This window comes from Grampus griseus, assembly GCF_964374135.1.
Source record: "Grampus griseus genome assembly, chromosome: 21".
Classification (NCBI taxonomy): Eukaryota; Metazoa; Chordata; class Mammalia; order Artiodactyla; family Delphinidae; genus Grampus; species Grampus griseus.
This window is the reverse complement of record NC_139015.1, coordinates 14,204,058-14,348,236: the sequence shown is the minus strand read 5'-3', so window position 1 is coordinate 14,348,236 and position 144,179 is coordinate 14,204,058. Positions and strand designations below refer to the sequence as shown.

Genomic DNA, 144,179 nt, shown 5'->3' with positions numbered 1-144,179 from the left:
CCTTAAACTTTTATTTAAATTTTATTAAATGTATAGTACAAATACTATTTGGCTACGCTGTACATTTGAAAAGCTTTAATATAAACACTTTTAAAAATGAAATATCTCAAGGAGATCACATAGCAAAGGAAGTTTGTTTTGAATATGTTGTTGCTTTCAGAACATCTTCACATATTGACATGGTTAGTTACTAAAGATAAACATAAAATATTAATCAGCCACCTACAGTGTTGCTTTCTGTTCATTGCTACTGGGAATTAAACAATTGAATTATGTTTATTAAAATGCACTATAAATTAGAAAAAAGTTTTGTAAAGACATAATTTTCATGGTCATATAATTTAAAACAGGGCAGCATGACTTTTAATTTACCTATCCTCATATTTCCCCTTCATTTCACCAGAACATTCAGACCTAAAGAGGTAGCATTAACATGAAAGTTTTCCCCAGTGATGTCGGAGATTTTTAGCCAAGAGCGTTGCCTCCAAAGTACACTTCTATTTCTTTCATTACATTATTTTTAGCAGGAGGACACTATCCCCTCACAAGACTAGGTTTGTCCGTTTTCCACGTAAAATTAAAGCCAGTGTTTACATGAAAGTGTCATCAAGAATTGATATTAAAAATTAAATGCGATAACATAATCTAAGTGCTTTGAAAAGTATAAAGTGAAAAAACAGGTATCTTTACTCTCATTGTCACAGTGGATATCAAATCTTTAGAACAACACAGATCTAGTTTTGCACAAGCGAATCCACAAAGAACCAAATATCTATTGCCCTTAAAATAGTAACCTGATTTATTGCCACCTGAAATCTCACATGCTCAAATGGCCTTAACCACGGCTACTTTTTTTCCTAAAGGAACATGTCTTCATGTTAGCTTTAATTCAATATTTACTCGCTGAGTACCTCGATTATATGCAAGGTTCCATTATGTAGCATAAGTAGTGGCATTTTGAACTTTCTCATGGATGCCAGAATGTTGATTACAGGGCCAAAATACCGTTGGTGTGGTCTAACAGGGCAATGACCCTGGAAATCAGGTAGGTAACAGGCTCTATTCCAGGGAACCTAGACAGGAACTGACCCTAATCTCATCCAGGTAATTTTTGAACCACACTAAAGATTCAAATTCATTCAGAACAAAGAGGTCCATAGCGAATGCTCACTAAATACTTATTAGATGAATACATTTTGTCTTTTAAAATTTAGAGACCTTTTGTTTATTTTACAAGACATCTTAGACATAATATATACTATCGATTCTTTAATTCTCTTGAAATTTTAGGAAACTTACTTTCACACATGTACACACACAAATCCAGTTGGAAAGGAGCCTATTTTACAGAAATACCATTGTATTTTAAAAATGATAGTTTGTATTGAGATGCAAAATTTTTATAATTGTTAGACATATCAAACTTCTCTCATATTTCAGAGTTTCCTATGATTGCAAATGTCTAAATCCATGGAGCCTCAACTACTAATAGTAAATACCAGCACACATAGGAAAACTCAGTGACTGGATATTTCTATGAGAATGAAAATTGGGTCACACCTGAACTTTCACTGTTCAACAACTATCGAGAATTGACTTCATCAGATTATTTATTGTCTGCTCTCAGTTTCTGCAACTGTCAATGTGTGAATAATAAAACTTCCTATGCCATAAGGTTGTTATTAGGAATAAATGAAATTGTGCAGGCAAAGGAATGAGAACATTTTTTAAATTCAGAGACAAATAGAATTTTACAGCTGGAAGGACCTCAGACACCTATTCTTTTTTCTGTTTAGAAATGAAAAAATTGAACCTCAGAGGGAGTAACTCGAAGAAAGTCACACGGCTTGCCATTGAAAGATCCAAAATCAAAACCTGGTCTCAGGATATCCAGCTCAGTGCTATTTCCATAGCACCTTATGAGCTGAACTAACTGGGAAATAATTAATAGTAAATGCTGTGTCATAAAACCATGAAGTTCTACCCTCAAGCTAGCCACTCATCAAAAAACGTATCTTATTTTGGTTTGTAACGCAAGCCCTCAACAGTGACTAATTTGATTTATTTTCTGAATTAGTTACCATAGGTGCTTTGCAAAATGCTTTTCCACAAGCTTTTTCATGGAAATACAAGTTAAATATTAATACCCATTAATCTTTTTCTTAGATCAGAGAAGGAATTTTAATAGAACTACCAGCTATAACATCAAGCAGGTACTCCTGCATCCTGAGTTCTTCTGCACTGTCTGCTTATCATCGAGATTGTGAACTCTTGAGCATAATCCACTAACCAACGCTGAGAGTGCAGCCACTGGGGGTGGGAAAGCAACTGGGAACAGTGGGGGTTGAGATGGCGGAAGGGTTGGGGGGAAGGGTTGTTCCAGCCTCTCTACACTTACCCCTCCTTCATTCCAAGGTCCTCTCTACCTAAATGATTCCCAAAGCTGGCTGATTCATCAGAACCCATTGGGAGGTTGTGTGTTTGTTTAAGAAGAAGTTGGTCATGTATTTTCATTTTCTAACCTTCTACTATAGATTTTCAAACATACACAAAGGTAGCGATAACAGTACAATGAAAGCCACGTATTCCCACCCAACTTCAACAAGCAGGCAACATTTTGTCCCTGCTTTCTCATCTAATCATCCCCACTTTTTTACCCTCTTCTGGATTTGTAAAAGCAAATCCCGGTCATCATATGGTTTCACCCATAAATACTTCAGTATATCTAACAGATAAGGACTTTAAAAGAAAAAATATAATCACAATGACATTATCACACTTGACAAAATTTGCAACAAATCTGTAATATCATCTAACACCCAGTTTATGTTCAATTTTACCAGATTTTCTGTAAAATGCATTTCAAAGTTGGTTTGTTTGAATCACAATCCAAACAAGATCCTAGAACTGTATTTCGCTGACATGTTTTCCAAGCCCTGTTTAAACATTTACTGTTTTTGTGCCTCACTCTCAGTTTTTCTATGCCATTTGCTGAAAAATGGGTTCTTCTGTCTTTTGAGATTTCCTTATTCTGAGTTTGGCAGATTGCATCCTCAAGGTATCAATTTCTATGTTCTTCTGTCCTTCCTATTTCCTGTGAACTCGTAGGTCAACCTGAATTAGATGCAGGTTCAATTTTCGAGGCATGAGTACTTCACAGTAGGTTCTTAGTGTCTGGTTGCCTGTTCCACTTTTAGTGATAATATTGATCAATGGGTTCTGGCAACCTCAGGCTGCTCCATTCCAGTTAAAGTTTTCCCCTTAACTTTTTATCTAACGGTTTTTGTTTTTTTTAATCTAATGGTTTTAAGAGCCTCTGTTTATCACCGCCCAGACACACTATTTCATTAAAGTTTGCAAAAGGCAAATTCTCAAATTCTGTCCTTCCTTCTGCATTTTATTTATTTATTTTCAGTTCATTGAGATATAATTGACATACAACACTGTATACCCTTAAAATGTACTACATAATGACTTGACCTACACATATTATGAAATAATCACCACAATCAGTTTAGTTAACATGCATTTCCTCATAGAGTTACAAAAAAGATTTTTTTTCCTTGTGACGAGAACTTTTAGGATCTACTCTCTAAGCAGCTCTTAAATGTACCATATAGTCGTGTTAACTATAGTCGCCACGCTGGACGTGGCATCCCTGGGCCTTATTGGTCTTATAACTGGAAGTTTGTCCTTTGACCCCTTCACCCAAATTCCCCAGCCTCCACCCCTGCCTCTGGCAGCCACAATTCACTTTCATACCACCACTATTCATCCACGAATTTTTATTCTATAGAGTCCTTGTGTGGCCACCCATTGCACTCATTATTCTTTTTGCCCCTGAAATTGTCATGGTTTTGAGCGATAGGTGCTCTCCAATTGGCACGTGTGTCCTTTTGACACAACCCAAGATTGGCAGCCGCCTTACTTTCTGGCACAGCAAGAGGCCTCAGACCATGTTCTATGTTGCCTGTACTGCAGACTTGGTGCAGTGGCCCCAGTTATGTGCCTGCCAGGATTTGCTTGGCTACAGTTTCTGGCTTAGTGCTATTGAAGACCCTGCAAGAAGGCCAGACGGCACCAAGCACAGCCACAGAGTGACTTCACTGAAGAAAGGCTCATTACGCTTCATCACCACCTCGGGGTGGAGGCCAGCGGCTGTAGCGCCCTCCCTCGCTGGGCTCCCTGCACAGGTGCTCCCTACCCTCTGAGCCGCCGCTGGCACGACCCCCTGGCACCTCACCTCACGCCTCAGACTGCACATGTCCACCATCCCACCTGGACTTCTGAGGTCATCCCTAAAGGGCAGCTGCTCAGCTAGTGAGCCTCCAGGCTGCGGGCTGCAGACAGAGCCGCCAGAGCTTGCCGCTGCCCACCAGTGCGCTCCACGCGCAGGGCCTCTGTTGCCCAGGCTGCCTGACGGGCCTCAGTGAGAGAGCCGGCAACCCAGGCCGACTCTGACCAATGAGAGACGGAAGCAGGGAAGGGGCCGGCAGATTCTTTACCCTACCTTCTCGCTGACACGGTTCCAAGAGGCAATGGCTCCGTGTAGCCTCTCAGAAGAAACCCCTCACGCCCAGGCAACCGGCTGTATTTCCCAGTAGAATGGCAGCAACTGGTGATACACTGTCTTGTATTTGCTTTTTTCCTTTTCTGCTTCTCTTCCCTTTTATCTTCATTCTTGCTTCCCTGGGTTACAACACACACACACACACACACACACCCCAATAAAAAGTTAGCATTTAAGTTTTAATCATAAAAATATATTAATATTTTAATAAACATTAATTTTCAAGAACACAGATATTCTTTAAAAGAAAACCTACAAAAGGTCATCACTACCACAATTTCAGTTTGAAAGACACCAGTTTCAAAGTCAGTGTCCTCCCAACCTTTGCGTTTGCATACCCTACACCTTGAATAGAAGAGCGAACAATATTTTTAATAGAAGGCTCACACTCCCAGGGAACCCTAATACTCTTAGCATCGCTACAAGATAAGCTTCTATACACGCAAACTTCTAAATGAAGCTCAACGTCCAGGGCTCAGTAGGGTAACACTATAATTGGGCTGCTCTCCTTTTAAGGGACCCACCTAATTTTATAAATCAATTTATATACAATGTTCCTAATTTATTTATTGGTTTGCTGTGTTTTTAGCACTTGCTGACTGCTTTATAAGATAGACATAATGGACAATATCCCGCAGTGAGCAGCAAATTTACAAGAGAAACTCTCAGCTGGTGGGGCTTTGGGGGGGCTGTGGTCTCATGAAGATAACAGTAACTGTAGAAAGATTTTAAATAAATGAATGAATGAATAAATAAATAGATTCTCTGCCTCATATTTGGAAACTCCAGATTTACTAGGATGTGAGGCGAGGCCTGGGAAATTGTCCTTTTCGAAAGCTCTCCAGATTATTCCGATGTGCTGTAGAGGTTTTGAAACAACACTATATTTTCGCCTTCCTCCTGAAGGGAAAGGAAGGAAGTGGGTAAAGTTTTGAGACAATCACACCCACCCCCAATTATCCTCTTTTCTTGTCTCCAGTAAACAAAACAAAACAAAACAAAAAAAAAAAATGAGAGGAAATTGGGCTTTGTGTGTAACCTCTGAAAGCCTATCCAAGCATTTTTACTGAAAGCCTATCCAAGCATTTTACATTTTTACTTCAAATCAAATCGAATTTTCCAGCCAAGTAAGTGAATCCGCATTCAGGAAAAAGGGAATACCTGGTACGCATGCTTACTGACACTACACGGCTTGATATCTGTGTCCATGTTTAAAATATAAGACTGAACCACAAATATTTTGAGCCACTTATTTCTATTGTTTTGTTCTTTGAACCTGTGAGAATCTCAAAATGCCAGCTTCACTCATCGGCCACACACCTAAAGCTGCTGGACCCCATGAGTTGTCAAAACCCATTACTAACGGAAGCTCCTTCCTTTAAAAGATAGGCTTTATTGTGTTGTGATCTACTCCAAGCATAAAGGAAAGTATACAGACTAGTACTTCTGTGTCCCCATCATCTGCCTGTGTCCAATCTTGACATCTATTCCTCATTCCATGAAGAAACAAAACTTTACAGATACAGGTTCTTCATTCCTCACCATACTCATTCTTTTCACTCCCCTCTGACAGGTAACCACTCTTCTGAATTTAGAATTTATTATTTCATTCATATTTTAACAATTTCACTATGTATATGTCCATAAGTAATACAGGAGAGTATTTGACATTTTCTAAAATTTATGTAAATTGCATTAGACTGCAGGTAGCCTGCTGCAGTATTTTTACCCTCATCATTGTTTTTAAGATTTATTTATTGACATAGACGGCATTTGTTCACTCAATTTAACTGTTATATTTTATCCCACTATCTGAAGATTCCACAATTTATTCATTCAATCTTTTTAATGAATATTTAGATCATTTCCAAATATTTAGATCATTTTCGAATATTTAGATCGTTACTATTTAAATAATGTCACAGTGAACGGATATGCATTAGTCAGCTTTTGCTGGGATAACAAACAACCCCCAAATCTCAAAGGCTTACAGCACACAACATTTTTCTCTCAGTGGGACTGTGGTTTGGCTACAGCTCTATTCTAAGACTGGAGCATGAGAGAGCAGAGGGAGAAACAGTGGGGGGTCTGTATTGCCTTGAGCATTATGCATTTCCTTTCCTGCTCTTCTAGCCAAAGCAAGAACAGCATCATGTCACCTGGGGACTTGTTAGACATGCAGATTCTCAGGCCTCAACCCAGATCTACTGAATCCAACACTCTGAGGGTAGGGTCAAGCTCTTAGAAGTTCCGACACCTGATAAAGTTTGAGATCCACCAGCACAGAAGAATAACGGGTTTACAGCAATAAACATCCCAGGATAAGTAAAGGGAGGACACAGGTGCTTCTTAGGCTAGGTAATTGGATATTTCTTAAACAATGGGTTTCTTTTACATTACAGAGGTAGATTATAAAGCACTGCAAATTGTATAAACTGAGGAACATGAAGAGAAACCACGAGATGCTACACTATTTATTGACATATTTATAAATAATCCTGACTGATGTAATAACTGAATATATTGCTGTTAATTTACTGGAAGATTCTACTTTGATTCATGTTTTTGTTTTATTATCACTGACCTTTGTGCGATCCCATTTTGTGAGGAAGTTCTTTGGGTCAGAGTACTACAACATTGGTCTCTAAATAAATACTTCTATCGGAGTTCATTTTCTGGCTAATCTGCATCCAAATGGCCCTATCTGAAACACCGATAATGGGGCTAAAGATAGTTTAAAGACCCAAATCTTTGGAAGAAAACTTATTAGAGTTCGGCTCAAAGAGTTGTATTATGCTAGGAGATCGAATTTCCTATATAACAATTTTTTAATATATGCCTTTTAAAGATATAAAGCAGACTTTTAGATTATTGCTCAAGTAAATAGAATTTGAATATGTTTTACTTCAGTTAATAGATAAATATATTTTTTAAAAGGGAGAAAGTTGAAACCTATACTTTAGGACTTGCTAAGTTTCAGACTTTGTTAGATTCTTATACAGGGTATTTCAATAACCTATTGGGGAAATATTATTATGTACATTTTTAGAAAAGAAAACTCAGGCTCTGAGCTCTTAAGAAATTTGTCCCTCATCAAAAATAGCAGCCTTATCTAGGTCTGTCTGGCTGCAAACCCCATGAGCTTTTCATTGTATCACTTGTATGCTTCAGCAAAACAATCTTTCCATAAACTTTCTACACGTGAATACTGGGTAGATACATTGAAAAAGAAGTCTCTGCACGTGCAAAGGGGGCATATCTGCGCCTAAAGTAAAGTCAACTGGCAGGTAATTTCATAGAATGCATGAAACATTCACCACATTTTAAAGTGGGTATTTCAAATTAGCTTTCTACATTCGACTATGTAATCTCATCCCAAAATGAATTAGTGCCGCATGCCAAGATAATGGTCAGAGTGGCATGATTAGCTGGGAAAAAGCTGCTTCATGAACACAGCAAGTATTTGTGGCCGCTGTCCTGGAGGCCGTGCCTGCTTTCTTCCTTCTCAAGAAGCGTCAGGATCTGAGTCACTGCGTCCTAAGTATGCAGCCTGTGTGGGGCAGCAAAGTAAAAGTGATACTCAGTGGTCTAAACACTCTGATATTAATAAGACTTTTGCTCCTCTTTGAAACCTTCTCAGAGCTAGATGTGAAGCTGCTTAACCTTTACCGAATCAAGATTTAAAACAGAATGCAATATCAAATAGAAGTTGCCTATACAGTAGAATTCAAAAGCTAACTTTTTAATCCATCTCTGAAGAACATTAAACTTAAAAAAGAAAGAATTTAGTGCATCCTGAAGATTTTCAGAAATGGGTTGACTCGAATTGGTAAAATCTACTGAAAAGTTAGCCCTTTTCACAGAATCACTTACTGTATTTAAAACACGCACTAAAATAAAACCACTATTCATAAATAACTATTCAACTGGAAGTATCTGGACTTAAAGGGAATCCAGAATATATTCCCATTGCTAAACCTGTTCAAAATACATATACACAGTCTAAAGGCAAATTATGTATAATTTTACTTCACCAGGACATCTCAGAACTAGCACATTTCTAGGGAAATGGATGTTCAGCTATCTATCCTATATTTCAGACAAAATTTAGAGGCTTATCTCTTTGTTGCCTCTTCAGAGTGAATATAAACAGAGCAGAGATGACCGAGTACAAGTCCAAAAAAGGAAAACCCAAAAAACAGAGGTATAAACCAGTTATTTAGGCTTCTGTAGTCAAAGTATTCAACTCATTTCCAGAACCTTTCATTTCATATCCAAGCAAATATGATACCAGGGAGTCAGTGCTAAACGAAGCACGTGTAAATGCATTTAATGGCTGATTATTTAATCAAAACGCACTTTACCTCAGAGAGTCATTAAGAGACTGGATAAAGGAGGCTTTCCAAAAAAAAAAAAAACAAGAAATGTTAAAAGTGAACAAATAGTAATTTTTATTAAACTAAAGACTAAGCAATGAGTTTTTGATAAGTGCTATGTTCTGTGCAATAAGCATTAAATATTGAAGCCTAAGAAGACCTTAATTCCTGGGAGCTGACCAGGTGGTAGTGGTAGCAGTCTTGGAATATAATGCTATAAATAATTTACGAGGTCATGACAAAGCAGTAGTTTTTCATAGGATCATTTTTAGTCCTTATCTGAGATGTAGAGAATTTTAGAGAACCGTTCCTTGAGCTCTAACATTCTCCCAAACACGGTTACGTCATCCACTTGCAACGTTGGCTTATCAGGTCTCAACAAAGCACTGAAAGTAGTAGGAGTAGCTGAGATCCTCTCAAGGACTCCCTCAAACAGTAAATCCTGCTGGAAGATAACTAGCATTTCTCTGCCCACTGTCACAGAGTTAGGTTTGGTAACCAGTCCACAAAATTAACATAGTAAACCCTATTTCCCCAGTAACCTACCAAATTCTTTATTGGACTCAAGCTACTAGACCCTGGTCTACCTTTGCCCTGTTACTGCAACTAGAGTAATTATCACACGCTGAAATTGTTTCTTCCTTTTTTGTTTTTTTCTCTCACTACCAAATTTAGAAAGGGTATGGCCTGTAGCTTTAGATGATGATCACAAACAAAAATTTCTTCAATAGGATCACTCAGTTCATTAATCTCCAATAAAGTAATCTATTTAGGGCATTGTTGATATAGCCTTGAGTCACTTAACGTAATGGTATAATGACCCCCTGAGACTGGCCCCACATTAAATTCATCTAGAGGAACATTTTCCCCCCTACTTTTTAAGCTTCCCTCCTAAATTCTTCCACTCTACAGTGTGGGAGAATTCCATAAGTCTCAGTCATCTTAACTCAGATTGTGCTAGGTCCTAAACAAGATTTCAGAAAATGAGACAAGAACTTGAAATGTGTGTTACCTGTCTCTGGTACCATCACCTCTCTCTCAACTTGCATTTGCAGTTAGGGCTGCTAAATAAAAGACATGGATTGGAAGATGCCTAATACCTTTCACTTGCCCCTCTACCCTTTTACACTCTGCTCTGTGCCCCAGAGATGGAATTGTGGGGATGGCGTCAAGGCCTCCCTTGCTCTCTTGTTCTCATTGGGTGCTCAGGTGGAAGATAGAGGGAGGGAGGCTACTGAGGTCAGGACATTTATTCTCCCGTTTCCCTCCCTGTACATTTACCTTGGACTGGCTGTGTTCTTCACTGACATGTAGTGGTCTTAAGGTGGTCAAACCTGACTCTTTCTTTCTGGGTTCTAATAACCCCTTCCTTCCCCTCTTCAGGCTGTGTTTTATTACAAAGCTATAGTAGTCGAAACAGTATGGCACTACCATAAAAACAGACACATAGGCCAACAGAAGAGAATAGAGAGCCCAGAAATAAACCCAAGGATATAGGGTCAACTAATTTTCAACAAGAGCACCAGGCATACACGACAGACAAAAGAGAGTCTCTCCAATAAATGGTGCTGTGAAAACTAGATAAACACATACAAAGAAAGAAATTGAACCCTTACCTTACGCTATATACAAAAATCAACTCAAAATGGAGTAAAGTCTTAAACATAAGTTCTTACTAAAACAGGTAAAACTCCTAGAAGAAAACACAGGGAAAAGTTCCTTGACATTGATCAGGGCAATGATTTTTTTGGCTATGACACCAAAAGCATAGGCAACAAAAGTGAAAATGAACAAAGACTATATCAAACTAAAAAGCTTCTGCTCATCAAGGAAAATAATCAACAAAATGAAAAGGCAACCTACAGAATAGGAGAAAATATTTGCAAGCTGTATATCTGATAAGGGGTTAATACCTAAGGCATATAAGGAACTCATAAAACTCAATAGCATAATAATAATAATAATCTGATGAAAAAAATGGACAGAGGACTTGAACAGACATTTTTTTCCCAAAGAAGACGTACAGATGGCCAACAGATGAAAATATGCTCAGCACCACTAATCACCAGGGAAATGCAAGTCAAAACTGCAATGAAATATCACCTCACACTTGTTAGGAGCGCTATTACCAAAAAGACAAACGATAACAAATGCTGAAGAGGGTGTGGAGAAAAGGGAATCCGTGTGCACTGTTGGTGGGAATGTAAATTGGTACAGTCATTATGAAAAACAGTATGGAGGTTGCTCAAAAAATTAAAAATAGAATGACCATATGATCCAGTCATCCTTCTTCTGGGTATATATTCAAGGGAAATGAAATCAGTACCTTAGCCATGTTCATTACAGCATTATTCACCATAGCCAGGGTATGAAAACAAATTCAGCAGATAAAGAAATTGTGGTACATATAATGGAATATTACTCAGCCTTTAGCAAGAAAGAGATCCTGCCATTTGTAACAAATGGATGAACCTGGAGGACATTATGGTAAGCAGAATAAGCCTGGCACAGAAAGTAAAATACTGCATGATCTCACTTGTATGTGGAGTCTAGAAAAGTCAAAATTATGGAAGCAGAGAATAGAATGATGGCTCTCAGGAGTGGGGAGGTGGGGGAAATGGGGAGATATTTGTCAAAGGAGATAAAGGTCAAAGTTTCAGTTATGTAGGATGAATAAGTTCTAGAGAACTTATGTACAGCATGGTGTCTACAGCGAATAATACTGTAATACTGGAAATTTGCTAAGAACCTAGATCCTGGGAGGTGCTCTCACCAGACACAAGAAAAGATAATTACTCTGTGAAGACAAGGAGATGTTAATTAGCTTGATCGTAGTAATCATTTTACTACATATATGTATATCAAAGCATCATGTGATACACCTTAAGGAGCTAAAATGTTTATTTGGAACATAAATATGATCTTCAAGATGCTGCATTGTGAGTTCCTTTTGCTAACGGTTCTCATGCTTTAACACATATAGAATCACCTGAAGGGCTTCTTGAAACAGGTTACTCCGCCCACCTCCAGAGTTTTGGACTCAGTAGGCCTAGGGTGGGTGATCTTTGCATTTCTAACAAGTTCCCAGGTAAGGCTGGAGCTGCTGGTCTGAGACGGCACTTTGAGAATCACTGCTCTATACTGACACCTTTGTTTACAGGGAATATAGGCAAGTAGTGTAGGGTAATAGCTGCCAGGAAACCACGCCTAGGATTGCCAACAGCTGGTTTGAGAGAGATAATTAATAGGCCTGCTTGTATCAGTTAGGGTCCCAACTGGAAACAGATGGCACGCTTCAAATAGGATAATTCCCCACAGCCAAGAAGCCACTGTGCAAACCTTATTAGGCCCTGGGGTTTTGCAGTGAAGACCTAAGCCTACATGTACAAGATTGAACTCTGCCCACATTCACACACACTCATTTAGAACAGCTGACACAAGCTCAGGTTGCACACTAGTGTTGAGGCCCGGGGAGGTATCCTAGTGTACACTCTGAAACTTCGATTTTTTTTTTTTTCTCTAAGAGCACCTGGCTGCCTTGCCGTGCTCATCCCACTAAGTCATCCTTACTCAAAGCATGACTCTCAGGACTTTAAGTATCTGGGAAAGCTTTGGTGATGCATCAGACTTTCATCCGAGCAGTCTTATCTCCCTTCCTCTCATCTATGGCCCATTTCCCTTTTGCCTGCTATAACAGCTATTCTCACTTCCACATCTATGCAGAGGGTTATTTTATTTCTTTCTATTCCTGTGTGTGAGGTTATATCCATTCTTGCTACCCTCCATCTCTTCAGATACCTGTCGAAAGGATATTCAACAGACAGGCTGACAGCTTGAGGTTGTGGGTGATCTCTGCGTAGCCCTAATTATTATAGCATTCTTTTTACTTTTAGTTTTGTTTTGATATTAAATATTTTTAATAGTAGTATATTAAAAAAGAACTTCTGTAACATATTTTTAATTAATAAGCACGAATGAATACAACCAACTAGGGACCAATTTCCCATCTCAGGACCAGAATATTCTTGTACCAGCATACATCTCCCTATCCCATCACCAGCCTCCTCTCTCCAAGTAACCACTATCCCTTTTTAAAAAATGAATCTGCTACATCTTATGTATATTTCCATAAGTAACATACTGTTTAGTGTTGCTGGACTTTGAGCAAACTTTCTGCAATTTCTATTTCTTACTCCATATTATATTTCTAAAAATCACTCAGGGGAATACCCTAGTGGTCCAGGGCTTAGGACTCCACACTTCCACTGAAGTGGGCCCAGGTTCCATCCTTGGTAGGGGAACTAAGATCCCACATGCTGTGCTGCATGGGATCATTCATGTTGTTACATGTAACAATGGTACATTCACTGGCCCTGTGTAAATTTATAGTGTGAAGATGATGCAATTTATTTATTCATTCCCTTCTTGCTGGACATTTGTGTGTTTTCTAGGTTTTGTTTTCAATGAACAAAGTGGGTGTGAATTTTCTTATACATATCTCCTGGTCTACACGTTTCCCTTTTGGGTGTGTGAAACCTAGTCGTAGAATTGCTGAGTACGTACAGATCCATCTTCGCAAGGTAATACCTAACTGTTTTCCAAAGTAGTTGCACCAATTTACAGCCTTACCAGTATGGTATGAGTTCTTGTTGAGCCATATCTTTACCACATCTCGTATGATCGGACATGTTCATTTTTGCCAATATGGTTTGTGTATCGGGTATTACATTGGGGTTTTAACTTTTGTTTGTCTAATAACGAATGAAAGTATCTCTTCTTATGTACTGTATCAGTTTCTTAGGGCTGCTGTAACAAATTACCACATGCTGGGTGGCTTGAAACCACAAAAATGTTTTGTCTCACAGTTCTGGGAGCCAGAAGTCCCAAATCAAAGTGTTGGCAGAGCTGTACTCCTTCTGAAAGCCCTCAGGAAGAATCCTTCTGTGCATCTTCTGATTTCTGGTGGCACAGGCATTCCTTGGCTTGTGGCTGCATGACTCCAATCTCTACCTTTGCCTTCATATAGCCTTTTAGCTCTGAGGGTCTCTCACCTGAATGACTCTCACAAGTATGCTTGTCGTTGGATTTAGGGCCTACCTGAATAATCCAGGATGATCTTATTTCGAGACTCTTAATTTAATTACATCTGCAAAGACCCTTTTTTCCAAAAACGTCAAATTCACAGGTTTTAAAGATTAGGACATGGACATTTAAGGATTAGGACATGGGGTGGGGCACAATTTAACCCATTACAAAAATAATCACCATTCATACTTCCTCTGCCTGAAACACAGGTGCATGGGTTTCTTTTTTTCCATTTTTTTATTGAAAGTTTCCTATTTTTCTATTGAGCCTTTTTCTTATTGATTTGTAGAACTTCTTTACATTAAAGATACTCATTTTTTGTCAATTATATTTGTTACATAAGTATTCTCCCAGTCTGTGGCTTACATTTTTACTTCTCAACATGGTGTCTTTTGATAAGCAGAGGTTCTTAATTTTTATGTAATTAAATTTGTCAATCTTTTCTTTCATGGCTAGAACCTTTTGTCTTATGTAGTAAACCCTCCCATAGCCCCAGATAAATTATTTTATTATATTTTCTTCTAAATATTTTAACCACTGGGGGACTTCCCTGGCAGTCCAGTGGTTAAGACTCCGAGCTCCCACTGCAGGGGGCACAGGTTCGATCCCCGGTCGGGGAACTAAGCTCCCATATGTCATGTGGCAAGGCCAAAAATAACCAAAAAACAAAAAACAACATTGGCCTTACAGCCTTACATCTTTCATTCATCAAGAGAAACTTTTTGTGTCTAGTATGAGATAAGGATCCACTTTTACTTTTTTCCATGACTGGGGGATAGCCAGCTCTCCTTCATCCTGTTTTGATCCGCAGCCGCAACATTTATCTTACAATAACGTGACTGCAAGATTGTGGATGAAAGACATAATCTGACATGACATAGGAACTTATGATATTGCCAACATTTAAGTGACAATCAGCTATATTGCAGAGCACAATTCAACGGATATCATTTAGAAAGAATAAGAAAATCCAGTTCAACATTCCTACTTTAACAGGGTAATATACATGACATCCTACAAACCTTAACTGATACAATTGTATATACACTGAAGTATATCTTTAGTCAGGTTTAACTGTCACTGCAAGTAATTAAGAGTAGTTGCTTTGCATTTGGGGTTACATATTTACCAAATGACATCACTGAATAAAGTGGTGTCAAGAAACACCCAGGTTATTAACTCTCTCTCACCCGCCAGGTGGATGAATCAGCAGTGCCCTGTGTAGTCTGGGTAACCGCAGGCACAGTTGGTTCATTGCATGCCCCTTCAATTAATCATACAAATCAGCCAACTGTGTGGGACAGTCAATTGAATCCGTAATTTCATGTCTAATAAATTTCACAGGTACACACAAAAGTAAATCTCCCTGAGGTCTCAGAAAACCCAGTTTCACAAAATGTATTGCCCTTTTTTCACACAAGGAAGGAAATAACTGCTTAATTTAACTCAATCCATCATCTCCAGATCACATAAATAACACAAGTCTTCCTTTAAAAAAGTCACAATTGGAGAAGAAAACATGATCCTGATATTTATGCACTGCGCTCTTTTTGACTCTGTTTTGAAATAGTCATTTGTGGGTTTAGACACCCGTTTGGACACCCGTTGTGGGTTTAGACACCCGTTTGGACACCCGTTGTGTCCAAAACGGTACCATTAGCCACCTATGACTATATACATTTAAATGAATTAAAATAAAATTCCGGTCCTCATTTTGCACTACCTACATGCCAAGCACTCAACAGCACCACACAGGAGAGCGCGGAGAGAACACTTCCATCTGCACATAAAGTTCTTCTAGATAGTGCTTTTCTAGACACTTTCTTCCACTCTATTCATTTGGCTCTAAATGTCGTACTTTAAGGTTTACCAAGTGTTTTCTGATCCATGCTTTTACTGAGTCCTCACTGTATTATTGGTAGAAAGGCATTATTCAGAGGGTCTTTATCTACTGTTAACAATTCCCCCCAAAACTGAGCAGCTTAAAATAACATTAATTATCTCACAGAGTTTCTGAGGGTGGGGAATCTAGGAGCAGCTTAGCTGGTCGATCTGGCTCAGGGTCCCTCAGGAGGCTGCAATGAGATGCGTGCTGGGGCTGCAGTCAGCTGAAGGCTTGTGGAGGCCTCACTCAGGTGGCTGTTGGAAGAAGCCTTCAGTTCCTTCTTCATGTGGGCTTTTGACTTGCCCCAGAGCAAGTAATGGGAAAGACAGAGACAGAGACGGAGAGAGAGGGGGAGGTCAGGAAGGGAGATCACTGTCTTGTATAACCTGATCTCAGAGGTGACATACCACCACTTCTGGCTCGTCCTACTGTTAAACTGACACTGGTTGGTTTAAGCTATGGGAGGAGATAACACAAAGGTGTGAATGGCAGGAGTTGGCCATCACTGGGCCCATCTTAGAATTCAGCCAATCACACTGCTGTTTAAGAAGCTCAGTAACTCGTCAAGCTCACACAGCCAGTAAACATTAGAGAACATTAGAGGTAGAAAGCTCGTCTAAACCCTCTGACTTTTAACTCCTTTCTTCCACAGTACCCTGCCTTCACCCATCTATGTGTCACCTCAACCTCCTTAAACAGTTCGGCTTTTTTATAAACCAATGACACAGACTAATGATGACGACTAACGTTAACAGCTGAGATTCAGAGGGTCTCAGATGCTTGATTAATACTAACACTTGCTCCTCTTCTTTTCTTTGCTTTCTCAGGGAAAAAAAAAAAACAATTACAGAAGAGTAGAAAGAACAGGAGCCTGCTACTGACAAGCACTCTCTCCTTGACCAAACTCTAGACAGGCTCCTTGAAGCCCCTTGACCTTGATCTTGGTGTCCATCCTTGTCGGGCCTCATCGCCCAATTGTAGCAAGAACCCTGTTCAGCTGGTTTCACCAGGATTCCCCACCCTGGATATCTGACAAAATGCCTTTTCTCTCAGCATCCCCCAGGTAACATCTGATCACCCTGGCCTGCCTTCAGCAAGAATCCCGTCAGGTCGGCTTAGCCAGATTCCCCTTTTGCCCCTGATGTTCTCCTCTTAGTACTTTTCTATCCATTGACGCTCACCTTGCTCCTTGTATAAATCCTCACTGTTCCTTGCTGCATTCGAAGTTGTCTCTCTTTCCTGCTGCAAAAATGCCACCTCTGCAGACCCTACACCTATCATAATGGTCCTGATTAAAGTCTGCCTTAGTGTTTAACAAGTGTCATGAATAATTTTTTTCAATGCTACTCCAGAATAAACATCAAGTGGAGGGGAAGAAATAAGAGGAAGATTCCTTCGTTCTTTGTCTCTCCTACACCTAACCGCACAGAAGAGACTTTACAAATTGTTGCTCAGGAAAGCGCCAGGGGCAAACTATCTTCCTTCCTAAACATACAAAACAACAAAGCTGACTTATACAGCACCTTATCTTCAACCATAGCACATCCGTTTTTGGTTTTGTTTTTTTACAGATCCATCCTCACTTTTTTTAACATCTTTTTTGCAGTATAATTGCTTTACAATGTTGTGTTAGTTTCTGCTGTATAACAAAGTGAATCAGCTATACATGTACATATATCCCTATATCTCCTCCCTCTTGTGTCTCCCTCCCACCCTCCCTATCCCACCCCTCTAGGTGGTCACAAAGCACCGAGCTGATCTCCCTGTGCTATGTGGCTGCTTCCCTCTAGCTATCGGTTTTACATTTGGTAGTGTATATATGTCCATGCCACTCTCTCACTTCGTCCCAGCTTATCCTTCCCCCTCCCTGTGCCCTCAAATCTATTCTCTACATCTGCGTCTTTATTCCTGTCCTGCCCCTAGGTTCTTCAGAACCATCCCTTTTTTTTTTTTTTTTTTAGATTCCATATATATGTGTTAGCATACGGTATTTGTTTTTCTCTTTCTGACTTACTTCACTCTGTATGACAGGCTCTAGGTCCATCCACCTCACTACAAATAACTCAATTTCCTTTCTTTTTATGGCTGAGTAATATTCCATTGTGTATATGTGCCACATCTTCTTTATCGATTCATCTGTCAATGGACACTTAGGTTGCTTCCATGTCCTGGCTGTTGTAAATAGAGCTGCAATGAACATTGTGGTACATGACTCTTTTTGAATTACGGTTTTCTCAGGGTATGTGCCGAGTAGTGGGATTGCTGGGTCGTATGGTAGTTCTATTTTTAGTTTTTTAAGGAACATCCATATTGTTCTCCATGGTGGCTGTATCAATTTACATTCCTACCAACAGTGCAAGAGGGTTCCCTTTTCTCCACACCCTCTCCAGCATTTATTGTTTGTAGATTTTTTGATGATGGCCATTCTGACTGGTGTGAGATGGTATCTCGTTGTAGTTTTGATCTGCATTTCTCTAATGATTAGTGATGTTGAGCATCCTTTCATGTGTTTGTTGGCAATCTGTATACCTTCTTTGGAGAAATGTCTATTTAGGTCTTCTGCCCATTTTTGCATTGGGTTGTTTGTTTTTTTTGATATTGAGCTGCATGAGCCGGTTGTAAATTTTGGAGATTAATCCTCTGTCAGTTGCTTCATTTGCAAATATTTTTTCCCATTCTGAGGGTTGCCTTTTCATCTTGCTTATGTTTTCCTTTGCTGTGCAAAAGATTTTAAGTTTCAATATCTAGAAATATTTTTGGACACTGGAGAGGAAAGAACAGTAGGAATGAAGAAGAATCTTTTAGTTGAACAGATAAAATTTCAAATTTTTATTTTTGTCTTCATTATGGTAGACAAATGGGCAGTTTGCAAGACTGAATCATTTTGCATCTAAAAACTTCTTTTTCACCATTAAAGGAAAACTCCAAGAGTCCTTCCATTTTGTCAGTAGAGTCAGTCTCAATTCCTATTGACCAATAAGTTGAGGAGGTAATCCATTTATCTTTTCTTTCAAATAATTCCTTGTACATTTAAAGAAGGATGACCTAGCTGTGGGAGATGATGTCAGGTACAAATAAGCCAAATCCTGACACGATCCAGCTTAAGTAAGATGAAAACTTATGCTCTCCCATTAAAAGAAGGGTTGAGTTGGGATGGCCTTCAGAGATAGTTGATTCAACCTCATTGAGAACCCTCACCTGCCTTCCCAGGTTTAGGCCTCATCCTCCGCAAGTAAGATGGTGGTAGCAGTCCCAGGCATGACCTCCTGACCTGACAGTGTCCATAGGGAGACATAATGTCTCTTGTGGATCTTCCTTAGGAGGCAGGAAATTTTTTTCCAGAGGCCTCCAGTAAACATCCTCTAATATCTCATTGGCTACAATTGGCCCACATGTTCATGACAAATGGGTACAGAACTACCATGATGGGCTTAAATAGATCATCTGTTAGAGAAAGGAGGCTGGGGGACTATCATAATTCTTGTTTCCCGAATGGGGTCCTCTTAGACTCTATATCAGATTAGTTTTTATGACCAAAAAAATTCTACCAGGAAAAGGGATAGTGTCTTAACAGTGAAAAAAGTATAGATAGAGGGAATTTCCCATCTTGTCATATGGAAAAGTATAAATTAAAGAGAGAAAGGAGAATTGGAGAGATAAAGCAACCCTAGTGGTTCCAGACCAGGAAAAGGAAACAGAGTATAAATTGAAATGCTGATCATGAAATCCTATGAGATAGTCCTTGTCAGAATACAGTGAGAATCATTGGTGTGTATTTTTCTGCTGTTCAGACTAAACAAGTTAAAAGTCAGACAATGATTTCAAATTGAAAAGAAATGTGTTTCGGAGTACGCATATCTACCTAGGAAAATAGGTAAGCCAAACAAGTAATGAATGTATTACATATCTATTACAAGACACAATCAGTGGTGTTCTCCCTCTGTGATTAAAGGACCCACTTTTAAACAATTTTTTATCCATATTTGGTGAAGCTGCTAGAAAGGACCATCTTTCTCCAGCCATCATTTGATAGTTTTTGATACCCTACTCCTCTTAGGTTGCTTCTTAAACCACAATACTGCTGACAAAGGCCTTGGTTCATAAAGGGTGCAAATGAGGTGTAGGGTATAAGGAGCTGGTGTATTATATTGACAAGCATGTTGGCTATGAAGACAGTCAGCCCTGAGTTTCAGTCCAAAATGTGACCCAACATGAGTTATCTAATCTACCTCAACCTCACTGTTTCATCTAGAACATGGAGGTAGGGTATAATTGCTAATACCCTGTAGAATTTAGTAAGAAATCCATGAGATGATGCATATAAAGAAGTTGGAACCGAGGCTAGGTTATAATTGGCATTAAACCCATGTTATTTATTACTGTTGGTTCTACAAAGCCTCATAACTGAGAGGGAGTGGTAGGGTGAGAAATAGTGAGTAAATTTGAGGAGAATAATGATACTGTATTTGTTATCTTCATTCTTTACTATATCTCTCACAACAGGTGAGGCAGTTTGTTTGCTTGTTTGTTTGAGATCACTTTAGAAATGCACGTTTATAAAGGAAAGTGAGACTCCCAAAATTCAGTAATAACCAAGTACATTAGATTTTATGTGGCAAAGAGTCAAACCAGATTTATTGACCTTGAGTCTAATGTTCTTTTTACTGCCTTTATTGAAAAAGTATTTCAACAGATTCTGCATGATTCATCGCTTACTGCTCAGAAAGGTAGACGTGGAATCCTTCAATCCCCGAGCTGGGAAAGCATCACAAGCATGATACTTATCCAGCAGAATCTGTTTCCAAACCACATGGGGATGTTGATGTTACATTTGTAGGGACAGAAGGTCCAAACCAGCCTTTTTCACTATGTATGTATGCCAGAAATGAAGGTAAACTTTATTTTTTATTTATTTATTTTTTTAGTAGTTAGCCATTCCGCGTAATGCCTCCAAATATTTTCCCGATTGGCACTGGCATCTGAAATTTCACCATTAGAATAAAATTTTATGATTAAGGTTTAGCCTTAAGAAAGCCCTTGTTACAATGCACTTGGAAGGGACCAGGGAAATGAACATATTCATACCCATAGTTAACAACTACTGATTCTTACCAGATTGACTAGTTGTCTGTTCTAATGGCTCTCTTGGTGAGTACAAGCAATCCCAAAGGAGAGCTGTATTTAAATGCAAAGGATAAAATAATTCCAAAGTATGGAGAAGTGGAGACAGCTGAACAGTGCCTCATCTTCAGGAAGTGTAGGGGAAAAGGGGATGTAGGAGATGAGAAAGCAGTTAAAAGGAACAGAGAGGGTGGGATGACAGAAGTCAGTCAGCCTACTTAGAATTATTTAGTCCTAGGACTATTCTTAAAAATGTTTTAGAAATCTCTTCTGCTTTAAATTGAGTGATTCCCCCTGGTTTTCGTAGTCAGCAATGATTGAAAACAACGGAAAGGCCATGTTAAGCCATGTTAATATTTCTTAATCACCAAACACACCTAACTCATTAAATTTTGAGTCCTTTATAGTTTCACTTAGCATATTGTTGTTGGTACTTGATAAATACTTGTGAAATGAGTGAATCCTTCTGTGATTCTGTTTTTTTTTTTTAACTTTGAAATTGACTCAGTGTTGGATGCATGGAAATTGTAATATAATGCTTGATGTAGCCTTCCAAAAACAATAGCAAAGTCTGTAACAGCATTGTCCTACAGAACTCTGTCATGATAAAAATGTTCTTTCATCGGCCCTGAACAATATAGCAGCCACTAGTCACAAGTGGATACCGAGTACTTCAAATGTAGCTAGTGAGACCAAGGAACTGGCTTTTAATTTACTTAGCCACTTGTGGCTAGTGGCTACCTATGGTATTGGACGGTGCAGGTCTAGAGGTTTTATTAAAAATTTTCTGCCCCTTTCACTTTGTTTTTTTTTAAAGCAGCTATTTCTATTAATACCATCAATTATTATATATAAGTTCCTCTTGTTTGTATTTTTTTCTTTTTCTATTGGAAATAATTTGACTTACCTATGATAACGCTAAAGGTGAGTACAGCAAACCAGACTGACTTGCACGGCAGCATCTGGGGGAACTTATGTGTATTATTTATAAAAAACTTACAATCTGCAGTCAATTTCTAATTTCAACTATTGACATAAAAGGAGCGAGCCTGTGTAGATGAAATAGTGAAGCATGAGAGGTCTGTCCTCTGCACTAACAGGCTGGCCTTTCAAGTCAGTCTGTCCTTTTATTTCCTCCTCCCTCAGGAATCTGGCACCTTCTGGGTGCCCTCCTCTCCTTTCCATAACAAAATTATTTGGGATAACCTCCTTGTAACTCTTCCTAATTGTATAGATGAGAAAACAGACACTGCAAAGAACCAGGGAGGGTAAGACAAGGACTATTGATGAACTCCTATGTGCTTACTAGACACTGTATATGATGCTGGGGAAAAGTGTCTCCTTGAGCATTGCCTCCCTGGCAAATAAATATTTTTGAATGGAAATACACACACATTTTTACAAGGTGAAACAGACAAGGAAACTGAAATTTAGAGAAGTTATATGACTTCCTTAAGGCTAAGCACATCCAATGCTCCAACACAATCTTCTTTTCTCTTAACTGTTTAACTCCTTGCCATGTTTCCTGTGTCCTAGGGGTTTTGCTCTTTGCCTTCCAGAGATAACAGCCAGCTAAACTGACCGCTAGATTTACATCAACGGCTGCAAAGGTATTAACAGAACCCGCTCCAGACCCCTGCCCTTTTCCAGGGAATTTTAATGCTAACCTTCTGGGGACAGTGTCAACTCACAGAAATGGCTCCCTGGGAATTTCACGCTGTTGAGGAGATTTTATTTTGGTATTTTAGCGGCGTTAAAAATATATATATATTCCAGAGCAAATTTTTTCCTGGAGTCCGGACGCTTACGTAGAAAGGACGTATTCACTTACAAATTCCACTTCAACAGCGTTTGCATCTGTCTTAGTCTACAGCACGAGTAGCCGACTGATTTGTGTACTGGCCCCCATCACTACGGATGACTTGTAGGAAACATTAGAAACTGGCTCCTCCTCCACCTCTCCCTCCACCCCTTGGATCCTTGTACGCTTCAGAGTACGGTCTAAAAACGTAGGCGCTTTTGGAGAGGATTTGAACATTAAAATATGGCTCCGTGATTTTCAACACAAAGACCACAAACAGCGCTAGAGCACGAGAAGTATTTAAAATAGATCACATCCTAAAGTTGGAGGGCTACAAAGTACAAGTCGTCCAGGCTAGTCCGCAGAGACTGTTCGTGCTTCCGCCCTGCAACAACCCGGCAGGCGACACGTCGCGACGAATTTCAGCTGCAGAAGAGGAAGAGCATCACCTGCAGTTCGAGGCGTGGGAAACGCGGCCGGAGTGGGGCTTGCGAGAAAGCCAGCCGGAGAGGTGCGCGCCGCGGGGCCGCCCCGGCGCCGAGTGCGAGGAACGCCGGCGCTTGGCGGAGCCCGGGAGACGCGGCGGGGTGGAGAGGGGCAGACGCTTCACTGTCGGGACCGCAGCGGCCGCAGAGACCGCTGCGGCAGGAGAGCCGGCCGAGCTTCCGAGCTCGCGGCCGCTACTGTCCAGGAGGCGGACCCCGCGGGAGAATCCCGTCCAGGCGGCGGGGCTGGGGGCTAGGCGGGGCGCTGACGTCACCTCCCCTCCCCCACCTCCTCCAGGCGGGAGGGAGTGGGGAAAGAGGCAGTGATCCGCCGCAGCTCCCGGCCGCAACTCCTAAACTCGGCGGCTCGCTGCCCGGACATGTCCTGACAAACTTGGTTTCTTTTCGGCCCTCTCTCTAGCCCTCGCGCACTCTCATTTCGCCTCCTTTTGCTGCTCAAGTTTCCCCCAGGACGGAAGCCTCCGGAGATGCGGCCACCTGGGCGGCGCGGGCGGATCGCACTCTCGTTGGCGACATGCTGAAGATCCGAGGGAAGCAAAGTTGGTACTTCATACACGGCTTGTAACAAATATCCAAATCGCGTGGCGATTACGGACCTGCCGGGACTTTAAAGCAGAACACCGAGGACTCGGCTGGACGGGTGAGTTCTTTCTTGAGTGCAAGTCTTTCCGTATTTAAGTTTAAACGTTAATGAAATTGCGTGGGGTGTTTGACTAGTACAGGGAAGCGTGTGCATCCTACCGGCTTTCCGCTCGGCGAGCTGCACACCCGCCCTGGCTGTGCTTGACTCGGGAATGAAAGATCAGTATGCATAGGTTTTGGAATTCATAAAATACTTACAAAGCACTGTTCAAAAGAACTTGAAAAGCTATGCTGTTTGTGCATTATTTCAAATGTAACTTATTATAGAAATGGTGCCCAGGGAGGGCGCATTGGGTGCCGCGTGATCTGCAGTGGCGCAGCGCCCTCTAGTCCGGGCACCCGGCAAAGCGCGCGCTCTCCGCACGGACCGCGAACTTGGACCTGCCGGGCGCTCTTGGGACGTGGACGTGAGGTCCGTCGCCGTCACCCTAGCCTTCACTTACCACCCACTCCGGCCCATTCTATAGCTAATATACAAATACCAGCTTGGGTGGACTGGATGCAGAGGCAGTGCTGGCGGAAAGCTTTTTTTGTTTTCGGGAACCCATCCCCCTCATTTTCTAGAGCCTTTGGGTACTGGGTTAGGGAGGATCGACTATTGAGAGGACAAACGTGGAGCTTGTACTACATTTCTTGTTCATGTGAAGGTAATTAGCTGGTAGCAAAAAGGCACCTCTGTTTCGTTCCGTTGGGGCTAAAGGATCAGTAAAAACGTGGCAGCACCGGACTCTGAAATCTCGATCTCTGGCTCTCGGCTGTTCCTCTGGCGACGAAGTGCAACTTCTTTCAGGCAATTAGGTTTTCAGTGGACCTGGCAAACCGGGATTCCCAAACAGATGTTTTAGTCCAAGTAAGGGTTATTAGTTATTAGTGAATGGTAATTTTCTCCAGGAATTCTTTTGTGTCGTTTTAAAAATCTTGTGATTTTACGTTATGGGATGGTGTCTTTTTACCTTTTACTGTTCTTCTCCTCCCCCGCCCCAACAAACTGTTGGCGTTCGTGTGTGATTGTGTTTTGTTTAGAGTTAGAATTCGAAAACGGGCACAAACGAGTTGAGCTTGGAGACCAGGTAACCTACTTTCGAGGTGTTCCATGTATGAAACTGACCTGTAACTCCAGGAGCGCTTTGCCGTGGCCAAGTGTTTAAATGATGATGTTTGCTGGGTGTGTGAATTTCTGTGTATTCTAAATAACGCGCAGGGAATACACCACATACTCTTAGTGCTACGAATCAGCACACTCATTCTGCAGGCATTATTCTTCCTTCCCAGCCATGACCTTCTAGACACATTCCCCCCCATCACCTTCTTTGAGATGGCATAAGAGGAGACTGCATTAACTTTGAAATAGAGAAATTCTCTCCTTAACCCTAGACTCCCTTACCCCCATTTGCCTCGTAGTTCTTCCAGCAGCCCCCTCCACCGGTTCCAGGGAAATCATCTCTCTTTGTCCTCACAGCGTTAACGTATTCGAGCTGCACAAACTTTCCGAGGTCAAGGCCGCCCTCTTCTCCCGGCTGTTTCCCAGCGCCCGGGAGCACTCCGGGCTGCGCTGAGCCGGCGCCTGGAGCTCTGCCCGCGTTGAGGACCGGCTCACAGCCCCGCGATGCCCGGACTGCGCGCTCCGGTGTGGGGGGAGTTCCCCGAATGGGCCGTCTGGACGCCCGGGGTTTCCCCTTCTCCCTGCGGAACTTGTAGTTTCACGTCAGACTGCGTTCACAGCCTGCGGGGTGTACTTACCGCGTGGGAAAGCGCACGAGACGGCACCGCTGCCTTTTGTCCCGCAGACCTGGGAGTCGGGGGTGTCCGCCGGCGGAGGCCGGCGTTGGGGTTCGTAACCACGGCTGGAGAGGTTCCGGGGTCTAACCAGCTCTGCGCAAAGAGGTCGCGAAGGAAGCGTTTTCACTTTCCCGGGATTTTAGTGTACTGTAGATTGAAAAAGGAAGTAGGTTCCGATCTAACTGCATTCCTTTTGAGACCTTTTGGAAGATTTTATTCCACCAAGCAATTGCAGACCTACAGCCAAGGCATTCAAATTCAGATTTAGGAATTCCCTGAAGGTTCCCGTGAATCTAAAGTAGGAGGCGTGGGAAGCTTTTTCTTTAGTCCTTCGCTCTTTTTTTTTCTTTTTTTTTTTTTAAGCTAAGTTAATGTTCCCCCTTTCCTAGTAGGGAGCATTCCCTGTTAATTACCTGCACAAATCTGTGTGCTGGCCATAACTAACCTCGGCACTAGAGCGAGCCCCAATCTGTTCCTCGCGGCGTCGCTAGGTCATCCTGGGCACTCGCTGGTCTCCTGGAAAGGAGTTAGCTGCTGTAGCTGCTGGGAGATCCCTGACCCTTGGTGGGGCGTCGTAACCCGGCCCGGCGGACTGGGATTCCGGCTGCCAGGAAAAGTCGGGTCGAGTTTCTGCGCGGGAGAAAAGAGCGCCGGCGCGAGCGGGCGTGGCTGCGAGCGGAGGGATATATCCCGCGCCGGGTGCGTGAAGCGCCGGGTGCGTGAGACGCCGGGGTTGCACCGGCCGGGCTCGGAGTGGGGCTCGCGGGTGGCGGGGCTCTGCCTCAGAGCGGGGCGCAAGGAAAGCGGGGGCGGGCCGCAGATACCATGCGGCCCTGCGGAGCCAGTGAGGCCCCGGACCGACCCGGACCCTGCTCGGGGGCGCGCTGAGGCGGCGAGGTGCGCGCCCCCGAGAGCGCCGCCGCCGCTTCGGGCTAACTTTGCTGTAAGTTTGAAGGAAACCAGTTGGGGCTTGAGGGCGGTGGGCGAGGGGCGCAGCGGCGCACTCGGTGCCATTGCGCGACCGGGCCGAAGCCGTATGTGCCCGCGGGACGAGCAACTTGCTGCTGCCGGGTGGCGGGCTTCCGGCTCGTTGGGAGCTTGCCTCTCACTGTCCAGCCCAGGACCGAGCGCCCCCCGGCGCTCTGGGGACGGGATGGAAAGAAAGAGACCCGCCGGACGGTGGTGGTGCCGAGGCCCCTGCCCACTTGGAAAGTTCAGGGCAGGCCCTGGATTCGGGTGGGTGGGCGGAGGCGGATGGGCGGGAGCGGTTAAGGCGCGACGTGACCCGAATGGTAATTACCTACCCGACTGCTGCTGCGAGCTGGCAGCGGCCCCGGCTGCACCGGCTCTGGCCCCGGAGCCATTGCTGGAAATCAAAGCGGCAGCCGCGGCGCGGGGTTCCCGGCGGCCTCTGGGCGAGAACTTCCGCCTCGCCCGGAGCTCGGAAACTTCACACGCACGTTCCACTTTCTTCTCTCTGGTAACACGCGTGCCTGTTAAAGACTTATCTGATCTCGCTCCGCGGCTAATTTCTTGCGATTTGTGAGATATTCACAGCGTTGGTGTGATGAAAGGAGAGGCCAGCTGCTAAGGGATGGGATCTTTGAAATGGAGTCACCGAGTTCTTTTAGATATTTTGTACCCTGAAGGAGTGCTGTCCTGAGGTTTGAGTTGTAACTGGTTGAATGTAGTTAAGCATAGGTGAGTGATAAATATCGGGGCTAAACACTTGCAACTGTGCTATCCGTTTGTTTCTTTTTTGGAAGAGAAACTTCTAAGATCTTTTTTTTTTTTAAAGAGATTCTGGTTCTTCAGTGCTTTTTCTTTCTCTAAGTGCTTTCCTCTAGGAAGTTAACTTTCTGTTGTCTCTAAGAATTTTTTTGTTCCCACTGATGTGAATTGCGGGACTTTGAAAACAAGGACGCAATTGTATGCGTTAGGAAAGTAAACTCATAAATATTTTCTGTGCAGTTAGAGGTTTTTTTTTTCCTTCACGTGTCTGAACTATGATTTCATTAAATAGCTTTTGTTAAGCAACTCCTATTTACAGTGACTGAAATCGGAAGATTTAACAGGCAAATGATCTTCAGTTATTTATGTATCTTTCACAAAAGCAGATTCTTGAGGCGTCATACATTCAGAGATAGGTTTCAATAGTTTAAGATAGCTGCACGTGTTAAAACTAGGTGATGGTGATGTTTTTTTCATATTACTCTTAGCGTTGTGGTTATCCAGCACATCGAGTTACTGCAGTTACTCATAGAGTGTGTTTCTCCAGGTATATAGGTTAATTCTGATGTTTGGCTTTGTGTTTTAGGACAGCTCTCTGGTTCCACAAGTGGAATTATTATCCCCCTTTCTTTTCTATATACTTAAGCTTTAAGATGGGTGTAAAAGTGCTTAAAACATTACATAATTTTTAAAAACAACGATGAATATAACTCAATTATGTCAAACATGGCATTTAACACGTTCATAGTAGGGTTTGATTTGAATAAAGTGTGCATTTGTGTACCCATTACTTGAAAAATGAATATCTTAAATGAACTAAATTCTTTGTCACTCTGAAAGGAAGTGAAATTCTTAGAGGACTTCATAAAAATCTTTCAGGCCACCTGCATATCTATTCATTTGTATCTTTTAATTAGTCACTAGAAGTACACCTAGTGGTTTTGCACCATGTTAGTAGACCATTTAAATCCATGTTATGGTCAGGTGCCAAAAGAGGAATCTAAAAATTATATGCAAACTACTACTGTTTTCTTCCCCCGATCCCATGCCTTCCTAGTGTATGTCTTTAGGCTTAGCTCTCAAGTTGTCTCCGAAGTAGTCATTTCTTTGAACGCTAGAAGTGAAAGGGATGTTACAGATTATTTTAACTCCTTTAACAAGTCTACTGCCACCTGTTTTCCACCCAAGTTTTGCAGATTTTACATAGACTCAGTAAACTAAATCAAATTCAATGCATTATTGTTGCATTAAATGTTGTCTCCATGGCCTAATTTGTGGCCTAAAGGACTTGATTTAATAGCAGGAAGCCATAAGGCCAGGTGTCTGTTTAATCTTTATGAGTGGGAAACTGCAGCAGGTAAGCTTTCTTTTGACCAAATTATATAGTTGATGAAGCCAAACTGTGTCTTTTTGTCTCACCTAATTGTTTAATTTGCAAGTGTTAGTTTGTCCTTAGGCACTGGTAAGGAGTTTTTGAAATGAGCGATGCAGGCAATTCATTTAACCAAGATCAGAAAGTTGCATTTTTTTCTCTCCTCAGGTCTGGGAGGAACTTTTTATTTCAAAAATGTATTCAGTCAGATGAGGCATCTGTATATTTCACATAATAAAGTTTTTTTAAAAAATGATCTTTCTTTTCCTTAAGTCCCAGATTTAAATATATTGCCAAAATTCTTGCTTAATTCCAAAGGTTTATTATTTATGTGGAGATAAATCTATAATTAAATGTCTTCTATAGACCACTTAGGAAAATCGGTAATTATTTAATTCTTATCTTTGTAGAATATTCAAGCATAAAGCTTCATAGTAAGCTCTGTAGTAGGGACGCTGATCTGGCATCGCCTGTAGCCACTTTGGAAGTATTTTGAGGTGGTTGATGACCTCTTTTTGAGCTGCTGGAAATTAGAGCCTTCTGCAGGGCACCCATCGGCAGTGTTGTTACTGGCCTAGTGGTTGCGCCTGGATTTTTTGTTAAGTTTACAACGATGGATGTATTGTTTTCCCATGTTATCCCTCCTTATCCCCCACCCCCTCCCACCCATCAGTCCTGCCTTCCGTTCTCCATTGCTAATCCTCATCTATCTGTCCATTCATGCACCCAACAACTGTGGATCTCCTCTGTGCCGAACACTGGGTCAGATGCAATAAACAGTGGTGAACAAAGCAGGCTTCCTGCTCTCAAGAAGCTTACAGTCCAGCAGGGGAGAAGGACAAATAAACAGTTATCTCCAGTGTGGTAAGAGAGACCCATCTGGGTCAGGGTAGTTCATCATAGCACCTCAGTGAGCTAGGTGGATATTAGGATAGGGTGAGGTCTGGGGGAAGAGTGAATCTGGAGGCAGTGATTCACGGAGAGGAAATACACGTAAAGCAAGTTGTAGAAACCCTTGGTGTTGTGACTTGATTTGTGGTTTGATGAATGGTGAGAAAAAAGACCTGAGCACACCATGTTATCTTTCGGAAAAGGGTTGGTTGGTTTATCATCAGTGTTTCTTTAATCCTTCTTTCATGTTTCTTATGGCTTGCCTTTTTTTCTTTGCGTAGGGAAAACAGAAAATCTATGACCTGGGCTCACCTTGGCTTATAAAGATAGAGAAGATAACTTTTATGGAGGTTAAGAAGAGAGGAAAGAAAGAAATGTTGAAGAGAAAGGTGGAAATAACGAAACTGTGTGTGATGAGTAAAGGGCAGGAAAAAATAAAATTGCCATGTTTGTGTTGTCTTTTCGAAGAGAAAGGTGGCGATGCTGCAAGTTTAGAGCCTCCGCCACTAGGTGGTGTCATGGGCTCAGGACAGCTTGGTGGTTTCAAGACTGTGGGAAGGACACCTTTTTGGTTTGAAACAAGTAATATGGGAGATTAAATTGGGAAAGTAGGTAGAGGTCAGATTGTCAGAGATCTTTAATACAAGATTAAGAAGGATGTACTTAATCCGAAGGATAAGGGGAAACACTGAATATTTCAAACTATGGAGTGACATTACAAAGAAGTTTTAATGAGACTAATTTCATTGCAGTATGTGGGCTAAATAGTATGGGGGCAAGAAAGCAGGAATACCAAAAGGCGGTTCACATTGCTGTGCCTGAACAAATACAAATATGAACCAAGTGGCAGCAGCAGAAATGGAAGAAGCACAGTTTTGAGAAATTGAGAAATAAAAAAAATGTCAAGTCTAGATGACTTAAGATATGGAGGTTTGACAGTTAAGATAAAAAGTCATAGAAATCCTGAATTTCTGGAGTGTGTGTGTGTGTACAAAGAGAGAAAAAGGAGGTGGGGAAAGAATGTGTACCTGTGGAGGGTAGAAAGCTGTAAAGATTTTAGTCCAGTCTCTAGTTTTTCAAATAAAGAAATGGAATCCAAGGATTAATTAACTCCCTTGAAGTCACATAGATGATTAGTGACAAAGCCTGGGCTAGATCACAGGTTTTATGACTTCCAGCTGCTTTTTTTAATTTGATTTCTTAGATTGCAAACTTGGTGATTTGGAAAGTGGTGAAACTCTTGAAGGACGTAGGAAATTACTCTATTTTCAGTGGAATAGCTATTATTTTGCAGTGGGAAGTGGCTGAAGACACTGTATAACTTAAGTCTGAAGATATCCCCGGGGTGGGGGAAGTTGTTCCATGGCACTTGTTGGAGGTTAGGGTGGAATGCAGGCTTCTGCGGTGATCCTTTATGATAAGGGCAGAGGGGATGATGTCTTTAAGGGTAACAATATGTGTGTGTGAAAAGAGTTGAAAGAAATTTGTAGTGACGAACTGAAAAGTGAAAGGGTTGGTGTAGCTTATAAAAGGGTATTGGAGAGAATCAGGAAAGTTTAGTGCTGTCCATCCTTTACGCGTTCTGTATGGATCACCTCTTTGTTTTAGGCAGTTTGTGACAGTATGAAGGACACATACGGGGGAGGAGGGTGAGTAGTGTCAAATCGGAGATTGTCAGGGAGGATGAGTACTGAGAAAAGGGCATTAATTTTGACGTTAGCCTTTGACACCAGAAGAAGCTGCTTCTGTTGCCTGGGTGGATCTGAGGTCACGTGGAACAGTTGAGGGTAGAAACAACAATGTCTTTAGTGGAGGGAGTTCTAAGGAAGTCAAGGTAGCACTGAGAAACTACTCTTTGCAAACATAAGAAGGTGAGAAATAGGCTCTTGGCTTGAAGGAAGTGCAGGTTTGAATGAAAGCTATTTTCAGGGGGAAAGAACCTGTGTGTATTTGTGGAGTGCTGAAGGCAGCTGCAGCGGCGGCAGCGGCGGGGCACTTGAGTGTGAGGGACAATTTAGGGAAGAGCTGCAGGAGAGGCACGGTTTTATGGCATCAAGGATGTCTTTATTTGTAGCTTGGGTGGTTCGCATCTCCTCGGAGATGTGGGAGGAAAAGAGAGGAGGGGAAGAGAACATTTTAAGGAGAGGAAGTGGGGGGAGTCTCTACCACGACTTCCACGTACTTACTATACATGGAACGTTCACTTGCCTGATCCCGTATTTAGTGAAAGGCCGAGGTTTGTACCTAAATACAAAAGGGAGCATCATAATTTGATCCGTAATGAAAACTGTACTACTTTGGGAGTGGAAGAGTGGCCAGTATTAATGACTGCCAAAACATCATTTAAATGATTTCTATTTGCAGAGAAAAATATATTAGGTGAAATGCTCTTATATCACAAGAGGGTAAACAGTCTGTTTATTGAGCTTCTCTGTGGGCAAAGTTTGCCCTGGAGTGTGGGTGAGGAGAAAGTGGTTGGCGGGATGGGTAATAACGGAGAGTGGTCATGTTTTGGAGCGCTGAAAGAGGAGAGACTAGCACAGGGATGCCTAGTCTAGCCAGAAATGTACACATAGCCCTTGTTTGTTGGTCTTGTCTTTTATGTCACAATAAAACAACAACTAGAAACAGTCCTCTTCAGACTACCCACAGGCCAGTTTTATAGGTTCATTGAGTAGGTAAATTACATACTAGAGTTTATACGGAGGCTATTTAAAAATTAGGAAGTCTGTTTAACTTAAGGGCAAGAAAACTTCCAAAAAATTATTTCGAATTGATTAAATCATGTTAATGCTGAAGCTTTTAGGTTCTGGAAAAGAATTATGTGCCGAGGAGAGGGATTTGCAGTGTGTACTGTCAGTATGAATAGCTTGAAGACTGTTCTCAGTTAAATGGGAATCAGTTGTTGATCATTTGAAGGCAGTATTTAAATTAAGTCATTGCTGGAGTAATCAGACTTACTGCAGCTCCAATCAAAGCTAACAACATACAGAGTTAGCAGAAGCAGTTAAGTGATAGATACCAAGCCTGAGCCTGCTGTTCAATTCTGGGTTCATAGTGCCACCCACCCCCATTTTTACTGAAAAAATGTATTAAGATGGCTTAAAGAGATTTAGTATGTACCCAGAAATAAACAAGATCTACCCATTAATTTTTCAGTGTTAAGAATGAACGCTTTTAAAAGTACTGTCTATGGCTATTATAATTTATTAGAGAAATGCAGGGGGTTTTTCTGTGGTAAATGTCACCTGGAAGCTGTGAATTGGTTATAGCTGAGTAACAAGCAGGCTTTCTAAGACAGACACAGTACTCTTTTTTGACTCCTGTTAAGTGATTTTAGAGGTCATTAAACGTTTATTTAATATACAATATTTTTAAAAAGCAGGAGCCATTTACATTTCATATTGTCTTTTAACAACTTTGTGACAATTCTCTTTGGAAACATAGTCATCTCCCTCACGATTTAGACATCTCTAGAAAGTACTTTTAAAATGTGACGCTATTCAAACCGAACATTAAGCTCTAAATTTCAGTAATAAGTTCAATTCTAGTGACGCTCTCACTGATGTGGATACAAAATGGGAGTATGGTGAGGGAAAATACAAAATACTTGAATATTTTTGTGTATTTTTATTATCATATGTGGCATGGAGAGTCTGATACTGTTTCCCTCTTGGGTAGAGAGCTGGAATGACTAATGGCGTGTGTAAGAGTTGCGACTCTAAATAATAAACATACATTTAACAGAATGTATGCATTGTGTAACGCAGTGTCCCACCTAACGCCCTGTCTCAAGCATCTGAAACATCCGAACCGTCAGCTTTAGATCTAAATGTTTGAACTTATGCAGCTGTGTTCTCAGCACGGGACTGTGTTCTGTTGTGTGAAGCCTGTGCGGTCACAGATTGGAACACTTTACATGAAAGTCTCGCAAATGAAGAAACATGAGCATATTAATATCTGACTTCTACCAGAAAAATGATCTTTCTCTCTTATTTATGGAGTTTCAGAAATCTGTACTAAAGATATTTAAGCTTTGGACCTGAGGCCCTTTTCCCTAAAGACTGAACTAAGTAAACATTCTTTGTTTTCACTTTGGAAAATGCACAGAAGAAATCCTGGATTACTGTAAGTTCAAGTAGTGTGATCACCCTCTAAATATCAAAGTGTAGCCTTTGGGTAAAATGATTTTTAGAGTTTAATTTTCATAAGCGTGAGCACTAGGTAATAATGTACTTTTTTAGATGAAATGGTATTAGTACCTTTTTAGGATTTGTGTGTGTGTGTGTGTGTTTCCCCTGCTTTACTGTTTGTTTTGCATAGAGTAACAGCCATAATTTTTCTGGCATTCTAAGGTGAAACGTGAGTTCACAGTTCTCGGGTAAATTACTGTAAAGTTAACAGGATCTCCTAGAAAGTGGAATTTTTTTCTGATCAAAAGACTTGCATTTAATAATTTAATTACAACGGCATTCTGTTAGCCAAGTTTGCAGAGTAAATTCAGGGTTTTAAGAGGTCTCAGTTATGAATGTGGTCGAAAAAGTTTATTCCAGCTGTGATGTGTCCCGTGAGAAGAACCGTGCGTGGTGGGTGAGTTGTGAAGGGTGAGCCAGGTGTTTGGGAATCCAGCTGTGAGAGAGAAGTGGGTGGTGGCAAAGGCTGCAGGTGCTGCTGAGGGATCCTCGAGATGCCATGGGGAGGGAACAGCTGCAGTGGTTTGGCATGTTGAGCCTTCTCCTTGTGCCCTGGGGGTGAAGAGCATGCCCAGGGCACCAGCGGTGGTGGGAGTAGCATGGCACCAGCCAGTATTAATGGGTCATTTTCAAGGTCTCATGTTAGGCTTCAAATGTTCAGAAAGATTGGTTTGCTTACCATTGTCATTGTCACACCACTGTTACTTGCTTCTGCTCCAGTGGCTGCTTTGTCTCCCTTGCTGGTTCCTCTCGTCTTCTGTCTTCTAGATCTTGGGGAGTAGCACGTCTCTGTCCTTGGTTTTTGTTTCTTGTCTCTGTGCTCTCTCTGTGGGTGATCATTTAGTTCTGTGGTTTTAAATGTAGCGTCTTCCATATTCTCACAACTCTCAAGTTTCTCACTCCACGGTGAACCTTTCCCACACATCTAACTGCTCGCTTGAAGTCATTACTTGGCATTTCTACCTTAACATGTCTAAAGCTGAACCCTCGATCATACTCCCTAAAATCCGTTCCTCCCTCAGTGCAGGCTTCCCTCTCTTGTACCTGACCGCTCAGTTCTTGCTCAGCACGTGACCTCTGGAATCTTCTTTGATGCCTCTCTCTTTCTCTCCTTCCGCCTCTGCCCTCCAGTTCATCAGCTGGTCCTGGAGTAGATCCAAAATGTCACCCTTCTCCCCACCCCCACGAGGACCATTGAGGCTGAGCCACCGCAGTCTCCCACCCGTGCTGTTGCAGTACCTTCTAATTGGTCTCCCTCCAGCTTTTGCCCTGGCTGCCCTCCCTTCTCTTGTCCACCCAGGTACCAGAGCAGCTCTTTCACTTTAGGTTCGAGCATGTCACTCCCCTGTTCTTGTTTTATTTGTAGGAACATCCGACGTCCTGCACCCTTCATCCATGAGGCCATACTGATGAAAACAAATGATAAAGACATTAGGAGAGAATAGACAAATCTCCCTTAGAGAAGAACTCTAAACGATTTATGTAACATAACTCTCCACCCCTAAGTGTGGACTGCACGTAGCGACTTCCTTCCAAAGGGCACAGTAGGGGAAGGGGGCAGCAAGTATCCTGCTGCAGAGAAACCCGACAAGCGCTGCTTCAGCCCAGTGAACAGGGTCAGCATCAGCATCGATGTGATGTGATGAAAATGGCACTTTACCCCGTTCTCTTCCTCCCCTCAACGCATAGCCCCAGTCTAATCATGCGGAAAAACATCAGACAAATTCCAGTGGAGGGACGTTCTGCAAAATACCTGACCAGTACTTCTCAAAACTGTCAGGGTTATTGAAAACAAGACAAATCAGAGAAACTGTTACAGTCCAGAGGAGCCTAAGAGAATACGATGACTGAATGTAATGCGGTTGTCTTGGCTGGTATCCTGGGACGGGAAAAGGGCATTGGGACTTAGTGAATTACAGTGTATCTATATTATTTCATTAGTTGTGACAAATGTACCATAGTAAGGTGAGATGTTAACAGTAGGGGAAACTGTCTTTGTAATTTTTCTGAAACTCTAGAATAATTTTAAAATGAAAAGCTTATCTAAAAAAGGATCTCCTTTATTGCTCTCCGCTCACCCACTGTGCCAGGCCACCACGGTCTTTCTCCTTGTGGCGCCTCTAACTAGTACTTCTCTACTGGAGATGACTGAGCTTCAGGGGCCATTTGTACTGTCTGGAGACATTTTTAGTTGGGGTTGGGGGGAAGAGAGGCTGCAGGCCTTTAGTTGGGTGGAGACCAGGAATAATACTAAATGATGCCTAGGACAGCTCTCCAGCGTACACACCCCTTCCCCCGGCCAAGAATCATCTGCCCCAAATGTCAATAGTTTTGACATTGAGAAACTCTTGTCCTTTTTCGGGGCCTCTCTTTCCCTCCATGTTTCTGGCTGCAGTCTCCATTTCTTTCTGCTTTATTTTTCTCCTTAGCACTAATCATCAGCATCTGATAGACTCTTTGTTTCCTTGTCTCTCACCAGGAAATGTATCTTCCATGAGGATTTGTTAGTAGTTTGGTTCACTTTTGTATTCCCAGCATGTAGAACTGTTCCTGACCTGTGGTAGGCTCTCATTAAATGGGTGATGAATGAATCAAATGACTAAAGAAGTGAATTAATGATAAAGATAACATATATATATATATATACTAAAAATTCAAATAGTAGAGAAAAGTGAAAATGTGAACATTCCCCCAGCTGCCTGTCCTTCAGAAGTTACCACCATTAACAGTTTACTTCTTATCTGTCCAGAATTTTTTGGTTCATTTTTAAGCACATCCATGAACTATGCATATAATTTATCTCCCCTCCCTTTTTGCAAACATAAATGGGATCAGTTTAGTTTTTCCACTTAATGTATCTGGACATCTTTACATGTCAGTGTATAGAGTGCTGTCTTATTTTTTTAATTACTGCATAATATTTTATATGTAGAATTAAGCAAAAATATTTTAATTGCTTGCAATAGAATCCTGGTTTAATACTTTGTTGTAAACTGGATACTAGTAACATTATGTTTCCTAAAACAGAAAGTGCTTGTGCAACATCATCTTTTCAATGCTTCTTTAAGACATTTTCTTTGCGTTTTATCCCTGGTTTGTAAATGCTTCAGTACCAGGATCTTTGCCTTTTAAAATAGTCTTTAACTCCATGTACCTAGCACAGTCTGTCTGCTAGCAGGTTCTTAATACCTGTAGGTTGAATTCAATCATGAATCAGTTTTCACTTGTTTTGATAAAATTATCGGTTTGTTACATAATCCTCAAATTTCCCTGAGTATTAAAACTGTTGACCAAATTAAGAGATAGTTTTGGGAAAAGATTGTCTTCTTATTCTGTTTAAATCTTAATTGTTGTTCTAGAGGCCAAAAATTCTGTTTCATTTTCTGACTTTATCTGCTGAGAAATCATGGTTGCTAAAGCACAAGTTAGGGTGCCCGACTTGGACAGGATTCAGTACCAATTAAGCTTCTCATTGCCTTCAGCATATCAGGTTTTTTCTTTTTTTCCTTAATGAAATGATTAATGGGGCAAAGTTGGCAGTTGGCTGAGTTAAGATACTATAAATTAAAGTTGCCATGCTAATTTCCCCTGGCTGTTTGGCCAGCCCTTCAGTCTGCTGTTTCTCTTACCTTGGGGAGCAGTCCCGTTTCCCGAATATTCATCTGAGGGGTCCTTTGCCAAGGCTGCAGCGCTGTCCTCTTCTGACCATTCTCGGACGTTTGTGAAGCTCCGTTCATTTACGAGGTGAATTACGTTGGCATTTAGGGGAACAGCTGCTCTGAAAGCAATTGTCCTCCCCCGCCAGGCCTCAGCCCAGTGAACTGCCTGCCTTCCCACTGGTTCAGGGTACCCCTTTCTCACATGTCCTCTTTCCGCCCACCTCACCCTTGGACCTCCCTGCAGTGCCTTCCACCTTGCTGCGTTGATTGGGCCCCTCTACGCATGTTTGCTTAGATGATTTAGCTTTGTGCGTGTGTGTCTTGTGTTTGGGTGACGGGTTGTTCAGTACCCCGAAGACAGCGGACCCTCTGTGCACTGGCTGTTGGCAGCAGTGGTGATACAGCAGTGATGTTGCCAAGATTTGTGTCCCTGGTTTAGGGAGGGCAAGTTCTGTTTGACATCAAGCTCTTGCCTTTTGTAAACTGACTGGGGCTCAGTTTGTTGGTTCAGAAATGACTTCAGTATTAAACTTGGTGATATATTTATTTTAATACCTTTAAATAGTTAATACAGTGCTAAATGAGACAGTAAACCCTTATATTATGTAGGGAGTCAACTTAATCATTCTTATAAAGAAATAATATAATTTCAGGATAAATTTCTAGATGAGATTACAAGCTATCATTATGGGAGGTTATATAAAACCACTGTTGAGAGTTTTTTTGGTTGTTAGCTGTCCGAAGCATCCCATGCTCAGGATACTGTAGTAGCATCAAGTCTGTGAGCGTTCGAGCACTTCATTTATTATATACAAGTAAATGGAAACAATGTTCACTCCCTTTTTTAGCAGTGGCTTATACTTGCCTTGAAGGTTGAAGTGCAGGAATACAATGTAGTTGTTGCAGCTGGAAGACCTTCATTTGATGCTCTTTAGGATTCTTTGAGTCATTAAAATAAAAAAAATTGTTCTTAAACTTAGTAATTCTAGAAATATTAGCAGTATTGATACTTATATTGGAAAACTATTGCATTTGTTCATATTCTGTATAGATGGAAAATACTTTATTAAAATGTGAGGTCTGGGCTTCCCTGGTGGCACAGTGGTTGAGAGTCCGCGTGCCGATGCAGGGGACACGGGTTCGTGCCCCGGTCCAGGAAGATCCCAGATGCCGCAGAGCAGCTGGGCCCGTGAGCCATGGCCGCTGAGCCTGCGTGTTCGGAGCCTGTGCTCTGCAACGGGAGAGGCCACGGCAGTGAGAGGCCCGCGTACCGCAAAAAAAAAAAAAAAGTGAGGTCTAAAACCTTAAAAAAAAGTACACTTTTTGTTTGTTTTATTTCCCTGAAGCAATGATTCTTATTTTCTTCTGTTGCAGGTTCCTGGGAGTTAAGCGATGGGGAGGCATTTGGCCTCGCTTCTGCTTTTGCTCCTCCTCCAGCATTTTGGAGACAGTGATGGAAGCCAAGCACTTGAACAAACTCCTGTACAGTTCACACATTTCCAGTACAATGTCACAGTGCATGAAAATTCTGCAGCGAAGACCTATGTTGGGCATCCCGTAAAGATGGGTATTTACATTACAAATCCATTGTGGGAGTTAAGGTACAAAATTGTCTCAGGAGACAATGAAAACCTATTCAAAGCTGAAGAGTACATTCTTGGAGACTTTTGCTTTCTGAGAATAAGGACCAAAGGAGGAAATACAGCTATTCTTAATAGAGAAGTGAAAGACCATTACACATTGATAGTCAAAGCAGTTGAAAAAAATACCAATGTGGAAGCACGAACAAAGGTCAGGGTACAAGTGCTGGATACAAATGACTTGAGGCCATTATTCTCACCCACCTCGTATAGTGTTTCTTTACCTGAAAACACAGCCCTGAGGACCAGTATTGCAAGAGTCAGTGCCACGGATGCAGACATAGGCACCAATGGAGAATTTTACTACAGTTTTAAAGACCGAACAGACATGTTTGCTATCCACCCCACCAGTGGCACCGTAGTTTTAACTGGTAGACTTGACTACACAGAGACCAAGTTCTATGAGATGGAAATTCTTGCTGTGGACCGTGGCATGAAATTGTACGGGAGCAGTGGTATCAGCAGCATGGCTAAGCTGACAGTTCACGTAGAGCAGGCCAACGAGTGTGCTCCTGTGATAACAGCAGTGACGTTATCACCATCGGAATTGGAGAAGGACCCAACGTATGCCATCATAACCGTGGATGACTGCGATCAGGGTGCCAATGGGGAAGTCGCTTCTTTAAGCATTGTGGCAGGAGACCTCCTTCAGCAGTTTAGAACAGTGAGAACCTCTCCAGGGAGCAAAGAGTATAAACTCAAAGCAGTCGGTGACATTGATTGGGACAGTCATCCTTTCGGCTACAACCTGACACTACAGGCGAAAGATAAAGGAAGTCCTCCCCAGTTCTCTTCTGTAAAAGTAATTCAGGTGACTTCACCACGGTTCAAAGCTGGGCCAGTCAAGTTTGAAAAGGAGGTTTACAGAGCAGAAATAAGTGAATTTGCTCCTCCCAGCACACCCGTGGTCATGGTGAAAGCCACACCTAGCTATTCGCATTTGAAGTATGTTTTTAAAAGTACACCTGGAAAAGCTAAATTCAGTTTAAATCACAACACTGGTCTCATTTCCATTTTAGAACCAATTAAAAGACAGCAGGCCTCCCATTTTGAACTTGAAGTAACAACAAGTGACAGAAAAGCCTCGACCAAAGTCTTGGTTAAAGTCTTGAGTGCAAATAGCCATCCCCCTGAATTTACCCAGACAGCCTACAAAGCATCTTTTGACGAGAACGTGCCCATTGGTACTACGGTGATGAGTGTGAGTGCTGTGGACCCTGATGAGGGTGAGAACGGGTATGTGACTTACAGCATTGCAAATTTGAATCACGTGCCGTTTGTGATTAACCATTTCACCGGTGCTGTGAGTACTTCAGAGAACTTGGACTACGAGCTGATGCCACGGGTTTATACTCTGAGGATTCGGGCATCAGACTGGGGCTTGCCGTACCGCCGGGAGGTTGAAATCCTTGCCACCCTCACTCTCAATAACTTGAATGACAACACACCCCTGTTTGAGAAGATAAACTGTGAAGGAACAATTCCCAGGGACCTAGGTGTAGGGGAGCAGATAACCACTGTTTCTGCCATTGACGCGGATGAACTGCAGTTGGTGCGGTATCAGACTGAAGCTGGGAATGAACTGGATTTGTTCAGCTTAAACCCTAGCTCCGGGGTATTGTCATTAAAGCAGTCACTCATGAATGGTTTAGGGGCAAAGGTGTCATTTCACAGTCTGAGAATTACAGCTACAGATGGAGAGAATTTTGCCACACCATTATATATCAACATAACTGTGGCTGCCCTTCGCAAGCCAGTAAACTTGCACTGCGAGGAGACTGGTGTGGCCAGGATGCTGGCAGAGAAACTCCTGCAGGCCAATAAGTTACACAGTCAGGGAGAGGTTGAGGATGTCTTCTTTGATTCTCACTCTGTCAATGCTCACACACCACAGTTTAGAAGTACTCTTCCAGCTGGTATTGAGGTGAAGGAAAATCATCCTGTGGGTTCCAGCATAATTTTCATGAATGCTACTGACCTGGACACTGGCTTCAACGGAAAACTGGTCTATGCTATTTCTGGAGGAAATGAGGATAGTTGCTTCATTATTGACATGGAAACAGGAATGCTCAAAATTTTATCTCCGCTTGACCGTGAAACAACAGACAGATATACCCTGAATGTTACGGTGTCTGACCTCGGTCTGCCACAGAAGGCTGCTTGGCGTCTTCTGGAGATCAGAGTTCTGGATGCCAATGATAACCCACCTGAGTTTTTACAGGAGAACTATTTCGTTGAAGTGAGTGAAGACAAAGAGATAAATAGTGAAATCATCCAGGTTGAAGCCACAGATAAAGATCTGGGGCCCAATGGACATGTGACGTACTCTATTCTTACAGACACAGATAAATTTTCAATTGACAGCACGACTGGAGTGGTTAAAATCGTGAACCCCTTGGATCGTGAAGAACAGCACGTGCATTACGTAAAGATTGAAGCCAGGGATCAAGCCAGAGAAGAACCGCAGCTGCTTTCCACGGTGCTTCTGAAGGTATCATTAGAGGATGTTAATGACAACCCACCCAAGTTTATTCCCCCTAATTACCGTGTGAAAGTTCGAGAGGACCTTCCAGAAGGAACCATAATCATGTGGTTAGAGACCTATGATCCTGATTTAAGTCAGTCTAGTCAGGTGAGGTACAGTCTTATGGACCACGGAGAAGGAAACTTTGATGTGGATAAGCTCAGTGGAGCAGTTAGAATCGTACAGCAGTTGGACTTTGAGAAGAAGCAAGTGTATAATCTCACTGTGAGGGCCAAAGACAAAGGGAAACCCATTTCTCTGTCTTCCACTTGCTACATTGAAGTTGAAGTCATCGATGTGAATGAGAACTTACACCCACCAGTGTTTCCTAGCTTTGTGGAAAAGGGTGTAGTGAAAGAAAATGTCCCTGTTGGTTCATCAGTGATGCAGGTATCAGCTCATGATGAGGACACAGGAAGAGATGGGGAGATCCACTATTCCATTCGAGATGGTTCTGGTGTTGGTGTTTTCAAAATAGATGAAGAAACAGGTAGGTGTGTTTTTATTACTGTGGTTTGCTCTTCCCTTTCATTTTTTTCTAAAGTAAATATGCCCTGTGCTGGCTCCTTCACAATTCCCCGTTGGCTTCTGGTAGGGCGCAGTGCATGTCCATACTTTTTGTCCTGTTGCACATGTCTTTGTATAGTAAGCCATGAGGATGGAACTAGAGGAACCTGAATGAGTTGGCATAAAATGAGTAGGAAAAAAATCAGAAAAATTGAAATCATTACCACTGATAATATACAGGTTTGTTCTGTATATTATCAGAAGCATGCTTATGGTTTTGCTGTAACTTTGAGAGGCCCTTCCAGAGTTTTTCCAGCTAGTAAGGTTGCAGACTTAAAAGACTACTCCACTACCTAGCATGCTATTCAGACATTCGTGCACACCTGCAAATTAGGCAGTGCACAGAGAGAAGACTCTGTTCTAAAACTTCATGCTGTGATCTGCTTGACTTAGTACCTTCTTGGGGTTTTGTTTGAAAGGCAAATGTAGACTGTAGAATGTCAAACTGAGGGGACCTGGCTTTGAATTGTGGCTTTTTCAGTTGTTAATTTGGTGGTCTGGACAAGTTGATTACCTTTTTAAAACTGACTTTCTCCATCTTTAAGATGGGGACACTCAAAATTACTGTAAGATTTATGTGGGCATAAAGTGAAATAACATGTGTTAGAGTCTATTTAATGTCTTTTGGAAATGGTAACAATGCTCTGTTACGATATTCTTTCCCCTAGAATAAGGTCCTAAAAACCAGAACATCCAGGATAGCCAATTTATGCTAGAGTGTGTATTTTGTTTTTTACATTTTGTACATATCTCAAATTTAGCTGCCTTTCACAGAGTTTATAGTTATATATCAGTCTCCTTTGATGGGGCGTGAGCTGTGGTATTAGTTTGCTGGGGCAGCTGTAACAAAGGTCTGCCACAGACTGGGTGGCTTAAACAAGAGAAATTTATTTTCTCCCAATTCTGGAGGTTAGAAGTCAAAGACCAAGGCAGAGTAGGTTTCTTCTGAGTCCTCTCTCCTTGGCTTGTAGTTGGCCATCTTCCCCCTGTGACATCACATGATCTTCCCTCTGTATGTTTGTGTCCTCATCTCTTCTTATAAGGATACCAGTCTTAGGGAACCACTCCCTAATGACCTCATTTTAACTGCTTTCTCTCTTTTAAGGCCCTGTCTCCAAGTACGGTCATGTTTTGAGGTACTGGGAATTTAGAACTTCAGCACATGAATCTTGGGGGGACACAGTTCAGCCCAGAACCACCTTTAAGGATGGGCTTTTAGCTCATGTATTTTCTGTCCTCGGCACCTAGCAAAAAGTGCCTGGCGTGTAGAAGCTGCTCATTAAATGTTTAAAGACTGAATGAGTAAATTAATGATTATTTTCGCTTTGAATGTTCTGCTTTCTGAGAATGCTAGTGGAAATAGAAGGAAACTGGGTAATCGCAGCAGTAATCAGCCATAGGTGGGGTTCAGTTTGTTTATTAATCTCATTGATGTTTCCTTTATGAATATGTGCATTCTAAAAGGGGTATTTTTCTAATTACATTAAACCTTTAAGTTTTTATTCAGTAATAACCACAAATAAGTTCTTCAGTCAATACTCCCATATCTAATAGGTGTATAGCACATGAAAAATAATTATTGTCCTAGAAATAAGTGATTTTAGAGACTATACAATTTTTAATGTGTTTTTGTTTATTCAGGGGGTTCTTTTTCTAGTGAATTATATACCACTAGCATGTGGTACAGATCTGCAGGTTACATGCTACTAATCTGAAATACCTGTAATGGTTCAATTCAAGAGAAAATAGCATCACCAGCAGCAGTTAGTAATCACCCATCTGAAGAGTAGAATGGATCTTTTTTCTTTTCATACTCTCTGATATGAATTAGTTTTCAGGTACAATGGCAACATAGAAAAATACCCAGGATTTAGTAACTGAAGCTGAAACTATGAAGTGTTTTTGTGAATTTCATAAGGACAATTTTTCCTATTTTTTTCTTTTCCAAGGTGGGTTTGAAAGCCTGTGAAGAGAACTGTTGGAAGTTAAAGTTCAGACAGAAAATAGAAACAAAATCTTAATTTACATTTCCTTGATGTCTTAAATTATATGAGCACAGCCTTTTGGATTTTTTTCTTTCGAGTGAGAAGAGTATTTTTTATTGTTGCTTTTTAAAGACCTATTTAGAAACTAATACTTTTCGTCTATAAATTTAAGAGACTGGGATATTCTTACTATCAAGGGAGGTGGGGTAACCAACCAACTGAACAAGGCAGTATTTATTCTGAAATATATAATTTATAGTAGTTTTCAAGCTGAACGGCAGTGCCAGACTTTTCCAGTGGTAACTTAGAGGACAGGGGATGAGTTGGGATTATGGGCAGTGGGGTAGGAACTGTTACGCATTGGTATAAAGATTGAGATTTAAAGGTGAGAGAAAAATTGGCAATTTCTAGGTATCATCTATTGCGCAGTCCTTGCTTTACAGAGGAAAATACATAGCACGCGGCAGATTTATGTTTGTGTGCTTTTTGAAATTGAATGAAGGTGATGTAATAATATTTATACATTGCAAGATATTTTCTTTTTGGCAGCAGAATTATCAGCCCAAGTTATTTTCCAGAGACCCCCGGCAAGGCACTTGGTATCATAGTATAGAATTCTTTCATGAAAAGTCGGTATGTTTGTGCAGCAGAAATACTAAAATTAGATGTGCTAATTTTTCATGTGAGGTTTGTCTCACTGATTTTGAAGGCAGGTGGGAAGTGTGGAGAGGTTCCTGTCAGATGAAGAAACGTAGGGGCAGTTCAGGGACACCATTGGGCACCCCGTAGGACACAGCAGTAAAACTCCGGTGTGATTTGGAGTTGGCCTGGCCCAGTTTGGGTTCATTAGCACCTTTCAAGAACTTCAGTCTCTGCTCCTTGCCCGTTTCTGCTGAGCCTCCTTTCTCCTCTAGGGATACGTTTCGTATGGGCTTGATGTCTGTGGGCCTGTACAGAGCTGCTGTGGGTGTGGAGCCCACGAACCTGCCCATCTCATGGTCTGTTTGCTTCCTGCCTTTGACTTAACTTTAAACTCTGTAGTGTTGGTTGAATAATATAACCGAGTTTTTGTGGTGTTTTACCTATTTCAACATTGTCACATACGCATATCATTTGTATGCTTCTCATAGAACAGAGGATATATTCAGCTATCTGAATTTAGTTCTTATTATTTTTAAGATCCTCCTTTTTCTTTAAAAAAAAAAAAGCCTACTTAAATTTGAAACATCCCCTGACAAGTTGTTTTCTTTGGAAATGGAAATTCTATGGACTACCTAAAATATGTAGTTGGATGAACAGCCCTGTCAACTGAATTTTGTGCATCTTTTGCTAATTGGCTTTGCAGGGAGGCCACACGTACTTGCAGTATGGGGGTGACAGTCATTTGACTCATCAGATAATCTCTCACTGTGTCATATGCTTTTCCTGGAGAGGCTGCTGGCTGTTAGTTAACTGTTCTGATAAATCCAAGCCCACACGATTGCTTGTCCATTTGAGGTTTGGAAAGGTTGAGTGTTAGGTGAAACACTATTTGGAAAGTCAGTCTTGTTAGAGAGCCAATCTCCAGTGCTCTAATTAAGATTCTTCCCTTTTTGTCTCCTTAAAATCTACAGTGAGGGTTGTAAAGCAGGTTTAACAGAAATGTTAGTGGAGTACGTATCTTGGAAGCATGTGTAATTTCACATTTAGGTTTTTATTTTCCTGACTTTATACTGCTCAGCGTTCACCCCATTCTCACTTCCAGTACATTCCTAGTTGCCTTGTTGTAAGCTTCAGAGTTGAGCAGAGTGGAATCTTGGGGCTTCCTCCTGGAGATCTGTGGAATAATGATGAGGACCCATCCAAGTTAATTACTACTTGAGCACCAAGTAAAACGTTGCGGGTTTTTGCTAATTTTTAAAACTAAGGATAATTTTTAAAACTAGCAAAATGCTGGGCTTCCCTGGTGGCGCAGTGGTTGAGAGTCCGCCTGCCGATGCAGGGGACACGGGTTCGTGCCCCGGTCCGGGAAGATCCCACATGCCGCGGAGCGGCTGCGCCCGTGAGCCATGGCCGCTGAGCCTGCGCTCCACAACGGAAGAGGCCACGACAGTGAGAGGCCCGTGTACCGCAAAAAAAAAAAAAACAACCCAGCAAAATGCTTGGCCCAAAGTTTCTTTTCATTTGTTAATAGGACCTTGTATTGAAGCAGTGTTTATTAGTTCAGCTCTGTTGCACCTGTGTCTGTATTGTAATGGGATGTCTTTTAGGTATGTTTTCCCTTCTGCGTGGAGTACTTTGGTTCAGTTTGGCTGTTGTAGTGTAGTGCAGCCAAGCTGGAGTGTTTTCCCGTTGTGACTACATATTCGGGGAGACCAAGTATTTCACTAAGATAAAAGCTAATTTCTGAACTTATTAGTGGTGTGTTACTCTTAGACTCCCAATCCTGCTTTCAGGATTGAAATTTACATTTTGATGAAAAGACTTGGAATGAATTAATATGGAAGTACAGCTGTTGCAACAAGATAAATCACTGTTCATGAAATATGGGAGGGAGAATAAGGACTACATTTTTCTTGAGAGAACCTGGCTACATTCTCATTACAGGGGAGCGTTATTGCACCATTCCTGGATCACCCGTTTGGAGACTGGCTCCTGGCCTGCCTTATGGGATGCAGGAGGAATGAGTCTGTTTAATGGGAACAGAAGGGAATTCCAGTCCAGACTAACCTTATTGTTGACTTCAGTGAGAGGGAAAATGTTTCTGGGGATTCTGTCTGGTTTGGCAGAACTCTGAGTATTTAATTATTATTTTAGTTATTCACTCAAGTTTAAAAAACCTTTTCCCAACTTAAAGTAGGATATTCTGCATACAGTCAGGGACCTATGTTTTTTCCTAGGGCCACTTCACTCATGACAGAAAGTGGAATGTAGAGAAAGGCTCTTAATGGGCTCAAGCATCATGACCCAAAAGTCTGTAAGAGTGGCTGAGAGCTGGGTGGCCGCTAGAAGTGTGGTCTAGTGTGGTGGGACCAGGAACTGGGTCTAGAATTCCGGGCAGCAGGAACTTAAATAGATACTGGTGGGAGGCCCGTTAGGGAGTGAAGAAATTTGCTGATGAAAGAGCTTTTGTGTTGCCATCTCCTCCCTTAAGTGGCCACAGCTGCTGTCCTGTTCGTTCTTTTTGTTCTCCTCCTCAGAAAGTTGAAGAGAAAAGAAACTGATTTCCTAGCCAACAGTGAGATTGAAAAATCGGGCTTTGGCAGAAATTATGTGATGATAGTGTGCTGTTGCTGTGTCTGAAAGTACAGTATCTGTGAATCTTGAGTCAGGGCAGGGAGGGCGTGGTAATAATCCCACTGGGGAAGGGACCCTCCTTTGAAGCAGGAGGATTTTAAGGTGAAAATAGGATCTTATTAGAAATCCTAAGGAAATTTCATTTTGTTTTAAGAGGAAACAGAGGATCAGCTTCTCTTTAGTTATTTGTATGATATTTAATGAGTTGATGCTTAAAGTACCGAGTGAGTGTGGCTGGAAGAGGGGTGGGGATATAAAGCCCTGTGATTCCAGGTGGTGTTACGTTGTTTAGCAGCATGTGGTGAAGGCATGCAGTGCCCCGATACAATCCTAAATGATGTGTGAGGGCCAGAACCTGGGGGGGGATGCGGTGGAAACAACTTGAAGTATGCTCTCTGGCTGCATGCTTTCGGCGATAATGACAGTAACGATGAGGGGCGTCACTGTAATAACAAACCACAGAGACTTATTGAGTGTCACAACCAGTGCTGGTCTAAGCACTCTATATGTATTAGTTTATTTAATCCTCACAAGTACCAGATAGTTACTGTTGTCCCTATGTTACCGATGAGGAAACGTTCACAGGTTAAATAAGTTGCCTAAAACCACTTGAGTACTAAGTGGCAGAACTAGGGAGCGTCTGCATGCAAACACTGCATGGGACTGCCTCTTACTCAAGAGTGAGTAGTCTTGAGATGCCCCAAGGGAGCCCATTTAAAGTTGAGTGGGATTCTGGGCTGAGTGGGGGTGGGCTGGGCTGGGCTGGGCTGGACGCTTCAATCCTAAGTTTGAGGCTTGGTCTTGAAGGAGCATTGACTCTAAGAACCTTCCTCCTCCATTGTTTCCTCAGAACGATGGATTGCTCTTTGGCACATTTAGTAGAGCAGGATTTTAGCGTTACAGAGTGGTGGCGCTTAAACAATTTGAGATTATTGCACTGAACTGATTAGTAGCGGGTGAATCATGTTGAGTAACATGGTGAGCTTCCATGTCTAGTGGAGATGGACAGGTGTCTCACCTGTGTTTTCAGTTGTGAAAGTATGACCTTCTCATGAATAAAAATACTGCCTGTGTGAACTGTACTGGATGTTAGTTGAAGCCTCTTTTCCTGGAAACCTTGTTTTAGGTGGTTGTTAGGGTCCTGGCTAACCTTTGAAACCAGTTTAATGCACACAGTAGCTGAAGCCGGCTTAACCCGCACTTCTTCTTTGCATGGAGTTCCTCGTAGCTGTTGTCTTGCATTGTCGTCCTCGATGCCTTGGCCTCAGCCATTGTCCTCGCCACCATGTGGTGTGTGGCATGAAAGCCTTAGTGAACCTGTTCTCCTTCTCAACCCTCTTGGCAGGGAACCATCTTTATGTTCTAAGAGTGTTGAAGAGTTGAGTGTTCATACCTTGATGAGAGGCGTATGTGTATAGAGATTTAATACCCCATTAACCTCTAGTCTGTTCTTTCTGTATTGCCTGCCTTGCCCAATTATGAAAATTGAGTAGATCTTAAACTTTAGTTGTTTGTCCATGTTGGATTTTTTTCTTAACCATTTAGTTCCTGTTGTTTTGACTCTGGATTGTTTTAGTTCATAAGTCTGGGTTTGTCAAGTATTTGTTATCTGTTAGTTTGTATTTTGTGTACTCTTTTATTTGCAGCTACCTTCATGGTACGTAGTTTTTAAAAAACCAAACCATGTTGCTGTAAATAGTGCATTCTCACCGTACAGGACACAGTGCCACAAAGCACGGTCTTTCATGTCTTGGTTCGTTACTGGGAATAAATGGACTTGGGAAGATTTCTGTTCAAGGGCACATGGCTGAACGTGTTGAATTGGCAGTCATCCAGTTTAACGGCAGTGATAAAAGTCAAAACTATTCACATATATACTTCAAGGGCCAGTCTTATCAACTAACTTGCCTTGGCAATTGAAGTACTCTTTCTCCCCTCAGAATATCCGCTATCATATTGAACCTGTTTCATTGCTAGTCCTCCAAGTAGCTGAGTAAACTGACCTGTTGAAAGAGAACCTTTAGACGTGTCTATTTATTTTATGCTGGAGAAAGTCTACCAAATATGGTCTTTTTAATTTAGTCCAGTTGATTTTTCCTTTTTTTTGTTAAAAGTTACCCAGCTATTTCTGTAGTTTCTTAAGACTTCTTTCTAATTTGTGCTGGTTTAGCCATATTGTGCGCTTATCTTACTTTCTTCATATTTATCACCATCAGTATATAATTATAGTTAACATTTATTGAATGCTTACTGTGTACTAACCCTATTTTAAGCTCTTTTATTGTCTCATTAGATCATCACAGTAATTCTTGAGTAGAATTAGATGGTAATATACTCTGTTCATTGAATTTTGAAATATTTGTATGCGTATATATTTTAATATTTATTTACTTGGCTGCATGGGCTCTTCATTGCAGCGCGCGGGCTTAGTTGCCCCGCAGCATGTGGGATCTTAGTTCCCCTGGTCGGGGAACCTGCGTCCCCTGGAGCTAAGGCGGAGTCTTAACCAGTGCACCACCAGGGAAGTCCCCATACATACATATTTTTAAATTAAGTAGTGTCATAGGAATTGATGTGGTTTAAGGTGTGACACACTGAGGGTGTTCTGGTAATACAGAGATGGTTCTTAAGCAGGGGCGTTCCATCTCCACGGACTCCTCCTTAAAGCTTTTTAGTGTCCCTATTACATGAAGTCCCAGCTCTTCAGCATAGCCTGTGATGCCCTAGTAAACTTGCCTCCCTTTTCCAATGTCCTTTGCCTGTGCTGCCCTCATCAGCTCCTGTTCATCCAGGTGCTTTAGCCAGTTGGGGCCAGTCCCTTCCCTGTCACCCTCTCACGCCTGTGGGCCCCATTGTTTCCTATCTCCCTGCCTTTGGGTAACACACTGACCACTTGATCGGCTCTTATTTTCTCTAACTCTGCTTTAATAAATCTTTCTTGACAAGCTTTCTCCTTCATATGGAGCTAATTCTTTTCTTGTATGTATTTTTTTTTCACTTCAAGTATCACTCTAGTGTAATTGTTTATTTACAGTCCTTTTCTCAACTGTCAGCTCCTTGTGTGGGTAGATTCTAAATCTTTTACTACTGGGTTCATGTAATAGGCACTCTGTAAATATTTGTTAGGTTGGCCTAATGAGCCAGTGTTGCCTCTTCTGAGAAGCCTTTCCTGAGACCAGGTCGTTAGCCTGCTTCTCTTTGTTCCCCTTTCTGTATATGTCTGACTCAGAGTCTTTTGGTTTATTGGTCTTTTTCATGTGTGTCACCCAGAACTCAAAGACAGAGCACAGTCTTGCTTATTTTTCTGCCCGCTCCTAAGCACGGTGGCTGACATAGCGCTGCATAGCCTTTGTTCCACAAACAGGTTGCAACGTATAATAATGGTAGTCATGAAAGGGGTGTCAGGCCTTTCTTCTGCTGCCCTCCCAGATACCTGTATCCAGATCTTCAAAACAGTGGTTCTTCATGTTTTCAGAACCACAGAAACTTTTGATAATCTGTTGAAAGCTGTATATTCTCTCTTCAGAGATTCAGCAGTTTGGTTACAATACCAGGGGCTCATGAAATGCTAACTCTGTTCATGGACCCTCAGTGTCCTTGGACCTCTGGTTTTAAGTCCCTCTGTTCTAGAGGTTTCAGGGTGGCCAATCCTCACAAGCTCTCATAAGGGAGGACCAGAGGGCAAGGAGAACAGTGATAACGATGGTGACAGTGGTTGATGACAGGCATTTTTATAATGCTCCACAGCCTGCAAGTATTTCTACGTACATTACATGGCACTTAGTCTAATATGTGCTTATACAGTGGGTTTTATTTCTACTTTATAAATGAAGAAGGTAAACCTTTACAACGGACAAATAGAAGTCACTTTTCTATATATTTGTACATGTGGGTAAAATGTACAGATTCAAGAGAATCTGTCATCCAAGGCTATTTCCAAGTGAAGTAATAACCTATAGTTCTTTGCAAACCTGTATCTTCAGATAAACCTGTCTCCCCATTAAGGTGTAAAAGACAAACAATTATAATAAAATAATAAAAAATATATCCGTTTTTAAGGTAGGCAGCTGTCTGGGCCAGGATTTGATCTTTAGTATTGCCAGCTTACCGTGGAAATCCTCCATAGCTCAAACTACTAGTATGCCTTTATTAAGGTAAAATAATGTGAGATAACGCAGACTTCTAATACTGAACTTAACTTTCTTGACAGACTGGATTTTTATTTAAATGGTCTTAAAAATCAGAGCATTTGGGATTTAATATACTGTTTTAGTTCTGTAAATAGTCCCTTATTCAGTACAAAAGAAAAAATTTGATGAGTAATGCTTATTTTTAAGGCTACTGTTTATTATAAAAGGAGCATTAAATAATTTTACAGTGAAAGATGAAATTAATCTGTGTGTGGCAACATTTTCTGATTTGTGATTTACAGGTATTGATATTCATATCAGTTGCAGTCAGTGTGTTATGTCAGTTTTTGTAAACAGTGATTTTGGACTCTTTCGTGAAGTAGTATGTTTTCTTTATCACAAGTTGAAGACATTTTGTTAGTTTAAAACAGCTTTTTGGAAAAGGACTTTACATTTGAATTAACTTTTAAAGTGTTTTAAAACAGTTCAACCATAAATTCTTAGTTAAAAGATTCTCTAAGATCCATTTATTTTTAGTTTTTGTTTGTTTGTTTTTTAAATCTTGGCCACACCTCTCATGGCTAGTTTCCCTGAGCAGCGATTGAACCTGGCACTGAGCCTGGCAGTGGCAGCGCAGTGAAAGCACCGAATCCTAATCACTAGGCCACCAGGGAGCTCCCTGCTTTTAGCTTGTCATCGTTAACTGTTTTACTTGCCTGTTTAGTCTTAAAACTGGTTGACATCAAGCTGTCTCAAATATCTTTATCTTGTTGCAGTTCTTGGCACACAGCTGGTAGTCAGTAAATACTTGTTCAGTGATGGTCATCTTTTGATAAAGCCAATAAATGTTTGTCCCATGACGCTATTCTTCTTTTGATTTTTTCCTCAGCTGAAGGTGTGTACATTTTTAAATGAAAAAAGACGAGTTTGCCATGTAAAAACCAAGTTAGTTCGCTGGTTGAGGCATCAGAATGGAAACCCGTTACTTTTAAAGGATAGATCTAAAACAATTTTTTAAAGTATTTTTTTCTTAACAGCGTGATGACTTCATGTAGAAGATGAAAGCTGATTAGGAAAGCATGAACATGAATAATATCCATGTTTGTTTTTAATTAGCTCAGTGTTGTTGGTTTTAGAAAGAAGTCAAACTAAGTATCACATCTACAGAATATAAAGCTTTATAATTTAAGGCCCATGATTTTTCAAATACTGTGTTTTGCATAGTGTATATTAAGAACTATTCTAACATTTAAAAAAATCTGCTTTTGTCGTTTTATGTCTCACAATAGGAGCTGTATGAGGGCAGGGACCTTTGTGTTGTTCCTGCCTGTATTGCTGGTGCCTAGAACTATGCCTGGAACGTAGTAGGCACACAGCAAACACTTGGTGGATAGGTACAGTTTGAACTTGAAATAGATTGTTACCAAATAATAAAAGGAAACACATATCTAAGTAACCATCATTGGGAAAGACCTTTTAAATTTATTCTACTGGGAATATATAGAGAAAATGATAAAGGGGTAGAAAGGTGTCATATGTGCTATAGGTCCACCTATTCTTTTAATGCAGTTAAAACTGATCTTCCATTTAAAATGCCCTTTTTCCCATACTTCTGAAATAGCTCAAAACAAAAGAATTAGAGTAATAGCCACAACAAAACTTCAGTGGCACTGCCGATTCCTTTTGTTTATACTTTGCCGGCTCGAGAAGAAACTTCAGTTGTCAGATTGGGTTTACCAACACCTAGAATGAGAAATCCTAAATTCTGTGGCTTTCTAGGTGAGTATACCTGCCTTAGGGATTGTTGTTTTCTTGGGCTGTAGAATAGCCTGTGTCATTCTCTGGGAAACATATTTCTTCTGTTTTAAGTACTAAAAGATGAACATCCATTTATATTGTATGTTATTTTGCAAACATTTAACTCTTGAAAGACTTTCAGATTAGTAGAGCCTGTTTTTACTTGCTAGTATCATTATTGATGAATTTCCTAAAGCTTAAAAGAAGTAATTATTTCTAGAGTCCTAGAGTATTTTTGAAACTGTCAGTTTTCTGCGATAAATTGAGCACATATAGATGTACTCTTCTAAAAAGCCATTTGTTGTTTATTGTAAATCTCTTGGTTATTTCTGTTAATGGGGTGCTATTTACTTATAGCAAACCCTTCTTTTAAAGCCTAGTAGAATTAAGGAGAAATTCAATGAGCAGACTGACTATGTTAAGGAGAGTAATATATGTAAAAACTAAAAATATTTTCCTCATCTAAGTTACTGCATCTAAATTTTAAAAACAATTCTTATTTGCTCTTTGTCTACTTTTCTTGCTTAGGGCATCTAATTCTAAACCTTTCATACATATGAATAGACGGTTAGCAGTAGCTAATTCAGTTCACTTCGTTTTTCTAATTTATACCTAACGCTTTAGGATGATTAAAGGAAGGGCAGGAAACCTTTGTGGAAGTTATTCTCTGTGTATTTGGGTAGAGATCTGTTCGGAGAGGCACATTTTGGTGCCTGAGAACCAATTGAGAGTTACGAGAAATGGAGAGATGATGTCTAGCTTAAGTTAGGTTTAATGAGAACGATTAGAAGATTTAGTGGAGTAAATGCAGAGAAATCCAAAGCCAAATTGAAACTTTCATTATCTTTGGCCGACGTGAAATACCGTGAAGCAAGTCACAGAGAACCATGTTATTTAGCCTTTTGTTGGGAAATAAACCACCTTAAACTTAGTGGCTTCAAACAACCACCTAAGTTTATTTAGGTTACAATCCTGTGGGTTGCTAGTTGTGGCTGGATTCAGCTGGGTTTTTCCTTTGCTAGTTTCAGCTGGGCTCGCTCATGTGTTGGGTCATTTGCTGTCAGCATGATGGCTCAGCCTCTGGGAGTTGGCTAGATTTTGGTTGCGGGCCGGGAGTACAGCCCTACATGTGTCATCATCCAGAAGACCAGCTTGAATTTGTTCACGTAATAGTCTCAGGGTTCTGAGAGCTAGAGAACAGAAGCAGCAAGACTTCTTGAGGCCTGTACTCAGAACTCTTATGTTGTCACTTCTCCCACATTCCTGGCTGAGCAGGGTGACTCAGTGGGTAGAAAAATAGACTCCACCTCTCGGGAGGCGTTGCAAAGTATTGTGTTCATTTTTCAGTCTATCACAGCCACTTTAGCTGGTTTTTTCCCTTCGAGGAAATTCCATTTGAATAGTAAATGTACATAAGAATTTAAAGGCATTTGAAAATTTTCTGTAAAAAATATCTATAGTTTCTTGAAAAATTTCTACCTTACATATTCAGCTATACATAAGGTTTTTAATGCTGTTAAAACATTTCATGGTTTTAAAATACTTCTTCAAGTTATTTAAAATATATTTCCGTGTAAGCTAGAACTTGATCAAAGATACCAGGAGTATGCATGAAGAGTAAAGACACCAAAATCATAGTCTTTACTCCTTCTCAGTTTTTATCACAAAGATTTCTGAAGTGGCTTGTCCCCAGGGAACTTGAGGATCCCAATTTTTGAACAGCATTTTAATGCCAAAGGCAGAGATACTGAGTGTCTGGTAAAGGTAGCCAGGAGGTCTTCACAACAGCCTTTGGTTTCTGGATGGTGTTTTTTACACCACTTTTCTTGCTAATTAATTTGTCACAAATTATTTCATTTATTGCTTTTTCTTAGAGGAAGACTTGGGGGAAATGGAATGGGAAGTACAGGGACAATTTAGGGGACATCGAAAGAGGGAGGGAACATAGGAGGGTGCTTTGCTATCTCTTGGCTTCGTACACGTTCCTTATACCTCTGCTCACGTTTCAGCTTAAATGGAAACATATTAAAAATAGTTTAAAGATGTATTTTAATGCCACTTAGTATTGTATTAAAGTTAGCTTGTATTAGAGTTACGTGACAAATATGCAACAGAATAAATAGGAAAATGCCCTATGACATTTCAAATCTCAGAATTTGAAACAAACTCATAAATGTACTGACTGACTAAGCCTTGTGATGTTTCTGTAATTTGGGGGAGTTAATGGAAATTTGGGGAGTTAATGTCTTTGAACACATTGACTTATCTGTGGAAAAGGAAACTTGTGGCTATCTTTTTTTTTTTTTAAAGAAAATATAATTAAACCCTGGTTAGTATTATTTTCCTCAAAGAGATTAGAAAAACAAGCAATGAAAAATAATCCTCCTTAGAGAAGAAAAGAATAAGTGACCTTAGTAAAGAATAAATGTTTGTTCATTGTTTATTGCTGTACAGTGATCATTAAATATCAAAATGAATGTTCTTGTTTCTAATAAAATTCTTTCATAGGATGAAATTAAGATTCTATAACAGAAGTTTAATTTAGGTTTCATTAGAAACCTAGTCTAGAGATGCTGACCTAAAATTTGATATTTTAATAGATAATGAATCTTGAATAGAGTATATGGACGATCATTTTATCTAAGAGAATAGCAGTCTTAAATTCTCTATTTTGGGATTAGAGGTGAATCTGCATTATGATAGACACCTAATCAGTACAATCTGTGTAACCAAAACAAAGCACAACAAAACAATTTGTGCCCCAGAGTAAACTATAAAACCATTTATTAGAAGTACCCTATTGTTTAAGCATTTTATTCTGATGCAATTGCCCATATGAAAAAAGTGAGCCTATATTCACAACTTATATTTGCAGAATTGTATAAATTCTGCCAGTGTTTACTTTTATTTTTTATTCTTCAAATCTTCAAAGAAGAGTTAGTTTACAGGTTAAGGCAGCATTACTCAGTAGGACCGTCCATGTATATAATTTTAAATATTCTAAATGCCACACACACACACACACACACACACATTAAATAAGTGAAATTAGTTTTGACAATATATTTAACATACATTTCAGCATGTAATCAACATAAAAGAGTGTTAATGAGACCTTTTATGTTTTTGGGTTCACATGAAGTCTTGAATTGATGTGTATTTTGCACTTACAGCACATCTCTGTGTGGACTAGCCCCACTTCCAGCGCAGCACAGGTTGAGAGAATTGTGTGGAGCTCAACGACTCTGAGGAATATTTGTCAATTCAAAGCAAGGCTCAGTCACCCAGTGAGGTGATGGCCCCATGTCTGTTCTTCCATGATTGGTTGGTGCACCCTTGCTGGGAAGGGGTGGTGGGAAGAGTTAAGTAGTTCTGCGTGACGAGTTTAGTATTGTTAGGAGCAGATACCTTCTTGGGATGGTACTCGGTGAGGATGTTAAAAACTCACTATGCTGGTGTTGCAGAAAATTTCTTTGTCAAAGGTGCTGCTGGCTTAGATCCTGGTGTGTAAAAATATTACAGTGAAGCAATTCTTGTGATGTTAAGCTAGTGTTAAAGCTGGATGGAGACTCATTTTGCAGTCATTTGACCTGGGCTGTCTCTTGCTTTGTGTTAGTGGATGTAGGAAAGCAACCTAATAGTTAATTTCAAATTAGAGCTTTGTTTTCAATTAAAAATTGTCTAGTGATAGCTTTTGTAAAATTCTGAGTGAATCAAGTGTCTTTTTTTTCAGGATAAACATCTCTTTTTAAACTAGTCCCATTCACATTGCCTTTTGGGTATGTATTTGGGGTTGGTAGCATAATTCTAATTTGATTTGACCTTCGAGGGCTAAATCTTCTTTATGTAAATGTATCTGTTGTCTTAAGACAGTTTTTACCAAGTGATTTTTCCAAAAGATGTGATTAGACCAGGTCTTCCATTTCCAAATGAAGCAAAATCTGTAGTAATTAAAAGACAAGTTCCTATGGGCTTGGGAAATTGTTAACCTTTGTAACCCAAAACCTATATTTTTCATACTTCTCTTTGGGATTAAGGGCAATGATGAAAAGTAGTCCTTCTGTAAACTTGCCGTTGTGTTGCTTCAGTTTTAATTCTTTTCAGAGTTAAAAAGTTCATATTTTGGGACTCTTCTGTGTAAATTTTGGGATGTGCACACTGGGATGATTTTTTTCCTGTCATGTTCTAGTAATGACACTCTTCATGGCATTTGAATGGACAGGCGGTTAAAACTTGCTATACCATGCAAGCTGCCACTGCTGCCCTGGTATCTCACAGATCTACCTGCTTTGGGGCTTTAACAGTTTTACATCAGAACTTGTGAATGAAGCTTAAGTAAATATGTTTATTTTGTGCTGGCTGCTGGCCGGGAGTCTGCTAAAGCAGCTGGAGATTTTTTTTTTAACCCCTGCCGGGTGAACCATCACGGTGACAGGTAAATAGCATTCCTCAATAAAGCTTGAACTCTCCTCCCGCCCGCCCCTCCCCCCTTCAGGACTGTAGAATGTAGGGATTGTCTTGCTCTGAGCCCTATTGATTAGGTCACAGCCTGGTCTTCGGAAAACAGAGTTGCCTTGGGGCCACCTCACTGCAGGGAATTTGCTAAAGCCGGTGTGAAAGGGCCACATGGGGTCTCCAGATTACCTTATGAACAGGAATCAGTTCAGGGAGCAGAGTCCCTATTAAGGACCTATTAACTTTTTCAGGCTTCTTGGATTGAAAAGCACTTGGAATCGAAGGAATAATAAAAGGAAATTGTTGCCAAAGCCACCGAAGGTGCATCGCACCCCTCTCTGGGAGTGCATCTGTTCAGTTGCAAATTTATTTCCTGCTTGGGGCTTCTGTTAGCTTTAGAAGTCCCCTTTTAAGGTCTTAAAAGGGGAGTTTGAAAATGATTACATAATATTGATTCTTTTCTTTGAAGAGTTGACTCTCCATAGCATTTGGGCAAAGTTGGCAGGGAACCACTTGCATTTGTAAAATGAACTTTATTTTCCAATTAAAAAAAACACTATATAACCATTGTAGAGCTCTGGGAAAATGTAGACTATTATGAAGAAGGAAAAAAAAAACTTCTTAAAGTTCTACTGCCTAGAGCACCGCTGAAATTTTTTCCTAACTTGGGTACACACAACACACAACACACACACACACACACACACACACACACACACACACACACACACACACACACACACACACACACACACACACACACACACACCCATACAGCTCCAAGTGCTGGATTTTTTAAAAAGTAAACTTAACACTGTGCGTATTGCTTTGTTGACTTCCTTTCAATATACACATCCAGGACCTTTTGTGATTTTTAAAATATTCTTAGAGAACATGATTCTTGGTAATATAGTATGCCATCACAGAGATTAATTGTAATATGTATAACAATACCAAGTTTTTGAACACTTAAATTATTTCCTTGTACGTGTACTGCTTCTCTGTTGCCCTAGCATAAATTCCAGGAAGTGGAATTACTAGGTCAGAGGAAATAAAAATTTTTAAAGTTTTTGCTACAAAACAAATTGCCGCATTTTTACCCATAAATAAAAGCCTCATCAGCAGTTTAAGAAAGTTCATCTCTCTGCATTCTTGCTGCCACTGACTATCTGGATTTAAAAACAAAACCCAAAAAGGTACCAATATTGTTAGTGAAAAAACTTCAATCAGGGAACTATCATAATTGAAATGGTGATTGTTAATTTTGTGGCTGTACTTCTGGTTATGTGTTTGAAAATTCTAATTTTTGTAAACAAACTTTTTGAGACTGTACTCTTTGATTTAATTTAGCTTTTTTAATCTTTGTCCCCAGTGGCATCTTAATGCTTCTTTGTTTTTTTTTTAATGTATGATATCTCTTATGTGCTAAAGGTCCTGTGGAAAAAAATAACTCAAAAATGGGAGTTTACTTTTTACTTCACTTGGTTAAATACTGTTTACTCTATAAAAGCATATGTTTAGTATGAATTTCTAAGGTTAGCTGCTGTGAGGCTTTTCAAATAGTGTGATATTACTGTTAAAACCAAGAATACAAATTCTTCTCTCTTCCTTCCCTAAGTGGTCCTTGTAAATTAATTCACTATCCCACATCCATAGTCCCACGTCCATAGTTTATATATACTGCGGGGCATAGTGATTGAATTAAAACAAATTATCTTATTCATGGGATGATTTGAGAACAGATTATGCAAGATCTGTTATCAGGCAATAAGCAATTCCTTCACAGCTATTAACTCAAATTAAGTACCTGGGAGAGACTGTGAAGCTGATAAAAGACATAGGTTTCTATTCAAAGAGAATTGCGTGAAGAACAGTTTTTTAAAAATCCGAAGTTTTAAGATAATGACTTAGGCAGTAGATCTAGGAATTAAATATTAAAATTAGATTTGCAATTGAGACAGAGTGATGTGCTGCATTTAAACAGATTAGACCCAGATGTTAGGAGATTAATATTGATTTAAATGTGCTGAGGTGATTTTATTGAGCCCTTGGAAAAAAGAACACTCATTTGGAAATCCACAAGTATTTTATTTTTTGTTAGCTTCCTATTGCATACTTATAATTGCATTAACTGAAAAAGTGCATTTTAAAGTCTAATTTACCAATAAAATGATAAAGATGGGAGGAGGCATGCAAGAAAGAAAATCTCTACATGGCTTCTTTAGAATTCGGGTGGAGAAGAAAATTCACAAATAATTATAGTACACAAACTTTCTGCCATATGCACCGTGGGGGACTCATTCTAAAGGCGACAGTACTGAATGGATGCATCTTTGATCACCTGGAAGTAAAAATTCCATTATTTGTCTAAACCAGACAGTAGTCTGTTTTAGTGGAATAGTTGGTTGATTACAGCTCTTTGGGGCTTTATTTCCCAACGCTAACTTCCCGTACACATTTGAATTCTAGCTTCAGGGATTGTCATAAGTGAGTCAGAAAGTCAAAGAATTTAGAATAGTGGGGTTTTTTTAACATTAAAATTTGGCTGTTTCACTAGGGGAAGTAGATTTCCTTATAGCAGATTCCCACAATCTGGGTGCTTCGAAATGGACCCTTATTTACAAATACAGAAGCAAAACTTGGATGTTACCAAGAAACCTACCAAATGGACCAGAGAATTCAGGGTCTGTGTTTTCTTTTTTTTATTAGAGAGAATGTTTCTTACCTAATTTAAAGGAAATAAAATAGTCTGTGGTAAAAGTTAACAAAGAAGTCTTCACTGCTTTTTAAGTAACCAAATATGTGTTGGCTTTATGAAAAGCAGACTTCTGTTACAATCGCAGAATCCAGTGTTATACAGGCTAACGTTACTGGCTTGAAAGTTGAAAGTTGCTAGCTAAATGCTAGCTAAACGCCTCAAAAAGTTAAAGAAAGGAACACCTGAGTTGTGTTCAAATGAAAAGTTAACTGGAGTGAAAAAAAATGTTGACTGCGTAATCCTTACCTAAGGAATAGCTGAAGGCACTAAAGCAATCCCAGGCCACTATTTGCTGGTTGCAAAATCTGCTGTGATTTTAAGAAAATCTTTGAATGAAGATTTTTCCTTTGAAATAGGAAATTGTAGGCCTTCATGCATCTCATGTTCTTACTAAAAAATATGGATGTTTGGCTTCGCGGTTGATTCCCTCTCTTGCAGTGGTTAACGCTCTCTATTGCAGTCCCATATTCTAGCAGCTTTTTGAAATTTTATTTAAGGACACAGAATGAAATGCTTCATTACAGCTTATTCATTCATGAAATGTCAGGCTTGTTCATCTTTTCCCTGTGAGAAGAGTTCATGTGTCTGCCTCTGCCTGTTTGGATTGCTTTGTTTGATCTGAGAGTAATGCCCTTGGACTGTCCTTCCTGTGATGAAAGTAAGGTGAGGTGAATCAAAGTCAAGCCAGATAAGACAGGAATGTGCTTCTTGGTGATTTCTCCATCATTTCTGGCTTTGAGACTCCGGGTCTATACTTACCTTTCTTGCCCAAGGGATTAGGGCACTGGTTGACTTTCATCCTCTTAGATACAGTGTTTCACGCACAAATGGGGCTCGCCTGCTGATTTCCCAAAATTCATGACTTGACTTTGGACATAAAAGAAGTTGCCAAAAATACTAAGAGATTGACGTTTTCAGTTTAGTCAAAACTGAACTCAGAATAGTAAATGAAAACCACGCCTCTTTTATTAAATATGGTACTCTATCCAAAGGTTACCCTTTTTAATTTGTTAAGTTTTTGTTTAGCTTTATTACCGTGTACACATTATTTGTCTGAAAGTGTTTCACTCTGTTGCCATTAATACTAATGGGGTGAAGGGACCTGTGATTTTTTTTTTCTTTTTCCAGTTTCACCCCCCCACACACCCAAGTTAATGATTAACATATGGTCATTCACTTGTGAAAGAATGTTGATTGCTTTGGAAAATGCTTGGTAATTATTTAAAGTTTCCTACAGAAGTTTCTTAGTGATTTCATTCTATTGAAAGTGGGCCAAGCGTCAGTTCCACTTTCTGTGCCTCAGAATGTTCAGGTGTGGAAGGCAGGCACATTCTTCTAGGTGGGAAGCACAGTTTGCAGTAGCTCCTGAGTCCTGTATGGGAGCCAACAGGAGATTTACAAAAGCACTTTTTCTCCCTCTCACAGCCACAGGCCTGGCCTTTCTAAAGCACTCATTTCATGGTGTTAAGCACAGAAGCACTAACTGCGCTGTGCAGTGGATCCTCGGTCTGGGATTGGATATAGTACGTCTGCAAGGAAGGTTCAGTCTAGCTCTTTAAAAAAAATGTATAATCTTAAAACTCTTTGAAAAGTTTATTATCGCCAGATACACATAATTCATAATGACCTAATTGGGTAGATGAGGCTCCTGTGGAATAAAGAATTTCTTACAGATTAATACATTCTTAAATATGGTAAACATTAGAAGTTCTAGCTTATTTTCTTAAGTAGGTAAGCATCTATTAAAGTTCCATGTAAACTGTTAATTTGCATATTCAGTTAGTTGCATAAGTCACATAAGTATATGATATGTGTTGGCTCAGTGGAGTTAATGAAGTAGTAATCTTACTGTGCTGTAACCCTTGAAAACAACTGGAAAACTCAGTTTTATTAAATTTTATATGCAATATCTTGTGATTTTATTTTTTAAATTTTCTGTGAAGGCTTTGGAAGTCCCTGTGGGAATTGAACCATTTTCATATTTTCAGAGGGATCTCTGATCCCTAGAAGGTTAAGTCCAGAAGATGAGTGAAGGGAATAAAAATCGAACAGTAAGCCCTGCTGACCCTTGAAGGATCTTTGACCTTAAGGAGAAGAACCAGTTGCTTGGACCATCCTAGAAAGAACCCTTCAAGGAGGTTGTGGAGAAATGAGAATGTGGGGAGGGGGAAGGAGGTGGAAAGCACTTCAGCGCTCTCAAATCCTGCGTGGGTCCCTGAAGGATGAGGACTTTGGAGAAATCATCCGTGTCCTTTGAAGGTGAATCCTTGGGAGAATTTCTCTGAGGCACGATTCAGAAGATGAAAAAAGGCCTCCATGGAGAGTTCCTTCCTTCCTTCCTTCCTTCCTTCTTTGATTCGCTAATGACTATTTATTGACAGCCCCCTACCTACCGGAACCCATTCCTGGTGCTCTGGATTCTGCATTGTATGAGATACACAGTGCTGTGGTCTTCCCGGAGCTCTCTTTCTGAAGAGAGAAGACCGTTGACAAGTCGAGAAGAAGATAAACACATACTTTCTGCTTAGCAGTGCTGTAGAGAAAATAAACAGTGCAGTGCATCGGTGGTTTTCTGCAGGGTGTAGATGGTCTTCTTTAGATGGAGTGAGCAGGGGAGGACTTCTGAGGAGATGTGAGCGGGGACTTGAATGACAGGAAAGCAGAGCCAGCCATTTGAAGGCAACTTTTGGTCAGAGGGAATAGCAGCTCCGAAATACAAACAGGCTTTGTGGCTGGACGTCTGCGATGAAGGGGGTAGAGAGCAGGGGCCAGGTCACCTGGAGGCTTGTGGTCGGTGACCAGAAGCGACTGGTGGGGATGCAGGACAGTCAGACCCAGGGAAGGGTGTAGCCCTGTCTTACCCAAGGAGAGGTCTAGCTTGCCTGCCCTCCCAGTTCCGTGCAGGTGCTCCTTTTTCCCTGCTGCTGACTGCCCTACTCTCCCGAAAGTCCCACTGTGAATTTTTATCCCAGTCCAGGCTTTATGCCCAGCTCCTTGGGGACCTCTGTGATAGCAGGTCATCACTGGTGACAAGGAGAAAAAGAAGGAAAATGCTCTTTCTGTTTTGATGGTTTGCCACCCCAATTTTCCTCTTTGGTAATAGACTTTCTTTTAGATATAAACCCTTGAAATAAGGTTGCTGTTTTAACTGCTTTTAAAAAATCATTAAAAGTAAGTTGTTTTCTCTGAGAAGCAAGTTTTTTATTTCAAAAAAGTTTTTCTTTGTACTTGCACATCATAAAAAGTCTTGAATTAGAGACAGTTACAATTTTTAGCAGTTTAGAAGGTAAATTAATGATATTTTGAAAAGAATCTTGGGAGGTATATGCTTCATTTTCCTGTACCCAGGTCTAAGATAAGGAAATCTCTAATGTTCCTTATTTCCATATGATACTGATAATTTTGTACCTTTGGAGACAAAGGGATTAACTGTAATATAGGTATACAGTTTAGTCTTTAAATTTTTTTTAGTAAGTATGGTATATTCTAGGAATGACTTCGATTGAACTTGGTTAGCTTTAACTTGTAAATCTGTAATGACTCTTGGAAATTTGATGAAACGATCAAAATTTGATGCACATAAATGGGGAAGGAGATAATATCAGGGGCAGCGATGGACATAATGTTTTCTGTCTTTGCTCCAGACATTTCTAATTTGATTTTTTCCCAGTTTTGATTATCATGTCATATTTGAAATGAGACTTTATAGCTTAGACCTCAGTGACCACTTCAGCAGTCTGGATGCATGCTGTGCACATTTTAACATATTTTTTATACTGTTAGTCGAAACAGCTTATTTATGTGCCCCTTTGGAAAGTGTGGCCACAGTGGAAAGTGTCTACGTTTCTTTTGCTCTGCAGCATTCCATTCAGAGCACTTAGGTTAGTTTAGTCAGTCACCTGGTCTTTAAGTGATTCTAATAATTCTGCTTCAAACACTACTTCATCATAATGTGGTTTCTGTTAGCTAGTTTTCTCTTTGGAGTAGTAGTAACTTCCTTGTAAAGTACAAGGTTAAGGATTAAGGTGTCATACCTCTTTTTTTTTTTTTTTTTTTTTTTTTTGCGGTACGCGGGCCTCTCACTGTTGTGGCCTCTCCCGTTGCGGAGCACAGGCTCCGGACGCGCAGGCCCAGCGGCCATGGCTCACGGGCCCAGCCGCTCCGCGGCATGTGGGATATTCCCGGACCGGGGCAGGAACCCACATCCCCTGCATCAGCAGGCGGACTCTCAACCACTGCACCACCAGGGAAGCCCAGGTGTCATACCTCTTTAAGAATCTTTCTAAATCTTGGCTTTGCTTTAGCTTCTCAAGCATCAAAATAGACTTAGTAGTAGTAATTACCTTTATTTTTAATACTAATCACTTAATCCTTACGACACATCTATCCTCCCCATTTTATACAGAAGGAAACTGAGGCATTGACAATAATAAATCACCAGCAGTTACACATTTATTAAAATGCAGACTTGGGACAGTTAACAAAAACACTGTAAGAATGATGGATTATATTGCTTGAAGACTAGTACTTATAAGTGACAGATTTGGAGAATAGAACCTACATTGTCTGGAAATCCTGTTTCCCTCTCTAATTCTGAAATGAGTAGTATTCTTCATCAGTGATTGGGATGTGTGATTAAGTCAGAGTCATGGAGAGCAAGGTAAGGTAGGGCCAGGAGTACTTTTTAAGCTTTCTTAGAATTTATGGCAAATGGTTAACTCTGAGGTTGTATCACTGACTCTTGCTATTCCTGGTATCAGTCATCTCTCCCACAAATCAGAAACCATATTTCACTCCTACTGGAATTTGGTTTAAGGCAGCCTCTTCACTTTCCTTCCAGGTACTGCACTTGAAGGTAGGTTGGGGTTTCAGGGGATGCATGGGGTTCCTTTTATGGCTTTGACTCCAGCTCTGTGGCCTAATGACAAGTCTTTACTGTCTAGACCTTGGCTTCCTCATCTGTAAAGTTAGAGGCTGGACTAGATGATTTTTATCACTCTTTTCATTCTTAATTTTATCTATTTCTTTGGTTTGATCATTTAAAATAACTAAGTCTCATGCTTTACTTCTCTTGAGTTTGGAACCTCATAAAATGCTGTTTGCGGAGGAGGTCAGCTGCCTCCCTGTGTCTTGGTAAAGATATTTGGGAGAGTGGATCCCCATTATGTTTTCTTCCAGAGGGTTGGGGGTTGAGGGGCGGGTGGGGGGAAAGTGGTGGATAAGGAGAGAAACATTGCAGAAATGACAGTGCATTATAGAAGCATGTTAAGTGTTTTATGGTGGTATCAATAATCACAAATACAAGTCCAGTCATTTTCAGATTTCATGTATTCCAGATTTTATGTATTCTCGTCTTTGAATTTTTGAATTAGTTAGTTTTCCCTATTAGAAAACATCAGTTCTGCTAAAGGTATCAGTCTTCTCCTCTTATTACTTCTGACCCCTTGCAAATTTCTTTTGAATAGATTGGGTTAGTCTGTTGGGTTAAATTTCTCTTTTAAAGACAATAATTAAAGCCATGGCTATGCCAGCATTATTTCAAAATATGCTAGTAAAGTGAACATTTTTAAAATTCATTCAATATTTGGTTAAATTGAGACTAAATTTACAAACATAATTGTTTCGTTTTCCTGATTTGGTACTGAGGTCGTTTGGGAAATATGTATGTATTATTTCCATCAATGGGTAGATTTAGCAGTAAATGGATTAGCTTACTGGATCTGTAAGTTACGGTTGAGAAGTTACCAGATTATAAAGTGATCATTTAGATGACTTTTTTTCAGATTTTAACAAATAGCCTGTTACAGCAAACCAACCAAAGTAAAATACTAGAAAAAATATGATTGCTTCACCATCTCTTTCATAAATGGTTGGATGAAGAGGCAGATCTATCCAGGAGTTTAGGATTGAATCGTTTCTTAAAAATCATTTTTAAAAAGACAGTAAGAGTTGATAAGAGAACATCTGGCCTCTTTCCTTTGACCTTATCTATCTAATAGCCTGTCATGAGCTAGAAATATTTGAGCTTCTTTAGAAATGCCAGTAATGTTTAAGTCTCATGCTTTTTTTTTTCTTTGTATTTAGCTTTATGAAAAAAAAGTATTTTGGAAAGTACAGATAATTTCCAAAACTTCCGTTTTATTAAATTGCCATTTACTTAACTATTAAGGAAGATACATTTTTAGTGTTTTGTACTTTTGGTCAGTTATACCTTTAATTAAGAAGGTTTTATTTTTATTTATATTTTTATATCATCTCTGAGACATTTCAGTAACTGTTTTACTAGTTAATTACAACTAGTATCCTGTAATTAACTGTTATGCACTTTTGAATATATTTCTTCTAATGATTAATTTTGATTATATACACTTTTCTAATATCTGTGGCTTCATGATGTCTCTATTTTCATAGTCTGTGTCTTCTGTTATCACTTCATCTTATTAATGGTTAGGAGAATTAGAGAAGAAAATATTTCACTTTTTAATGAAGTGTTTATTACTTTTTTTAAAGAACAACTTTGACCTCAGAGGGAATTAAGAATCAGGATGATATAAGAACTACTGTGGTTATTTATTCTGTACAGTTAATTTTTCTCAAATTCAGTTCTCTGCTTTAGTTTTTTAAATGTAGACACATGACAGCTATTTGAGACCCACCAATCTACTCTTATATAGTCTCTTATTGTCTCAATTAAGAATTATGTCTCCACCATCTCTGAGATGATGAATTAACGTTCACTCGGTATTTTGGAGTACTTCATGAAGTTTGCTTCCTGTTTGCTTAGCATAGGGCAGATTGTATAATTCCTCTATGCCTCACGGTTACCACTGAGAGATCTTGGTCACAGTTGTTCCCTTTGTGAGTGTGTACTACGTATTCTAGATTTGTTGAGTCTTGGTTGTTCCCCTCCAGTTTTAGAAACCACTGGTAAAGACAGGTGTGCCCTGTCTTGGTGATTTTTAAAAATATATCAAATTAGGAATCTTCTGGTACATTCAAGTCTGTCCCTCATACCTTTCTTCATAAAAAAAAAAAATCTGAATTTAGAAAACAGGTGAAGCTAGGGGATTATATGTATTTACAAGTTGATGTTTTGTCCTAATAAAGATTTTAGTAAGGTTTAATTAAGTCTTGCAATACATTTAGATCACTATTTATAGGTGTTTGATTTAATTTGAAGTATTTGTTAGCATAAAACATGGTTTACCCAAAGTTTATCCTAAGTTATCAGTGTCAGTGGGTCAGGTCATAACTAGGTTAGCTTCACCTGAGTTACTGAGTTCTTTTAGAGACTGGGCTTTGGCAGCAAATTGGATATTAAAAGTAGCTGAATATTGCCTCTAAATTATACCAATTTGTAAACTAATATGAATTTTTTTAAGTTAAAAACTGCTTTATGGTTAAAATAGAATTTAATAGAGAAACAGGTTTGCTTCATTCATTTGATCAAAAGTAAAGAAAAATGCTGCTTGGGAGTAGATAGGAAAGGGGGGAATTTATACAGGGATTTTTATTTGCTTCAACTGGTGTTCAGTTCATGTAAACCAAACCTTCCTTCTGCATAGCTGAATTGCATGTGGGTCTTAGGTTTTAAGAAAAATAAATAGTTGCGCTTTTCTATGTTTAGAATCTGTTTTACAGAAGCTTGAACAGACCTTAGAAGAAGGAAAACTTGCTCTTTTCCCAGCCTGGTGCCTTCTAGGACTCTGGAGACAACTGTCTCTTTCGGAAAGAGCTGTGTTTATACAGTGACCAGTGTAATACTTGACTGTAGCAGAGGAATCTCATTCCATTCCTTCTTTAGCAAGGGAGTGCGTTAAGGAGTTTGGCTTGAGGCATAGTTGTTTCAACTGACATTTGAATCGTTGAATAGTGCCTTGTCTTCTCTGTGCTGGAGCACACTTTGCAATACAAGTGTTTCAGGCAGTTGTTACTCGGCTTATGGAAACCTAGAAGTCACTCTTAACTTTTAAAGGTTGTTTGTACATTTCTGAAATTTCTCAAGTTCTGTTGATATACTTTGGATTAATCCTTTATACATGAGGGTTTAAAGAAATATTTTTATGCAACACATATGTACTTCTTGTGGAAAAATTAGAAAATGTGAACACAAAGAAGAAAAAATTCACTTATCCCTATAATCCACCATTTTTAGTGTATATACACATCTTCCCTCTATCTTTTCTCACAAAATAGAATTAATGTTATAATAGTTTTAAAAATTGCATAATTACATGTTGCATCCTAAAATTCAGTCAGGGACTCATAACCTATAAAAGGATTTCTTTGACTTTTGTGCAAGAAATAAAATAATGGAAAATAATATTCAAGTAACTAGTCATTAAAATACTATGTTACCCTTCTCAAAAAGCAGTTCGAGGGAATAAATTACTATTTTATTTAACTGCCTTTCCTGTAATATGTTGTTTTACTTTTCTTGGTTTCTTTAGCACTTCATACCAGGCCTGGCAAATAGTGGGAACCACGTGTTTGTTGAGTGAATGAAAGAAAGTATAAATCAATAATACCAGGTTCCAGATTAATTTCTAGCAAGATCCAGGCCACTATAAACATTAACTCCTTTTTGATGAAGCAGATACTGTAGGGTACAGTTTTTTAAAATCTGTATTTATTATCTTTATTTAAGTATTGGAGACTAAAGTTACCAAGATTTCTTTTCCAAAGGGGGGTTTTCCTTAAAACATCAGTTTTTATCTGACACAAAACTTTTACAACTGATTTTTAAGACTTAGAACTCTGGATCCTACCACTCAATATTTTAAAGTTAGTAACGGGAAGCACATTCACAACTTGGTTATGATATTCTCACAGTGATATTCAGTATTCTATAATGCCTTATAACTGTTATGCTTCATTTAATATAAACTTAGTCTGCATTTTTACCTAACAAGATGATAGGATAAATATACTAGCTTCCTGAATATAGAATAGTGTGGCTTCTTTTTTATATCCTTTTTTCCTTTTTTTTATCCTAAACTTAGTCACATGGGGTTCTTGAACTTTATATAGAGATCTGTTTGGCCCACATTTAGTTGGGCTTATACTTGAATTTATGTCATTCCTCCCACCAGGGCAAGTGCTGGTAAACTTGTTGATGTGTTGATTTTTCCCCCCCCCCATCAATAGTGATAGATTTATGAAGATCGCCTACCCAGGCTTATAAGGAAAGAGCCAGGGCTTGAGTTAGATGTGTCTTTTGAATCACAACTCTGCCACCCCATAAGAACAGGAAAAGCAGAAGAGAACACCCTGGTGGTTATGAGTTTTGCCTGTGGACTAGTCAGCCAGGTTTGGATTCTTGCTTCTCTGCAACTAGTTGGGTAACTTAAGGCAACTTACTTAACTTTTGAGGCTTACACAAGTTAGTAAATGTAAGTGCTTAGATGGCTAACTGGTAAGGGATTCATTAATTAATTCATTGATTAATCTGTTCCTATGATGATGATGAATAAATGACCTTAGACCAGTGACTTTTCAACTCTAAACCTCTACATCCGCATATGGAAATTGAGGAGAGACCATCGAGCTTACAGAATAATTGTGAGGATTCAAAAAAATGGCATATATAAAGCATATGCTGAGTTGCATCCAGTAAACGTAAGGTGGGAAAAGTAATCTACATTGAATTTGAATAGCTTTTAAAATATGAAACAAACTGCTAGAAGCATTGCCATTGGTATGTGAAATGTATCCTTTGGATTTTAATGCCTCCACAGGCTGTCTGGTGTACATAGTTTTATCCAATTAATATGTGTTCAGATGATATTTTTGATACCCAAGGATGATCCTTTTTAAGAGAGCTTATCCATGAAAGCCCTCATTAACAGTATTAATGATTCTGACATGGAAATCTGAACTTGGAATCGTTCTCCACAAAGCGTAAAAACATGGTTTAGCAGAGCTTGACGTGGGAATGGCTCTTTGCAAAGCTAAAGAAATCCCTGGACTTGAAACATGATGCTTAAAATCTGATTATGAACTTAATTAATATGTTTTGGTAAGTTTGCAAGTCAGAAAGCTTCCTCAGCTGATTTTAAAGTCATTGCAGCAATTTTAATTGAAAGAGTTAATAGATATACATTTTAATTAAAGTGATTTAAATAGACAGTCTAAATAATGAAAAAACAGATTGACAGTTACTACATAAGAAGCTTTCCCTTTAATTATTAACTTATGACCTAACTCTATACAATATAATTATAGAATTTCCTAGACCTAAAACTTTGTAAGTAGTTTCTTTATTCTTTTTTTTAAGCTCTCATTGTAATTTATTTCATAAAGGTGAACTTTGGTCTGGCACTATAAGTAGTTTCATATATAAATAATTTTGAATATTAAATTGTTGAAGCTGTCAGGCTATCCATTGTTATCCATTGACTCAGAAAGTGTTATCTAAGTGAAAGTGTTATCTAAGATATAAAGGGAAAATGAGGCAAGAAGGTTATACTAGCAAAACTTTTAAAAGACTGTTGGTACTTAAATTTCATTTGGCTTTTTACTTATGCATTTTAAATATGACTTAAAATTCATGGTTATAGAAATTTACAGTTAAAAAATATTTTAGGGCTTCCCTGGTGGCGCAGTGGTTGAGAGTCCGCCTGCCGATGCAGGGGACACGGGTTCGTGCCCCGGTCCGGGAAGATCCCACATGCCGCGGAGCGGCTGGGCCCATGAGCCATGGCCGCTGAGCCTGCGCGTCCGGAGCCTGTGCTCCGCAACAGGAGAGGCCACAACAGTGAGAGGCCTGCGTACCGCAAAAAAAAAAAAAAAAAAAAAATTTTAGTTCACTAGGTTGGTTGATTTTCTTTATTGTCCCTCCATCACTTTGTTTATTCTAGACCTTTCTTTTTCCCCGCTGGGCATGTAATTGTGTGTTTGTGTGGTTTTTAATTTTGAAACAGAACCAAACAAAACCAAGGCTGTACTCTGTACAGTTTTATAAAGATTTATATTTTTGATCAATTTGTATATTGTTGACATTGTTCCTTGTAATTAATAAACATATCATTTTTTTTTTAATCCCCTGCATCGGCAGGCGGACTCTCAACCACTGCGCCACCAGGGAAGCCCTAAACATATCATTTTTTAAAGCTGTGTCATATGTACCATTATAAATTAACCAAGTCCCCCTTTTATCCTGACGCTGTGGAATGTGCTTAATGTTTTAATGGCACAGAACAGCAAGGTTTTTGCATCATCACATTCTTTACCCAGATCCCCAAATGTTGGGAAAACAACAAAACCAATTTTTCCCATCTGGTCACTCCATTTTTACATTCTTTTGAAGCCAGGACTTTCTCTGGAAACTGCAGGCTGTGTTCAGTTGCTCTCATGCTTCTCTCCAATCAGAGGACACAGCCAGAGACTCAGAAGTGTTACAGCATGACTGTCTGGAGCCAGTCTCTTTGGGATTGAATCCAAGTTCCACCAGTAATGAACTAACTGTGTGACTTTGGGCAGGTTGTTGCCATCGTTTCCTCATCTGAAATAGGGATGATCATATTACCCATTTCTTAGGATTTCTGTAAAGATTAAAAGATTTGAGACATATTTAAAATAGCAGCTGGTGTATCATGAGCTCTATATATGTATCTCTTGTTTTATATTATCACCATCATCATTACCATTTCACTTGAGTTTGCCGTGTTCCCAACCACAAATGGCTTCTCACAAAATAACACTCATGGCAAGTTATTGCTTTTGAAAGATTGGATGTTGGTGACATCAGTACCATGTCTTTAACCTGGAGGGATAGTTTTACAATATGACTTACTCTGTGTTTAGCTGTGAGAGGGCAGAGAGGTACGTGTTGAACTGTGCAATATGCTAGTTTTTCTTATGATTGACTAAGAAGCTTTTCATACAGTTGCTGCCTTAAGCTTGGTTCCAGAAAAGTAAAAAGTGTATGTGACATGGTATATCAGAAAGGAGGGTAGGGTTTGCAAATTTATGGTGCCAGATTGTTGCTGATTATAAGTATTTTTGAGTTGGAGTAGCTGAAGAATCTGAAAGAGCAAGGTTTTGTTGAAAGCTTTGGTACCAGGACTTGATAGAGGGCCAAGACCTGTTAAACAAAGAAAACAGGAAAATTCCAGGAAGAAAGGTGTTCTGTGACCATGGAAATTTGAGTCAGTTAAATTATTTTTGGCAGTATAGTGACTACACTGGCAGTATAGTGGCTACATAAAACTTTTATTTCTGCCTTAAAGATTACTCTGTTGAAAGCATCTTGCCCCGCCAGTGGCAGTTGGAGGGACTGCTGGCTGTTCCTGTCCAAGGCCAGTGTTCAAGTTAACAGGCCATTAGCGAGCAGGGATACATAGTAGAAATTAGTTATTCTTGGAAACCTTTATTTACTTTTGGACGGTCTACTTGAGCAACTAATACTGTATCCTACAACCTTTGAATAATCAGCGTGTACAGGAAGACACCATCAGTACCTGTTTAATTATACGGACAGTAATGAATCCTTGTAGAAAGAAATTTTGCTGTGAGCTGTATTTTCAGCCACATTGGTCAAGCTCTTTTAACAATTACATTGCATTATTTTTTTCAGTCCAGTTTTTCCACAGTATGCACATTTAAAATCAGTTTCCATAGTGACATCTGGTGGTAGTTTTGAAATCCTAGAGAGTATGTTTGGAATGATAAATATTTTTATTTAATAGCTCCAGATTTCTAGCTTCTTTCAAATTTTTCAGCTCTATTAACAACTTTTCCTGAAAATGTCTTCATTGTATTCCTGAGATTGGAAAGCTAGGCATTTTTCGCTTCCGTCATGTTTCATTAAAGCCAAGAAATGATCTCTTATAACATTGCTGGGTGGTGCATATATAACAGACTTGTCTAAACTTGTCTTCTGTGTTCAAAATATACAGCGTAGAATCACACAGCAGCATTCTTACCTTGTCTGCTGCTTGTGCGCTAAAACCTCTTGACAAGAAAGGTGTTATTTCTGCTTTAGCCATCTCACTGGCTTTTTCTTGTACAGCATTGATTGAGACTCTTTTCATCTGGCTGGAGGGAGCCGTGGTAGCCCTGGGCTATCACTTGTTTCTCCCTCACAGCCTGGGCTTACGGATCATCTAGTTGCTTGCATGCTATTGTTGCTCTCCCAGAAAGTGGAAGAGGAAATAAAAAATGGGAGCAGAGATGGCAGAGAAAGAAAGGGAGCTGAGAGAGGGGGAGCTATTTGAAGACAGGAGGAGAACCACAGGAAGTTAGCGTATGGATGTGTATATGTGCCGAATAAGATGCAGTATTATTGTGGGTATGTATTAAAGAGAAATAGCTTTAAAACTGGAGTTTAAGTATTTATAGTTTTGTTTGGTTCCTTAGAGAATTGTTTCAGGAAAAGTGAATTTATAACAAGTGTGCAAAAAAGTCGGAGTTACTGAAAGTTGGTTGGTAGAAGATCATGGATTGAGAGAAATGGGAGTGGGATGCAGTTTTGCGAGTGAACACAGTAGGTCGATTCACTTCCAGTGATGCCTAGGGGTCCTTAGTTGTTGTTTTCCTGTGTTAAAGGTACTAGTTAGAAGTCTTCATAATGGAATTTTGAAAATTTGTTTCTTTTTAATGAATTAAGGTAACGGAATGTACAGAAGAAATCCATCTGTACATGCTGGTTGTGGCTCTAGGAAGGACTGGGAAAAGAAGAGTGACAGGTGTAGGAATAAGGACTGAAAGAATAGACACTGCTCTGGCCAGGCTTCTAGGTAGTTGGTATGTTGGCCATCTCAGAAACTGGGACCCCCCGTAAGGAACGATCGGGATTCTGATGAGCCCTTGGTTAAGGAGGTGCCTTGCTCTAGATTCTCAACGTTCTGCCTGTTTAGCTTCTTAGAGTTGAGCAAATCATTTCAGCTCTTCTTAAAAACAAGTGAGTTGTACTTGAGGATTTCTAAAGGGTTGTCAGTCTCCAATTCTTGGTTTTGAAATGGCTAAGGCTTAGATCTACTAGTCTGTCTTCCCAGATTATCTAGACTGTTTCTAGCTGTTCCTGGACCTGTGGTCAGTTCTTCCTAGATTCAAAATGGGAGCTCAGTTCTGCCTGTTGCAAAAGTTTCTGCCTGGGGGTCTCGCAGGGATGTATCTTGTGACTGAGCAGACAGATTAAAAAGCAGAACACAAAATCCCTTTGCATAAGTATGGTCTTTTCCCACCTACTTTATGCTTTTAGAATAGTGCTTAGAATTAGAATCCGCAATTAAAATAGTGCTTAGGCACTAGCCCCTGAACCACTATGAAGTAGAGCCCTGGAATCGTTTCTTCTTTATTGTCCTTTAAATGTGGGGAAGACCCTTATCTCAGTAGTGGAAAACTGCTTGTAGCCTCTCATCATGGCAGCCCCCCACCCCGCTCCTTGGTCTCCAGCATCCTTGCTGCTGTGGAGTGTGTGACGATGATTCTGTGGCTAATGATGACAGTGTAGCCTGATGGTGAAGAGCCTAAGTTCTGGAGTCAGACTGTCTGATTCAAATCTCGATTCCACCACTTTATTGTTGACTGACCATGGCTGTGCTTCCTCATCACTGTAAGGCTTGGGCCGTTCGCTGACTTTATCTAAGCTTCTGTCTCCTCATTTGTGAAGCCACGATGAAAATCATGTGATTCCAGTGTTCTTTAAACGATTTAATGCATGTAAAGCACCTAGTGAAGTCCTTGACATACAGTAAGTCCTTGTATTATTAAATTATTATATATAAATACAGTAAATTTATTTGTATTATTATTTGAGCATTTTGGTTAGAAGTTGTTATTCAGTATGTCCTCCTTTCCCTTTGGCAGTTAAAAATTCACTTTATTTCTTAGTTATCTATAAGCTGTAGTAATTTTGTTCTTTTTATAAGAACGTAATAATTAAAGTACATCAAAACATGAACATCTTAGCAATCACTATATGAAATATATATAAAAATATACAGTTTAAGAATTCATGAAATATGAACATCACTTATGTATATTTAATTACTAATTAATACAATTCTAGTTTCTTCCATACTTGAGTAGAGCTACTTTGGAGTCTCACTTTGAACTGTTGGTAGTATCTGGAGATTACCTGGGACTTGGAAACTTTCCCTCCTGACTGTGGCTCAGAGGTCATGCACAGAAGGGTGTGGCTACCCCCTCAGTTGCTAGGTTGATTGGGGGAGAGGGGCTCTTCCCAGCAGAAACATCCAGCCCATAACTGTACACTAGTCAGGACACAGACCAGACTCCAAGTGGAACTTGATGTAAAATAAATAACTGTTTTTGTCTGTGATTTAATTCTTATTATGTATTTGCATTTTCTACCTCTTTCTTTCCTTCCATCCTGACACTAAAAGAAGCTATTGTATGTGAATGTTCACTTAATAAACTCCTTCTGAATACTGACATGCAAAAAAATGGACAAAGTATGAGCTTTGACTTGTCTTTTCAGAGTTTTCATGTTAAATTTTGTTGACTGAACTTTTGTCATACTAACAGTAAGACAGATGGAATTTTGGTGGCCCTGCAGTCAGAGATTCCTAGTGTTTGAGCTCCAGCTCTGCCATTTACTATGACCCTGGGAAAGTTCCTCATGACTCTTAATCTGAGTTTTTCATTCATGAAATGGGGATAATAACACCACATATATGGGCAGGTTGGATATAAGGAATGAATAAAATAATGCATGTAAGACAGTTATAGTTATAGTACCTGACGTATCATAAAGACTGACAAAATTTTTCCTAATTATTGTTATTAAATGCCTGCAAGTGATGTTGAGAGGGACACAGTTTTTAAAAGTGGATAGCAGCATGAACTGTTGGAGGATTAGAACTCAAAAGAGGTGAATACAAGTACCACGTACCTGTCTTTAAATTTTTTAATAATACTTCACCTGCCAGATGAATTATGTTACATTTTAATGACATGGCAGAAACAAGAGAAGCATATGTACGTTCATTTATTAATATGTAATCCTCTTAGAACTGTTCCCTGGCGTCCTTTGTATCGTTTGATGGGAGTGAGACAAAGAAAAACTGGAAAAGATTATTTTCACTTGGTTACTAAGGGCACACTCTTCTTTCAGGCTAAAACAAATATAATTTGGTGAACAGATTGAGTATGCATAGACTTATGTTCGGACCAGAGAAAAAGGAAAACGTGTTTGAGTTGTCTGCTGCATAGAGAGACCAGCTAGCTCCTTTTTTATTTAAGAGTTCTGAGGCTTTGTTCCATATTTCTAGGAGGAGATCCATTTTGAGGGTTTGCAAAGAAATAGTGAAGCAGTAGTTATAATGCTTCTGAATAGCAATACACATTCATTTTATGATAATCTATTTCACATTATAATATTTAGGTTTGCTGTTTGTAAGTTGTAAACCTTTTGGGGAGTGTTAGATATAATTATCTAACATTCAAAATAAATGAGGTTTTTCTGTGATATTAACCTCAAATAAGCAAATATTTAAATTTACATGATCAAGAAATATAGATGTATATATTTAGTTGAGATAAATACTGTTTCATTTTTGAGCACAGGTTAAATTGATATTTGTTATTTTTCCCATAGTATTTTGCATTAAATGGGAAGCTTCAGTGATTTTAAAGTTGTAGGATTTCCATAGTTCAACCTGGATCATGTTGAACCCTAAAAATAGCGTTAATTCAGAATGATTATTGCACAAGAAAAAAATCCAGTGATGTATTTTGGGAAAGCCAAAGGACAGGTTTACACCATTGAATAAAAAGGTGGGATTTGCCCAAGAGAAATGGATATTTCCACTGTTAATCATCCTGAGAATACGTTAATCTTGAGATTAAATAAGATTTCGTGTGGTTTCAGTGGCTGGGCCAAAACATTACAGACATTCTAACTTTTTTTGTAATTTTATAATTCCATCTCTTACTAGTTGACCTAATGAGAAAGGTGTCCTAGTTTGGATCCCATTTGAGGACTTTTCTGTATCAACTCCAGTTAATATATCCATTCATTTTTGTTCATTCATTTAATAAATAATTATTGGGCTTTGGGTAATGTGCTGGGTAAACGGGCATTTAGAAGGATGTGGTCTCTGCTGCTGTGGAGCTTATAATGTGGTAGGAAAATTTATATTTTTTGCATCCTGGTTGTCTTGCCATTAGCTTAAGGTGATTAAAAGAAACTGACGGGTTTCAGGACACAAGAGACCATATTTGCCCATTCATTTCTTTGGGTTGTTTTGAGACTTAAATAAGATAATAGTTGTAAAGTGCCCCACATAGTGCCTGGCACCTAATACTAATAATGACAAATATTTTATAACCAATATTACGTGCCAAGTGCTATATTCTAATCATTATATGTGTTCATTTCATCAACCTAGGAACACACTACTCTTATTATTCCATTTTATAGGAAAGGAAACTGAGGCACAGAGAGATTAGACAATTGGCTTAAGATCGCACCGCTGTGACACAGAAGCCTTCCATAAGGCTTAAGGCATAAGAGTTGTCATTTAGGCTGATGCTTTCTCAGAGTGACTGTTGGCGGTGATGGTTGACAGGCTACTTCATGCTTCTCTTCTTCCTCCTCTAGGTGTTATAGAGACTTCAGGTCGACTGGACCGCGAATCCACCTCCCATTACTGGCTAACGGTCTACGCATCTGATCAGGGCGTCGTGCCCCTTTCCTCCTTTGTAGAGGTCTATATAGAGCTGGAGGATGTGAACGACAATGCGCCGCAGACTTCAGAGCCTGTTTATTATCCGGAAATAATGGAAAACTCTCCCAAGGATGTGTCTGTGGTCCAGATTGAGGCATTTGATCCAGATTCTAGCTCTGATGACAAGCTGACATACAAAATTACAAGTGGAAATCCACAAGGATTTTTTTCAATAAATCCTAAGACAGGTATGTGTTAATATTATGTATGAAATATTCATGCTTATATGCTCTTGATATGGGGAAATTTAAGAATTGTTTCTTTATTTGCCACTTTTATTTAGTTTTTGATAAATCGTTTCCCTTTTGAGTTACTCAAGACAAGGCTTTATTCCCTTATGAAAATTTTATCCCCAGTTTTTTTTTCCTTTGAATTTGCTTTTATAAAACTATTTTTCTCATTAGTAGAGTTTCACTTGCAGGTTAAAAAACAAATATTGTAGTTTCATTAATAGTTCCTAAATTAGTGATACATTTTAAACTTAACCGCAAATTCTACTGCTGCTAAATTTTCCAAACTCTACTTTTTATGAAAAACATCAAGAGTTTATTTCACAATTCACAGTAGTTTTTTTTTTTTTTTTTTAATGTTGTTTTGGAATTTTTCCTTAGAGCAGTGCTATGTCTCTTTAGGCAGTAGAGGATACGGATTAAATAATTTTCAGTTTGGGAGCAGTTACTTTCTTGAACTCATACCTCAAGTTTTCCTTCTAACTGTTTTCTCCTCTCAGTGTCTGAACCCTTTTTCTAAGTAGGTAGCTCCTTGACTCCAAAATCCTCTTCCAAAATCCTTATAAACTTCAAATATTTATTTTTTTACATTTGATAATGCATCAACTTTTTTCTGAAGTCTTGGTTCTCTTTTTTACTATTTCACACACACACACACACACACACACACACACAGGTTCAACATAGCTATCATTTGTGTAGTGAAAAGTTAGCTATCATTTATACATGAAAACTTTACAAGTGGAGGGTTGCACTCTGATTTCTTGATCAGAGTTAAACCAAGAACCACCGCATGACACTGAGAGGACAATTTATTTGTAGGAACATAAAACTTCTCATGAAGTAGATCACTGGCCTTTGAACCCAGATTTTCGGTGATTCAGTACTTTTTCATAGGATCCAGTTACAGATTCTAAAGTGGTAGATTTATAATTTGCATGCGTCTATCATGTCTTTGCTCATTATGTCTTATTCTGAGGGAGCTGGCCTGTTCAGTTACTGGGTTGTCTTTTTGATATGTCAAAGAAATAATATACAAAAACCAAAGTTAAGGAGGCATTCTCAGCTTCCTTGCCAGTTTTTTTTTTTTTTTGGTGCAATTCTTATTTCATAATTTCCTTTGTTGAACTTAAGAGGAAGCAGTTCTTGAGGTGGAAGGAAACTTGAGTTCAATATCTGTACCAAAATGCCTGTAGAAAGATAACCTGATAAGGGAACATGTGTGTATGTAATATTTTGTGTCTTAAAAAGTACATTAAAATGTTAGTTTTTAAACCTCTTGTCACCATATTCCAACCTATCATATAGACTGTCTTTCTTGATTGCTACAAGTCAACAAGATTTATTTTGACTGTATTAGGCTTTACTTTTTCCTTGAGATAATTATGCCATTATAATTATATAAGTTAGAGCTACTGTGGGGAGCCTTGATACCCTGGTCATCTCAGGCCTCTGAAATGATGATGACACTGCTGTTGTGTTATGTCTTGTAGAAATGGGATTAATGTGGCATTGCTACTCTCTTTATGTCTATTCTGACAACTCTTTTTTTTTTTTTTTTTTTGCGGTACGTGGGCCTCTCACTGTTGTGGCCTCTCCCATTGCGGAGCACAGGCTCCGGACGCGCAGGCTCAGCGGCCATAGCTCACGGGCCCAGCTGTTCCGCAGCATGTGGGATCTTCCCGGACCGGGGCACGAACCTGTGTCCCCTGCATCGGCAGGTGGACTCTCAACCACTGCACCACCAGGGAAGCCCTATTCTGACAACTCTTTAAAAGAGATGTCTGCCGAGACTTCTAAGCTCTTCCTTATCTTCAGGGAGTAGAAATCCCTTTCAGGAGTCCATAGCTAGCTCCCAGACCCCTGGGTGGGTAGCATATGCATCCTGCTGATAGGATAGCAGGGGAAAAGCCATGAGACTACAGAGAGGTTTTATTTTTATATGAGTTGAAGGCAGATAGTAGTGGAAAATAACCATAGTTAGCACTCAGGAATATTTGTTATGAAGTATGTAATAAACTGTGTGTTTAATAGAGAAATTTGATCATTCCACAAGTCACCTGAAGTCTCTAAAGACTGAGAAATAACCATATTTTAGCATGGGCATTATAAAAGAATATAGTAAATACAGCCTCAGTATTATTGGGGGCCAGACTGTGAAAGCTGGTGAAAGACAGCCTGGTGGAAGAAAGTTCCTGTGATGCGCTGACCCATCAGACCACCTGCGGACCCTAAATCATGTTACTTGATTATTAATGGCGAGCGAGAAAATCACTGGGCTGGAAATCAGGAGATGTGGACAGTAGTGAGGCTTTACCTCTGGGATCTTGGAGAAAACTGGCTCCCAGGTCCTCACATCTTGTGACTAGCGCTGAGCATTTCTGCAGGCCTGTTAAGGCGAGTGCGTGCATGCGTGCTCAGCGTCACTTCCAGGAAGGATGCCACGGCCTCTCCCACTTGCAGGTGTTAGTTACCTTTGCTCTGTTAACTCTACATGAGATAACCAAGGTCTTAGTAGATTGACAAATCTGTGCCTCTCCTCTGGATAAACAAATTTGACAAGGTAAAATGCGTCTGCTTGCCCCTTAGTGGTAAAGAGAAATTTAGGACCCTGGTGATGATCACAACATCCAGCAGACTGGAGAAAGCCGGAATTCATTGCCATTCAAATTGTTTGTTTACACTCGAGCGTTTATTGAGTTTCTCCTGTGTATCCAGCATGTTAAGAGATGCTTTGAGAGTATGTAGTCTACGTAAGTGAAATAGCAAAGAGAGACAGGTGGGTGTGAGATGTGTGCCCAGGTGCTAGTCAGTGCCTCTGGAGGAACTGTGGAACTGATGATGACTCATGTGGTGGTGTAGTTAGGAGGATGAGGCCCCCTGGAAAAGTTAGTGTGCTGATTCTGAAAGTAGTAAAGTGGATGGGTGGACAAGAGGGTAGGGGATGTTCTTCAAGTTGGGACAGTTTGAAGGAGTGGTGAGGCCAAGAGATCGAGTTAGATGAGTGTGTGAGAGAAGGGCTATGCTTGGTGGAAAAGCATAAATACCAGAAGAAGGGTTAAAGGATAATATTTACGCTATTTTTATAAATAATGACCTAATTTGGAGAGTCTGCATACAGTCCCTTGGCATGTTTTGTATAAACTTAAATCAGATGACCTCACTAAGTCCTTTTGGAGAGGAGGAAACATCCCTCCCGACCTTTCTCTCCTTTTGTCATAGTATGACGCGTAATTTAAAAAACAGAACAGAAAACCTTGCTAGGACTGGGTTTGATAATCTGAATGGGGGATTCTCAACGACAAGTTTGGATGAACATTTTTAAATGTATTTTGTGTTCTGATCAAAGTTTTTGTGCCTGGAACTGCCTTTCTGTCTGCATCTCAGATGGTTCCTCCGGTGTTGTTTCTAAGGGATGGTGGGTGGCAGGGTGTTTCCTTTTACAGAGGGTACAAGCAAAAGAGACTTGATTCATTTTCCTTTCCTGACACACACACTTTTGTTGACACCAGAAATTCTTATAACATCGTTTGTTTGATTATGTTCAGTATCAGGGTAAATTTGCTTCTTTTAACAAAAATTGTGCGGTTGCTCGAGGTGGGAGAGAAACAAGAGCCTAGAGTGTTGGGCTGTCCGAGCCCTGACTGCCCAGCTCCTGCAGACACATACGTCGCAGCTTCCTTTGCAGAGTGTCAAGGACAGAGAAGAAGGAGGGCCCCAAACAATGGGGACCAGTGTGCACTCACAGGCTTCATTCTCCACGAGTAACCTCAGCAAAGTGGAGCAACCTCAGCAAAGTGTCTTTTTAGTCATTGTTATCAATTTGAACTTTTGAGGCCTGATATGTAACTTAAAACTGGCATATAATTTTCAAGTGTTCACTTGGGGCTTGTATGTGCTTTAGAAAAGACCACACTTTTATTCCCTTACCTCTGTGTTGGTATTTTCCAGGTTTTGGACACGAAGCAAGTATTGCTCTTTATTTTAAAAGTTTTATTGAAGTGTAATTGACATATAATAAATTGCACATAGTTAAAGGCTGCAATTTAATGAGTTTTCACATAGCTATCCAACACTGAAACCATCACCACAGTCAAGCAGTGAACCTACCTGTTGCTCCCCAAAGTTTTGCCATGCCTCTCTGTATCCCCTCCCCGATACTGCTCTCTGCTCCCACCCCCAGGCAACCACTCATCTGCTTTCGGTCACTGTGTATTAGTTTGTGCTCCCTAAAATTTTCTACAATTAGACTCACAGAGTGTATACTATTTTTTTTTTTTTGGTAAAGATTCTTACACTCAGCATATTTACTCTGAGATTCATGTACGAAGTGAGTACCAGAGCCCATTGAAATAATTCATACCAGCCAATTCTAAACCTGCTCGTGCTGAGTCACCTTGTCCTTTCTGTGGAAACCACAGGAAAGGCTCTGGTGCATGCTTTCTCCTTGCTCCTTCAGCCTCCTGACCGACCCCAGTGCAGGCTCGTGTGGCCCTTTGCGGTGCGCGTGGCATGCCCTCTTATCTCGGGTGTTGTGAATAAGAAACTGTCTTTTCAGTGACAGTGGTCTCCTGATCTGGTGGCCTCACCATTCTTTAATAATAAAACCTACATTTTAAAACACTTTGGGGAAACTACTATTTGTCATTTCTTTTACTCATATCCAAACAAGAATACATTATTTTTTCTTTTTACATGGGTAGTAGCATACTGTATACAGTGATAAACATCTTGGGTTTTTCCCTTAACAGTATTATTAGTATTAGAGGCTGTGCCTTAGAAAAATTACCACATTATTATAAGAATATAGGTACATATCCATGTACCTGTCACCACCCATTTCACCGATCCACTGATTTTATATTGTCTAGTAAATTTTTTTTTTTATCTTCTCATTCATTGAGGTAGATCTTCCTGTGTGGGAACAAATACTCTGAGAAATTTTTATGGGTAAAAATAAATTCATCAGAAATGTGTATTAAGTAGAGGCATGCTTTTTGAATATATGAGTATGTTTGTGGATGTGATTTCCGTGTGTCTGCGTGAGCATCTTCAAAGGGTTTAGCTTCTTTCGACAACTGTTGAATCTGTTTCCATCTACTTGAAATTTTAAATGGTTTAAAACCTTTATTGAGGCTGTTTCAGCTTACTGTTTTCTTAGCTTTTCCTTTATCAATTCTGTAGAGTTAAAATTTCATATATTTTGGAGGCTGATCTTTACTCTAAATCTCTTCTCATTATCGGATCTGGAGCATGTTGCACTGTTGGAATCTTGTAAGCCACACTGGTTCTCTCTCTTTGGGCTGATTTCCAAAGGCTGTCTCATGCCTGTCACCTTTGAGAGTTGAGTTTGAAGGAGACAGCCAAAGAGGGAACCAGCAAACCTTGGCTTTCCCTCTTTTGCTACTCTTCTGTGCTATTTCTGGTCTTTCTTTTACCACTCTTCCAGTCTTGACCTCACTTTTAGATCAGGTTGGAATAAAACTTTCTCTCAGAGCCAGAAGGGCAGTGACACATGTAGCTTATTATGCACATTGCACTTTATGTATTAAAGCAACCTCACATACTTAATCTTTACAAGAAACCCTGTGAGACGAGTAGAGATTACAAATGCCAAGAGTCTGCTGTCTTCCCCATTTTTCAAGTAATTATATGACTTCAGAGAGAGGTGAAGGCCACCCGAGGTCAGAGCCAGAAGGACGCGGGTTTCATAACTGCTACTTCTGGGTGCAGGATCCCACATTCACTTGATTTGCTTTTGGGTTTGTGATGTAAATGTGGTTTGGGATCCGGTTTTTCTTACCTTCTCTGTTTTTTGTGTTAAGGAATTTCTGAATTATATGATGGTTGCTTTTTAGGCTAATCTTATTTCTAGTGATATTTTCAGACCAAAAAGCATGAAGCTTGTAAGTAACACTAAGTGTTTAAACTTAGTCTTATTAACCGTGTACTGCAAGGATCGTTAAACGTTTTCTGTGAAGGGCCAGGTATGAAATATTTTAGCCTTTGCAGGCCATACAGCCTCTGTCACAGCCACTCAGCTCTGTCACTGTAGAGCGAAAGCAGCCCTAGACAACATGGAAATGAATGAGTATGGCTGTGTGCCAATAAAACTTTATTTATGGATGTTGTAATTTGAATTTCATACACTTTTCATGTGTCACAATATATTCTTTTGTTTTTTTTCTGGTCATTTAAGAATATAAAAGCTGTTCTTAGCTTGTAAGCCATACAAAATCAGGTTGGCAGTAGTTTTCTCACCCCTGATATAGTGATGTATTTACTAGTTGGGCTGGCTGAATTGTTGATTTATTTCTGAGGTGGTAGACTATTTAATATTCCTGAAGTAAAAATTAAATTTATTTCCCATTGCTCTAAGCAGTGAATACTTAAAAAAGATGAGAGCTGTGTTTTGCTTCTCCAGGTTATTAAAATTATTCTTTAAAGAATAGTAGTAGAACATTAGTTACCAAGGTTGAAATATGAGAAAAGATTTATTTTCATTCATTTGTTTACATGTAGGATTATTTTATGTTCAGCATAAGAAATGTTTTTTAATTGCAGATAGAGTGATATATATGTATATATATATAAAATATATACATACATACATACATATACATATATATGTAGTAATCCCTAAAGCATGGGAAAGTCATAAAATGCTGTAATAGCTAATAGGTATACTGGGTAACCATCCATCTTCTAGTCCACTATCACATTACAACTACTTTTTTCTCAATCAAAGTAAATGGCATTTTATTGTGGCTGGAACGGAGGCTGAACAAAGTGCAATAGGAAATAGCTATAGCTGCAAACAACTTCCAAGGGTTTCCGGTAACATTTGATAGCTGCACAGGAAGGAAATGAAGGGCCAGTCGCTTTACAATGGCAGGAATTCATTTTAAAAAAAAAAAGTTTACTCATTTGTAGTCTTTTCCCAAATATATGCAAATATTAAGGAAGACTCTATAGATCTTTCTACCTGTTCCTCCTGCTTATTTTTTATTTTACCGTGAAGTATGTTATCCTTAAAGTCTAAAAGAAGTCAAGTTTTATGCACTGCTTTTTCTGCACACGTTAAAATAGATGATATGCTTTTTCTCCGAAAATCTGTTAACCTTGAATCCTTAGGTTAAATTCTTTCAAGGGGTATTCTGTTTTTTTTAATGTTGCTGAATATCATTTGCTAGAATTATTTTAAGTACCAGTATTTTAAGATTTTGCATTTAAGTGCCGAAGTGAGATTAGCCTTTTTTGTCAACATGATGTTAACTTTATAAAATGGGTTGGGTTTCTTCCCCTCCCTATCTCTGCTATATCTGACATTTATAGGAATGTTGAAGGCAATTCCTGGTAAATTGCATTTGGCTTTTGCTCTTATGTTTATCTTATGTTTCAGTGCCATCCATTTTCAATGAGAAACAGCTAGTTAAGACAGAATTAAAACCAGAAGAGAAGTCTGGAGATTTCAGGGTGCAGATTCTTTCTCAGCCACTGCTTGTGTGACTTTAGACTGGTCATTTGATTCATTCTTTTAGGGTTTTCCGTGGGACTCTGAAAGTTTGAACTAAATGAGTTCTGAGCGCCCTTCCAGCCTTGACAGTGTATGAATAGAATTCCATTTTTGGCTCCAAGCCTAATCCTGCCGGCACCAGGACTGCAGTGACAAACAATAGCTGTTCAAATGGCGGCAGCTGCCCAGAGAACTCCAGACAGGCTGTAGTTAAATGCAGTCTTGGAACACCACCTAAATAAAGACAGCGCAGTACTGCAGAGGATCGCTGAGCTCATGGTCTAAAGCTCCAAGGGGATGGCCGTTGAGTGATAACTATAGGAGAAATTGGAAGTTTGCTCTTGGCCTACAAGGCAATCTGTATTTTTAGATGCGAGCCGGTGGGTAGCAAGGCCCACCTCCCTGCCTGTCTTTCCAGGTCTGCTCTGCCTTTTCACTGCGGCGCTCGTCTTGCCTGTTCTGTGGACATTCAGTCCTGGCTCAATCCTGGCTCAGGTCCTGGAGGGTCAGGACAGAACCAAGCATGATACAGAGTATGTGATTACTGCTTAATATGTATTCTCCAGTTGACTGATTTTAAAAATCAGCGAAATTCATATGATTTCCGTCTCACCTGTTGCAAGAGGAGTCTTAGAAGTTTGAACAGGAAAACAATGTCCTTGGTTTAGTTTCTGTCCCTCCTCCTCCTGTGGTATCCTCTATCTAGCCACTGTCCAGACCTCAGGACTTCAGCTGTGCTCTTTGTAAATTACAGTAAACAGGCTTGTTCTGAGAACATTTTCACTTTATTAAAGCTGGTTAGGTACAGATCTGTAGAATAGAATGTCCCATGAAAAAGTATTTGTCATGTGCTACATGGAATTCAACAGTTAATGTCTCCTGCTTTCCTGTCTCACTGTCTTTTGCTTGCTTTAATACTTTATTTTAAAAATTAGAATAATTAACAGTTACTACTAATAATTACTAATATATTGCCTCCTTTATTTTCCATACATTTGATGAGTCTCTGTAGTTCTGTGATAGCTTCACCAACTCAAAGCAGGCTGTATTTCAATAGTGCATCATGGAAATTTTTTAAAAAATTACTCAGGAGTCTGAAGTTTAGAATACATATCCCATAAATTTCTAAAACTTTTTTTTTTTTATGGTACGCGGGCCTCTCTCTGTTGTGGCCTCTCCCGTTGTGGAGCACAGGCTCCAGACACGCAGGCTCAGCGGCCATGGCTCACGGGCCCAGCCGCTCCGCGGCATGTGGGATCTTCCCGGACACGGGGCACGAACCCGTGTCCCCTGCATCGGTAGGCAGACTCTCAACCACTGCGCCATCAGGGAAGCCCTCTAAAACATTTTTAACTTCTGACCTCTTACAGCTTCTATATTTTATATAGTTTATGTTAATTTTTGATAGTAGGCATTTTGCTTTTTTTTGGTTTATTTTTTGTTTTAAGCTTGTATGTAAGAGGAATGAGAGGTTATCATGGCTAAAATAGAAAGGATTGTTTTGGCCAGTGTAGGGTGAACACAGGTAAATTATTCTGACTAAAGAGAATATTTTATTGAGTAAATTATTTCTTGAAAACTATTTTTTAAATTATTGTTATTGTACCCTGAGGCCCATGTTGCTTGTTGAATAAACTCTTAAAAGAACAGAGAGAAATTGTTTAGGTTTGTTCAGAATAGAAGGGTCTTTTCTATCTTGGTCATTAGTTGAAACAACTTGTGACTAATTGTGACTTTGTATTTTATAGGTATTAAACTAGTATTTATACTTATTGTTCATCAGATTACTAAAAAATATTTTTTCTTACTTCATTCTGTTATGGAAACAACTTGTGACTAATTGTGACTTTGTATTTTATAGGCATTAAACTAGTATTTATACTTATTCATCAGATTACTAAAAATATTTTTTCTTCATTCTATTATGGAAGAGGAAAGAGTATGAGAGATAATATATTTAAAAATACAACTGAGGTACAATTTGGGGCATATTCTATGTATTATATAAAAATAAGATTTAGTTCATTTGTGGTTCTCAGCCAGAGATGTTCAAGAGGTCCTCCCAGAGGTGAGACAGCCTGTTTCTCCTTCCTTTTGAGGAAAAGCATATAATGAACTTGGATAATCTGGAGCATTTGGCACTTTCCTACCCCAAATTATCTTTGGGCAGACATTTTTTTAATCCTCTGCCTTTTAATTTGTCTTGTATATAGAATGATACCCTATATAAAGTCATAAGACATTTCAAATGAAGACAGTAATAAAACATAGAAAATAAGATGAGTGGTTATCTTTAGATTATGCAATTATTTGCCATTCTTACCTAATTCTTCTTTTTTTGGTATTTTTTCAGTACTTTTGTTTGCTATTCAAATAAAAAGGTGTATTAATTTTCTAAGGCTATTGTAACAAATTTCCACACATTGGGTGGCTTAAAAAAAAAAGAAAAGAAATTTATTCTCTCACTGTTCTAGAGGCCGTACGATCAAAATCAAAGTGTCGGCAGGGCCACAATCCCTTTAGAGTCTCTAATGAAGAATCCTTCTGGTGCCTCCTGGCATTTCTTGGCTTGTGGCAGCATTGCTCCAGTCTCTGCCTCCACCTTCCCTACTTCTGGGTATTTCAAACCTCTCTCTGTGTTTTTCTCTTAAAAGGATACTTATTGATTTTAGGGCCCATCATAAATTTAGGGTGATTTCATCTTGAGATCTTGAGAGGCTGTTTTTCCAAATAAGGTCCTAGTCACAGGTTTCAGGTTGGACGTATCTTTTGGAGAGAGGCCACCATTCAACATACTACAAAAGGCATTTCCAAAAAGAAGGGAAATATGCTGTTAAATGGAAACTGCCATTTAGATCATTTTGTTTTACGTTGGAAAGGCTACAGTTCACTTCCGTTCTAGGAGGATTTAATGATTTGGGTCAGTAGTTGCAGATTTGTCAGGAAAATTCTGGGAGATGTTTTAGGCTTAAGTAACTTCAGAGCAGTTGGAATCTTCACGTGGACTCTCATGGCCATTTCTTTGAAGTAGCATTTCTGCAACGTTAATTATGGTGCTTAAGTACTGTTTCTCTCTCCTAAATCCCTAGTCTTGTTAACGTTTTTCTGTATCTCAAGTGGTGTTTTTGAGAAATGGATAATATACTTTGTTCCAGAATATGGCCAGTAGTGATAATTACAGTGACTAAAAGCAATTCTGTGTTTAGGAAATTATTAAAATATTTAGTAATTTAAATTAAATTAAAATTTAATTAATTGGGCATGGATTTTTTTTTTTCTATTTTTGTGAGCTCTTGGCCCAAGGTGGTTGGCGTGGGATGGATTGCCACATCACCTGGAAACCTCTGAAATTGTGTGAGCTGGGTCCTCACGGATGGAGGTCCTGATGCAGTGGCTCTGATGTGGGGGTGGGAAAGTGGGTTTAGCTATCATTCCTCGTGATTCTGGTGCTCACTTCTGGTTGTAAATGGCTGCAGCCACAGAGACTTCTGAACACTTTCTTTGGTAAGAATTCAACTCTAGTTCCAATTGTGCGGCTGACTCTGACCTTCAGGAATTAATTTAACATTCGTGGACCATATTTCCTTGTTTTTAAAAAAATATTTATGTATGTATGGCTGCGCTGGGTCTTCGTTGCTGCACGCGGGCTTTCTCTAGTTGTGGCCAGAGGGGCTACTCTTCGTTGCCGTGTGTGGGCTTCTCTTGTTGCGGAGCATGGGCTCTAGGCATGCGGGCTTCAGTAGTTGTGGCACGTGGGCTCAGTAGTTGTGGCTCATGGGCTCTAGAGCACAGGCTCAGTAGTTGTGGTGCACGGGCTTAGTTGCTTCATGGCATGTGGGATCTTCCCAGACCAATTGAACCCGTGTCCCCTGCACTGGCAGGTGGATTCTTAACCACTGCGCCACCAAGGAAACCCCCCTTGTTTTTTAAAGTTCAGGATTTGGTCTAGAAGATTTTAAAAGACCTTCTGACTAGCAAACTTAGTTTTTACAGTGAGAGGACACTTTAGAATGTATGGTACATTTCATTAAAATTTAGTTTCAAAAACATTTTAGAAAAAATTACAAGAGATATGCCACTGTAATGTTTCTAAGAAGTTTTATTTTTTATATACACGGCCGGATGCTTCAGAGTTTTTAGAAAATCATTTGAGACTTTCCAGCTTGAGATTAGTGTTCAACCAGTAAATGTTTCTGTATCCTTTCACGCTGACCTTTAAAATATTTTAATGTTTAAATTTCTTTAAATAATATACTTGTTAATATAGAAGTGTATGACATAAAAAGTTAAGGTGCCCTCCTCTCTACCTTTCTTCTTCGGCCCACCTGTTCCCAGGAGTAACTACAGGTAATAATTTGGGGTTTAACCTTTTATGAAGGTGTGTACGCATATTACACATCATATATATGTATGTATGTATAGTCTTTGGGGGTTTTATAGTACTTGTCTAAAAGTTGCTTGAGCAATACGTTTCACAGTGTCCTCACTGGGATGTTACAGGTGTTTTATTGTAATGGTCTTTGGTGTTGCTGATTACTAAAGCACACTCAATGTCCTGGGGACAAGCCCTGCTAAAGTAAGGCTTGAACGTAGAAAGATGGAAATGGAATTTCCAGATCACGGTAGTAACAACTATTGAAGAAATTACGCTGTCCACACTGAAGACACCTAAGACTTTAAATACTCTCTTTACCACCAACTGTGCCACCATGAAAGTTCTTAAACTTAGTGAAGAACAGAATAGATTCAAGTGTTTCAGAAAAATCAGTGGGGAAAACAGTTGAAAATAATACACCCAAAGTGCATGCTTACAGTCAAGGCTTAGTCAGAATAGGGCTGTGATTAATAAAACATTGTGAAAAAGATACAGAGGTACAAGGGCTGTTTCCTTAAGGAAATTGTATGCTTTTGAGGACAAGGGCCTTGTCTTGGCTTTTATATGTGTGTCTCAGAAGGACATATTTGGGGAAGACATTCTATAAAATAAGTTGAATAGCATAGTTCAGACTGAACAAGTGGGTGATTTTGAGCTAGCGAACTTTATGACATTATTATTGCTTATAAACATACATTTCATTAATTTTTGGTTTTAGCAAGAGTTCACCAAAAGCAAAAATGTACATTGGTAAAATCATGATTCTTGAAAAGTCATTGTTAAACACAGAGACTCTTGATTTTTAGGTGTTCACATGCATCTGTAAACTGATAAAAGCAAACCAGGCTTCCTCATCACCAGCTGAGCCCAGTGAGGAGACTAGTAAGAGGCAGGGGGCAGGAGGAAGGGGGCTTTGTTGGAGCAGTATCAGTGTGTCAAAATCTTGGAAATTTTTGCTTTTCTCATTGTTAGATGCTTACAAAATTTGGATTTTGGTAACAAATACATTTGCTATTGAAATATTGCTTCAAATTTTAACTACAGGAAAAGATTTTGACTATTGTAGTTGTTAAAGTTTGGGGGTTTGACATATATAATTTGAAATTGGAGACTCTCCAAAGGAGTAGAGATGATTTGTGACAATTTGAATTATTTAAATTAATTTAAAAATTCAGCCTTTCGGACACACTAGCTACATTTCCAGTGCTCGGTGGCCACGTATGCTGGGGGCTACCATATCAGACAGTGCCAATTGTAGAACTTGTCCATCATTGCAGAAAGTTCTGTGGGATGGTGCTTCTCTGGCACATATGATGCTGTAGTTCATGCATTACTATAAAATAAGCCAAAGGATAAGAAGGCCAAAGGTGTTGCAGGGGTTAGACAAAAATAATCAGAGTAATGGGAAATGTTAATTAGGTGAGCAAACTTTTGTTTTCTTCCTTGATCTTTCCCCTTCCTCTGCTTATTTTCAAGTAGAATAGTTGGAAAATGATTCAAAGTAAATTTCCTGCCAAGCAAGGTGAACACATGACCACGCAACTTTTTTTTTTTTTAGAGCCAGGACCTTTTCTTTCACAGTTTTGGTTCTTCAAAAACTGCAGATTGCAAGTTATTTTCTCTCTCAGTGCAGTTGGACCTTAATCCTACTCAGAAATCCTTTTTTTTTTTTTCTTCTCCTGCTGCCATCTAGTTTCATTCATAGTGCTGACGTTTCAAACCCTTTCTTCCAGAACCAAAGCCTTCCGTCCCTCCTTGGCTTCTCTCATTCTCCATGTGGCTTTCAGGCTCCGGTGCTCTGTGTTTACTGAACTCCCGTCTCACCCCTTTGCTCGATGACGTTGAGTAAGCAACTTAATCTCTGAGCCTGTAAAAATGTTAATTCATTTATTATGGTACAGATACTGCCATATATATATACATATGGATTGAATGAGATAATACATTTAAATCTCATAGCACAATACCTGAGCATTTAGTAAGCCAAATAACAATTAGAGATGAGCTCATCTGAGGCATTAGTTGACTTTTGCTTTAGAGCAAACCATCCTAATACTCAGCGGCTTAAAGCAACCACCATAATTTAGTTGAAGGTTCTGCTGGGCAGTTCTGATCTTGGCCAGGCTTGGCTGCTCTATCATGTAGTGCTGGTCTCACTTGGCTGGTTGGCTTGAGGTTGGCTGGTGGGTTGGTTGTCTCTTGGAACAACAGAGATGACCAGACATCATCCAAGCAAGTTCAAACTTCCTTGGAATCCAGAGCCCTCAGCAAGGACCTGTGCTCTTTTCTATATGTGCCCTACATTCTCATCTACCTCACTGTTTCTTGAATGTAGTCTTTGCCTTCTGGACCTTGTTTCTTGAAAACAAGAGTCAATCTTAATCATCTCTGCGTTCTGAGTGGACAGCACAAAATAGTTGAATGAATGCATAAATACAGTTTTGCCGATGTGGACTATTTCGTTATCTTCACCTACTAATCCCATAAGTTCACCTTTACGTGCCGCCTACCTAGTGAAGTCCATTTGATCTCTTGAACTTTGGGAAGTTTGGAGGTGGTTTTTGGTATTGATTTATAAGAAATGTCGAATATTAAAATCTTACATTAAAGCATTATAGTTAATCTAACATTCTGTCTTAAATGGAGTCTTCTCTAAGTGCTATAGTGGCATTGAAAAGCTATAAATAGTTTTTTAATAATGTTCATAAAAACAGGAAAGTTTGGTTTCTTAGTTCTACATACATTTATGGGGCAAACTTGTCATTGTGAATTGGTGAGAAGATGCCGTATTTGCTCACTCAGTCCACTTACATTTATAATGGTATTGGTCTACAGAAAGGATTGTTTTTTTAGGGCAAGGAAGTTTTTTGTCTTCATTTCTGTTTTTAATTTAACAGAGCTCAGGAGAAAAGAAAGATAAAGTTGTTACAAGAGGCAGCACTTGCATATGCTTTTTTCTGCCTTCGCCCACTCTATTTTACTCTCTAACTTGCTTTTTTGGACCTATTAAATGACTAATGATGAACATTGCCAGCTTTCTTTTTTCTTATACTTCGTGTAAGTCACAGTTGAGAGTTTTTGGAGAGTTGAAATACCATGATGCAGTAAATTATGCAGTGTGGTGTGATGGGGAGTGGGGAAGAATTCCCCAGTCCTCTCATCTGGGCCTCAGGAAAACTAAATTCGAATCCTGGCTCGGACAGTGACTTACTGGTAAATTGGAACAAGTTAATTTATCTTTGGCTCAGGTAGCTGAGTTTGGTAATCTTAAAGGTTTCTCTCCATTTCTGAAATACTGTGCTGTTTCAGTTAAGTATAGCTCCTTCTGGAACTTAGTAATAAACATTACAGGTGAGCACCAGTGTTTAAAATGAAAGAAGTGGATACACTAATTAGATATTCAGTACCTACAGGGTCAATAACATGTATATAGAAAAGGTACCCTTTGGATTCATTTTTGAAAATAGGTGTTTGTGAGGCAGGCACGGTGGAAGGATTAGCAGGATGGAGATGTGCAGAAATTACAGAGGTGAAAGTGGCTGTGAAATGCATCATGAATTCTAGAGCTAAGTTGGTGTGGCTGGAGCGTGCGGTACTTGGGTAGCATTTCCACTGTGTTCCCCTCCCGGTGCAGTTGACTGTACCTCCAGAGCGCATCCACGGTTTTCCTAGTATGTGCCTGCTTCATTAGAACATTTTGTTTTCTCTTTGGGGTTCATTTTGTATGGAAATTCCACAGGAAGCACTTGTTTTCCCCTTCTCTTAGGAGCTGTACCACCTCACGCCATCCCCATAGGACATACATGCACTGCCCCTCCCTGGTGATGGTGTTCAGGACCAGAAAACTGTGACACTTGTGACAGGATTCCTTTTGGTACAAGTGTGCGAATCTAGGAAGAAAGGTCTTTTTTTTTTTCAGTCTGAAATATCTTTCATGTTCATGAGGTCTTACCTGTAACTTAAATTGCAGTAGCCACGTGAGGCTCGTGGCTGCTGTACTGGTTAGTTCACATCTGGATCTTTATCTTCCCTCGTGGTTACAGTCACTCATTACATACACCCTGTTAGCCTGCGGAATGGTCTCCTCCTCGTAAAAGAAATTCCTTTCCTGGTCTGCTTCCTGCCTCCCTGGCTCTCACTTGATCTTCTCTTCCAAGCTTCTCTGAAGTACTTGGAGGAGAGACTTTCTCCTTAAATTTCTCTGCCTGTGGCCTCTGGGACACCTGCTTCCCTTCCAGCCTTTGCTCCTTAGGCTTCCTCATGGCTTTCTAAACACTCATGGCCCCTACTTTGATAAGATTGGCCCACCCTTTATTTTTTGGTAGGCCCACCATTCACCATTCTTCATACTCTCTTCTGTACTTGGGGTATAACTAAGTCTGTCTCTGCCTCTGTTGACTTCCCTGCACGTCACATCTGTGCCTCTAAATGTCTGTTGGACGTCACCATCACCTGGACCATCTGTCACAGTGCTTGACACATCTTACCTGTAAATATATGTTAAATGGTTTTCTGTTAGCTCCTATATAAGCTATAAATTTGTATCATTTCCAAGTTCAGTGTAGTTTACGTGCCTCTCTTCCTCCAATGCATATTTAAAATTCTGTTCTTTTATGGTTTTAAGAAATTCATGTGTTCACACATTTAAGTGTTTCTTTAGGATAACAGAGATATAACAATATAACCAAGATATACAGGAAAGGCAGAGTCTCATGGACTTTGAAGGATACAAAAAAAGACTTTTAAAGGAGTGCTGTGGGGTGATGTTATGATAAAGCAAATGAAAGAGCTTGGGAGGCCCCGCAGCAGAACCCCAGGCTAGGCCTGTCATGGGAACCCTCAGAAGTGATGTTTAAGCTGAGAGGTGGAGGAGTGTGTAGGAGTAGCTGGGCACAAAAAAAAAATGGATAAAAAGGAACATTAGGATTCATTGCATTTGAATGGAATTAATATTCCATTTGAGTTAAGAGAGAATTAATTTTAAGTATAGAGAGCATGCAAATAACTCCAAACCTAGGAGATGGTCAGGTTTGCTTTTTGTCTTTATATTGAATTGGTAATACAGATGTAAGTCCATCCTTTTTAGCAGTCTGGTGTGCTATAAGGAAACTGTAAAGTGAGGAAATTGTATTTGCTAACGGGTATTTATTTATTTGCTACAGATACTTATTTGCTAACAGATATCCCTGCAATGAATGATTATGTTCTGCAGAGCAGAACCCTATCTTGCTGTGAACATGCCAAGCTGTGGCCTAACAGCAAGTTTTTGATGGGTACATGAGGACAATTAGATGGGACTAATCACAGCAATTTCCTGTCATTCTTGAACTGCTTAAAACGACAATCAGAAAGGGTGGTAAACTTTTGACAGGAAAAAAAAAAAAGAGATTAACTTTAAAAGGTTTTCGACTAATGAAAATCAAGCTTGTGCCACAGTAAGCCACATTTTCACACCATTAAGCATTGTGAAGCATTTTCCTTGAACCTCTTTTAATCTATAAGTACGGTTTTGGAAAAACCCCAGATTCTAGCTTACAATATAGTCTTCTGTTGTCCTTATTACAAAGAGAGTGTTGCTTCATTGAATGGTGGGGAAGATAATGTTAATGTAGATTCTTAGTGACTATTTAAGAAAAGAAAAACTTTGAATTAAATGAAAACATAAGTCTTTCATGTCCAAATTTAGGGAAACATTTTGAATAGCCTTCAATTGGTAGTTTTGTGAAATTAGTTAGGCTAATAGAAAATCAATTAGAATGATAAAATCTGTTCTTAAATATGAGTTATTTGAGGTATTTCTCTGTGGAAAACCACAGAAAGCTGGGCAGGAGAAGGATTAGTCGTAGCGGTGATTTGCCACATAAAGGCCTCAGAATCACTCAGTTTGCACCTGTCCGTTATCAACACAGGTTGCAGAGGTTATTTTAGTGGTTGGGGGAATTTTGTTTTTAATTTCTGTGAAGTACAAGAATATATTTCATCAGTTTTAATGGCCTTCTAGGTTCCAACATATGTTGGTAGTTTAGCAGTTGTTGAAGCTCTAGAGAGAGATTTAAACTATAGCTATTCTAGTTTGATAGAAAAATCAAGGAAATAAAGAATATGGGGTTTCTTTGAGGATCATTTCTTCCTTTTTGGGGAAATTAAATGATTGTTATTTGAGCAGTATTACCTGGAAAATCACAATACTTTTTATAACAGTTCTTTATTTTTGAGGGTAGACGACCCAAAGATAATAAATCATAGTCAACATTATATTTTCCAGTGGTCCTTTTTAATACAGTTACAGAAGTTTTTTCTGAAAATTCTTAATCATCTCTGCAGCAGTCACAGCGGATATGGATGAGGCTGAAATCTTGGATAACTTCATCCCACTTTTTAAAAATCTTTTCTGACAAAATGTATGTTGAAACTACTAAACAAATTTTTTAAATGTAACTGATTTGAGTTTTTCCGTTTTCTTAATACTTCTGTCATTTATCTAATGTTTTTAAGCATCATTAAAATGAGAAGGTATAATTAACCCTACCTGGATTAATAATTTTTTCCTCTTCAGAATAAGTTAGGCATTTGCTCAAACTTCTACACTCAGTGTGTGGTTTCAGTTACAGTAGTTTGTAATTACCTTTATTTTTTGAGGATTCATGAACTGCTATCATTTTATAGGTCTCATCACGACTACATCCAGGAAACTAGACCGCGAGCAGCAAGGTGAACACATATTAGAAGTAAGCATTTCTTAATTTTTGATAATTTTAAAAATCTCGTAATCATAAATAATTTGGGAAAGAGCAATCTTACTCATATTATCTAGTAATTCAGAGCTGCTGCTATTTTGTTATATCACCTTATGGTCATTAATAAAAAGGAAAATAAAGAAAACGTTGTGACTGTAGTTCAGGTCTGCTTTACACCCCTGTCAACCCCCAGAAGATAAACAGATGCCAAAATATCCAAGGCAGCAGGTTACGAACAGTGGCGTCCTGCTGCGGCCCCCTCACCCTGATTAGAACTGCACTACACTCCTGCTAATTGTCCGCCTCACTCCGGAGCCCTCTCTTCTCAATGAATATCAAAGGCTGGGTGGGAGCAGGTATAAGATACTTAGGGCTTGGAAGATGATATTAAGATATTGATAGGAAATAAGATTCGTTTACATATCATGTATGTTTCTCTGTAGCCCTTTTGTGGTAATTTATTTGAGGGCCAGTGTTGGCATTGATTTGACTGTCTTAAAGAAGAGAGTATTTTTAGTAACATGTTAAAAGCTCTGTCGCCCGGCTGCTAGTTATGGAACCCAAACGGAGGAAACGATTTGACGAATGCTACAAAGCATAGTACTTGGTTGTATTTCTCTTTAATTTTTCTTTTTTCCTAATGATCACATGAAAACTGATCAAAAGGAAATGTTTTGAGAGGTTAAAATTAAAATAGTAATTATAATTTTGTTTCATTTTGAGAGTTTGGGAAGGCAAATCATGTGCTTTAATTAAAGCAGCTACTTTACTTAAGTACTCTTGACAAGTACCATGAAGATACATTCATTCCCACTTTTATAAACAACAGAATTTGCACCTGCCAAGCTTCAGAAAGAACATAGTTCCACAGAAAACTTAAGTCTACTTTAATGTTTTTAGCATTTCATTAATTCACTTGGGATGACGTGGTGAGGGGAGTAACTACGGCCATCCCTTTTAATGTGCACACTGAAGTGAAAATGAACATTGGATCTGAGGGTGAAATGGTTTCTTATGCATTCAGAAGCATTTACCAGCGTAACCCTCAAGAATCTCAGATCTTCGTTCCTAAAATGAATACATGAATAATCTACTTAGAATAAAAGTTACTTTACATTTCTTTTACTGAAAATCTCATTTAATAAGTTGGTCTTAAATTTAAATGTTTATGTTCACCCTACCAAACATGGAAATCTTCTGTACAAGAAAAGAGAGAGCCAGGCAAAATAAAATGATGATTGCTAGAATTAAAAGGCCTGCTACTTAGCATGTATTTTAATCGGATGATTTAACTTATTTTATTGACGAAGCTTAAAAATGACAGTTTTTAAAGGCAGTATGTGAAGATTTTATTTTTAAGCATGTACAAGAGGACTCTAACTATTTAAAAGCAAAATCTTCATGTATCTCTTCCTTCGCTTAAAAATACTGAGTTTTTGAGAGCTTAACGTTTACAGTTAAGGCGTGTGAGGAAGAGGGGTGACGGGTAAGGAGAGAGCGAGGGCTCAGAGCCGGTGCTTTCCTAGCCCCTGGCCTCCCCCCGGCCTGCCCCCAGTCCCTTTGTGAAAATGGAGAGGTTGCCCTGCCCCCCTCACAGGGCTGTGGTTGGAGTGAGGAATCGTTACGTGTCCATAGTGCTGTGTGAATTGCAGAGGTTTATAGAAAAGGTGATTGTCATTAGGAAGAAGACATTCACTTTTTATACAGTATATTTTAAAAACATTTCTTGATGTTATTTTTTTTTTTAAAAAACAGGTTACAGTGACAGACAACGGTAGTCCCCCCAAGTCAACCATTGCAAGAGTAATTGTGAAGATCCTTGACGAAAATGACAACAAGCCTCAGTTCCTGCAGAAGTTCTACAAAATCAGACTCCCAGAGCGGGAAAAACCAGAACGAGAAAGAAATACCAAGCGCGAGCCTTTATATCGTGTTATAGCTACAGACAAAGATGAAGGTCCCAATGCAGAAATCTCCTATGGCATTGAAGAGGGAAATGAACATGGCAAATTTTTTATTGAGCCAAAAACTGGAGTGGTTTTGTCCAAGAAGTTTTCTGGAGCTGGAGAATATGATATTCTTTCAGTGAGTGAAGATCTAGTCTTTGAATTTCTTCCATAATTTGACCGTTAATCTAGTCTTATGTCTCTCATAACTTTCTCTCTATTCAGTAAAATGGCCTCAGTGCTGTACCTGACAATGGGAAGTATGGGTTTGCTTTTCCCTTTTTTAGTTGTCATTCTCGTTATCTATGTTGAGTATGGCATAAAAAGGTTGCCCTTTTTATCAGGCATTAAATGGAATATGGAATTAACGTGGAATATATACCGCACAGATATTAAATGTTTGAAATTGGTTCAGTTTCAGACCAAACCAATCAATGCTTCAGTTATGGGATGCAACTTTTCATTTGCTGTTTTTATCCCCTCTGCCCATATTTTATAGATTAAGGCAGTTGATAATGGTCGCCCCCAAAAGTCATCAACCACTCGACTCCATATTGAATGGATCTCCAAACCCAAACCGTCCCCGGAGCCAATTTCATTTGAAGAATCATTTTTTACCTTTACTGTAATGGAAAGCGATCCAGTTGCTCACATGATTGGAGTAATAGCTGTTGAGCCTCCAGGCATACCTCTTTGGTTTGACATCATTGGTAAGCTGCATGACGGTTTTCATCATCCTTGTATAGATCACACTGAGGGGAACCCGCCTCTGGTTTTCTGATTTGGGGGCATATCTCAGAATTTAAAATTGGGAGTAAGACCTATAAGTGGAGAATTTGTTTTAAACTGCAGTATTTTGCTTGCATAATTTTTCACTATATCCAACATATATTAAACTTGTTTAAAATAGGTGCTCTGTATGTACCTTATTAATATAAAAATGAAGTTTTTAAAAGTGTACCAAAGAGATACAGAGAAATCTGAATGTTTGGTCTAAAAGCACAGCTTCTTAATTTTTCCTCTTGATACATAACATATAGCACATAACTATTTTTAGTGATTATGATTTGAATGTTTAAAATAACTATGCCTACGTGATTGTCGCATGTCAGTATTCTATAGGGAATATGCTTAAAATTTATAAGTTATAAAGGATAGTGTCAACTGTGGCTTTTTAAGTTTGATTTACCTCATTTTCAGTAGAAAGCAGGCTTCACTAGATTAAATCACCCTGTGATAAAAATTATATGCCTAAGCCAATTCTTTTTTTTCTGTCATTGAATTTAGCTAGATATTGAATGTAATACAACGTACTTAAAACAATTTCACATTAGACTTTGGCGTCTTAGTTTTTTAATTCTTATTTCTTCACAGTATTTTAATTACAAGTATATTTAAAATCAAAAGTACGTGTTCGGGTTATCTTTGGTTGGAACCCAATATCCCTTTTCCCTCTTCACCCCGGAGCCCTCCTGCCCCAGTTGCTGTCTCAGCGGGTTGAAGCCGCAGGGACCACAGGGCGCAGGGGTTCGGGCTCTACCTCTTGAACTTTCTAGACAGCTGGGCTGTTTTCCCTACTTTGGTCTTTGTATGAAATTGTTTATGTTATAAACACCTACGAAACCATTACAGTTTAGTTTTAAATGAACAAAAAAAGATTCTTTTCATAGTTAACTGCAGTCAGAATAGTTTGCTTGCTGTCCAGTAACTCCTATCGCATTTCCAGATGGGCAGACTGCGGCTGCGCAGCATCTAACCTCACGTGTAAACTGACTGCCTTTGGAACCACTTTGATTGATTGCTCTCCTTGTTCTGTGCTTGCCTTCCATGCTTGCTTCTTTTTGGCTGTGCCAGGAGACACATTTGCTAGAGAAGTGTTTTACGTCTTTCAGATGACTTGTGACCTGAACTGTACAGCAGAAGGTATCTGCTGAGATCACATAATTTGCCTCAGATTATGAGATCTAAAGAAAAGCATCCATTTTTCAAACTTTTTTCTTTCCAGTGACCATCTTTCATTGCTTTTTCTTTTCATAGTGGGCCCATGGTCGTCTGTTCCAATTGCAAACATTCTGACTTTCCATATATCCCTAGATCCTTATTTTTAGATTTAACTGAAGACTGTTTTGTGTGTGTGCTGTTTTGCTTTTTGGTTGGATTTAGTAATAGAACTTCATCATGATGTTTAGACTTTATTTTCATTCCATTCCATTTCATTGATATAAGTATCTCACGTTCAGTGGCTTTGAAGAGAGTTTATCTGGAATATGATGGGGAATGCATTTGGATAATGTTAGTAGCACAGAAACCTTTTTTCATTAAGCTTTGTGTATGACAGCAATGGGAAAAATTTTCAAATAGTGAAAATTCTCAACTAGTAAGAGTCCGGACTAACCAGTGATAACTACCACAATTTTTTTTTTCCAGAGTTAACATTTGTTTTTAATAGTTATTTCATTAGAGCAATATGCTCAAATCGTCACAAAATTTTTTTTTTAGTAAATTTTTAAATGGCCAACTTTTTGGTTACTAAATGATATGAAATGTAGCTACTGAGATATAAGTTAAAGAGGTATTCAGAACCCTTGAAAAAACAAACTGAAAGTAATTCATTGGTAGTATTAGAAACGTTTTTGTTGTTGTTTGCAGAGTTGCTTCCTTGCTTCCTCTCATTTAGTAGCTTCCTCAGCAGTTATGGCTCAGCTTTTTTTTTTCCTAGTAAGCCAGCATTGTCTTTCCAGTTGGTCCTTCTTTTCTGGTCTTTCAAAATGAAAGCTCTTTGGAATCACTTTGACCAATATATCAGAAATTTTTCTTTCTTTCTTTGTTTATTTTTAAAACTGCCATTAAAAATTAGAAAGCCACAAAATAAATGACAAATTTTCATCCCGTGACCTGTTTTTACTTTAACGTTTGTCCTAACTTAAACTAGGTGGCAACTATGATAGTCACTTTGATGTGGACAAGGGCACTGGAACCATCATTATTGCCAAACCTCTTGATGCAGAACAAAAATCAAACTACAATCTCACAGTCGAGGCTACAGATGGAACCACCACTATACTGACTCAGGTAGGCAAATTGCTGATGATACAGTGTTCTGATCTAAGTGTCCACAGGCAATATGAGCAATTGATTCTGCCCTCTGAGGTTCTCAGATCAGAAGTTACTATTTTGATATAGTTTATGCACATGTACACAGCAAGGATTTTTATTTAGGGAATGAAATATCACTGCAAATCCTGTTTTAGGTTTTGAATGTAATTAACCAGTTTTGAAAACTTTGAAAGAAGACTTAAAAAAAAAAAGTTATGCCATCAAAATCTTTTATTTTTACGCTCATTTTGAATTGTACTAGTATAAAGTATATCACTGTCAAGGGTGACTTGTCCAAGTCATTTGCATTAAAACTGGTTAAAGTGATTAATTATCTTTTAAAACACTTTTTTAGGTTTTTTCCCCCCTTGACTACCTTAGGCTGTGTAAAATAACTGATAAAACTGTTCTATTCCTTTAAGTATCTTTATTCCTATCTGATGATTAAGACATGGTCCGATTACTGGCATTTCAAATTGAAATGTCAGAACCATATAAATTACATTTAAGTTCTGTTCTTTCTTATCAGTTTCTCTGATTCAGAGTGGGGGCTGTTTGAGAACTTCTTAAATACTTGCTGTGTGCCAGGTATTGTTCTAGAAGCTGAGTAGTAAGAAACAAAATCCTGCCCTCTTGGAGTTTACATTACAATGATAAAGCCAAAGCCTTGTGTTTAATGTGCTGTGTGTGAAAAGTAAAAGGAAGAAATTAAATGTTAGAGGATAAAATGCTTCTGAATTCCAATTTCCTATCTTTAGATTATACTATTTTAAATCTTAAGACAGATCATTTACTAAATCATTTAGTTGCATTGAAGAATAAAAATTAGTCTGTGATATCTTTTCAATTAATAAATGAATAGATAATTTAAAGTCAGTTGTGAAATGACCTTATTTCTTTGTCCAAATGCTTGTGATTTTTAATGTATTTAAAATTGATAATATGAATCATGCTTTGGGGTCATTTTGAGGTTGTCACGTAAAAGTACCAGCACAGTATTAAAATTTCAGCCTTGTCAGTAACTGTTCTCATTGTAGAAACTAGACTTTAGAGCATGAAAATGAGAAGAAAAGCATCAAGAATTGTAATAAATTGAACAGGGTAATTCTGAAAGGTTAAAGAGTGTAACTGTATGTAGATCAGTTCAAGTAATTGACTAACCAGAAGTCTAGCAAAGGAAACTTAATAACCAGTAGAAATGACCCTCTGTGCCAAGCCTTCTCATTACTAAAGATGATATATCTACCTGTAGCATTTATCACTTACTACATAACTCACAGTAAGTGTAGTTTTCATTAGTATAGTTAAGAGCTTAGTATGAAATACGGTGACTAAAATTCCCATAAAACCCAGTAAATATATTCTCTCAGGGACACAGAATTTCTTCAATTTCAATGCTTCGGGCATACTTCTGTAACTTATTTTGAGTCATTTTCAGAGGGTCTTGATAATATCCTAGTGAATTGCTGGCAGGGAGAGGTAGAGTATCAGAGAGCGGTCCAGATCCCAGGCTGACCTGTCCAGGTGTGGGTCATTAGGGAACAATGACCAGTAATTAGGTTTTGATTTCCAGTCTGGGGCTGAGAACAGGGAGATAGGAATCTGAGTGGGAGGAGAGCAGCAAATACCAGCTGAAGAGGGACACAGAGATCAGAACCCAGCTGACAAGGCACTGGAACACAGCAGGTAGATTCCTGTTTGTAGGTGAAACTCAGGAACCAACGGAACAGGTTTTGCCGCATCACGGTCGGTAGCAGCAGGTGTCAGATCTGAGGTTTGGAGAGTGTTTTCCGTTAAGCCAGAGAGCATCCTCGCAGAGGGGAGTAGTAGCGGAGGATCGTGATGTAACTGCCAGTGCTCTGTTGAAGCAGCTTTCCTTGCTTTGTTGTCCTGCTGTTTCCGCTGAGGATGTTGCCCAATATTAAATCATGTCACTTTGCTTTATCTGTTATCTCAAGGTGACTTACCAAATCCAGTTCACATTTTTTCCCTTTCTTTGAAACAGCTTTGCTTTCCTGTTTTCTTTCAGTTTCTCTGGAACATCAGCATTGCATACTCTGGAGCAGGCCACTTTGTTTGAATCGGGGCTCTGCCTCTTACTCCTATGCATGGGCAGGTGGCTATGACCCTCTGTGCTTCCATTTCTCCTCTGGAAAATGGGCACAGCGACTTTGCCCTCATAGGACAAAGTGAGACGACACTCGGGTGCTGGCCCCTCAAGCCCTCAGGCCTGTCCCCAGTGAGCGCTCCGTGCGTGTTCCCTGTTGCACATCAGCACTGGTTTGGGCTCCTGTCCCCCTGCTTTGGCACTGAGTCACCTTCCTGTCTCCATTCTCTGTCTCTGCGATTCATCCTGCACTGCCTGCCAACCAGCACGGTCTTCCTGACTGGGAGGAGGACGGAAGGTGATTTGCTCCCATCAGACAGTTCAGAGCACACAGGCCACACAGTTCTCAGCCTCTGCTCGGGAGCCAGGCTCTGCTCTCGGACCCCACCTTCTCCCTGTTCCTTTTCTTTGTCACCCCCGGTTCAGGGTTCTCCTCTGAGGTGTCTGAGAGACAGAATGTTCCCTTCCACCCTCGCCTTCACATCTCTGACTGAGCTTTTCCTCCTACCCCAGTATATGTTCATCTGCCAACCTAAAACCTGTGCAAGCAGAGCTTGTCTCCTCCTCGAAAGCTTCCTAAATGGCCTGCACCACCTCTGGACTCCTGAAAACTTCCTTGATAACATAGGAAACCTGTATGTACAAGGCATTGCCCAGTGAGGTTGAAAGCTTCAGGGGGCAGGGGTGCTCCATACTTCTTTACACCCTCCTTAAATGCAGCAAGTGCCGAGCATGGACGTGCCCGGGAAATATGTGTCAGTTGAACTGCTTTATCAAAGAGGGTTGTTCTTACTTCAGCTGTTCATATTTAGGTGGGGTCAGTTGATCTTGGAGCAGGATTAAACTGTGTTTGCCCAACACTCCTTCCATGAGAAAATAAATTTTAAATGTGTAGTGGAGGGGGGACCTCCCTGGTGGCGCAGTGGTTGGGAGTCCGCCTGCCGACGCAGGGGACGTGTGTTCGAGCCCTGGTCTGGGAAGATCCCACATGCAGCAGAGCAACTGAGCCTGTGCAGCACAACTGCGAAGCCCACGTGCCAAAACTGCTGAAGCCCGCACGCCTAGAGCCCGTGCTCTGCAGCAGGGGAGGCCGCTGCAATGAGAAGCCCATGCACCTCAACGGAGACCCAACGCAGACAAAAATTAAAAAAAAAAAAAAATTGTGTAGTGGAAATGAATATGTAGTGATTTAATTTATAGAAATTATCTTTATAGCCTTTGCTTCTGGATCATCATTGACCTTTCACAGTGAGGCATCTGTAGTTTTAAATGTTTACATAACTTTCACATAAACCCTTTCTGTGGTTTGGTGAATACATTTAATGTTCATATAGTTTAATGTTACAGATCCACCGCTGAGGTCTCAGTGTTCTAGGAGAACGGTGGTATTGTCTTCATGGAAAGACCTCTAGTCCGTGTTCTTGGCCCCGTGTGGTTAACACGCCAGCCTCCCCCATGTGGTACTAGGACTTTGGCCTCCTGTGCCATTCGGACTAGTGAGGTTTGTTCCATATGAGCTAGTGAAGCTCATGTTTCTTGTTTATAACTGTGACCATCTTTTACAATTGTAGTGATTTCTGTTATGCCTTATCCACATGTGTCTTTTCAATCTGAAAATTAATCTTCTTACTGTCAAGTTAAATTTTTTTTTAAATTTAACTTGGGACTGAGTTTTTAAATATCTCCTTTTTTTTTTCCTTTAAGGTTTTTATTTAATATTTATTTTATGACCTACTTAAGAGAATTCTCTCTCGAGTGTATTTAAATTGCTTTTAAGAAATAAATGTATTTACTATGTGTAGTTTTGTGATCACAAAAATACAAGGATTTTAAAGCACATTTCTCATTTTCCTTTTTATTCATAATATTGGTAGGGATTTGGAATCTCAAAGATTAGAACAAGAACTTCAGATACTGTGACCATTAAGCAGCACACTCACCTCAGTAGCTTGGTAGTTACAGGTGCAAATCTGATATAGGAAATCAGTCTTCTGTGAATCCTGGTAAAGTAAATTTTTTATCTTTACATGAGCAATCTAGAAATTTCTGTGGAGACCTAAGAGAAATTAAGCCTGCATTTCAGAAAGAAATGTGTGTTACATTTGTGTGTGTGTGTTACATTTTTCTCTAAAAAATTAGTCTCAGGAATTTAGAAACGTTTTTCTTATCTTATATTTATATAGGTAATATGTCAATGAAAAATTTGAAAGATGTGTTTTATTCTGGATTTTGGTTGCTTTTATTTCTCATGTTTGAATTTCATTTTGCTCAAAAATTAGGGTTTTTTTTTTTCAGTGTGCATTTGATTTTTTCCCCCTGATTCTTTAAATACTAAAACATCATGATTAGGAATATTATTGTTATGTGAGTAATTTTGTCATCACAGGTATTCATCAAAGTAATAGACACAAATGACCATCGTCCTCAGTTTTCTACATCAAAATATGAAGTTGTTATTCCTGAAGACACAGCACCAGAAACAGAAATTTTGCAAATCAGTGCTGTGGATAAAGATGAAAAAAACAAACTAATCTACACGCTGCAGAGCAGTATCGATCCATTGAGTCTCAAGAAATTTCGCCTTGATCCTGCAACTGGCTCTCTCTATACGGCAGAAAAACTTGATCATGAAGCCATTCAGCAGCATGTTCTCACAGTCATGGTAGGGCTTTCTGCTCATTCTTCTGACACACTGTTTGGTTCCTGCAGGGTTCCATGTGATTGAGAGTGATGTTTAATCAATTTTAAGGAAAGCTTTAACAGGATCAATAATATGCTGATTCTTTTAGGTACGAGATCAAGATGTCCCTGTAAAGCGCAACTTTGCACGGATTGTTGTCAATGTCAGCGACACCAATGACCACGCCCCCTGGTTCACGAGCTCCTCCTACAAAGGGCGGGTTTATGAATCAGCAGCTGTCGGCTCAGTTGTGTTGCAGGTTACAGCTCTGGACAAGGACAAAGGGAAAAATGCTGAAGTGCTGTACTCTATCGAATCAGGTATTTTTGGAGCACTGCATTTATAACTGCTTTTTTTTATAACTGCTCTTTTTTTATAGGTTTATAACTTTGCACTTGTTAGAAAGTATGTTTTTTCTAAAATTAGTTCTAGATGTTGAAACAGTTCTGTGTATCAAAACTGCTTAAATTGATAGCTACCATTTTACATGTTAGGAGAAAGAAAAAAAAATTAACTTTTAATTCATTGGAAAGCAAAGCTAGAGAGTCCTAACTATGTTTGGGTAATGTTCTTGGAGATTCATAATATTAGCATAATTCAAGGCTCTGAGAAGTCCTGCAGTAAAGAAAACTTTATTTGACCAATTCAGGATTTCCAAAATGGTTTTAACCACACAATCGTTTTCCTCCATAAACTATGAAGTACTCTTAGGGAAAGGCTAGCCTAGTGATTTAACATTTTTCTTTTAGTCAGAGCATATCTTCTCTTGGGCAGAGCAGGAAACTCTGTGACAGAGTGCCAACTCATCCAGTTTTAATTGGGTCACGTCTCATAAAGGGTGTCCATGCCTCTCCTACCCCTTCCAGGCTTTGCTTTTCTGCCACGTTCACCCCCATGCATCTTTCATAGTTGCATTTCGTTCGTGGAATTGGGTTGGTACAGTAGGTCCCAGGGTTGGGACGAGGGCTTGAAGAAATGTTGAAAAGGCTAAGGGGCTTGCTGGAGTTGGGCGGGAGACAGCAAAGCAGGGAGACCAGCTGGAACTGTGGGCCTGGACAGCTCTGGGTGTGATAGGGCAAGAGGTCCAGAGCCTTGCTGGTGATTCCAAGAAGGAGGATCACCAGGAAACGATGGTGACAAAGTGAAATGTTGTTCTGTTTTCTGTTTGATGCTGCTATTCACTCATTCATTTCTTTATTCCGTGGACTCTCATTTTATATGCCCGGTGCCCTGCTAGGAGCATTTGTACTTGTGCTTGATAGGTAGGGGTTACCATCGGTCCACAAATGTATGTGCTTGCAAAAGAACTCTGCCCCTGATTGAAACAGGGATCTGCTTTAGAGCATGTGATTTATTCAGTTAGAAATCATCTAGCTTTGGGACTTGCCCAACTCGTGCCAAATACTATGAGTAAGTGATTAAATATCAAGAAGGCAGCTTCCAGTTTCCCATCTTTCTCAGTGCCATTGTCAGTACAAAGGTTAGACTCTTTCATTCTTTCTCTATAGTGATTTTAGAATATTGAGATCATCCACTTAACTGTTTTTCTGTAAGTCCATACCTCTGCATATTTAGAAATTATGTATCTTTTCTAGGCATTAGAATTGATAGAGGTACAATTAACTGAAGATCATATAATCCAAAGCTGAGCAAATGGAGAGTACTTCTTTGCTTTATCAATGTGTTTTATGTGGTTCAACTATTTTCATCTTAATATATTGGAAGTTTCATTTATTTCCCTGAAAATGACCAAGCTTAAGCCATCCCTCACAAATAAGACCTCATATACTGCCCGAGGTTGCAGTGTTAAAATGTGTTATAGTGTAGCTAGTGCCCTGAATAAAACTGATTTTTCCACTGGTTCAGAAATTTAACCATTAAAAAAGCGCATTCCATTTGTACGTGCCTGAGCACGTCAGTAAAATAGTTTTCCCCCCGAGACAAACTTACTGGATTTGTGTAGGAGAAAATGTTAAACTTTCCCTTAGCTTTCACATAGTTTTCAGCAATTGGGCGTTTAAAATATGATTGTTGGTGCCTGACTGAAGGCATGCACATTCTTTAAATGCTTGTAATGACTGATGGGATTAGTAATTCGGTATTCCAAGAATGGAACTGTGTCTCCACTCAAAGAATAGATAATACCAAGGGCCTATTCTGATATAAACTCTGGGCTTCAAAGAAGATAATTGGATAGATTTGGTAATGTAAAAATCATGCTATACAGGTTACTTTATAGGAAACAACTACCGTTAAAATGCAGTAGAATTGTATGTGTGTAAATCTGTTGAATAGTAGGCACTATAAAATGGTCACACAGCCTTCATTCAACAGTGTATTCATAGTCACCTGCTTCTGACTTGTGTCAGATTGCATTTAATAAAGTTCAAAAGAGTAGTTACAAATTCAGGCTATATTAGCAGCAATTTATGGAGCAAAAGGTTTGGTCTGATGAGGAGTCTTTAGGGAAAAAAGGAAGTAATTAAAGAATATTTTCAGTAATAATTGAGTTAGGGGTTAAGAGACACATCGGTGCCATACTCTGGGCTGTAGCGTTTTATTTATTTTTTTAAAGTAGATGATTGTTAATTCAAAACTGTCATAACCTCTGGAAATAGAAGACACTCCGTAAATATACTTATTGATTAGAATTGGTTTTCTTCCCCAAACTTATGTAAAATGTAATGGCAGTTGAAGCTTTACAAAGGTTGCCATTCTGTGGGGCAGTCAGCATCCACGGCATGTCCACCGTGGGAAGAGGCAGGTCCTGCGCACAGCTTTCTGACGTGCCCTTTGGGGTGTACATGTGTAATACAGTCATAGCTGACGAGCACACATTTGCATGTTTGTCCAGATAACTGCCTTGTTCATATGGAAAGAACAATTTAAAACTATTTAGAAATAACCAGTATCTCTCCTACAGTGAATGACTAAGGCCCCAACCTAGTACAGACTTCTGTCACTGCCCTATTAGTTTGTTCACAAATGCCATATGTATATTTCAATATTTGGTGAATGTGGCTATTACTAGATCAGACAAGGACACATTCAAGCCACTCAGCAGCCCTCAGTGTTGCCACATAAATATGGTGTTGCTTTCCATCTGCAAATCTGATGGTTTCTGCCGTAGCATATGTATTGATACAGGTAGGATCCATATACTGATTAACTAGCTGTGTTCCTGTGTAACCTTCTTGTTATCGTTGACAAGCTCAGAGCTGTCTTTATCAAAGTCGAGATACTACAAGTAATAAAGAATGTTTTGAATGTCACATTGCTAATAAAAATTTTTTATCAGAGATTTCCAAATAGTCATGACACGTTCCTTTTGCTAATACTTTTAAATGAAGTGCCGCATCTAACAAGTGGTTGTTGGTAGTGATTGAAGTATAGCATAAATGCAGGGAAACAAAACCAAGTAGAAATATAAATATGGTACTTTAATGAATGTATTAATTTTTTTCAAGCTGCTGATCAACCTGTTTGGTATTTAATTTGTTTTCTTTCCATACATGTGTAAAAGTTGTTTCATTCAACAAACATTTGCTGAGTGTCTCCTATGTGTCAGGCATTTTTCTAGGCAGAGATGATAAAATAATGAATCAAACAAGCCATGCTTAAGTGGAGCTTACATCCTAGTGGGAGAACAGATAAGAACAAGTGACAATACGTGCTGTAAAGAAAAAACAGGGTAATGGGACAGAAACAGCCATGCTGAATGGGGAGGTCAAGGAAGGCCTCACCACCACATTCTCTAAGAAGGAGGCATTTGGGCAAAACCTGAATGAATGAACGCGTGCATGGAGAGGCAGTGAGAATAGCTGGCGGAAGACTGTTCCAGGCAGGGACCCACCAAGCCCAGTGGTTCCGAGATGAGGATGTGCTCACTTGATTGAGGAGCCTTCTCATTGCAGATAAAATCCATTTATTCCTCCATGTGAGGCCTTGTGTATTTGAAGCTTTAAGATTTTCACTGTACAAAGTAAAAGAGAAATGCATCTAGATGACTGAATATAAAATATGGTAGGTCAGCTACTATATTAGTACAGACATAGGGTAGTAAAGAGTGGGGATGAAGACAGTTGTCCAGAGGTTTTCACAGCCCCCCAAGCAGTCAACCAGTCACAGCTTTGGAAGTGGGGATGATGCAAAGGTAGCTGAGAAAGGACCTTGGAATCCCAATAACCAACTAAAACACAGTGGGGGAGAACTGGGGTCACTGGCGCTCGTAGGTACACACAGGCCGGAAATTAGTGTCTGCGAGGCCTGGCAGAGGCAGCCAGGGTTTGGCTCAGAGCTTCGTGGCCTGGAGACATTCTGGACCTCTGTCCTGTTGCAGGTTGAGGCATGGCCTTGGGGCCTGGACGCAGAGCCAGGCAGACTTAATGAAAACCAGACTGGGTCTGGCCTCAGAAAGAACTATCATGGATTTTTGGAAAATGTATTAAAGGAAGGAAATGAAAGCTGTAGAGGAAATGTTTACTAGCAATGATGTGGAGGAAGGAGTGCTTGGTTGAGCCCCTGGTTTGCAAGTCACAGGAAGTAATTTTGGTCTATGAAGGGCCGTGCTCGACTGCAGACCTCGAGGAACACAGAATTTGAGAAGGCGGTTAAGTGGCAAGTGGACTTTGTTTTGGGTAAAGTGTAATAGTTCAAATTTTCCAAGATTTAAAGAAAAGTATATTTTATAAAAGGGATTCTTTTTAATCACTGAATACATCATTTTTATTACTAAGAAACAAGTTATATGTTTTTCCACTATAAATTCCCTCTGATGAAAGAAAGAATTTTTAACTCCTAACAAATGCTACATTTTCAATATTAAAGGAATTATCAGTAGGCATTCTTTCTTCTTGTTCGAAGTTGTTTTCCCCTAAAATATGTCAAGTAAGCTTTTAAAGACTCAGGCATGGGGAGCTTCATGATCTTCTGCCTCAGCAAGTTCTGCGGCAGCTCCTCAGACTAGATCAATTCAGTTCTATGACTAGAATAAATGATTCTGGACTCTCTGTTTATAAAACAGAAAAGGGAGGAAGGGTTCGTGGTTGGATCGAATCTGAGGACCCTCACACTGCCTTGATCTACCCAGAAAGAGAGTAAACTGCAGAACTGTAGTAAACTCCTGGTTTCAGGAGGAGCTCAAGTGGCACAAAACTATGGAATATTGTGGAGTTGCATTTGCAGCTAAATACATGTACATAACGTAGCTGGAAAATGTCTAAAGAAAAGCAAGTAAAACAATCTTAAGAGTTTTCAGCCTCAGCAATGTTGACATTTTGCACCAGAAAGTTCTTTGCTGTGGGGCTGTCCTGTGCATTGTAGTATGTTTAGCAGCATCCCTGGCCTCTACTCACTAGAGGTTAGGAGCACCCTCTCCCCACAAGTAGTGGTCACCAAAAAGGGGTCCACACATGGTTGAATGTCCCTCTGGGTGAAAGCACCTCCAGTTGAGAACCACTCACCTAGAAATTAAATTGACCTGAAAAAATTCAGAGGATATTACTGAAATCTTGGAAAAAAACCCATAAAGTGGGGCAGAGTACGCACAGGCTTACTCATCAAGTCCCCGAATGCATAAAATAAGGGCCAACTCTATTTAAGTTTGTTAAATTTAATTGAAGTCTTCCCTTTTCATAGTGGGTAAGATTCTTGAGAGTTTGAAAGTGATAAATAAATATATTCCAAAGGGGTTTTGAGGGACTCTTGGAGATGATTAACTAAACTCTTTTATGGAAGGATAACCAGATCCTTCCACAACACATTCCTGATTCAACCAGAGAGAGTGACTTTTGGCTTTAGGTACAGAGTGATATTACTTCTGTTTCTTTTCATAATCTATAGACAAAACAGAAAAGTTTGCCCTTAGAGTAGATAAAAACGAAACAAATTGAAAAAATGAGACAAATTGAATAAAACAAGTTCCATTCGAATATTGATAGGTCCTTGTATTTTTCTCTAACATGCTTTTTTCTCTCCTCCCAGGAAACATTGGAAATTCTTTTACAATTGATCCCATCTTGGGCTCTATAAAAACTGCCAAAGAATTAGATCGAAGTAACCAAGTGGAATATGACTTAATGGTAAAAGCTATAGATAAAGGCAACCCACCAATGAGTGAAATCACTTCTGTGTGTATCTTTGTCACCATGGCTGACAACGCCTCTCCCAAGTTTACATCAAAAGAGTATTCTGTTGAAATTAGTGAAACTATCAGCATTGGGAGTTTTGTCGGAATGGTTACAGCCCATAGTCAGTCATCAGTGGTATATGAAATAAAAGATGGAAATATAGCTGATGCCTTTGATATTAATCCACATTCTGGAAGTATCATCACTCAGAAAGCTTTGGATTTTGAAACTTTGCCCATTTATACATTGACAATACAAGGAACTAACATGGCTGGTTTGTCTACAAATACAACCGTTCTAGTGCATCTGCAGGATGAAAATGACAACTTGCCAGTTTTTACGCAGGCAGAATATACGGGGCTCATTAGCGAATCAGCTTCAATTCACAGTGTGGTCCTAACAGACAGGAATGTCCCATTAGTTATTCGAGCCACTGATGCTGATAAAGAATCAAATGCTTTGCTTGTCTATCACATTGTTGAACCAGCTATACACAAATATTTTACTGTTGATTCCAGCACTGGTGCTATTCACACAGTACTAAGTTTGGACTATGAACAAACAAGTACTTTTCACTTCACTGTACAAGTTCATGACATGGGAACACCATGTTTATTTGCTGAATATGCAGCCAACGTGACTATCCATGTTATTGACATTAATGACTGCCCTCCTGTGTTCTCCACATCATTGTATGAAGCATCTCTTTTGTTGCCAACATACAAAGGAGTCAAGGTCATTACAGTAAATGCTACAGATGCTGATTCAAGCGCACTGTCACAGTTAATGTACTCCATCACCGAAGGCAACATCGGGGAGAAGTTCTTAATGGACCACAAGACTGGTACTATAACTGTACAAAACACAACTCAGTTGAGGAGCCGCTATGAGTTAACTGTCAGAGCCTCTGATGGCAGATTTGCAAGCTTAACCTCTGTGAAAATTAACGTGAAAGAAAGCAAAGAAAGTCAGCTGAAGTTTACCCAAGATTTCTACTCTGTGGTAGTGAAAGAGAATTCTACTGAAGCCAGAAGATTAGCTGTCATAACTGCTATCGGGAATCCAATCAACGAGCCCCTGTTTTATCACATCCTCAACCCAGATCGCAGATTCAAAATCAGCCGCACGTCCGGAGTTCTGTCGACCACTGGCATACCGTTTGATCGTGAACAGCAGGAGACCTTTGATGTGGTAGTGGAAGTGACCCAAGAACGCAAGCCTTCAGCAGTGGCCCGTGTCATTGTAAAGGTCATCGTCGAAGACCAGAATGATAATGCACCGGTGTTTGTCAACCTGCCTTACTACGCCGTCGTTAAAGTGGATACCGCCGTGGGCCATGTTATTCGCTACGTGACAGCCATCGACAGAGACGGCGGCAGGAACGGGGAAGTGCACTACTACCTCAAGGAACACCACGAACACTTCCAAATTGGAGTCTCAGGGGAGATTTCACTGAAAAAACAGTTTGAACCTGACACCTTAAATAAAGAATATCTTGTCACAGTGGTTGCAAAAGATGGAGGAAACCCAGCTTTTTCGGCTGAAGTCATGGTTCCCATCACCGTTATGAACAAAGCCATGCCTGTGTTTGAAAAGCCTTTCTACAGCGCCGAGATTCCAGAGAACGTCCAGATGCACAGCCCCGTTGTCCACGTACAAGCCAACAGTCCAGAGGGCTTGAAAGTGTTCTATAGCATCACAGATGGCGATCCTTTCAGCCAGTTTACTATTAACTTCAACACCGGAGTTATCAATGTCATAGCGCCTCTGGACTTTGAGTCCCACCCAGCATATAAACTGAGCATCCGAGCGACTGACTCCTTGACCGGTGCTCACGCCGAGGTCTTTGTGGACGTAATCGTGGAAGACGTCAATGACAACCCTCCCGTGTTTGCCCAGCAGTCCTATGCCACCACCCTGTCCGAGGCATCTGTAATTGGCACATCCGTGGTTCAAGTCAGAGCAACAGATTCTGACTCAGAACCAAACAGAGGGATTTCATACCATATGTTTGGGAATCATAGCAAGAGTCATGATCATTTTCACATAGACAGCAGCACTGGCCTCATTTCCCTGGTTAGGACTTTGGATTTTGAGCAGTTCCAGCAGCACAAGATTTTTGTAAGGGCTGTTGATGGCGGCATGCCTCCTCTGAGCAGCGAAGTGGTTGTCACAGTGGATGTCACCGACCTCAACGATCACCCACCACTATTTGACCAACAGATTTATGAAGCCAGAATTAGCGAGCACGCTGCCCATGGGCATTTTGTGACCTGTGTCAAAGCCTATGATGCGGACAGTTCAGACATAGACAAGTTGGAATATTCCATTCTGTCTGGCAATGATCATAAGAATTTTGTCATTGACAGCAGGACGGGGATCATCACGCTCTCCAACCTGCGCCGGCATGCCCTGAAGCCATCGTACACCCTTCAGGTTTCTGTGTCTGACGGAGTTTTTAGGAGTTCAGCTCAGGTTCATGTGAGTGTGATTGGAGGCAATTTGCACAGTCCCATTTTTCTTCAGAACGAGTATGAAGTGGAGCTTGCTGAAAATGCTCCCTTGCACACCCTGGTGACCGAGGTTAAAGCAACTGATGGGGATTCGGGTATTTACGGTCACGTTACCTACCATATTGTAAATGACTTTGCCAAAGACAGGTTTTACACAAATGAGAGAGGACAGATCTTTACTTTAGAAAAACTTGATCGAGAAACCCCAGTGGAAAAAGTAATCCCAGTTCGTTTCATGGCCAAGGACACTGGTGGAAAAGTTGCTTTCTGCACCATTAACGTCATCCTTACAGATGACAACGACAATGCACCACAGTTTCGAGCAACCAAGTTTGAGGTGAATGTTGGATCCAATGCTCCCAAAGGGACGTCGGTCATCAAAGTCCTTGCCAGTGACGCTGATGAGGGATCCAATGCCGACATCACCTATGCCATTGAAGCAGATTCTGAAGGCGTTAAAGAGAATTTGGAAATTAACAGACTGTCTGGCATAATAACTACAAAAGAAAGCTTAATTGGCTTAGAAAACGAGGTCTTCACTTTCTTTGTCAGAGCTGTGGATAGTGGGTCTCCACCCAAAGAATCTGTTGTTCCCGTCTATGTTAAAGTACTTCCACCAGAAATGCGGCTTCCAAGGTTTTCAGAACCATTTTACACCTATACAGTTTCAGAAGACGTTCCTATTGGAACAGAAATAGATCTCATTCGAGCAGAGCATAGCGAGACTGTCCTTTACAGCCTAGTCAAAGGGAATACTCCAGAGAGCAACAGAGATGAGTTCTTTGTGATCGACAGACAGAATGGGAGACTGAAACTGGAGAAGGGTCTGGACCATGAGACAACTAAGTGGTACCAGTTTTCCGTACTTGCCAGGTGCACTCACGATGACTATGAGGTGGTGGCTTCTGTAGATGTTAGTATCCAAGTGAAAGATGCAAATGATAACAGCCCTGTCTTGGAGTCTAGTCCATATGAGGCATTTACTGTTGAAAACCTGCCAGGGGGAAGCAGAGTCATCCAGATCAGGGCGTCTGATCTAGATTCAGGAACCAATGGCCAAGTTATGTATAGTCTAGATCAGTCACAAAGTGTAGAAGTCATCGAATCTTTCACCATTAACATGGAAACAGGATGGATTACAACCCTAAAGGAACTTGACCACGAAGAGAGAGACAGTTATCAGATTAAGGTGGTTGCATCAGACCATGGTGAAAAGGTTCAGCTCTCCTCCACAGCCATTGTGGATGTTACTGTCGCCGATGTCAACGATAGTCCCCCACGGTTCACAGCAGAGATTTATAAAGGGACTGTGAGTGAAGATGATCCACCAGGGGGCGTAATTGCCATCCTGAGTACCACGGATGCTGATTCTGAAGAGATCAACAGACAAGTTACATATTACATAACAGGTAACGTGTTTAAAGTGAATGGTTTAATTTAAAATTAAGTTGTATTAGAAGTATAAATTCTGAGATATGTGTTTTATGGAAATTGAGAGTTGAAGGGACGATTTTAGTATATCTAAAATAAGTAGAAATAACATCTCTTAAGCTATGTTTCAAGTTCTTTGCCTGAGCAAAGCCAGTAGTTGTTTCATTAGGCTGATTTTGATGATTCATTCTGTTGATCTTTATACACTGTATAAAAAAGATATTATAATTTTAAAAATCTATCGTTTCAGTATAGGCTAAAATGTTTACTGATAGTCTTGAAATTTTATTTGGCTTAATGCTGCGTTTAAATACACATTTTAGTGCTGCTTTCTTTGGTTTTTGGGTTTTTTGAGGGTTTTGGGTGGGAGGGGTTAGTGAATGGGAAAGCTAATAAAATTAATTTAAGTGTAATTACTTTCTTTAAAACTTAATTCTTTTGAATCATAATATTATATATCTTTTGTACAATTTATTTCTCCTGTTATTCCTTTTATTATTTCAACAAATTTGACTGTCATCTCCTTCCATTGATTTAATAGGAGGGGATCCTTTGGGGCAGTTTGCTATTGAAAATATACAGAATGAATGGAAGGTCTATGTGAAGAAACCTCTAGATAGGGAAAAAAGGGACAATTATCTTCTGACTATCACAGCAACTGATGGGACCTTCTCATCAAAAGCTATAGTTGAAGTCAAAGTCCTTGATGCAAATGACAACAGTCCCATTTGTGAAAAGGTAGGATGCTCTTTAAGTCTATATATTATGAATTCAGATTTCTTTCTTAAACCTTTCAGAAGGACTGTCACGTGGTGCTGTAGAGTAGTTCAAATGTGTTTCATGTTGTAATCTCTTAATGTTTAAGTCGAGGTGAGGGTTAAATGGGGCAAGAGTTGCATTAGCTTCAGAACTACTTTTGGGGGATGCTAAATAGCTTAAAAACCTAGTTCAAAATACTGTGAATTGCTGACAGGATTACAGTTGTATATAAGCGTTGCTCTGTTACGTTTTCATGAAAAGATTCCCTTCATTTGGGGGTGAGGTAGCTCTGTTCTGCACCAAGAGACCGTATTTTGGGCCCTTGCTCTTGTACACGCTAGAGGAACCCAGAGGTGAAGCGTGTGGCTTCTGCCCCTGTGGAGCCCACCGTTTAACATGAGGACAAAATGCACACCAAGGAAGAGCTGCGCCACCTGAGGTTGCTCAGTGAGGGCGGGAGTTGTCCCCGGAACTGGAGGATGAGGAAAAGCTCAGCCTTTGGGAGGTGGTGATGAGATCACCAAGAGTGGAAACGGAAGGGCATTGGGGCCGGAGGGTAAACTGGGTGAGAGGGGCTATGGAGGGCGTTCCAGGGAGCTGGGACTCCACGAATCCTTCCTTACGTGAAAGGTGGAGATGGCGTACTCCAGGAGTTCCTGAGAGAAGCTGAGTCTGGTAGCATTGTTTCCATTTAGCTGAGGAAGTGTGAAAGTGGGGATAACAGGCAGTGGACTGAGGCACAGGGAACGGAAGGATGAAAGATGCTGTGACGGGAAAAGCAGTGGCACTTGGTCCTGCCTGGCCGTGACATCGCGACAAGCATGTTAGTTAAGTCAAGGTTGATTTTAGGTTTCCTACAGGAGTGTTTGGGAGAAAGACCACAGATGAGCCTGGAGCGGGAATTGGTTTTAGAGGAAGCATGCTGAATTCCACTTAAGATTTGTTCAGTTTAAGATCACGGGACGTTCAGTTGAATGTGTTTTTATAGTCATTTAGAGTTAGCGAGATGGAGGATGGGTGTGTGAACTTGGCAGCTTGGGTGGATAACTGCTGACTGCATTCGCTTTAGAGGATAATAGCAAGGAGGGAAAGAGTAGAGACAGGTATCCCCCTAGAGAGAAAGAAGGCGGAAGGAAGAGAGCGCAGATACCAGCACAGTGTAGTTGAGAGCAAAGGAGGGGAGAACTTTTAGGAGGCGGGATGGCCAGCAGAGGTGTGACAGAGATAAAAAGCGGACTGAGTGAAACAGACCATTGGGTTCTGTGACTGGCTTGGAGATGGTGGTCCCAGTGCAGTGATGTGGGTGGACGCCTGGTTTCAGGAGATTAAAGGGTGTTAACAAGGAGATAGATCTGGCCAGTGACGAAAGTTGGGAGTAAAAAGTAGGAAGAAGAGTGTGGTAGGTAAAGGGAAGACTGGGTCAAGGAGCAGGTGACTTGGAAGGGGGCGGGGAGGTGGAGAGCGCCGCAGTGGGCATGAGCTGTGTGTAGCTGGACGGGCAGAGGGGCAGAGCTCTCCGGGAAATGGATACGAATAATTCAGCTGGGGGGAGAGCGGGACTTCTGAGGAGTGAGGAGTTCATTCCAATCCATGGTTTTGGTGACAGTGGTTTATGGAAGGAGGATTCTGTGTGTGCGTGCGTGTGTATGTATCTTATAGAAACTAAATGTGTGTGTTTTGCTGTTTTTCAACACTTTTCCTTTCACCTTTGGTATTAATTAGGACACTAGATCATTCGGAATCATCAGTATTACAAAATATCCTGTTTCATGCGTCATAGTTCACCTAAAATTGAGCTCATATTAAGAAAATATATTTAACAACGTCTTATCTGTTTGTCTTATGTTTTGGTGTACGACATGGATTTCTAAATATTTGGAACTGGAAAACAACCGTTCACTGTGTTTGAGAATCAGGTCAGATTTGAAGAGAGACGGGGTGGAGCAGGGCAGAAGAGAGCCCTGGCCTGAGCATCACTTGCCCCCCTCCCAGGAGGCCTTGGATAACCTTTGTTTTCTCCCGTGTCATGAGGCTCACTTCTCTCCCAAATGCAGTTACTTGGTGGTGTTTTAACAGTGATTGCAAACAATAAATTCCTGTGTTGGAAATTAGACGTAATGTATCAGGCTTGTATTCTCTCTAATTTTTAGGTAAAAATGGAGTGTTATGTGTATTTTCTCATAAGAATTTAAATTAAATTAAATATGAAACCAAATCAAAGGCAAAGTATTCAGAATTCTGTAGGTTAAATGTCAGGTCAGACTCTTTCAGCATATGGGGTTGTTAACTGTTATATGAATCATCTCTGTTTTAAATGTTTTGTAAGAAAAATAGTTTTGAAAGCTCCTTGGATTTTAGTTTTAGTCATTTCCCATGTGTTCTGTGACCAAAGGTAAATGATTTCTGTTACTCCCTTGGCAGTCATGTTACCTTTTAATGTTTTATGTTAACAGTATTGTTTAAAATCTTTGTAGACTTTATATTCCGACACGATTCCAGAAGATGCCTTTCCTGGGAAATTGATCATGCAGGTCTCTGCTACAGATGCAGATATCCGTTCCAATGCCGAAATTACTTACACATTATTTGGTCCAGGTGCAGAAAAATTCAAACTAAATCCAGACACAGGTAAAGGTAGAGTTTGGGGCAAAACTAATTGTGTTCCAGCAAAGTCACGCGTGGGTGGTTTTGGATCACACGGAAAATTTGAAATGACAGTTTGTTCTTGTAAAATTTACTCTCCTGCTACAAAAATGGCATCTTTTAGAAATGCAAACAGCAATTCAATGTGTAAAATTTGGGGTGAGATAAAAAACAGCAACAATCACCTACTTGAACCGAGGATTTAAAATTTATGTTTTTTTATATCACCTTTTTTAAAAAAAAAAAACTCAGAAGTTAAAGTATATCTCAAACTTTCTGCTTTATCCATTTTACATATAGTTTGTTTGCTTGAATTTGTGACCATAAATTTATAATTTAGTGTATTCATTAAAATGATGAGTGGTGTTTTACTTTAAACCTCTAGGACTTTCTCTTTCAATTTGTATTTTGTTAAAATTGGGGGTCAAGTAGCAGTTTTCTATTAAGCTCCCCCCAAATTAATGATAAACATGTGAATCTAATTTTTGAGTCAATTTAAAAATGTTTTTAATTTGGTAAATTGGCAGCTCTTTTGCTTTTGGGCATCCTATATAATACGAGAGGTCCTGACCTGGAGAGCTTTAAGGCTTAGAGCTAGCACCTGGCAGGGTTTGAAACCCTCCAGCTCTGAGGGCTCCCACAGCTGCTGACTCTGTCACTAATAAAATTGTTCTCCAGAGGAAGGCTGTTATTCAGATTTTCTCAATGTAAGAGAAAAGGGGAAGAAAGATGTGCTCTTGCAGTCACATCTTAAATTTCAAGTGAGCCCATTTATTTTTGTTTTTAGGTGAACTGAAAACATTAGCCCCCCTTGACCGCGAGGACCAGGCAACCTATAATCTGCTGGTCAAGGCCACGGATGGAGGGGGAAGATTCTGTCAAGCTGATATTGTGCTCACGTTAGAGGATGTGAATGATAACGCCCCCGAATTCTCTGCCGATCCTTACACCATCACTGTGTTTGAAAACACAGAGCCTGGCACGCTCCTCACAAGGGTACAGGCCACGGATGTGGATGCAGGTATCGCCCAAGTGATGCTTTTGCCTTCAAACTATGCACTGTTACCTGAGGAGGAGCCTATTTTAGAGCACTGTTCCACATTCAGCCCCTCTGATGACCCCTACCTCATGCATGTTGAATAACTCACCATTGTCATGCTACCGTTAAAAATCGTGTTAGCATTAAAAATGGAATGAAATCTTCAGAATAATAAACTCTTTTTTTTTTTTTTTTTTTTTTTTTTGGCGATACGCGGGCCTCTCACTGATGTGGCCTCTCCCGTTGCGGAGCGCAGGCCCAGCGGCCATGGCTCACGGGCCCAGCCACTCCGCGGCATGTGGGATCCTCCCAGACCGGGGCACGAACCCATGTCCCCTGCATTGGCAGGCGGACTCTCAACCACCGCGCCACCAGGGAAGCCCAATGAACTCATTTTTAATGAATATTTGAAGTCTCAAAATTGTGCCCAGTGAACTTACTATTGTAAAGTATCTGTGGTACCCCTAAAATTCTGCTTAGTGATGAGATAAACTGATCTTTATGTCCCATTGAATTAATTAGTGAAGTGTTATTTTTTGTGAATAAAGCATTAGTGACAAAGAGATTTAGTATCATAGGAACATAACAGAAGAAAACGATATATTGTTATAGTTTTACAGACCTTTCCAATTTTTTATAGAGAAAATAAGACTCTAAGGTATATATTCATAGCATTTTGATAGCAGAGAATAAAAATAACTTCTTCAGTCATTCTAACACTGAAGAATCAGAAGAATACCAAAAATGTTACTTTTCAAATAAATTTTTGTTACTGAAGCTAAATAACAAATAGGCTTGATTTTTAAAGATCTGCTGGCTGTTAGAGCATAAGTTCCTGTATAACGTAGTCTGAAAAAGCCAGATGACTATGAAATTATATTTGTTTTAACTCAACAAATTGCTCATTTTAAAGTTTACATTTTTAAGATCATAGTCATAAGAATTTTAAAATAATGTATATTGGCATTTTCCCTTTTTCATATGTATGCTGGATTTAAAAAAAAATAATTCGTTTACGTTTCTTGAAATAAAACATTCTGACGTGATGTCATGTCTTGACAGGACTGAATCGGAAGGTATCCTACTCACTGATTAACTCTGCTGATGGACAGTTCTCCATTAATGAATTATCTGGAATCATTCAGTTAGAAAAGCCTTTGGATAGAGAACTACAGGCAGTATACACTCTAACTTTGAAAGCTGTAGATCATGGTTTGCCAAGAAGGTTGACAGCTACCGGCACTGTTGTTGTATCCGTTTTGGATATAAATGACAACCCACCCGTGTTTGAATACCGTGAATATGGTGCCACAGTGTCTGAGGATGTTCTCATTGGAACAGAAGTTCTTCAAGTGTATGCAGCAAGTAGGGATATTGAAGCAAATGCAGAAATCACCTACTCGATAATAAGTGGAAACGAACATGGGAAATTCAGCATAGATTCTAAAACAGGTAACCTACCATGCAAACGAGAGGAAGCCCTTTATTCTGCAAAAAACGGCTAGATTGCTCAGCACTTCACCTGGTACAAAAACAGGTCATACATTGTCAATAGATACTCTAAAAGAGAAGACCCAAGTTTTCTTTGTGTTGTTATCATAAGTGGGATTCAGAGTGGTTTAGAAGACTTTAAACTATAGTTCTACATAATAAAATACATTTCTGGCTTATCCATTATAACTATAAGCAAATTAACTTTAAATAGAAAATTAAAGCATCATACTCTAGTAATTTAGTAAAAATATAAGGTGTCATAAATCAGTAAAGGTAAAGAATTGAAGATGGTAGAAGATTTTGCAGAACGACTCCTTTTTATGGCCCACGTGGATCTCATGTGAAGTAGCTTCCCAGGTGAAACAGCAGTTTCGACCTCTTTGATCTTAGTTTCAGTAGGGGACATCTGATAATTCATTAAATTGATCTCTTCATTATGCTAATTATAGACAACCGTCGAAGTACTTGGACCGAGTCACTTACTGAGTGACCGCCAACAAGGTCAGAAGTCATTGGCGCTATTGACTCTGGCTGCATAAATACTTTTTGTAGTCTTGTTAATCTGTCATCTAAAATAGGTGTAAGTAAATTGCTCTGTAAAAAATTGCTCCATTCCAACTGTATTTAATTGTATGTGGCTTTCAACTGAAGGGTACGTGTGTGATGATGCTGTTTTAAAATGTATTTTTAGCACATATCATAAAATTGTTATTTTTAGGGCTCTTTACGTAGGGTAGACTATAAGGAAGTTAAAAGGAAAGACGTTAAAGGAATTACTAAATCAAAAAGGGATTTTTAAAAAATGACGGGATATAAATAGTCATTCTGGAGATTTTTTAAAAGGATGTACATTTCTGTAAAAGAAAAAGTATGAGAAGGAAAAGGAAACGAAAAGCCAAAGAACAGAATTTTTGTATTTTCTATTTCATTAAAGTCTGTAGTAAACTATCATTGAAAAGAGATAAGAAATGTTATCATTTTTATAGCAGGGAGACATAAGGAATACTGACTAGGAAAGCAATTCACATATCACAAAGAGTATCAGGAAAGTAATTAAGAGAAATAAATAAGGTTCCAAGGATGGGCAAATTCATGTTTTAATTGTTGAATTAAGAAATTAGAACCCATACATAAATGGTAAGTAAACTACTGAACTGAAAATTTTAGTCATAGGAGGAGAATGTGGTGGCATTTTAAAGCACTGGAAAGTAATTTTGATTTTCTGTTCAGGGGCCATATTTATCATTGAGAATCTGGACTATGAAAGCTCTCATGAGTATTACCTGACGGTAGAAGCCACTGATGGGGGCACACCTTCACTGAGTGATGTTGCAACTGTGAACATCAACGTAACAGACATCAATGACAACACCCCAGTGTTCAGCCAAGACACCTACACGGCAGTGATCAGTGAAGATGCTGTTCTTGAACAGTCTGTCATTACAGTGCGTACCTCTTCCCCTACAGCCTTCTTCTGGGTCTGTGCAAGAATTTTTAGGGAGATTGATCCAGTTTTTGTAGTGGCCTTACTTGAAAATATTGATAATTTGAAGATAGGGAAATGTCTTTTGCTAGCCTCTTTAGTTACTGACTCTATTTTAAGTGATTGCCTTAACACAAACTGGCTGTTGATATCAGAAATTTGCTTAGTCGACTTCTGTCCCTCCCTCATCTGTCTCCTAAACCGGAGTGTGATTTTTCTAGGTTATGGCAGATGATGCCGATGGACCTTCAAACAGCCACATCCGCTATTCAATTATAGACGGCAATCAGGGAAGTCCATTTACAATCGACCCTGCCAGGGGAGAAGTGAAAGTGACCAAACTTCTAGACCGGGAAACAGTAAGTGGAAAAATCTGACGTAGATTGTTTACAGATTGTCAGATCAGTAGATGGAAGTGCCTTGTGTTCGCCTCTGCCGACAGTTTGGGAAGTGTTAAAAGGGTAGAACCAGCCTTGTTCTCAGTAAGTGACAAGCAAGATATAAATACTTGAAAAGCAGTTGTAGTATGAAGATCTCCAGAATATGTGATGTGTTTCATAGTAATGTGAAGGTTGGATAATACGAGTTTGTATTCAGGACCAAGTTACTGTTGGCACCAGTGTTTTGAGACGCTTCATGGAGCTAGAAGCTGGGTTTTAAATAATAGCAGAGATTCAGGAAAACATAGTGTTGAGAGGAGGGAATTCCCTGTGAGGAACCGGGGGAACAAGGATGGAGGAAGGAAGAGATGTGGGTGTCTTTAGGTGATTCTGTTCAGTTGTGTTGGAGTAGAGCGATCGTACAAACAGGTGAGGGAGGAGAGATAGATGAAGAGTTTTAGGAACAGATGACAGGCCACAGACAAAACCAGGCTGGCACTGCAGGCATTAGGTGGTTACCGATGCTGTGAGCCCAGGTGTAACAGCACAGGAGGTGGTTGCTGAAGACCAGTCCTACAGCAGGTCTAAGTGTTATCCCAGAGGTGGGAGGGACAGTGACAGTTCATCAGTTATGAAACAGCAAGAGCCCAAACTGGGAAAGTAGCAATGACAAGACAAGTGCAGAAACTTTGTAGAGGAAAAATTAGGTCCACGGAGCTCAGCTATGGCCCTCCAGAGAAAGCAGAGGTGGCAGAGGACTCGATGCATTTCAGTCTTGCTGTGACTGGGTGGTGCCATTAAAGGCGAGTAGGAGGTCACAGGGCGTAAACTCAGCACTGGGAGAGGTGCTTGAACGTGATTTTTCAAGATGCTGATTTGTAGAGGAAAGTGGCGTATTCAAGTAAAATTATTCAGCCAGCATTTAGAGATTTTAGTCAAACTTAGGAGACTTGAAAGCTGGAAATACAGCTATGGTACATGCCTCTGAAGATGATTATGGAAGTGATCTGAGGTATTGAGATAAAAGTGAGTGAATAAGGAGAGAGGCAAGCCCTCCCTCCCTTTGTCCATCCATCCGTCCATCCATCCATCCATCCATCCATCCATCCACTTAGTCATGTGCTCTCACAGACAGGAGGGGAGCTGCCTCAGAGGTAATGAAGTGAAGGAGAAGTGAAAGAGCCTTGGTTTGGGGAATTGGAAGGGCATCGATGATAATAAAGACTGCAATTTCAGAAGAGTAGTGGGTAAATCCAAGATTAGAGGAATTTGGGGAGACAGTGCTGAGATATTTCATCAAAGTCCATTCTTAATTCCTTTTCTGACCTGTTATTTTGAGCGGGGACTTTCCCAGAGTTTAGGAAGCATGACTGTTATGCTTAGGATTGCAGTACTGCTGGGCAGAACAAAACTTAGTATTTTTGACTGAAACACTTCTCAGATCCTTTAGTGTACTCATGTCCATTGGGAGATGGCAAAAGGGAGTCTCCCAAGCTACGTTGTCCTCTTTTTGTTGGAGCGTCTTTCAGGACTGACATTCTGCAGCACGTCCTCTGGGGTTAGCCAGCTTCTTGGCCTCTTAACTGCTCATTCTGGAAGAGAGAGCTTTAAAGAAACTGTCCTGGAAGAGAGGCCACCTCACTTAACTCACCTTCTTTTGTAGGAAGTTCCCAAAGCGAGGATCTTGGGAGATTTAGACAGTTGACTACAATCCAAGAGTGACATGGATGCGGGGAGGGTGAGCTGAGTGTTGAGAACGAGTGAGCCCTCGAGGGTGGGAGGCAGCTTGCTGTCTGCCTGCTTCTGGCTCAGAGTCACACTGGGGCTGGAGGGAAAGTTGCCTTCCCCGCCACTAGTAAAGCAACAGCCTTCAACATATGTGATGTTTTCTCTCATCATTTGTATTACTTTTCTGTCTTAATTTCTGTTAATAGATCTGCAGGTTTTCAAAGTTAGAACAGTTTAATGGAACAAGTACGTTTCTGAGAAGCGTTGGAGATTCTCATCCCTATTAGTAACTTTTTCTGTCGAGCAGATACATTACATTTTTCAAATCAGTTATTTGTAAGCTAGGGAATTGCCCGCCTGCAGGACACGGGGAATGGCAGGCCCTCGGATCCGCCCCTCCAGTAATCAGAAGTACGCTTCAGGCTGAACCCTGCGCTTGGGCCTTGTGGAAATGGACATGATTCTCTTTATCTTTTCCCCGAAAAGATTTCGGGTTACACGCTCACCGTGCAGGCCTCGGACAACGGCAGTCCACCCAGAGTCACCACGACCACTGTGAACATAGACGTGTCTGATGTCAACGACAACGCTCCCGTCTTCTCCAGGGGAAACTACAGCCTGATCATCCAGGTGATCCTGGGCCCAAGCCTCACTGAACGCACCCCTGTTGAAATAAGCTCTTTTTTGGCCTCAGTGATTCGTTTGAAATATCTTCCTTTTCCAAAGACTACTTTTGAGAAAAATGGGAACAGTGACATTACAGGGGTCTCCACCAATACTAAAAGATGAGCATTTCCAAGATGCTGTCATCTCTTCCTGTGCTTTGATTTTTAAGATATTCTCGCTAGCTTGATTGTTAACCTTACCTTCTGCCCTTGCGTTGCCTCCTTGCCCCTTACCCTCCCTCCTCCCTGCCACTCCTCCTCCAAACGCCTCCCCTCCCTCACCCCTCCCGGCACCCCTCCCTCACTCGCCCCACACCTTTCTCCTCACGTGCCCCCTCCCCTCCAGCCCCCTCCTTCCCATCACCACCACCCCTCCTCTCTCCTCCTTCCAAATGGAGCGGCAGTGTCTCTCTTTTCTGTAAATTTCATATTATAGAAAACATGCATATGATACGGGGTTTTGTTGAAAGTTGTGTGGTTCTCTTACTCTTGCAGGAAAATAAGCCCGTGGGGTTCAGCGTGCTGCAGCTGGCAGTGACAGACAGGGACTCCTCCCACAATGGCCCTCCCTTCTTCTTCAGCATTGTGAGTGGAAACAAGGAGGGGGCATTTGAAGTCAACCAGCAGGGAGCCCTCCTGACGGCAGCTGCCATAAATAGGAAAGTGAACGATCATTACTTACTGCACATTAAGGTATTGAAGTCTGTCTTTCTGATTTTGTTGTGGACTCATATGGAGAAGAGCTGCTTTGGTGGTTATCTTGTCCTGTGTAAACAGCTTACATTGCATGAGAAGACAAAACTGAATTAGAATTTTTATTTCATTTTTATTATTTATTTTTTTAATTTTATTTATTTAATTTATTAAATAAATTTTATTTAATTTATTATTTTATTTATCTAATTTATTTTATTTATTTATTTATTTTATTTATTTATTTAAATTATTTATTTAATTTTTATTTCATTTTTATCCCATGGCACTTCGTGGGGGCTTGTTTATTCATTTGGTTACTTTGTCATAGACGTTGGTAGAGCTAAATTTCAACGTAAATTAGTGAAAGGGCTAGAAAGAAGTATTTATCCTGTCCCTTGATAATACTTCTCATGTGGAGAACTAATATCTAACAATCGGTAATATTTTAGAACTTGAACAATGTAAATATATTTTTATTAAGTTGTAAACGACGACATAGATGAAGGTGATTTTTTTTTTTTCCCTTTTCTCGTAGGTGGCAGATAACGGAAAGCCTCAGTTGTCATCTTTGACATACATTGACATTAGAGTCATTGAAGAGAGCATCTATCCTCCTGCAATTTTGCCGCTAGAGATTTTCATTACTGCTTTTGGAGAGGAGTACTCAGGTGGTGTCATCGGGAAGATCCACGCGACGGACCAAGACGTGTATGACACGTTAACCTACAGCCTCGATCCCCAAATGGGCAGCCTCTTCTCTGTCTCCAGCACGGGGGGCAAGCTGATAGCCCACAAGAAGCTGGACGTAGGGCAGTACCTCCTCAACGTCAGCGTAACGGATGGGAAATTTACCACCGCGGCTGATGTCACGGTGCACATCAGACAAGTGACGCAGGAGATGTTGAACCAGACCGTGGCCGTCCGCTTTGCCAACCTCACCCCGGAAGAGTTCGTTGGGGACTATTGGCGCAACTTCCAGCGAGCTTTGCGGAACATCCTGGGTGTGAGGAGGAGTGACATTCAGATCGTTAGCTTGCAGCCCTCGGAGCCTCATCCGCACCTGGACATCTTGCTTTTTGTAGAGAGATCAGGTAGCGCCCAGGTCTCACCAAAACAACTTCTGCACAAGATTAATTCTTCCGTGACGGATATTGAGGAGATTAGTGGTGTGAGGATATTGGATGTGTTCCAGAAGCTCTGTGCAGGGCTGGATTGCCCCTGGAGATTCTGCGATGAAAAGGTGTCCGTGGATGAAAGTGCGATGTCAACGCATAGCACGGCCAGACTGAGCTTTGTGACCCCGCGCCACCGTAGGACAGCTGTGTGTCTCTGCACAGGTAACACACATACGCACGTGGAAGTAGGCAGTGCAGGTCATTTCATGTACGACCTTTGAAGGCTATACGTTAAAGATCGTTCTCTTGAAATTCCTATTAATTAGCTTTGCCCCCTGCCCTTTTTTTTTTTTTTTTTAAACAAAGGGGGAAAATGCCCACTTGTCCATCATGGATGTGAAGACAGTCCGTGCCCTGAAGGATCTGAATGTGTCACTGATCCCAGAGAGGAGACATACAGCTGCGTCTGTCCAGGTGGCAAGTTTGGCCAGTGCCCAGGTGAGAGGTTCAATAATTAAGAGTACTTGTATTTAAAAAAGTAACTTTCAGAGTTTCTTATTTTCTTCTTTGTTGGAGTTGAAAAGTATTGTAAAGTATGTTTATTATAACAGGTCAGACATAGAGGCGAATAAAGTAGTAGCTTTTCCTTCCTCTTGAACTCCTCCTGAGTTCATAGTTGGATGCTCTTCCTCTCTCATCAGAGCTCATATGAACGTACAGTCCCATACGTACAGATTTATTTTCCTTTTCCTTTCACATCTTTTTTTTTTTTAAAGAAACTGAGGAGTCGTTACATCTAACACAGTCCTCTTTTCCTCTGTGATGAGCATCTTGCCAAGTCCTAATGCTTGTTAATAGTTGTACAGCATTTTGTAGCACGGCTGTACCATCATTTATGCAACATGGTGCTTACGTGTAGAGATTCAGTTTATGTTCTCCTGTGTTACAAGAAGAATCCTTAAACGTGTATCCTTACATATTGGTGCTTTCATTTCTGTACAGTAGATTGTAAAACTGGGACTTACCTGTGTCAAAGGTGAACTACACTTTTAATTTTTAGGTATACCCATTATGTTAGTTTCCCAAAAGTTGTGCCAGTGCCTGTTTCTTCCAGTCATGTGTGAAGGTCTCATTCCCCGTTCTTTTGCTAATATTGAAGGCTTTCAATTAAAAAACAAATCCCCCCATCTAATAAGCATGAAATGGTATCTAATTATTTTAATTGCCATTTCTCTGGCTACTTGTGAAAGCAGTCTTTTCATTTGTTCATTGCCTGTTAGCGCTTCCTCTTCTGTGACTGGCCCGTTCTATTACGTGCGTGATTATCTGGATTATTTGTCTGTTTCTTATCTTTAATGTCTGGAGCTCTGGAGCTCTTCGTGTATTTTGATCAGAAAACATCTGCAAAACGCTGTCTGTATGTTATTGATCTTTTGATTTGTCTAATTTTTATTTTGTCACTTCTGCATAATTTTACAAAACAATTTTCATCTCTGGATTGATATTATTTTCATCATTTTTGTAGAATGGGAATTGTTTTATGTCTTGCTTGAGAAGGTTTCCCAAACCACCTTCAAGCTATGTATTTTCCTAAACTGCTTTCTAATAATTTTATAATGGACATTTCATATTTAGGTCTTTTATTATCTTAGAATTCATTTCTCTGTGATACAGTAGTCTGACTTATTCTCTCCAAATAGAAATCCAGTTATGCTGTGCTGTTTATTAAACAAGTAGACATGTCCCATTGAATTGCATTTTATAATGTTATAATCATAGATCCAAAACTTGAATTAGTCAGGGCGGGAGTGTGGGGACACACTTATAAAAATATTTAAACTTGATTCTGATTTATTTTTTCCTCTTTGTGATTCACAGGGAGTTCATCCGTAACATTTACTGGAAACAGCTTTGTGAAATATCGTCTAATGGAAAATGAAAACAAGTTAGAGATGAAACTGACCATGAGGCTGCGAACATACTCTACCCACGCGGTTGTCATGTACGCTCGCGGGACTGACTACAGCATCTTGGAGGTGAGCGTTTTTGCATATTTGTACCTCAGATTGTGGGAGACTTTAAAAATATAAATTCCATATTATGTTCAGATGGTCCATTTTTTTTAAAAGAATAAGATAAGCAAAATGAAATGGTTGAGTTATTCATTTAAATGGTTCATCGATACTTACACATAAGTTTTGTAGAATGAAAAGCTCTTTTTGCTCTGCGGTGACATAGACATTTACTTCTGTTTTTTACAAACATTTTTAGGTACCTGTGACTGTTAACATTCAAACTCTAAGTGATATTACACCTTAGTAATATTATAGGGAGTTTATAGAAAGGTCATACATATGCTTGAAGTGATAATTAGCTTGCCTACTTTTTTTTTTTTAGCATGATTCATTTTTGACTTCTGATAAAACCTGATGCTATTTTTGGTTGTTGTTTGGTACAGTTCATTATTACACGATGCCTTTAGGATACGCGGTTGAAATTTGATATCCCTGAAAGGTCCGTTTTTATTATCTGTACGATGAATGAGCGTGTGTTCTGTAGTACTTAAACGCGAGGGCTTACTTTCTTCCTTCCGTCACCAAACATGATCTGAGACTGTGCATGAAGACTCCATGAGAGTAACGTGAACAGTGATTGTTTCTGTCATAGATCCACAACGGAAGGCTGCAGTACAAATTCGACTGTGGAAGCGGCCCAGGCATCGTCTCTGTCCAGAGCATCCAGGTCAACGATGGGCTGTGGCACGCGGTGTCTCTTGAAGTGAATGGAAACTATGCCAGGTTGGTTCTAGACCAAGTCCACACCGCATCAGGCACAGCCCCGGGGACACTGAAAACCCTCAACCTGGATAGCCATGTGTTTTTTGGTGGCCACATCCGTCAGCAGGGCTCACGGCATGGAAAAAGCCCCCAGATCGGCAGTGGTTTCAGGGGTTGTATGGACTCCATTTATCTGAATGGGCAGGAACTCCCTTTAAATAACAAACCAAGGAGCTACGCACACATTGAAGAATCGGTGGACGTGTCTCCTGGGTGCTTGTTAACAGCTACGGAAGACTGCTCGAGCAGCCCATGCCAGAACGGAGGCGCCTGCCACCCCTCACCCACTGGAGGTAAGCTTCACACGTGAGCCTTCTTTAAACGTTACACGCATATGCGCTTGAGGGGAAGTTCCCCCTGTATTTCTGCTCTTCCTCTTTTTATTCAATCAGTTTTGTCAGATCCTGCAGCCAGCATGGGATCTGAGTAGCATACATGATGCTCTAGCGGAGTGAGATTTTGAATGCATCCCAGCCGCGGCTGGAGGGGACAGTTTCTCTCCCGCTGAGCTGCGGCCGCGCTGCTTCGTGTTTCCAAACACGTCTCATTCTGCACCAGCAGCCACAGGAAGCCACAGCTGACCCTGAACTCCTCTCCGGCCACACGGACACTGACCTGGGGGTTAGAACTGGTTCCACGTAGCTCTTCTTGGGGCCTCCTTTTATCCAGTGGCCCAGCAAGGGGACTGCTGGCCTTGCTCGCTCTAGGTGGGAGTAGAAGTGGTTTTCCAGAAGGCCTTGGACCCCTCGTAAATTATGGTGAACTAGAGCTGGTTATGAGTTTTCTCTTCAGTTCTTTGTGTTTTGGTGATACCAGCACTAGACAACTTTTTACTCCGAGGGAATGGGAATTTTACTAGGTTTTTTACAGGTCTTGGAGAGCTAAATCTTCACCTAAACTTAAAAGTAAAAACGAATATACTGAGACTTATTTTTTGAGCTACTGAATGATAGGACTTTTTGTTTCCTTTTGCTGATATAGGTTATTACTGCAAATGCAGTGCCTTGTACATAGGGACCTATTGTGAGGTGGGCATCAATCCGTGTTCCTCCAACCCCTGCCTGTACGGTGGCACCTGCATTGTGGACAATGGAGACTTCCTTTGTCAATGTAGAGGATTATATACCGGTCAGAGGTATGTAGAGTTTTCTTAGCTTTCATAGTTAATTTTAACATTAGCGTTTCTAATGTCATCATGTTTGTAAAATACATTCACTTGTTACCATTTAAGTATTCGGTTTATGTTTATTTTTTCCCTGTTCTTTAGGTGCCAGCTTAGTCCCTACTGCAAAGATGAACCCTGTAAAAATGGTGGAACATGTTTTGACAGTTTGGATGGTGCTGTCTGTCAGTGTGACTCGGGTTTTAGGGGAGAAAGGTAACTGGCTTCTTTCAAGATTTGTATCTGCACCTCTCTATAGTTTCACAGTGATCAGCAGATGCAACAAAACTTCATTAATTTGGACTGTGTTGCTTCAGGATTGGAATTCCGAGCTCATAATGGCTCCTTGCATAATTTATCTTTTCATTCTTTAAAATAAAAAAATACTGAGCCAAATGAATGTAATATTATAGTGCTTGAAATAGTATATGCTTTCAATATATAATGCTTGTATACTTTAAAAACATTATTTATGAACAAAGAATGTATGAGTGCTTGCAGGAAGTAACTGTTAAAGGAATGAATAAGATTGTGTTTTTTAAAGCAGACTCCCAAGGAGTTGTTACCTGTCTGTGAGAGTGATGACATTTTTTCATCATTTATTTAGCATCTAAAATCTTTTTCTACTCTCTCAGTATCTTCTGTGAGCCTTCCATAATCCTGAGAGGTGATAATTATTTTCCAGGTGAAGAAAATGAGGCACTAAGGTGCCTGTTGTTGACCTTGAAAGAAGTGGCTTTTAGTTCCAGATGCCATTTCACCTTAGTTTTTAAACCAAATAGGTGAAGTCTTACTCGGTGCTTGTTACTTGTAAGTGCCTAGTGCTGTACATCTAGAAAAGCCTTCACCGTCATATCAGTCTTGTTAGAAGGCTTGAAGCGCGACCTGCCTGCAGAGATTCACATAAGGTTTTGCTCTAGTAGTGATTGTGGTCTTGAAGTTTGTCATCAGTCACATGGTTTTCATTTGTGAGTCTACTTTAATTCTAGACAATACTCAATGTATTTAACGAAAATGTCTCAGTAATCAAAATTGTAATGCTAGGTGAGTGTAGGGGATGTTAAGCAGATACATTTTGTTAAAGGAGGAAGGGTTCCAAGTGGCAGGTGGATCTGCGCAGGTGCAAAATATGCCCATTTGGGAAGGCGGGAGGCTGGGCGGCGGGGGTGAGGGGATCGCATGCGGATGAGTCCGTAAGGGTGAGGGTCTGAGGGAGATTTTCAACAGGGAGAAGCATATAAAAACGGAAGACAGAGTTTTCTAGCCTTTTTACATGCTTTATGGAACTGTCATTTTTCCAAACAGGAACATTTTCTGAGAAATTTAACCTAGTCTCTTGAAGTACATTTATCATGCACATTCTAAATTTCTGGATCAGAAATCAAGACAAACTGAGGTTTAGCCTATGAGTTTGATTTAGTAATCTGTTGAATCCTTAGAAAACTGGCAGTTAAAGATTGACTTGGCATAATGTTTATCTCCCGAATGTACAGAGTATGGAATCAAATGATTCATTACTCCACGGAAGGTCTTTTGTGTAGTTATTGTTGTCAGTAGTGTATTTTTGGGTGGATCTTATTCAGGAGGACTTAGCCGTTAGTCTCGAAGAGTCATAGGCCTGGCACGTTCTGGCTCATGTTGCAAAGGCCTCTCTCCTCAATCTGGGCTGTCTTGGCAGGTGTCAGAGTGACATTGACGAATGTGCTGGCAACCCCTGCCGAAATGGAGCCCTTTGCGAGAACACACACGGCTCCTACCACTGTAACTGCAGCCGTGAGTACAGAGGAAGACACTGTGAGGACGTCACCCCAAACCAATACGTGTCGACCCCCTGGGACATCGGCCTGGCTGAGGGCATCGGCATCGTGGTTTTCATAACGGGCATCTTTCTACTGGTGCTGCTGTTCATCTTCTGCCGCAAGATGATTAGTCGAAAGAAGAAACACCAGCCCAAAGCTGAGGACAAACACTTGGGACCCAGCGCAGCTTTCTTGCAAAGACCGTATTTTGACTCAAAGCTAAATAAGAACATGTACTCCGACGTACCACCCCAGGTGCCTGTCCGTCCTATCTCCTACACTCCAAGCATTCCAAGCGACTCTAGAAACAACCTTGACCGAAACTCCTTCGAAGGATCGGCTATACCCGAGCACCCCGAATTCAGCACCTTTAACCCCGAGTCTGTGCACGGACACCGGAAGGCCGTGGCCGTCTGCAGCGTGGCCCCAAACCTGCCTCCGCCGCCTCCTTCAAACTCCCCTTCTGACAGTGACTCAATCCAGAAGCCGAACTGGGACTTCGACTATGATAGTAAGAACAACTTTCTAAATCTTGATACAATGTCACTGAGCAATGGACAGTGAGGTGACAAGTTCTGCCAGAGCTTCTGGTGGTTCAGATCAAACTGCGGAGTCTTTGTGAGTGGTGAATGTGCTCAGACCCTGTAGAGCTCTGGGACGACTGGAAAGCTTTTCCTGATGCCCCAGCCCTGGCTGAGCACTGTGGCTGCGATGTTATTTTAATTTAGGAATTGAATCCAGTCATGTTCCAGTTAATCTGGAAAGATCATTTTATCTTTGTAATTGATGTGGGTTCTGAACTATAATGTGGAGGGACTTTTATGACAAAACAGTTGGGAGGGCATTTGCGTAATAGGATTTTTTTCCTAACGTGCCCAGAGAAAGTGACGGTATTTAAGTGGCCTGACATATATTTGATGCTTTGAAAAAAGCTATAGGTACCATTTTCAAATTAATTCCCCAGGTTGTCTAATGGTGTCCACAGGCAGGTTTATTGCGAATTTCTATTCTGTGTGAGTCTGCAAGCCATATTTGTAGGTTTTTGGTTTTGTTTTTCAGGTGTTTCTGGTTTTTTTCTTTTGATGTTCTTTCACTAAGCAAAAGCCAGGCAGTCTGTGGGTCACGCTTGCCCTGCGTCAGGATACAGCAGGGAAGAAAACAGAGTCTCTGCCTTCATAGAGTGTAACTGGTTTGTCTGTCATCTCCTCCTTTTAGCTAAAGTAGTGGATCTTGATCCTTGTCTCTCCAAAAAGCCACTGGAGGAAAAGCCTTCTCAGCCGTACAGTGCCCGGGAGAGCCTGTGTGAAGTGCAGTCCCTGAGCTCCTTCCAGTCGGAGCCGTGTGACGACAACGGTGAGTAAACGCACACCTGAAATGCCCTGGTCCCCTGCTGGCTGTCCACAGCCCTGCGCACGTGATGCAGCGCAGTCAGGTAGACGCGCCCGGTGCCCCTGGTTTGGTTTCACACGGTCTTCACGTTTCACTTCGGACCACAGTTAGACAATACCTTGGACAGCCTTGCATGAACTTCCAACTAGGGAAAATGTTTAAAATGTTCTTAGTGCTTAGGTATTGGAACTGTAGCAACTGGTCAGTAATAAGGAAGAAAATATAATTAATTGAAAGGTAATGTCTGTCTGATTGGTTAATTTCACTTTGACCTTTTTTCCACAACAGTGAATATTATAGAAGTTACGTGGATTTTTAAAAAACCCTTGTAACAACTTCCTTGAGCATACCCCACGCACACACACTTACACCCTCACAGCCCTAAGAGGAGAAGCCATAGTCTGAAACATGCAACCTCAGCGGCACCTGTGGTATTACAAGGTTTTATTTGTCTCTTCCCCCAACTCCCCTGCGGCCTCAGCTCCCATTTGGATCAGAGCATACTGACTGAGAGCACACTTTAAGAGATTGCTAGTAAGTTTGATTATATTTCTAATGAAGAAGGTTTGACGGTGGGATCATTGATGCCAGTTTTGTTTATCTGAGGGTAAACCGCATTGATAACCAGCTTTACCATATTAGCACATACCAGTAGAGAAAACTGTCAATATTCAGAAATACAGAAAAGTAAGTTCTTAATGGAAATTTTTGAATGTCAGAATTAGTAATTTTTTTGCATAAAAATGCCATGTGTAAACTGAATTGTTTGTGAATCCAGAGTAAATAGCCCATAATACACTGAAGAGACCTTTCTAAACTAAGGATGGCCATAAGTACGTGCCATTCATTCCTGAATCACTTTAAGCATGTTTTGTATGATATCAAGGTACACCTGTGTTTATTATCTAGTGATGAAGTATATGGACATAACTGCTTATTAAACCAACAACAAAGTAGAATTCTTTCTTTCAGTAGGTTTAATTCTAAAACATTAGAGTTGCTGATTTATGTAATAATTTATATCTTTGTCCTTAAATGCTCTTCGTAAACCTCAGAATTTTGTCAGCATTTTCTTTCTTTTCCTAGTTTTTTTCACTGAAACATCATTCGTAATACTCTTAAATAGCTTTAATAAGCTATGGTCAAATTAGTTAAGAAAATTAATTGCCAGATAATACAATGTGAGAAAAAATACATTTTCCAGGAGTGTCTGTATTTTAATCTTTATCATAATTTTAATCATTATCAGTCATAAAGTCTGTATTAAGAGAGTATTTAAATTATATTTTTTAGTTTTCTAAGGCTGTTATAATAGATTACATAGTGGCTTGAGACAAGATAAATTTGTGACAGTTCTGTAGTTTAGAAATTTGATGCTTGTCTCAGGAGGCTAAATTTAAGATGTCAGTAAGGTTGTTTCTGGAGACTCCAGGGGAGAATCCCTTTCCTGTACCTTTTCCAGCTTCTAGAGGCTGCCCCGCTCCTTGGCTCATGGCTTACTCTTCCATCCCTCAAAGACAGCAACAGTGCACCTCCTGGCCGTTCTGCTCCAGTCACAGCTCCCTCCAGCCAAGGCTGGGAAAGTTGCTCCCCGTTTAAGAACCCTTGTGATTACATTGGGCCTGCACAGATAATAGCGGAAAATCCCTTCATCTCAGGACCTTTAACCTAATCATATTAGCAAAGTCCCTTTTGCCGAGGATAGTAACATATTCACAGGTTACCAGGATTAGGTTGTGTACATCTTTGAGGGCCATCCTTCTGCCTATTACATGCATACTTATTTATTTTGGCATAGATGCTTTAAAACAAATGAAAGGGAAAACAAATGAAAGGGAATTTACACAGGAAACAGCCAGGCAGACAGTCTACATTTCTCTGCTGGATGTTAGCTCACCAGCTGTTAACTCATCTGCAGAAAGACAAGAAAATTGGGGTGGGAGTACACAGAACAGCGACAAAGCCATTTTTATTTTTATGTTGCATAGTTTACCTTATTATATAGCTCTTAATTTTTTTTCCTGGGAAGAATGAGTTTATTAAATGGTCCCAGAAAATTGGCTTAGCAAGTATTTGACTCGTTGAATATGAAATCTTTTGCCCATGGGATGTTAAAATAAGGATTGTTTTGTCATGACTTGATTCATAATTGTCATTGTGACACAAATTTATGGCTAAAAATTTTTTTCCTAAATTACAGTATCATGTGGTTACTCTGTTCCTTTGATTAATAATACAAATATATAGCTTGATTAGAAAAATCTCTGAGACATATAAGGAAGAGAGTGCAAGGGTCATGCATAATTACATAGCTATGTTAAAGTAGTCACATTTTTAAAACTATGAGGTAGAAGTTACATAATACAAAGAAATGCTGTTTAATGCACTGTCTCCTGACTAACTGAAGATTTTCCTAATTTACTCCTTTTGTACCTTTTTACAAGCTTCCATAGTGACTGTAATACACCATGTCAATGCTGTAGTTGACACGGTGACTAAAGAAGGTATAGTCATGCCTGTGCTCTGTGTTTGTGTTCACAGTGACTGTCCCTGGAGTTGTGTGCTTTTGCCTACTGTAGTGTTGTACAAAGTCCTTATGTTATGGTTCTGAGGAGGCTGAATACTTTTATTTTGTGCAGGCGTGTACATTAATAATCCAGATACATTGCAAAATATTGTTATATATGTGTGTCTGTAGTCTTTGTTACTTTTTGCCGTTCACAGTGAATTTACACAGATGCCAGAAGTCACCTATAGGGTCTTGACAGCTGCCTTTACATGGCACAATAGTAAGAAGTTAGAAGTAATTCTATCTAAAAAAATTTTAATATAAAAAATTATCTTCATATGAATAGGAGTAAAACTAAATAACACACAGCTTTTATAATTAACTGTAACTGACTCTTCCTTTTTGGATTTTCCCTGAGGTATGGTCAAGGAAAATTATAGAACATGATAAGGTATATTTTTATATTTGGTTGAGTGGAAATCATTGAATAGGAAGGTATATCTGGTCAAAATTATAGGAAATACCTGCCTTAAATTAAATTAGCCCTTTATTATACACTGAAATTGAAGTAATCACATGCAGACTGCACAGGCACTTTCAAACTGTAAGTCAGATGACCGTAGAGCTTGTGAACACCCTAATTGTTAGGCCCCAGCACCAAGGTTTCAAGGATTGAGGAGGTCTGGATGGGGCCCTGAGAATTTGCATTCCCAACCAGCCCCCAGTTAATTCTGGTGTTACTGGTCTAAGGATCGCACTTTCAGAACTACTGGCGTAGACCACCAAGAGTACATAAAGCTTAGGGGATCCTTTTTGCTAGGACATATGTGTCACCAAGATTTAGGTGCGAGAAGGATGGTTTCAGGCCAAGTTTGATGGGATGGGGCAGGGGTGAGGTTTCCGTGTTTACTAATTACAGTTACCAATGAGCCTTACACTTACTTTCCTAAGAAGTACCATGTCTTTGCTTAGTGAGTCAGAAGGTGATCTATATTTTGTCGACTGAATTTTAGTTTTCCCGTGATGAAATTCTAATATTTTAAATACTGACAGAGTTTAAAGAAGCAAAATTTGAGTGGTTCTTTCATTGCAGTCTCTTTCATTGAAAAATATTTTCGGCATATTAAATATTAATTGAGTTTAAAATTGAAAGCTAGTTTAAATTTAAGAATTATTGAGTGCCTATTTAGTAACAAAAATTGTCAATCCTCTTTTTAAAAAGAAACTACCACATTTTTAGCAGGCTTTTTAGAATAATTCTATAGATACAGTTAGCTAAATACTGGCTTATTCATGTTTTAGAATCACCACAGTTTTTGATTTAAATTCCTAGAAGAGAACCATCAAATCTTCTTTGTTCCAAATTATTTTATCACAAGGATTTTCAAGAACATCATTGAATGCACAGAAGGCATTGGCCTTGTTGAGAAAGTCACTAATCACCATGGTTCTTACTTCCACAATAATAAGAATCATGATGGTCGCCAACAGTTAGTGCTTGACCTACATTATCTGATTTAATCCTCCAAATAACTAAGGGATTTCCACCCCCATTTCAAAGATAAGAGCCTTAAGCTTAGCCAGGGTAAGCAACCTGCCCAGGGTCATGTGATTCACACTGACTGTCTCTGCTCCATGCTGGAGTTCCACATGCAAAACGAGGACCCTGAAAGCGCAAGTGGATGGGTGGGCTCTGGGCTACAGGCAGCTAATGGTGTCTCCAAGGAAAGGTGGACAACGTAGGTATAAAATCGTATTCAAACTGGGCAAGGTTTGGAGAGATTTTCTCTTGGCTGTTCATAAGTGTCTAAGTGCATTCATGGTTTCTCTGAATTTAATGGCCATGTGCAGGCCTTGCTGTGCTGGAAAGTATGTGCCTCTTGTGTCACTGTGGCTTTTGTATTTGGGTTATCACCTAAGGGACCTGATGTGACCGAGCCTTTCATAATATTTCTCAGTAACATGAGGGTGTCATTTAAATTCCGTACCAGTTTACATTTTATTAGAGCCTATAGACTTTCAGTTACTCCTAACAAAATTTTGTGTTTTCAGGATTAGCTTGCCAGAAACAAGGGAAAGAAAGTAAAATCCTGAGTTTCCAGGCACAGTCCCTACTTCATCATCACTCATCTTTTCCCTGCACTCCCACGTCCCATTTTACTTGTGCTACACAAATTTCTCACCATTTGGAATTTTCATAGATAATGGCTTAGAGGCATAGTACATGGCTGGCTGGGCCTTTATAAACAGTTTATATTGTGTTATGTACTTATCTTTATTGCCTTTTCAGCCGTCCTTCTCTTTTAATTACAAATGTTTTCTTTTCTCTCTGCTCTGCAACCAAAAGAGTCTTTTGCTGCTCCTGACCTCAGCAAATCAAGAGGTGACTTATGCATGCCAGTTGTTCACTGATAATTCACTAAAACAAATTGGCGGAGGTTCGACCCAGTGCTGACTTGCTTCATGTGTTTGCGCAGTAACTAGTGCATAGTTGTTCGTGCCCTGCATTCTAAACGCAACTGCCTCACCTTCGCCCGTCTGCCAAAGGGTTTCAAAAATCCCGGGGTGGGGGGAGGGTTTTTTTAAATAATTATACTTTTATAATATATAGTTGAAAATGATCCTTAGTCCTTTCTAAAGTAACAAAAATTGTAGTTTATCAAAGATTGCGTTACAGTTTTCAATGTTTAATTGCATTTTTGATTTGGAGGCATGCTTTGATATGTCACTGTATTAATACAGTTCATTGTTTTTCTTAGGGCTAATGAAAAGTAGTACAATTTTTAGTATTAAACTTGTAATGTTATAAAGGAAATTTATTTTTTAAATTTTAGCATGCTAAAGATCGCTTTTATTTAAAGACTCACATTAATTACTGTTTTGTTTTTTTTCACGACAAGTAGTGCAGATCAAGTGACATTTAATATTTTACTAAATAGAGACTTCTTTCTGAAAGGACAAAATTTCTTTACCAATGTCCTAAGACTGAACTAATACTCTTCTTTCTAAAGAGCAGTGGGTTCTAAATTACAAGAGGAAAGCTGAAAGGATGATTGGAATCATTTGAAGAAAAGTGCATGTATCTAGATGCTAGCATACTGCTCCTGTTAAAACTTCCATTTCTTTATGTAAGCACCTAACACTTGAGTGTTAGGTGCTTACATAAAACTGTAAGTCCACATTTTAGGAGCCAGAGCCTAATTCATAGAGGTTCTCAAAAGTGGTTCGGGATGGGAGGACGTCTTCAAAGCAGAGACCAAGGGTTTCCAGAATGTTGATCCTCTGTGCGTGGGAATGCCTTTGCACCTGTGTGTGTTGCATACACTGAGCCCTTTTTCCGTGGTACGCACTCTTGGGAGGAAAACACGTTGAAGTCTGTTTTCTTTTCTACCAAGGGTATCACTGGGATACATCAGATTGGATGCCAAGTGTTCCTCTGCCAGATATACAAGAGTTCCCCAATTATGAGGTGATTGATGAGCAGACGCCCCTGTACTCAGCAGATCCAAACGCCATCGATACAGACTATTACCCTGGAGGCTACGACATTGAGAGTGACTTTCCACCCCCGCCAGAGGACTTCCCCGTGCCTGACGAGCTGCCACCCTTACCTCCAGAATTCAGTGACCAGTTTGAATCCATACACCCTCCCAGAGACATGCCCGCTGCAGGGAGCCTGGGCTCTTCATCGAGAAGCCGGCAGAGGTTCAACTTGAATCAGTATCTGCCCAATTTCTATCCTACCGATATGTCTGAACCTCAGAAAGCAGGCCCTGGTGAGAACAGTGCTCGCAGAGAACCCTACGCCCCTTACCCTCCAGGGTATCAAAGGAGCTTTGAAGCCTCCACTGTAGAGAACATGCCCGTGTCCATGTACGCCTCCACAGCTTCCTGCTCTGACGTGTCTGCGTGCTGTGAAGTCGAGTCTGAGGTCATGATGAGTGACTACGAGAGTGGAGATGATGGCCACTTCGAAGAGGTGACGATCCCTCCACTCGATTCTCAACAGCATACGGAGGTCTGACACTCAGACTCCCCGCAAAGTGCCTGAACCATAATGAACCTAGAGATTCTGTCAGTGATCTCCTGCATTGATCTTTGCAGCAGTGCTTAAGCGCTTTTTTCGGTGAGCTGAAACGGGCATGGCTGCACTGAATCCCGCACCTTGTGACCTGTTAGCCATTTCCAGCGTCCTAACCTTCTGTCTTTGGGTGAGGTTTACGTCGGCTGTGCCATTTCTGAGCATCTTTTTTGTATTTACATTTGTCTGTGTTAAAATAATAAAATGAAAATCAGTCCTACTATCTTGTTAGCATGATTCATGTATTTATATAGATTTGATTATTTTAATTTTCCTGTCTTTTTTTGTAAATTTTATGTACAGATTTGATTTTTTTTAGTTTTAACTAGAATTTCAAGATACTTTGTGCATTTGTTTTTGACCGAATTTTGGTGGTGTTAGCGTCATTACCTAGCACCCTGATTTTTTAATATAACCAGGGTTTCACTCTGTATCCTTTTCAACTGAAGTATGACGTTTCGTTAATACATTTCAGTATAGTCATTCATTTCTATCTGTACATAGGATGAGGACAGATCCCATACATGGACATGTCTTAAATGGGTTGCTGTATTTTAGAATTATAAAGATTTTTCATTATTGGAAAGTGTAATGGGGACCTTCTGCAGACTGTTTAGAACCAAAACCACCATGACACAGTTTTTATAGTGTCTGTATATTTGTGATGCAATGGTCTTGTAAAGGTTTTTACTGAAAACTACCATTAGCCAGTCTTTCTTACTGACAATAAATTATTAATAAAATACTTTAGCTTTACTGCCTGTTATTCCTCCGTATTTATACTCCTGTTCAGGATTCAGTTAATGAATTGAGAAAGAAGGGCTGGACGGACGCATGGATAGAAGGATGGATATAGCTTTTTTTGGCTTAAATACGAAGAGTTTCTTTGCAGTTGCCAAAACCAGACTGTACTTACAGATGTTGCCACTAGGTGGCAGTATATAGCTACGTGCTACTGCTCAAAACTATAGGTATAGAGGCAAACGGCACTCTTATGTAATAAGTATTTTCTAACTAAAACGTCAAGAAAACTTCTCTTATGCATTTTTTATTTTATTGCTATTTCTTGGCCATAATTGAAACGCATCTATGGTTTTATCCTATGATTTATATCAAAAACAAAGCATTTTATGAAGTATTTTATCTTTCTGTTGTCAAAGAACACATCATACTTCTATAGGATTTAACGTGAAACTCAGAAG

The 144,179-nt window shown here is 39.9% G+C and overlaps 1 protein-coding gene across 1 annotated transcript; it reads left to right on the top strand.

The window, feature by feature from the left end:
* The first annotated feature begins 23,936 nt into the window (after positions 1-23,936).
* On the top strand, positions 23,937-143,696 carry FAT1 (FAT atypical cadherin 1). The gene is made up of 27 exons (XM_082680545.1): positions 23,937-23,984; positions 38,986-42,265; positions 78,313-78,627; positions 97,227-97,288; positions 99,053-99,382; positions 99,743-99,953; positions 102,176-102,315; positions 106,833-107,108; positions 107,236-107,446; positions 113,109-117,176; positions 117,740-117,936; positions 120,432-120,585; positions 121,388-121,621; positions 122,702-123,091; positions 124,364-124,578; positions 124,838-124,975; positions 127,211-127,354; positions 127,885-128,082; positions 128,621-129,422; positions 129,567-129,698; positions 131,079-131,236; positions 131,868-132,330; positions 133,019-133,172; positions 133,305-133,415; positions 134,878-135,509; positions 136,214-136,351; positions 142,292-143,696. The coding sequence occupies exons 2-27, from the start codon at positions 39,004-39,006 to the stop codon at positions 142,918-142,920; spliced, it is 13,764 nt and encodes a 4,587-aa protein (XP_082536671.1). The 5' UTR covers positions 23,937-23,984; positions 38,986-39,003; the 3' UTR covers positions 142,921-143,696.
* The last annotated feature ends 483 nt before the right edge of the window (positions 143,697-144,179 follow it).

Excerpts from the sequence above, each read along its gene's own strand:
- FAT1 (XM_082680545.1), top strand. The coding sequence starts at position 39,004 with ATGGGGAGGCATTTGGCCTCGCTTCTGCTTTTGCTCCTCCTCCAGCAT. Across the intron at positions 42,266-78,312 it reads CAAAATAGATGAAGAAACAG|GTGTTATAGAGACTTCAGGT; the intron begins GTAGGTGTGTTT and ends TTCCTCCTCTAG. Across the intron at positions 135,510-136,213 it reads CTGGGACTTCGACTATGATA|CTAAAGTAGTGGATCTTGAT; the intron begins GTAAGAACAACT and ends TCCTCCTTTTAG.